The sequence below is a fragment of the Globicephala melas genome, chromosome 19, assembly GCF_963455315.2.
Source record: "Globicephala melas chromosome 19, mGloMel1.2, whole genome shotgun sequence".
NCBI lineage: Eukaryota > Metazoa > Chordata > Mammalia > Artiodactyla > Delphinidae > Globicephala > Globicephala melas.
The window spans coordinates 2,828,720-2,939,780 of record NC_083332.1 but is presented as its reverse complement, the minus strand read 5'-3'; the positions used below and the strand labels follow the sequence as shown (position 1 = coordinate 2,939,780).

General features: G+C 51.5%; 7 protein-coding genes and 1 non-coding gene across 24 annotated transcripts; 5 read left to right on the top strand and 3 right to left on the bottom strand.

Moving 5' to 3' along the window:
- Positions 1-2,895: 2,895 nt before the first annotated feature.
- ZNF784 (zinc finger protein 784) lies at positions 2,896-5,165 on the bottom strand. The gene is made up of 2 exons (XM_030851207.2): positions 5,061-5,165; positions 2,896-3,823 (listed from the first exon to the last, which is right to left on the bottom strand). Exons 1-2 carry the CDS (start codon positions 5,136-5,138, stop codon positions 2,933-2,935), a joined length of 969 nt encoding a protein of 322 aa, XP_030707067.1. The 5' UTR covers positions 5,139-5,165; the 3' UTR covers positions 2,896-2,932.
- Positions 5,166-7,970: 2,805 nt separating this feature from the next.
- ZNF580 (zinc finger protein 580) lies at positions 7,971-31,278 on the top strand. 8 transcript variants are annotated; one of them, XM_060289591.1, is made up of 4 exons: positions 20,992-21,118; positions 24,143-24,370; positions 24,957-25,067; positions 28,083-29,095. In XM_060289591.1, the coding sequence occupies exons 1-4, from the start codon at positions 21,087-21,089 to the stop codon at positions 28,171-28,173; spliced, it is 462 nt and encodes a 153-aa protein (XP_060145574.1). In that variant the 5' UTR covers positions 20,992-21,086; the 3' UTR covers positions 28,174-29,095. The 8 variants fall into 8 exon arrangements, 6 of the variants coding, with proteins under 6 accessions (XP_069900455.1, XP_060145574.1, XP_030707072.1 ...); XM_070044354.1 differs by lacking the exons at positions 20,992-21,118; positions 24,143-24,370; positions 24,957-25,067 and adding exons at positions 7,971-7,986; positions 30,319-31,278 and having other exon boundaries at positions 28,083-29,101; XR_009560148.1 differs by having other exon boundaries at positions 24,143-25,327.
- LOC115849685 (U6 spliceosomal RNA) lies at positions 10,542-10,648 on the bottom strand. The gene has a single exon (XR_004038112.1). It is a non-coding gene; the product is annotated as a U6 spliceosomal RNA (small nuclear RNA).
- A 13-nt stretch (positions 31,279-31,291) lies between the features above and the next one.
- On the top strand, positions 31,292-34,605 carry ZNF581 (zinc finger protein 581). Of its 2 annotated transcripts, none has more exons than XM_030851211.2 (2): positions 31,292-31,610; positions 32,320-34,605. In XM_030851211.2, exon 2 carries the CDS (start codon positions 32,339-32,341, stop codon positions 32,930-32,932), a length of 594 nt encoding a protein of 197 aa, XP_030707071.1. In that variant the 5' UTR covers positions 31,292-31,610; positions 32,320-32,338; the 3' UTR covers positions 32,933-34,605. The 2 variants fall into 2 exon arrangements, with proteins under 2 accessions (XP_030707071.1, XP_030707070.1); XM_030851210.2 differs by lacking the exon at positions 31,292-31,610 and adding an exon at positions 31,681-31,846.
- Positions 34,606-34,800: 195 nt separating this feature from the next.
- Positions 34,801-38,979, top strand: CCDC106 (coiled-coil domain containing 106). Of its 3 annotated transcripts, none has more exons than XM_030851206.2 (6): positions 34,802-35,035; positions 35,676-35,754; positions 35,899-36,006; positions 36,093-36,269; positions 37,383-37,595; positions 38,104-38,979. In XM_030851206.2, exons 2-6 carry the CDS (start codon positions 35,721-35,723, stop codon positions 38,418-38,420), a joined length of 849 nt encoding a protein of 282 aa, XP_030707066.1. In that variant the 5' UTR covers positions 34,802-35,035; positions 35,676-35,720; the 3' UTR covers positions 38,421-38,979. The 3 variants fall into 3 exon arrangements, with proteins under 3 accessions (XP_030707065.1, XP_030707066.1, XP_060145570.1); XM_060289587.1 differs by having other exon boundaries at positions 34,802-35,039; XM_030851205.2 differs by having other exon boundaries at positions 34,801-35,035; positions 35,676-36,006.
- Positions 38,980-39,615: 636 nt separating this feature from the next.
- U2AF2 (U2 small nuclear RNA auxiliary factor 2) lies at positions 39,616-56,354 on the top strand. Of its 5 annotated transcripts, none has more exons than XM_030851203.2 (12): positions 39,616-40,651; positions 44,445-44,580; positions 45,196-45,240; positions 45,532-45,635; positions 45,964-46,115; positions 47,459-47,575; positions 47,748-47,886; positions 52,116-52,195; positions 52,274-52,396; positions 52,692-52,790; positions 53,049-53,297; positions 56,079-56,354. In XM_030851203.2, exons 1-12 carry the CDS (start codon positions 40,603-40,605, stop codon positions 56,211-56,213), a joined length of 1,428 nt encoding a protein of 475 aa, XP_030707063.1. In that variant the 5' UTR covers positions 39,616-40,602; the 3' UTR covers positions 56,214-56,354. The 5 variants fall into 5 exon arrangements, with proteins under 5 accessions (XP_030707063.1, XP_060145567.1, XP_060145568.1 ...); XM_030851204.3 differs by having other exon boundaries at positions 39,617-40,651; positions 52,692-52,778; XM_060289584.1 differs by having other exon boundaries at positions 52,116-52,396; positions 52,692-52,778.
- Positions 56,355-57,404: 1,050 nt separating this feature from the next.
- Positions 57,405-70,847, top strand: EPN1 (epsin 1). Of its 3 annotated transcripts, none has more exons than XM_030851202.3 (11): positions 57,405-57,667; positions 60,466-60,792; positions 64,513-64,762; positions 66,011-66,135; positions 66,504-66,578; positions 67,133-67,216; positions 67,844-68,147; positions 68,502-68,612; positions 68,714-68,800; positions 69,886-70,143; positions 70,225-70,847. In XM_030851202.3, the coding sequence occupies exons 2-11, from the start codon at positions 60,565-60,567 to the stop codon at positions 70,431-70,433; spliced, it is 1,731 nt and encodes a 576-aa protein (XP_030707062.2). In that variant the 5' UTR covers positions 57,405-57,667; positions 60,466-60,564; the 3' UTR covers positions 70,434-70,847. The 3 variants fall into 3 exon arrangements, with proteins under 3 accessions (XP_030707062.2, XP_060145290.1, XP_060145289.1); XM_060289306.2 differs by lacking the exon at positions 57,405-57,667 and adding an exon at positions 57,689-59,234; XM_060289307.2 differs by lacking the exon at positions 66,504-66,578 and having other exon boundaries at positions 57,407-57,667.
- Positions 70,848-90,407: 19,560 nt separating this feature from the next.
- Positions 90,408-94,593, bottom strand: RFPL4A (ret finger protein like 4A). Its single transcript, XM_030851175.2, has 2 exons — positions 94,308-94,593; positions 90,408-90,988 (listed from the first exon to the last, which is right to left on the bottom strand). The coding sequence occupies exons 1-2, from the start codon at positions 94,591-94,593 to the stop codon at positions 90,408-90,410; spliced, it is 867 nt and encodes a 288-aa protein (XP_030707035.1).
- Between the last annotated feature and the right edge of the window lie 16,468 nt (positions 94,594-111,061).

Sequence of the window (111,061 nt, the reverse complement as noted above, 5' to 3'; positions counted from 1 at the left end):
GTTCACCATATCCAGGCTCTAGGCTTCCAGTCGGGCAAATGGGAGATGAACAAAACAGGTAAGTCGCTGCTTTCGGGAACTGACGATGTGCCTATACTCCTTCCCCTTCAAGAAGCTTTTGGCATTTGTTCACTCAGCCAACATTGCCCCAAGGCCCCTGTCTGCCGGGTCCTTCGATGGACTCTGGGGAAACATGAATTGGACGTGTTCCTTGCCCTCGAGTGAGATGGAAAAGAACCGGTAAACCATTACTGTGTTCCAGCCTTGTGCAGATGCGTGTTTATTATACAGCTCGCTCGTAGTAACCTCTCCCTCCAGGGTGACTTAGGGGAACTTCAAAAGCCCTTTCACAGCCCTCATTTTGGTTCTTGGAACAGTGAAATATATGACCTGCAAGGTTCATTTAGTTATCCTTGTCGGAAGAGGATGCTGAGCTCGTAGAGAAGAAAGAGGCCCCAAAGATCCCTAAGAAGTTCGTGGTAACACTGGGACTACAGTCCGGGGACCCTCAATACTGAAACCTGAAGACAAAGCCGGCTCAGCGGGCACTGCCTGGGTGAGTCCGGTTTGACCCACGAGAGGGCGGCAGTGTGGCCACCATGCTCTAAGGCTGGAGATTCAGCAGGCGACAGACCTCGTACCAGGGCTCAGAAGTCACATGGATGTGGACCACCATAATATAAAGGACATGGAAGTTTCACCGGGGGCTGAGAGCATGGAAGAGTCACTTTATCAGACTAGGGGACTAACCAAGCTTCCTGCAGGAGGAGGAGGAGGATGCCCGAAGGACGACAGAGCCACAGGAGCTTGCCAGGTAAAGTGGGCAAAGAATTCCAGGTGGAGGGTTTTGTGTGTCTAACTCAACCCAGCTCTTCCAGAGAATTTCAAATAGATTGGTACGGCTTGAGAGGCTGGCGGTAGGAGGCTGGATACCGAAGGGCCATGAATTCCCAATAGCGGAGCTTGGGTGATCTTGTAGGCCCGGGGCTGGCAGCTAGCAGCTGCTGGATATAAGACACTGACACATTTGGTTTAGCCCATACATTAAAAAAAAAAAGGCTGAGTTATCTGCCAACATTTGAAAATCAAGAGATTTTACATAATACGAACTAATGGAACTTCTGAAAAATTTGGAAGATCTAGCAACACAGTCTGCATCCTCCCCGGGGCCAAGTAGCCGTTGCTCTCTTTGGACGTGGCATATATCCTCCAGTTTGCTGCCATTTCCCCAGCACTGTCAAATCCCAACGCTGAGCCCAAGTGTCAGTGGTCCTATCTCACCTCGCTGGTCCTGATGTTTCCCCTCAAACCCGGCCACCTTCCTCACTTAGTTACATTGCCGCCACAGTTCCTGTAGGCACTCACGTTTGGAATCCCTTCTCACGGCCACAAGGATCTGTGGGTTGGTGACAAGGTTGGGGTCTGAGTTCTGGAAGGATGGATCCGCGTGGCCACAGTATGGAGAATGAAGCGAGCAGGGCGTGGACGTGTGAGACCACTGTCGGCTTGGTCTACAAGAGTAGTGATGATGAAATGAAGCATTCAGATTCCAAAGATATTTGGCTCAACAGCGGGAAATTGATAGGGAGTCAGATAAATGGATGAAGGAGGAAAAAGACTCAAGGAACCTGCCAAGGCTTCTAGCTTGGGTGGTGATGCCAGTGATGGGAAACACGGGCGTTTCCTTGGTAAAAACTGAATTCTGTTCCCCTTATGAGTTGTCTGTGGGACAGCTTATGGGGGTGTTGGGTGAAGGGGAAGGGGTGCAAATCCAGGGCTCTCCCACCATTAGTATCCTGACACGGGAGTCCCTTCGTTTTGCCAAACTTCCCTGACCCCCAATCCCATAGCTGAACGACATAGCTTCTTTGAATAGCCAGACGCTGTCCACCCCATTCTGAAGATGAGGAAACAGAGGTTTGGAGAGAGTTGCAACTCACTGCTGGGGCCAGGACCACAGTGTGGCCCTTCTACCCCCAGCCCTGGAACACAAGACCAACATAGAGAAAACCCTTCATAAAGTCCTTTAATGGGAACAGAACTGGAGGCTTCCCACCTGCAGCTCCTCCTCTGCCCAACCCCCCAGTGACCCAACTCCTGTTCCCCAGCCGCCAGACACCAGCCAGGCCACCACACTGCCACCCACCAACCATTCCTTGGCATAGCTTGGGACCAAGCTGTAAGCGGTTTGCTTCAAATTGGGAGTGAAGGTAGTTAGAGAAACTTGAGGCTACTGTGTAGACCTGGGGGACCATGGGCTCTGAGCCTGAAGCTTTAGGAGGGGGATGTTAGGTGACTGTTCGTGGTCTGGGTTTTCAGTTGCCTTGGAAGAGGAGTCTGGGTGGCTTGGGAGGAACCACATGGGAGCAGGGCTGGTAGCTCCTGCAGTCAAAATTCTTACGGTCAGGCTTCCATCCTTGTGACCTGAGCGCTCCTGGCTATGACTTGGGGACCCTCTGGCTTTGAGGTGATGGGGTCCCAGTCTCTTTATGGAGGACCCGGTGGGCATCTTCTGCCTGAGGACGGGTAGGCATCCCATGGTCAGTGCAATCCAGTGAGGTAGGCAAAATGTTCCATCCTGGTCCCCCCTCTGCAGTGCTCAGCTCTGCTGCCGCAAGCTGTGTCTTGCGCGAGGACAACCCATCGAGGGGCAAACGGGGCAATGAAATCGAGCCCGTGTTCCTTGCATTTGCTGGGCATCCACAGGGCTGCCTCTGTGCCTTCCTCTGAATCTCATGCGGGTGCTGGGTGGCTTGTGAGCGTCCTGAGCCCGCTTCTCCCTCTGCTCACCCACCCTGGCCGCTCGTTGCCATCTCCGTGGGCTCTTACGTCACCTCTTCCCCAACCTCTCCCCTTCCTCCTCTGCCTCCGTATCCCACCCACCCCTCCCCTGCAACCTGCCGCCTACCTCCCACGTTCCTGCTCTCCCAGACTACTGGTCGATCTCCACCTTCACTTTGGCGGTCTCCCCACGTCCCTCTTCCAGAGTGTTTCCTGCCCCACACCCACTCCCTGACCCGTCGGCCCCCGATGCCAGCTGGCTTCCAGAGTCTCCCAACCCCGGTCCCGGCCCGTGGAAGTGGGTGCGCTGATGCTTTCGGAAGTTGGAGGAGTTGTTGAAAGTGCGATCGCAGAGGGTGCAGCGGAAGGGGCGCTCGCCAGTGTGGATGCGGGCATGGCCGCTGAGCACCGAGGACTGGGTGAAGCCCTTGCCGCACACGCCGCAGTGGTAGGGCCGCTCGCCCGTGTGCACCCGCTCGTGGTCTCGCATGTCTGAGGAGCGGCGGAACGGCTTGGCGCAGAACCTGCAGGCGAAAGGCTTCCCCACCGCCGCGCCTGCGGCCGCCGCAGCCATCACCACCTCCGACCTCTCCTGGGGCACCCCGGGCCGCTGTTCTTGAGCCGCCGCCGCCTCCGGAGGCCTTTGAGAGGTCCCCGGCTCCACCCCGTGTCGGTGCTGGTGCCGCAGCAGAGGTGCCAGGGCCTTGAAGGCCCGGGGGCAGAGCGGGCAGCGGTAGGGCCGCTCTCCCGTGTGCAGGCTGTAGTGGGCACGGAGGCTGGCGGGGCCTGGACAGCTGTGGCCACACACATGACACCGGCTTGGGTCCCCACCCTGCCCACCACCCTCAGCCCCCGCCAGGTGGCCGTGTTCGTGGAACAGCAGCTCGGAGACCAGCCGGAAGACAGCTGGGCACAAGGCACAGTGGAGAGAACCTGGCTCCGGGGGCTCAGGTACCAGCGTGGTGTCCGTCACCTTCACCACCTGGATCTCGATGAGGTCACTCGGGGGGGTGGCCGGGCGGCTATCATCAGGCACCAGGACCTGGGTGAAGCGGGGGGGGGAGAAACAAGGAGCCTGTGGACTCTGCCTCAAGGCCTCCCCACTACGCCTTATTAAACACACGTATTAAACACACTTACTAAAACACACTCTGTAACATACTGAGCCCCTTAATTTCTAGATTCGGCTCTCCTTCCTCTGAGATTCTGCCGTATGACCACCAAGACTTCCCCTCCTGTCCAAAATATATCACAGATCCAGCCATTTCTCTCCTCCACCCCACTTACAATTAAGCCAATCATTTCTTGCCAAGTCCCCTGACCCTCTGAATGACTCTGTTCCTACGCCTGCTCCCTTATAACCCACCTCCCCAAAGCAGCCCGAATGACCTTTTGAAAACGGAAATCAGACAGCAGTCATTTTCCCACTCAAAACCCTCCCATGATTCCAACTGCTCTTAAAATCCAAAAACGCCATCTACTACCCATCATGATCTGGCTCCCGCTTATCTCTCTGACCCTAGTGTAAATATAAGCCGGCACACAGCTGACTTCTCTCTTCTAAATTTAGCTTCCCTACCCCCCAACTCTATCAGCTCACTCTTTTTTATAGAACGTAGCACAATAAGTCTCGTCTATTGTCTCTCTTCCCTACCCAACTGCAAGCTGCAAAAGAATACAGCTTATGTGTCTCATTCACCTCTCCATCTGTCTAGCCCAAGTAGGAGCTGAGTAAATGTCTGTTGAATGAATGGTTGTCCTCAGATACTCTCCCATCCTGAGTGGGGTTCCAAGGTCACCTGGAGCAGTCATTTCTCCCCCCAAATCCTCTCCTGGGCATCAGGACGCATCACTCAGACCCTTGCAGAATCATCCCCCCACCCCAACGTGCATGCCCCAACCATAACCCCACACCTTTGTCTTTCAGGGTCACCTTCCCAACTTTCCACCTTAGAATTTCTGAGGCCCCGCCCTCTGAAGGCTCCGCCCCCTAATTAGACAAACTTCATCCCCGGGACTCCTCTCTCTGGACCTATCACCAGCTCAGATGTTCCGCCCAACGCCCTCCTCAGGCTCCACCCCCACTCAGGCCCCGCCCCTCCACCCTCATAGGCTCCGTGCTAAGCCCCACCCCTCGCCCACCCCGAGAAAGCACCGCCCCCAGGGCCGGAGCACTAAATACCTTCCCCGCCCAGCCCTAAGCCCCGCCCTGGCCCCGCCCACCCCTGCGCCCTCCTCCTGCCTCGAGCTCCCCGCCCAGGCCCCTTCCTCGCCCGCACCAGGTCCGGAGGCTCCGGGGATCTCGGCTCCGGGGCCGCTGAGCTCGGACTCCGGGGCTCCGGGCGCGCAGCGGCCATCTTGTGCCCAGGCCCCGCCCCCGAGGCCCGCGGTCGCTCCGGGAGGGGGCGTGGCCTGGGTTGGCGTCAGCGCCTTGGCGCAGGCGCACTGGAGGACGGGCCGGGGCTTCCCAGGAGCCGGGTCTCCCCCTCCCCGGGGAGAAAGTGATGAATTTCTTCCTAATTGCCTGTCACTTCCCGCAGGAGACAGCCTGCGTGGGTTACTGGGTGGCTGCGAACTAATTCGAATTTCTCTTTTTAACCTATATGAGTAAGCTCTGGCAGTCAGTTGACACTGACCAGAATTGAATAACCTTTGTTCTCCTTTCATGTTACACGTTTTTGTGGTCACCTCCTCTGCATGGCTTGTGATAACCCAGTGAGGCAAAGTTTATGAATGTAAGGTGTTTAAAGTCCGTTTGCAGAAAGATACTCAGCAAACAGCAACACTGGTGATACTGGGATTTATTTGCAAAAGACCTTAGGTGGTGTGGTGTAACGTTTGGGAAACGCCTTTTTTTCAGCCACGCGCAACGGCATGCGGCATCTTAGTTGCCGACCAGGGATGAACTGGTGCCCCCTGCAGTGGAAGTGCGGAGTCTTAACTACCGGACCGCCAGGGAAGTCCCGGGAAATGCTCTTTTGGAGGAAAGAGCCCAAAGACTGGCGGTTTTCGGCAGCACCAAGGACAGGGCTGAGGCCTTAGCCCTCCAACTGTTAATTTCATGGCCTGGCTGCGTGACCTTGGAGAGGTCAACATACTTCTCTCGACTGTGCCTGCATTTTCTCATGTACAAAAGTGTAGAGGGTTGTAAAACCTAATAAGAAAGAGATATGCAAGATCTTTGGAACAACCTTAAGTTGTTTTCTTGGCAGGGCAGGGTAGGAGATGCTAAACATGAAGGTCATTCCTAAATTCTCTGTTTCTCCTCCTTATGGGAACATGATTAAGATTGCATTTTCCTTTGCAGTTAGACGTGGCCATGTGATTCCCTTTGCCCAATGAACTATAAGTGAAACCAATGTGTGTCAACTTCAGCACAAGATAAGAGCCTGCAAGCTGTTCACCACTTTCCATCCAGGCTGTTCTGTGTGTGGGGATCTGTTGGGTGAAGTGAAGTTTCCATCAGCCTGAATTCCAGAGTATGTATCTACAGTGACCAGAAACTGATGCTCATCTTCCTTGGATATATAGCATTTAAAATTATCATTTGTTTGATTAAAGCCACTGAGCTTTGGGGTTGTTTGTTACTGCAGCAGAACCTATTGTATCTTGACTGATAAACCTAGGGAGTCTTTTTTCTTCTTCTTTTTTATTTTGGCTGCATTGGGTCTTTGTTGCTGCAGGTGGGCTTTCTCTAGTTGTGGCGAGCAGGGGTTACTCTTTGTTGCAGTGCGCGGGTTTCTCATTGTGGTGGCTTCTCTTGTTGTGGAGCGCAGGCTCTAGGCGCGTGGGCTCAGTAGTTGTGGCACGCGAGTTCAGTATTTGTAGCGCATGGGCTTAGTTGCTCAGCGGCATGTGGGATCTTCCCGGATTGAACGTGTGTCCCCTGCATTGGCAGGTGGATTCTTAACCACTGTGCCACCAGGGAAGTCCTAGGGAGTCTTTTCTTAATTTTATTTTGAACCATTTCTGTATACCAAAATTATTTGGAATCATGTAAACGGCTCCCTATCCTCACTAATAAACTTAGAAGACTATACAACTTTACAGAAGCAGTCTAAGCCCTCTGTGTATCGCCCCATCCATTTTCCTCCCTCCCTCCCCTGAGGTTATTAGATTTTGCATTTTCTGTTTATCATTCCCACGCATGCCTTCCTATTTTGCTACGTATCTGATACAACATGATATTGTTCTGCGTATGTTAACACATTTAGGATAAATGATATCATTTCAGTGTAAGCTTCTCTAACTTTCTGCCCCCTCGACATTGTTTTTTATATTTGTAAACATGGATACCTGTAGTCTAGTCACTCGTTGTCAATGCTGGTGTGATAGCCCACTGGTGATGATGCCATAGTACATTTTTTCATTCTCCTGTTGAAGGACATTGGGTTGGTTCCAATTTTTTTCCTTTTTATTGAAGTATAGTTGATTTACAATATTGTGTTAGTTTCAGGTGTACAGCAAAGTGATTCTGATATACATATATATGCATATATACATATATATTCTTTTTTGGATAGAAATATTCCTTTAAACATTTTTTTCCGTTATAATTTATTACAAGATATTGAATATAGTACCCTGTGCTATACAGTAGGTCCTTGTTGGTTATCTTTTTTTTTTTTTGCTGCAGAAAGCTTTATTGTTTCCCTTTGGCCCAGGGCTCGGAGAGGGCTCCAGGGCGGTTAACAAGCTGCCCAGTGGCTGCAGGGAGAGGCTGCAGGCAGAAGCCCTGACCCCAGAGGGGCTCCTCACAGGCCGCTGGGCTCCAGGGGCTCCTAGTGGTGCCTGAGGCTGAGCCTTTGGAAGAGACACTCGCCCAGCCCAGCCTGGGGGCCGAGCAGCCTGCGGAGGTTGCTCAGGCGGTCGCCCATCTTCTTGATGAGCTTCACCTGCTCATCCAGGAAGTGGCTCCAGGAAGTCCAGAGGTGGAGTCTGCGCGGGCAGAGCCCAGGGCCTGCGGACCCACAGGGCCTGGCGCAGGTTCTTCTCCGTCAGCCGGGCGGCTTCCACGGCGTCCTGGGCTTTCCCCACGCTCCTGGGACGGCTTCGGCACGTCCTGGAAGAGGGCGCGGCCACAGCGCTGCTTTTGCCTTTTCCAGTGAGCTCGTGCCCTCCGGCTTGTCCTCGGCCAGTTCGCGAAACGATGTCTCACGCCCTCGCGAGCTGCCGCGTCGTGTGGGAAGAGAAGCGCAGAGACAGGTAGGTGTGGGAGAGCGGCAGATGCACGTTACCAGGCGGGTGACTGCGGCCTCCACCTGGCGGAGTAATTGTGACGAATCTGGGAGCTCCTGCTTGGTCGGCAGTAAGGAGCTAAGCTCAGAAAATGGTGTTGGCTGTTCCCGGAGGGCGAGGAGAGCTGAGTGGGTGATTCCAAGGTTGTGACTGGAAAAAAGGTTGGAGGGTGGTCCGAGTCTGGAGGAAGGGGCGCCCTTGGGTCTGTTCAGTCCAAACACTGTGGAAGCAAGAGACACATGCGTGGCCAGCGCGCTACCGGTTATCTATAGTACGGTGCATATGCTGACCCCATACTCCCAATTTATCCCTTCTCCCCATTTATCCCTCCCCCTACATTTCCCCTATGGTAACCATAAGTTTGTTTTCTATGTCTGTGAGTCTGTTCCTGTTTTGTAAATAAGTTCATTTGTACTATTTTTAAGATTCCTCACGTAAGTGATACTGCATAATGTTTGTGTTTCTCTTACTTACTTCACTTAATATTACCATCTCTAGTTGCATCCATGTTGCTGCAAATGGCGTTATTTCATTCTTTTTTATGGCTGAATAGTATTGCATCATAGATATATGATGGAATATGTGATGGATATATGATGCATATATATGTGATGGAATACTACTCAGCCATAAAAAAGAATGAAATATATATATCTCACAACTTCTTAATCCCATCATCTGTCAATGGACGTTTAGGTGGCTTCCATGTCTTGACTATTGTAAATAGTGCTGCTATGAACATAGGGGTGCATGCATCTTTTCGAATTTGAGTTTTCTCTGGATATATGCCCAGGAGTGGGATTGCTGAATCATATGCTAATTCTATTTTTAGCGTTTTGAGGATCCTCCATACTGTTCTCCATAGTGGCTGCACCAATTTAGATTCCCACCAACAGTGTAGGAGGGTCCCCTTCTCTCCACACCCTCTTCAGCATTTATTATTTGTAGATTTTTAATGATGGTCATTCTGACCAGTGTGAGGTGGTACCTGCATGTAACCAGTTTTTGATTATTACAAATGATACTGCCATGAAAATTCTTGCTTACATCTCCTTGAACCCAGATGGGAGTTTTCGCTAAGTTATATACCTGAGAGTTGAGTTGCTGGATCAAAGAACAGGAACATCTTCAACTTCCATGTTCAATTTGGTAGATATCACCCAACTGCTCGTCATAGTATCTCCACCACCTACTAGCTGGGAAATCTGGGGTAAGTTCTGTTTTTTTTTTAAAGGAACATTTATTTATTTATTTATTTATGGTCTACGTTGGGTCTTTTTTTTTTTTTTAACATCTTTATTGGAGTATAATTGCTTTACTATGGTGTGTTAGTTTCTGCTTTATAACAAAGTGAATCAACTATACATATATCCCCATATCTCTTCCCTCTTGCATCTCCCTCCCTCCCACCCTCCCTATCCCACCCCTCTAGGTGGTCACAAAGCACCGAGCTGATCTTCCTGTGCTATGCAGCTGCTTCCCACTAGCTATCTATTTTACGTTTGGTGTGTATATATGTCCATGCCTCTCTCTCAGTTTGTCCCAGCTTACTCTTCCCCCTCCCCGTGTCCTCAAGTCCATTCTCTAGTAGGTCTGCATCTTTATTCCTGTCTGGCCCCTAGGTTCTTCTGACCATTTTCTTTTTTTTAGATTCCATATGTATGTGTTAGCATACAGTATTTGTTTTTCTCTTTCTGACTTCACTCTGTATGACAGACTCTAGGTCCATCCACCTCACTACAAATAACTCAATTTCGTTTCCTTTTATGGCTGAGTAATATTCCATTGTATATATGTGCCACATCTTCTTTATCCATTCATCTGTCGATGGACACTTAGGTTACTTCCATGTCCTGGCTGTTGTAAATAGAGCTTCAGTGAACATTGTGGTACATGACTCTTTTTGAATTATGGTTTTCTCAGGGTATTTCCCCAGTAGTGGGATTGCTGTGTCGTATGGTAGTTCTAGTTTTAGTTTTTTGAGGAACTTCCATACTGTTCTCCATAGTGGCTGTACCAATTTACATTCCCACCAACAGTGCAGGAGGGTTCCCTTTTCTCCACACCCTCTCCAGCAGTTATTGTTTGTAGATTTTTTGATGATGGCCATTCTGACTGGTGTGAGATGATATCTCATTGTAGTTTTGATTTGCATTTCTCTCATGATTAATGATGTTGAGCATCCTTTCATGTGTTTGTTGGCAACCTGTATATCTTCTTTGGAGAAAGGTCTATTTAGGTCTTCTGCCCATTTTTGGATTGCGTTGTTTGTTTTTTTGATATTGAGCTGCTTGTAAATTTTGGAGATTAATCCTTTATCAGTTGCTTCATTTGCAAATATTTTCTCCCATTCTGAGGGTTGTCTTTTCGTCTTGTTTATGGTTTCCTTTGCTGTGCAAAAGCTTTTAAGTTTCATTAGGTCGCATTTGTATATTTTTGTTTTTATTTCCATTTCTCTAGGAAGTGGGTCAAAAAGGATCTTGCTGTGATTTACATCATAGAGTGTTCTGCCCATGTTTTTCAAAAATATGGAACGCTTCACGAATTTGTGTATCATCCTTGCGCAGGGGCCATACTAGTCTTCTCTGTATCGTTCCAATTTTAGTATATGTGCTGCTGAAGTGAGCACTGCATTGGGTCTTCGTCGCTGCGCAGGCTTTCTCTAGTTGCGTCGAGGGGGGGCTACTCTTCCTTGCGGTGCGCAGGCTTCTCATTGCGGTGGCTTCTCTTGTTGCGGAGCATGGGCTCTAGGCGCACGGGCTTCAGTAGTTGTGGCACATGGGCTCAGTAGTTGTGGCTCTTGGACTCTAGAGCATAAGCTCAGTAGTTGTGGCGCACGGGCTTAGTTGCTCCGCGGCATGTGAGATCTTCCTGGACCAGGGCTCAAACCCGTGTCCCCTGCGTTGGCAGGCAGATTCTTAACCACTGTGCCACCAGGGAAGTCCCTCTTGGGTAAGTTCTTTAACCACTCATGGTCTCCAGTGCTTTCCTGGGCCCTGGCATTTGTGCCTTTGTGGGCTCCTTCATTCCAAAATGTATATTTAAACTTGTATGTTATATCTGTGTCGGTATAAAGACAAACATAAGCTAGTCTGGATTACATTCTTTTTTCTTCTGATTTCAAAATTAAAATGTTTTTCCCAGGCTCCTAAGTGTGTCCTGGGCCTTAGGCAGTGTATGTACCTGCTGTGTCTAATAGAAAGTCAACCTTCTCCTTTACCTCATCTGCAGAACAAAAATTATAATAGCATTTACTCAACACAGTTAAGTGTTAGGTGCTATGAGGATGAAATGAGTCACGCGTAAAGTGTTTTATAGCACAAAGTAGGCACCGTGTATTAGCTACAATTGTTACCAATTTACACATCCACCACCAATGAATGGGCAATCCCCTTACTTGACGTCTTTAACAATACTTGTCAAACTTAAATTTTTGCCAGTCTGACTTGTGTGAAATGGTATTCCACTGAGATTCTCTTTATTAAATGAGATCATTCGCGGCACAGGATTTAGTGCATGAAACTCATCCTCTATTCTCCCTTCTTTGAGGGCAGAGTCAATTCCGTCTCTGTGTCCACAGAGAAGGGGCATATAAATACCTCAGCGAATGTTTGGTGAATGAATGAACAGATGAGTGAATGAATAACTGAATTAATGGATATAGAAGATTGAGATATTGAGAATATTCATACTGAGAATATGAAATATTTGAAGAGGAGGGCATAGTTCAGTGGAATGACCATAAGCTTTGAAGTCAGATGCACCTGGATCCAGATCCGTCTATCCACTTGCTATACAATTTTGGGCAAGTGACGTCCTTTCTCACTTTGAGAGTGCTACAGTCTAGCATAATTCTGGGAACCAGATGGTGCTCAATAAATGTGGATTCCTTGCCTTTTCCCCTCTTGTCTGTTACCCTCAGGGGCTGGCACTACACTAACAGTCTGTTGCATGACCTGAGGCTACAAGTCTGGCTACATAGAACCACTAAAAAAATGGCAATAAGGGTCTTGGACTTGGAATCAGAAGATGGGGTGGGTGGGTGTTAGCCTTACTTCTTTCTGTCCCTGCCTTGAGCATGTCATCTCTCCTCTCTGGACTTGGATCTCCTGTCTTTTAAATGAATTGACTGATAGAGTTACCATACGACCTAGCAGTTCCACTCACAGGAGTGTACCCAAGAGACATGAAAATATATGTCCACACAAAACCTTGTAAACAAATGCTTATAGCAGCATTGTTCATAACAACCCAAATGTCATTGACTGAGGAATGGATAAACAAAATGTGGTGTATATCCATAAAATGAAATATTACTTGGCTACAAAAAGGAATGAAGTACTGATACATGCTACAACATGGATGAACCTTGAAAGTATTATGATCAGTGAAGAAGCCCCTCCCCCCTTCCCTTTCCCGACTGGTAACCACTAGCTTGTTTTCTGTATCTCTGAGTCTGTTTGTATTTTGCTATATACATTCATTTGTTTTATTTTTTATATTCCACATATAAGTGATATCATACAGCATTTGTCTTTCTCTGACTTATTTCACTAAGCATAATATTCTCTAGGTCCAGCCATGTTTCTGCAAATGACAGAATTTCATTTTTTTATGGCTGAATAGTATTCCATTGTATATATATACTGCATCTTCTTTATCCTTTTGTCTGTTGATGGACGCTTAGGTTGCTTCCATGTCTTGGCTATTGTAAATAGTGTTGCTATGAACATTAGGGTGCATGTATCTTTTAGAATTAGTGCTTTTGTTTTTTTCCTGGATATGTATCCAAGAGTGGAATTGCTGGATCATATGGTAGTTCTACTTTTAGTTTTATGAAGAACCTTGGTACTGTTTTCCATAGTGGCTGCACCAGTTTACATTCCCACCAACAATGTAGAAGGTTTCCTTTTTCTCCACCATTATTACCATTCTCACCATTTGTTATTTGTAGATTTTTTTGATGATAGCCATTCTGACAGGTGGGAGATGATATCTCATCATTTTGATTTGCATTTCTCTAATAATTAGCCATGTTGAACATCTTTTCATGTGCCTGTTATCCATCTATATGTCTTCTTTGGAAAAATGTCTATTCAGGTCTTCTGCCCATTTTCTGATTGGGTTGTTTAGTTTTTTAATACTGAGTTGTATAAGCTGTTTATATATTTTGGATATTAATCCCTGTTGGCCAAATCATTTGCAAATATTTTCTCCCATTCTATAGGTTGTCTTTTTGTTTTTTTGATGGTTTCCTTTGCTGTGTAAAAGCTTTTAAGTTTATTAAGAGAGGGGCAAGATAAGTGTGTGGGATTAAGAGATACAAACTACTATTTATAAAATAGGTAAGCAACAAGGATATATTGTACAGCAGAGGAAAATATAGCCGTTATTGTGTAATAACTTAATGGAGTATAATCTGTAAAAATCCTGAATCACCATGCTATACACCTGAAACTGGTATAACATTGTAAATCAACTGTGCTTCAGTTTTTTAAAATAGTGAGTGAAGCTGACACAAAAGGTCACAGTTTGTTATCCCATTCATATGAGATGTCCAGAACAGGGAAATCTATAGAGACAGATAGTAGATGAGCGGCTCCTTGGGGTGGGAGGTGGAGTGGAATTGAGGGAGTAAGAACGTGACAGCTAAAGGGTACAGGTTTTCCTTCCGAGAGGACGCAACGTTCTAAGGTTGACTGTGGTGACCCTGCACATACCTATGACGAATTGTACACTGTAAATGGGTGAATTATATGGCATGTGAGTTAGATCTCAATAAAGCTGTGAAAAAAAGAATCAGCTGAGGGGCTTCCCTGGTGGCAAAGTGGATAAGAATCCGCCTGCCTGCCAATGCAGGAGACATGGGTTCGAGCCCTGGTCCGGGAAGATTCCACATGCCGCGGAGCAACTAAGCCCGTGCACCACAACTACTGAGCCTGTGCTCTAGTGCCCGCGTGCCACAACTACCGAGCCCACGTGCCACAACTACTGAGCCTGTGCGCCACAGCTACTGAGCCCATGTGCCACAACTACTGAGCCTGTGCTCTAGAGCCTGTGAGCCACTACTACTGAGCCCATGTGCCACAACTACTGAGCCCGCACACCACAACTACTGAGCCTGCGCTCTAGAGCCCATGAGCCACAACTACTGAGCCTGCGCACCACAACTACTGAAGCCCACACGCCTAGAGCCTGTGTTCCGCAACTAGAGAAAAGCCCATGCATAGCAATGAAGACCCAGTGCAGCCAAAAAATAAATAAAATTAAATCTTAAAAAAAAAAAAGAATCAGCTGAACATGATGCTCTTTTAGGATAAACCTCTAAGTGATATTTAAAAGTTATAAGCCTATATAATAGATGTATGCATGTTCACTATGTGATTCTTTCAACTTTTCTCTGTGGTTGAAAATTTCTGGGAATTCCCTGGTGGTCCAGTAGTTAAGACTCCACGCTGCCAACGCAGGGGCCCCGGGGTTCAATTCCCTGGTCAGGGAACTAAGATCCCACATGCTGTGCAGTGTGGCCAAAAGATTAAAACAGAAAAAAAGAAAGAACAAGAAAATTTTCATAATAAAATGTGGGGTGGAGAGAGCTTGTAGATGACTTTTTTTTTTTTTTTTTTGTGGTACGCGGGCCTCTCACTGCCGTGGCCTCTCCCGTTGCGGAGCACAGGATCCGGACGTGCAGGCTCAGCGCCCATGGCCCACGGGCCCAGCCACTCCACAGCATGTGGGATCCTCCCGGACCGGGGCACGAACCCGCGTCCCCTGCATCGGCAGGCGGACTCCCAACCACTGCGCCACCAGGGAAGCCCTAGATGACTTTTTAAATCTGATTTTTGAAAACGTCAAATCAATCCCATGGACAATTCTTATCAGACTGTAAGCTCCCTGAAGGCAGAGACCACGTCTGTATAATTTCCTGCTGCGTCTCCAGTACCCACACTCGTGTCTGGGCATTCAGTACTGAATACAGGTATTCAGCAGCCATGTAGTGAATTAATGAATCCATACATAAGTGTGTGGATGAAGAAGAAGATGGTGACTATGGCTGTCTGAAGTCATAAGCCAACAGTCATCCTTAAATTGTAGATCACCCTCAAGCCTTCCTATTGGGTCTGCAGATTACAATAATACTGACAATAATAACTAGTGTGTGTTTATTTATTTATTTATTTAAAAATGGTATATGTGTTCACTAATTCAACAAACATTTCTTTTTAAAAATAATTAATTAATTAATTGATTTTTTTTTTTTGGCTGTGTTGAGTCTCTGTTGCTGTGCACGATCTTTGCTGTGGCCAGCGGGGGCTACTCTGTTGCGGTGAGCGGGCTTCTCATTGCGGTGGCTCCTCTTGTTGCGGAGCACGGGCTCTAGGCGTGCGAGCTTCAGTAGTTGTGGCTCACGGGCTCTAGAGCGCAGGCTCAGTAGTTGTGGCGCACGGCCTTAGGTGCTCCATGGCATGTGGAATCTTCCTGGACCAGGGCTCGAACCCATGTCCTCTGCATTGGCAGGCGGATTCTTAACCACTGTGCCACCAGGGAAGTCCCACTAGTGTTTATTGAGAACACACTGAGTGTCGGAGCAGGGTCAGATCCAGGTTTTGTAGGGTGTGAAGTTTGTACAGATTAGAAATACAAAATTTTAAATACAAAAAAGAGGTATACAAGAGAACATTTATTTAGCATGAGAAAATAAGTTGCAACCAATTACGAAATTCAAAAGGTGACAGTTACCACGCACAACCCCCACAATTGAAAAGCACATATAGATAGCATTTTAATTAGTTTACTACCTGACTCAGCTCTATAATGCTTTCCCTCTATTTTCTTTGATTGGCTTTTTATATGACAACAATATTATAATATCATTTTCTGTAGATAGAATAGAAAGATTATCTGATCTTTCCTGTAATGTGATTGATCAAAACATTTCTTTACTATTAACTTAAGGAACTTTAATTTCAGATTCACAGTTATTTTAGTATTGTTGTCAAGTTTGGGAAAATTCTAAGCAAGTTTCCTTCACCTATGAATTTAAGGTTGCAGAGTGTGGCAAGTTTTTTTTTTTAATATGTTATTTATCCTTTAAAAAACTATTTAAGTTGAAGCATAATTGATTTACAATGTTGTGTTAGTTTCAGTTGTACAGCACAGTGATTTGGATATATATATATTCTTTTTCAGATTCTTTTCCCTTATAGGTTATTACACAATATGGAGTAGAGTTCCCTGTGCTATACAGTAGGTCCTTGTTGGTTATCTATTTTATATATAGTAGTGTGTATATGTTGATCCCAAGCTCCTAATTTATCCCTCTCCCCCTACATCTTTCCCCTTTGGTAACCATAAGCTTGTTTTCTATGTCTGCGGGATCTTTTTCTGTTTTGTATATAAATTCATATGTATCATATTTTAGATTCCACATATAAGTGATATCATATGATATATGTCTTTCTCTGTATGACTTACTTCATTTAATATCATCTCTAGGTCCATCCATGTTGCTGCAAATGGCATTATTTCATTCTTTTTTATAGCTGAGTAATATTCCATTGTATATACATGGCCCATCTTCTTTAGCCATTCATCTGTCGCTGGACATTTAGGTGCAAGTTTTTTGTTTTTTTTTTTTAAGCAGTGACTAATCTTAAGTACTCTTTGCATTGTCAACACTCACTACCCAGGGAAAGCATTATGCAAGTGAGAAGCCTTGGAAGCTTAAGGTTCACTAGCCTAATGGTGAATCCACCTCTGCAGTTATGCTTAACTACTTTTGAAGGAAAGAATTACATCTGCTTTGCTATGTGTTAAGGAGAATCCTTGTAGATCGGGTTGGGAATCAGACTGGAACCTGGATGTGATGGTCCTGCATGCTGTTTTAGGAGCCTTGCTATTACTATCTACTTCACCTATTTTAAAACAGAAAAACCACTGAGGTTCTGGGAACTGGGAACCAGGAGACCCTGGCTTGATTCCCATTTGGTTCCTGGTTGACTAGTTTTGAGCAAGTTCCTTCCCCATTCTTGGCCTCATTTTCCCCAGCCTGTGTAAGGAGGCGGGCATTTCCCGATTTCCTTGTCTGTCTCTGACACCATCGGAACAAAAATGAAAGGAGAGACAGGAAACTCCTATAGACAGTGATCCTTTTGGGATCCCACTTATTAGAGGTGGGCCGAAGTGCAAACTGGATCCTTCCTCTCTGGGCCTCGTGTTTCCAGCCAGAGCATTTTCGCAAAGGGCCTGAAATGGGCCGCTTTAGCGCAGGGTCACCCCTTAGAAGTGCGGGGTTCCTCCTTTGCAGGGCCTTCCCCTAAAAGCACTTCTCCATTGGCAGCCGTTTCTGCTCGGCCTGACCAGAGAGGCAGCTCAGAGACAGCAAGCATCGGTATTGAGCGAGGGGTGGGGGGGCTGATGGCCGGTATTGTGGAGTTTAGAGGAGGAGCCGATGAATACAGAACTAGAGAGAAGGGGGACCATAGAGAAGTTGGCGGTGGATAGAGGGGCCAGGGTGGGAGGCAAACGAGAGGCAGCGTGTGGGTAGAGGGGTGGGAGGGGGGAACCATAGAGAGGCTGGCCTGGGCTAGAAGGGCCGGGGGGGGCGGGGGGCGGGGAAATGCAGGGAGGTGTGGGGAAGAGAGTTGGCCTCCGAAGGTGGGAACTAAAGACGCAAAAGAAAAGACTCTCTGGTCAAGGGTTGGGGGTTTTGGCGTGTGGTGTGGGGTGTTGGGCCTCCGCGTCTCTCTTAGTCACTATCACCGTGCCCTTGAGCAATGAACTCCCTCTCTGCATCTCAGTTTTCTCACAGAATACTGAACGGATTAACCTCTTAGAGAAATTAAATAAAATCACGTATGAAAGTACCTAGCATAATAATGTCTTTGCACGGACAGTATGTAACATGTGGGAAGTAATGCTAGTATATTTTCGCATGTTGACTCCTTTCTGCAGCTCTGAAATTCTTGAGGGCATTAAAATCAGGCATTTGAGCATTAACACCAAGATTTTGGAGGGTTTTCTCAATCCCCACCGCCCCTTCCGTAGCTCAAACCTCGTTCTTCCTCATGTAGGTTTCAGCACCAGACTGTTCCATAGTCCCCCAGCTTCCACTCTCTAGCCCGCCAATATAACCAAACAGACCTTTCAAAAATTTGGAACTAATCTTGTCCTTTCCCAGCTCAAAATCCTTCCACGGCAAGAGGGCTTACCGCAAGACAAAAATCCCAACTCCTCTACCTGGAGTTGGAAGCCCTTGCATGTTGTAGTGCCTGCCAAGCTCTCCAGCCTCCTCTCTCATCATTTGAGACACACGTGTGTCACACCCCCACTGAAACACTCACACTTTCATTTCCCCAGGCGCCAGGTCTTAGGCTGGTCTTGCTGCCCAGAGTAACCTTTCCTGGGGAATCCTGGCCATTTTTTCAGGGCTTATTTCCTCCAGAAAGCAACCTCTGACTCCTGCCTACCTCAGGCTCCCAGGCTGGGTGAGGCACCCCTTCAGGCTGCCAATTCCACCGGAATGCCTGTGAAGCCCTCACATGATAGTTCCCTGACTAACTCCAGACTCTCCTGTGATGCCTGCAGCACAAACTCCATGTTCTTCAGTCTGGTCTTTGTTGTCTCCAGTCAGCATCGTCCCTGGCTGGGCACATGATGCTTAGTCACTCTGAAAGAAGAATAGTTGGGCTGTTTTCTGTCCTGGCTAACTCTCTTGTCCTCCAAGACTGAACTCAGGTGTCACCTCCAGGAAAACTTTGCAATTATTTTTCTTTTAGTTTTTTGGCCGCACTGCACAGCTTGCGGGATCTTAGTTCCCCGACCAGCGATGAGCCCATGCCCCTTGCAGTGGAAGCGTGGAGTCCTAACCACTGGACGGCTAGGGAATTCCCAAACTTTCCAGTTCTATACTCCTCCCCCAGTTGGGTCCTGAGCCCCTTCTGGCCCCCTGGAGTGCCCTGTCATTATACTTATGACCTTACATTGTAGCTGCCTGTTTGTTAGTTGGCCTCCTCTAGATTTGTCTGTCCAGTATGGTAGTCACCAGCCATGCATCGGTATTGAGCGCTTGAAATAGGATTAGGCCAAGTGGAGATGTACTGTAAGGTGGCAGCTGGCCACTACTAGCAAATACTGTTTTGAGAATGGCTGGTGCTGGCCTTGAGTCTGATGCAGTTCGGAAGATTCAAGTTCTCAGTGATGCAGGAACGTGTCTGAAACCACATCTACAATGGCCACCCAGCTTCATTTTGGATGCCTGAACCATAGTGACTCCATTTTGATTTTTTTTCCTTTCACTTATTTATCTTTTAAATTAATTTTTATTGGAGGATAGTTGCTTTACAATGTTGTGTTAGTTTCTTGCTGTACAGCAAAGTGAATCAGTCATACATATACATATATCCACTCTTTTTTAGATTCCCTTCCCATCTGGGTCACCACAGACCATTTAGTAGAGTTCCCTGTGCTATACAGTAGGTTCTCATTAGTTATCTATTTTAGACATAGTGGTGTATATATGTCAATCCCAATCTCCCAGTTCACCCCCTCCCCCCATTTTGATTTTAAATGCGTTCTTTTCTTTAATGGTTAACGCAGCTGTGCAGTGTACATTTGACAGGCCATAAGACAGGCTGTTCTGGTTAGCATAAAGTTCAAGTCAAATCATGTATCAGCCAGAAGGACTTCCCCGTACCTCAACGTATGAAAATTTCTTCCATCATAACTTACATCTCGATATAGAAAAATAAAATTAAAAGGAAAAACGAAGAATGGTGGCCTCTCCATGACAGATGGGGAAACTGAGTCACCAAACAGGGAATGGTGTCACACAATGTTCTTCAGATTTCCCTGGAGAAGGGACTTCCCTGGTGGACCAGTGGTTAGGGCTCGGTGCTTTCACTGCCTTGGACCTGGGTTCAATCCCTGGTCGGGGAGCTAAGATCCCACAAGCCTCTCGACCAGAATTGGAACCCTACTGTTTCTAAGCTGCCTCATTAACATCTGGTGTTTGGTGTGAAATCCGCATGGAATGCCTCATCCTTCTAGACAGTCTGTACTGAGGCCAGAAGGGACTCTTCATGACTTTACAGGGCCCCTTGCGGGTGGGAGCTCGGAAGCCCAGCCTTCTGGTTTTCCCTTGCCAGCATCTACAGCTAGCCTTGAGGGCTGTTTCACACTCAGGCAACTCTTTCCCTAAACTTCTTTTAGCTTCAATCCTGTAACTCTCGAGGGCCATAGAACAATTTCCCCATAATGAAGATATTAGAGTTTTCTTGTTTGCACAGCGCAGCAAGCGGGATCTTAGTGCCCCGACCAGGGAAGCACGGAGTCTTAACCACTGGACCGCCAGGGAAGTCCAAAATGAAGATATTGGGATGAGAAAGTGTAAAGATCTCCCCGCTTTAGAATTTAGGATGTAATCCTGGCTCTGGCACCCCCTTGCTCTGGGACCATCAGCGTCTCACGTAACCTCTCTGGGCCTCAGTTTCCTCATGTGCGAAGCACTAGGACTGAATTTGAGACAGCTTCTTATTTGAAGTGCTCCTCTCGGGCTCAGTCAGATTCTTTAGGGACGCTGTCCGTCGTTGAGCTTGTCTCGTGAATGTCATCCCTACCTGCTTCTCCCAGGCGCTAAGGTGGGGGCAGACATTTCAATATTTTGGTCTCTGTCGCCCCCAGGAGGCTTAGGAGAGTTCCTTGTCGCAGCAGGTGTGCAATACAGATAACATTTGTTGCCTCTAAGGTAGAGAAAGGCAGGGACTACCTCAGTCTGGTTGGTTCATGTTTTTACCCCCGGAAGCTGGAGTATGGGAGACACTAAACAAATATTTGTTGAATGAATGACAGAGATTCAGGCCAGCGGAACAGAAGGCACTTGGAATCCTTCCTTTGAGGGTTTGTGTTTCCGGCCGGAAGGCTTTCTTGTGAACCCCATCCCTCTCCTGGCTGGTCGGAGCGCTACGGCTCCACTTAGGGCTCCCGGAAGGTTTACTGTCTTCGCCTCCTGCATCCCGGGATCAGACTCTCGGGAGGCCTCTCCTCATAACTCACGGACAGCAAAGGCCATGCCTGGAGGGGTCCAGGAGCACGAGGACGGGTGGGCAGCCGGGTGTGTGTGTGTGTGTGTGTGTGTGTGTGTGTGTGTGTGTAAGACCGGACCCGACTGACCCATTGCGGGGAGGATCGAGGAGGTTCGTGTCGGAGGACCCCTCGGGAACAGAGAAAAGGCAGAAACCAGGGAGGCCTTGGTGGGCTTTGGAAAGGGATGGTGGGGAGGTGGTGGAGTGGGTCGAATACAGACTCTGGAGGCGAGAGACTTCTTTCTGGACGGATGGAAACACTTAATGGTGTCACAGGACCAGCATGAAAGGAAGAAATCTTGAATCTGGGCAGAAAAAGAAACTCGGAGAGTTTGGGGGAGGTCCTAGAAGAGAAGAGTGATACCCTGATGGGGAGGAATGGAGACAAAGGAAAAGGACACCCTGCCCACAAGGGGAATGGAGACAAAGGAAAAGGACACCCTGCCCACAAGGGGTTTGAAAGAGGAGACGGAGGGCAATATGGTAAAGCATGGGTCCCACAGATTCTGGGGGCGTGTGAGACGACTCTGAGTGCACATCATAGGAATCGATTGATAGATGCAAGAGTCCTGTGCAAATCCCAGGAGCATGGAGATGTGGTAAAGTTAGAAAGTCTAGGGTTTGGGCACATGGAGAGAGGCCCATGAAAAGTCCCCCAGCCCCTTGGAGAGATGAGGGGTTTGAGGAGTAGGGGGTGGAGGATGACGTAGGTAAGCAAAGATTGGGGGATGCAGAGAGGTTCTCTGGTCATCTCAACCCTTAGCTTACCTCTCTGCACTTTCAGTCAATGCAGTTTTTCCTTCCTTTAGCTTCTCCTCTGATTCAAGGATGACCATGACTGGGACTTCCCCGGCGGTCCAGTGGTTAAGACTCCGTGCTTCCACTGCAGGGGGCGCAGGTTCGATCCCTGGTCAGGGAAATAAGATTCCGCATGCTGCGCAACGTGCCCCCCCCGCAAAAAAAAGGATGACCATGACATTTTCCTCATCAACTGTGGGTTCCCCCGCCCCAGTCAGGTGCTCCTCCCACAAGCCACAAGTTGGCCCTTCCTCCTCCTCTTTCTCTGGGCCTTCAGCCTCTGGCCAGATGGGCATACAATACACCTACACACACACAGTGCGAGTGGAGAAGCCCAATGACAAGCACGAAGTTTTGCCCAGCGTACAGCTGTCCCGAGTGCCTACAGGGCTTCCAGAATGCTGTCTGTCTCAAGGCCTATGGCCTCTCACATCCGGTCATCTGGGGCTTCATCTCTGAGACTTGTGGCAAGGCCTTCCAATGCCCCAGCAGTCTTTGCCAGCCTCAGCTCATCTACTGGGCTCCCTGTACCTGCTCCTTCTGCCCCCGGCTGCTCAGGCTTGCCAGGGACCTGGCTCAGCATGTCCTGGTGTATTAGGGCAGACTGAGTCTCCTCCTAATATGGGCACAAAACTGATGCCTTTGGGGAGCCACGTGCTGGGAATCTTTCCCAAGTTGCCAGCGTCCAGCTTGAGAGATGACGGTTGCAGAGCTAGACCGTGGCATCTCTAGTGGGCAAGACAACACCCTTTTCTGGGCTATTCTTGTTAAGACTGAATGATCTCCAGCCTTGGGGTGTGCTGCAAGTCTATGGGTGGCAGGGGAAGCAGGAGAAAGTAGCAAGAAAGATGCCCTCACCTCCCAGGGCCATTACTGGTCTCCTTTTCCCTTTTAGCCTTACCCAAGAGGCAGGGACCCTGAGTTTTAACTGCACCGTGTGGGCTTTGTGACTGGTGGGTTCACTCTCTGGCCTCAATAACCCATTTAAAAACTAGGGATGAATTCTCTCCTCCCTGTCAGCGGCCAGATGGTCGCAATTTGCCAAATCTGCTGAGACATCTGTGTTCTTGTCTGGTTCTTCTTTGTTTCTTCCTCTCAGTTTTAAAACTGGGAATGTCCCGGGACGCATCTCAAACTCAGTCACCTATTTTGTCCTCACCTGTGCTCGCAAGCTCAAGTGGTCACTTATTGATCACCACACACATCCTTCTGTGGCTTGAGGAAGCAGCTCAGGGTGATGCAAAAAGAGATGGGCCAGCTCCCATCACACTTCTGCCCCATGTGCTTACAAACGTGTAAGAGCCTGTTTTACCTCAGGTAGCATCGTGTCCTGCACTCGGCACTCTGCCCCTAAGTGTGTGGCCCCTGTGGGAAGGCATTCAAGTGCTCCAGCCACCGCAGCCAGCACCGGCTAACCCACCTGGGGTGGGTTGACCACTTTCCAGGGGGTGGCCCAATGCATCCTGGTGTATTCATCAGGGCAGGACTTCCTGGCTGGCTGTGGAGACTGAGGCCAGGAGTTCAGGTGTTCTCCAGACCCGGGTGTCACTTCCTTCCACCACTCCAGCCCTGTGGAGGGACTGGCATCATACAAGCCAGCCCCGACTAGCTGTGTGACCCAGGGCCGGTGACTACCCCTCTCTGGCCTTGGTTTTACCACCAACACAGAGAATGATACCTGACTCCATTTTCTTGCCATGTAACACATTAAATCACAAGGCCTGGGTTTCCTCAGCTGTCCCACCGGCTGAATAATTGTGGCTCTTTGTCTTTGCTGTGTAGCAGCCGACCAGTCACTAGCCCTTTCTGGTTTCGGTTCCTATTTGTAGGTAGACGGTCTATTTTCTTTCCTATTGAAGAAAATATTTCTTATTTTAGGACGACTAGTTTCTTCTCCAGCCCAGAAGGATAAAGTGACTTTTTTTTGTTTAATGTGGAACTTCTTTTTTTAAAGTCTTTATTGAGTTTGTTACAGTATTGCTTCTGTTGTTTATGTTTTGGTTTTATGGCTGCCGGTCATGTGGGATCCTAGCTCCCAGACCAGGGATCCAACTCAAACCCGCACCCCCTCCATTGGAAGGCTGAGTCTTAACCACTGGACGGCCAGGGAAACCATAGATAAAGTGACTTTTAAAGAAAAGTCACAACTTTTCGGACAAAAAGCCATCCCTTTTGTCTTCCCTCCCTCTGTATCTACCACGTCGCCAATGACTTTATATTGGCTTTTCTCCGCCTTATTGCAGAGAAGTCAGGCGGGCAGACACCCGGAACCATTGTTCGCGGGTGTTTGTTTCCCGCCGGGGCGGATTTCTGGGGCCGCGTCTGGCCGAGACGGAGGTAGGAGTGGGAGCCGTCTCCGGGCTCTCCGAGTCCACCACCCCGCGCGGCGGACCTCCTGGGGCCGCCCCTCGAGCCTCTTCCCACCGCGCTCGGACCCGAGAGACCTCCGCACCGCGAGCCGGCGCCGGGAGGTAGGCGCTGAGCTCCGGGCGACCGGAGAGGCCCGAGCGGTGCGTCCGCTGGGTCACTCGCTTAGACTCGAGGGCGCGGGATGGAGAGGCTTTGAGCTGGTGAATTCCGGAGAAAGAACTTCATCTACTCGCCCGTCTGTCCTCCCCTCAGCCTCCCAAAGTGTACCTTGACCCTGAATCTCTCTGGAGGCCATGGGCCTCTCCCTCCCTAGGGTGGTCCCCGCCCCTAAGCCGGCCCCCTCCTCTTCCTCCACCCCCGCCATCCCCATCCCGCGGCCTCAGCCCGCCTCTCAGGGGCCGTCACCTGCTCCCTGACGGGAATGGTGTTCCCTATACGTGCACACGGAGGAGGCCCCCTGGCTGGAGCCCAACACCCCCCCACCCCGCTCCGCAAGGCTTCAGTTGTCCCCAGTGTTTTCAGGTCTTCAAGAGCTGCCCGCACCGCAGGAGCTACAGCATCTCCCACTCAGAACTCCGGCCCTTCGTCTGCGGCAAGGCCTTCAAGCGCCCCGGCGAGGTATCGCTTCATTCGCCAGCTCCGGTTGGGTCGGGCTCACACCTGCCCGCTGTGTTCTGGCGTTTTCAGGATGCCGGGCAGCAGGCGCAGCACGTTCTGGACCACTTGGCTGGAAGGAATTTCCTGGACCATGGAGAGACTGCAGGGGCTCCATAGAATCTCTTGTTTCTGGTACAGAAGGTAGAGGCTGGGGTTTTGGCCTCACTGTTTACTTGCTGTGTGACCTGAGGCTGCCTCTCTGGGCCTCAGTTTCCTCATCCTGAAATAGGGAATGGCTTGTGTTTCCCAGCCATCCTGGCCAGGGGTGAGATGCAGGAGTCTCTTGCTGAATCCCTGACTGTGCCACAGCCTCTGTTTATAGCCTGAGATAGATCACCATCCCATTCTGGAACTCAGTTTCCCAATCTGTAAGATGGGATAGAATGAAACATCCTTATCAGGTGAGCTGCAAACTCACCTAATACGAAGGTAGCGCCAACTGCTCCATCACTTCTTTATAGCAACTCGTGCCTGCTGAGACAGGTGCAGATAACGTTAGTTAGTTTTGATTCTTTTTTAATTGCAGGGGTAGGGCTGGAACACAAGTGAGGTGGGAGCCTTTCCTCTGCGGTGTGAGTTATTGGCTGGAGTGCTTTCCTAGGGCCACGTCCCTAGGTCCCATTAGGGGACCGTGAGATGCCATGTGGGGCTGGGATGAGGTGGATTGGCTGGGCCACCTCATGAAGGGCTTCAAATCCCAGGCTGAGGAACGTGGGGACTTGGTCCTGAGGGTCATGGGGGCCGTGACAAGATTTTGTGCAGAGGTTACATATGAGACAGCTGTGAGAAGAGTGTCAAGGAGGACGGGGGCAGTACTGGGGGCCAAGATAGCAGGGAGAAGGCTGGTGCAGGGGCCCTGCGCAGGAAGGAGGGGCCAGAGCTGGGGCTTGGGGAGCAGAGGGGAACATTCAGGATGAGGGAGGGACAGAACTTGGTGCCTTCTGGCTTTGGGGAGTGTAGAAGGCGGGGGCGGGATGAGGATGTTAGAGCTTCAGACTGGTGTGGGTGTGGGGCTTCATTATGCTCCTGTCCCAGGAGATAAGCGAGGCTTTTTGCGTTGGTGGGGAGAGATGCTTTACCTTTGGACGGGGTGACTGAATTCATTCATTCAGCCAATACTGAACCGAGCCCCTACCCTCTCCCCAGACCTTTGCTAGGTTCTGAGGGTAGAATGTTGCCTAGGACAGAGCTGGAAAAGCAGGCAGTAAAGTAGCAAATCCAAAAACGAGCAAGACCACTACGGACTGCAGTACGAGATGCGGAGGGAATGGCCTGACCAGACGGAGCAGGGCCTCACCTGCTCACCAGCTTGAGCTCTGACACAACCAGCAGCCGCTTCAGTGACGAAGGATTACTCGAGTTGAGACCTGAATGGCCAGAAAGGGTGTGTCCTTGTGAGGGGCTGGGAGGAGTATTCCAGAGGGCAGAACAGCAAACACAAGGCCCTGGAAGTAGGCCAGGTGGGCTGGCTGAGTTTTATTCCAAGTGCAGCAAGGAGGGTTTTAGGTCAGGTGATGACATGATTCTGTGGGTTAGCGTAATTATACTGCTGCAGTGTTGCCATAGAGAGAAGGGACGGGGGGGGGGGGTTGCGGTGGGGAGGCTGTCATGGTGAGCTGGGCCGGTGGCGGCAGTGGGTTGGGGAGAAGCATGAGGTGCTTGCAGACAGTGGCCATGAGCTCTGACTTGGTCAGTTAGAAGCACGTGCTGTCCAGCGGATGTGTGACCTCTCGGAGCTCCTGTTTCCTCATCTATAAAATAGGCATCCGCATGGCACCTCCCTCCTGGGTCTGCTCTGAGGGTTCAGTGCATTTAGCGATGGCTGGCACCATAGGAAGGGCCCAATAAACGTTGGTCCTTGTCATTATTTCCAGAGTTCGAGGTGGGCTGGGCTGGGCTGGGCGTGGCTGGGCGTGGCTCTCATGGACAAAGCAAGTTTCATGGGTCTGAAACTCAAGCAAGGGATCTGGGTGGGAGACTCCTGTGGTAGTTGTGTGTGGAGCCCAGGATCTATGCTGCCCCCTGGGGGACATTTGGCCAAGTCTCTTGTCACAGCTAGGGGGCAGTGAGATTGAGGGGTGAGAGACGGTGCTCCTGGCATCTGAAGCGTGGAGGCCAGGGACGCTGCTCCATGTCCTGCAGTGCACAGGACAGCCCCCCACAACAAAGAATGATCCAGCCCCCAAATGTCAGTAGTGCCAAAGTTGAGAAGCCTGGTGCAGACAGAAGGTGTAATTACCCCTTTAAACCGCGCACACCCTTCCAGTTCACCAGTTTCCACTCTCCCTACTGCCCCCCACCCCATAAAATTACAAAAGAGGAAGAACCTCTAGGACAACAGTTTCCGGTAGAGAGCCATGCTTTAAAAAGTGAAGAGGAACAGCTGAAATTAATTTAATAACATACTTAACCAGTCAGTAGACCCAGAGCATCATTTCTAAATGTTATCAACAGAGAAGTCATTCATGAGATACTTTACACTCTTTTCATACTCAGTCTTCAGAATCTTTTAGGTGTCTTGCATTTATGACACATCTCAGTTCAGACCGGACACATGCCAAACGCTTAAGAGCTATCTGTGGCCGGTGGCTGCCCTTTAGGACAGCACAGTTCTGGAGGCTCTTTAATTGAAGCCTAAGATCACAGTTGTTGGTTCACTGGAGGTTTCTTGAAGGTTTTCTGAGAATGCTTAATCGCCTCATCTAGAGACTTTTTTCTATAGCTGGCAATGTGTGTGTGCATCTTCTGGCTTTTTAAATATTGCCCAGTAAAACATTAAGACATATCTGTGATCCAAACCAAATATAACTGTGCCCTCTCTGGCCGGCGGGTCTCCAGTTTGCAACTGGTTGAGGGTGGCTTAGGAGCTGTACCGTAAGGTGGGCAGCGGTTAGCCACCTGTGGCTATTTAGATTTAAATTAAGAGAAATGAAATACCATTTAAAATTCAGGTCCTCAAGCCCTAGCCACGTTTCTAATGAGCAATAGCCTCACGCGGCTAGTGGCTGTCCCAGTGGACAACGCGCAGATCATAGAACTTTTTCATCATCCCAGAAAGTTCTTTTCGGCAGCTTTCTCGGACGCATCTCTGGCCAAGCCGGGGTCCTTGGTGTGGGCGCGACCGTAACGCCAGTTCTCTCCCTTCTGTGCCCCCAGCTGCCTCCCCTCCCCAGCTGCAGCGGCCGCCCCCCTCTGGTTCCCCCCGCGCCACGACCTGCTCGTGGACACGCGCAGCATTCGCTACTAGTTCACCGCGCAGCTGGAGGACGAGCTGCGGGCGCTCCCCGGCGCTGCACTCGACGTTCCAACCTTCCGCGTGCGCCGCCTGCCCCAGGCCTTCCAGCGCTCCGGCCACCTGGCGCGGCCTGGCGCCGACCGCCGCACTAGGTTCCGGATCTGGCCTGGCTGCCCTGCCTCTGTCTGGTCAACGCGCTCCTGCACCAGGACGCGGCCGCCGGACCTCGGTTTCGTCTCTGCGCGCGGGAGCATCGGGCCCACCGCGCTTTGTGCCGACACCACCCAGACACTGTCGCTGCTGCTCCTTGTGCCTCAGTCTCCCCCTTCCTCGATGGGAAGAGCCACTCTTGCCCACCTCTGCATCTGGCAAGGTTTGGCCCTGTCTGCACCTCGGTCTCCCCATTTGCCCATCCGACAGAAACTTCCCTCTTCCCGCTCTCTGCCTCGTTTGGAAGGGGATGCAGGCGGGTCGGCCAGTGGGAAGAGGACGGATTGGGCGCGTCCGTTCCTTGTGGGACTTAGGGCAAAGACAGCCTCGCCTAGTCTCGTCTACTAATCAGTCTCTGTCCCAGAGAATGAACTGTCCCCGAAGGGGATGGGAAGGGAGCGGGGGGCAGGGGGCGGGCTGTGTGGTTCCCGCGCGCTCGGCCCCTCTCCTTTCTCGCGATCCCTAGATACTCAAAAAAAGCGGGCCGTCAGAGCGGCTGGCTCTGGGACGGCGGAACCTTCCTTGCGGCGCGCGCGTTTCCGGTCGGCGCCCTTTCCCAGGGACGCCGCCGCCCCTCGCGCCCCCGCGCCCCCCGCGCCCGCGTCCCCGGCGCCGCCGGCCCGGAGCTCCCCCAAGCCTCGGTCCCGCCGCCGCCGGCACTCGCGAGGGGAAGCCCGGGCCGCTCGGGACCTCGGCTTGCTCCTCCGGACCCGAGAAGCCACTGTACCGGGTACGGGGGCCGGGATGGAGGGAGGAGCCTGGCTCCGGGACGGCGTGAGGCCGGGCAGGGCTGGGGGAGGGGGCTGGTGATAACGGGGGTGGGGGTGGGGCTGGGGCACGGCGGAGAAGGAGCCGGGGCTCGGGGGACAGGCAGGAGGGAGTGCGGGAGCGAGGGGTTCCTGGGGGCGTAGTGGAAAGGGGGACACAGGGGCCCTGGGGTTACAGAAGGAAGCGGAGCAGAGAAGCGGGGTGGAGGCGCTGTGCTGGTACAGCAGGGATAGGAATGGGGACATAAAGATGCCAGATGCATGCAGAAGAGAGGGAGAAGGGGGCTTGGGAGAGGGACTCGGGGGCCCTGGTGTGTGTCACGGGGAGTGAGAGGAGGCCCCGAGGGGTATAGAGAGGAACAGCAAAGATGTCAGTGGCTTATACCTAGGGGCTGGGGAGAGAGAGGGACCCTTGGGTGGAGATGTAGCAGGTGGCAAAGTTCATGGGCCGTGGGCTACGTAGAAGGCCGGCAGTTGAGGCGTCCTAGGTAGGCATACCTGAAATTTCGAGGACAGGTTAGGTAATGGGAGAGGATGTTGAAACCTTAAGGTGCTAAATGTAGGAACAGGATAGAGGAGCCCTGGGTGAAAAGTGGGGAATTGGGTTAGTGGGGCTCCGGGGATGTACCTAGAGAGGAAATTAAGAGAGGCTACAGCTGTATCCAGAGATGGGAGGCCTTCCAGGGAACCTAGTGGGGATGGAGATCTAGGAGGGTCTGGAGGCCAAAGAAAGGCTGCTGCGGTGGTCCTGGGGGGAGAGGATGCAACCTGAGCTGGGGCTGGGAAGAAGAGGAAGCGACCCATTAGAGAAATTCTGGAGGCAAGAGCCCTGGCGTGACATGAAAGAGGCTATGAAAATGTAAAGGGGGAAATAGAGTTGGAAATTGATTGGCTTTGGGGGTGGAGGAGGAGGGAAGTGGCTGGGTGAAGCCCTCTGGTCCAGCTGGGGGATGAGAGGAGGACCCGGGAGGAAAGGCAGGTCGGGGCCCTGAGATGGTGAGCTTAGTTGTAGAAGCCCCTGAAGCTGCTTGATGCAAGTAGAGCGATCTGGCCTAGAAGCAGTTTCTTTTTTTGTAGGGAAGGTAGGTCAGTGGTACAGAGAGGGTAACAAGCAGTGAGAATTGGTACACTCTCCCCAGGAAGTGGCGATTTTAACTTCTCTCCCCTCCGCCGCTCCCAGCTGCCGCTCCAGATGCTCCTGCTGCCGCCGCGGCCACCCCACCCTCGGTCCTCCTCTCCGGAGACCATGGACCCGCCGCCCCCCAAGGCTCCCCCTTTCCCCAAGACGGAAGGCCCTTCCTCCACTCCTTCCTCGGCGGCGGGGCCCCGACCCCCGCGGCTGGGCCGCCACCTGCTCATCGACGCCAACGGGGTCCCCTACACGTACACGGTGCAGTTGGAGGAGGAGCCCCGGGGCCCGCCACAGCGCGAGGCACCAACGGGAGAACCAGGCCCTCGCAAGGGCTACAGCTGCCCTGAGTGCGCCCGGGTCTTTGCCAGCCCTCTGCGGCTGCAGAGCCACCGCGTGTCGCACTCGGACCTCAAGCCCTTCACGTGCGGCGCCTGCGGCAAGGCCTTCAAGCGTTCCAGCCACCTGTCGCGGCACCGTGCCACGCACCGTGCCCGCGCCGGCCCACCGCACACCTGCCCTCTCTGCCCACGCCGCTTCCAGGACGCAGCGGAGTTGGCGCAGCACGTGCGCCTCCACTAAGTTCCAGACCCGGCCTGTGCTGCCCGGCCCCTCTCTGGGCCACCACGTCTGACCCACACAGCGTCACTCCCACACACATTCCCTTACTCCGCTGAGGTTACTGCCTTACCCTGGGCCTCAGTTTCCCCAACTATCTAAAGGGAGAAACATTCCTTCCCTCCCTCCCTCTCTAGCTGTGTGATGTAGACCAAGTCGTTGCCCCTCCCAGTGCCTGGGAGCCAGTCGGAGCCCAGTTTCCGCCCAACTGTGCTGTGTGAGCCTTTGCAAGCGGCGTAATCTCTCTGAGCCCTGGTTGTCAGCCCCGAAGTGGTGAACTGTTGTCTGCGTGGAAGATTTGACAAAAGAGCACGGGCAGAGTCTGGCTTATTTGTGTCGCCCCATTTCCACCCACCGCCCTCACCCTTTACTCAATAAACATTCCGCACTCCATTTTAGGGTTTTTATTTGCGTATGGGAGCGGTGGGGCGTACGGGGTGAAGCAGGCAGCGGGGTTGGGGGATGGAAACCGGACCATAAGCACCTGGGAACCTTCATCTCGGCCTGTGTTTCTGGCCGGAGCCGTTTTCTGATGGCCCAGGCGCCCCCGCCCCCACCGCCCTCCCCTGGACCCTCTTCTCTTTACCCTGGTCTTCTCTCCCCTTACCCGGCGCCGCCAGCTCTTGGGGGATACCCTGAGGCCACCGACCCGCCGCCATCTGCAACCACGGGAGTAGCCCGGGGCCGTTCCGGAGTCGCCCGGACCCGAGAGGCTGCTGCACCGGGTACGGGGGCCGGGAGGCGGGAGGGAGCCGGAGCGGGCCGTAGGGAGGGGCGGGGCCGGGTGAGCGGGTACCTGTGCGCTGGGCGGGGAGGGGCTGTTCCGACGGCTCGGAGGGGGCGCTGCCGAGAACTTGCGTAGAGAGGCCCGAAGGCCCGGGCCGCTGGTGGAACCCTAGAGAGCGCTGGGACACTGCCAGGACTGGGGGGTGGATGGGCGCGGACTGGAGAGAACCTGCAGGTAGCGGGGCAAGGGGAGGTGGGCGGGTTAGGACATGGGGTTCCCAACGTGACAGCCCATTTGAGAAGGCCTGAGTGCATATAGAGGGGGTAGGAAATGCTTCTTGGTGGAATATGTAGGATGGACTGACACCCAGACTGGGATCAGTGGCGTGGACAAGGGAGAGGCCTGGAAGTCTATTAGGTGGGGCCTGCGGGCAACCTGTGACCTGAGCGGGGGCACAAAGCGGAAAGATAAAGAGAGCCTGTGCGTACAGTCGGTGGTGGAACAGAATCGGAGAGGTTTTTCAAGGAGGGGGTGCGTAGGAGCCTTACAGAGGGTCACAGAGTTCAGGGCCGAAGGACTGGAGAGGAGATGGGGGATGGGGGTTGCAGAATTCCTGAGTAGGTTACATAGAGAGGGGAGAACAGAGCCCGTGGGGCTGAGCTTCCCTCCTCTACTGTAACCTTCTCATCCTCTCTCCCCTCCACCAGGCCTCAGTCACCCCTCCGGATGCTGGTGCTGCCGTCCCCCTGCCCCCAGCCCCTGGCGCTTCCCTCCGCTGAGGCCATGGAGGCGCCTCCCCCTCGGACAGGCGGGTCCCCAGAACCCGGACCTTCCTCTTCCACAGGATGTCCCCAGACTTCGTCCCCTTCGAGGCCCAACCACTACCTGCTCATAGACACCCAGGGCGTCCCGTACACCGTGCTGGTGGACGAGGAGTCTCAGAGAGAGTCCGGACCCGATGGGGCTTCGGCTCAGAAAAAGTGCTACAGCTGCCCAGTGTGCTCCCGGGTCTTCGAGTACATGTCTTACCTTCAGCGACACAGCATCACCCACTCGGAGGTCAAGCCCTTTGAGTGTGATACCTGCGGGAAGGCATTCAAGCGGGCCAGCCACCTGGCGCGGCACCATTCCATTCACCGGGCAGGTGGCGGGCGGCCCCACGGCTGCCCGCTCTGCCCTCGCCGCTTCCGAGAGGCGGGCGAGCTGGCCCAGCACAGCCGGGTCCACTCCGGGGAGCGCCCCTACCAGTGCCCGCACTGTCCACGCCGATTTATGGAGCAGAACACGCTGCAGAAGCACGCTCGGTGGAAGCATCCCTGAGCCAGGCTGCGGGGTACCTCAGGTACCATGGGATTCTGTGGGGAGCGTGGACTCCCGTTGCCCTCAGACAGCCGGGAGCGCCAGAGGCTGGGCTGCGGGGGCCCTGGACACAAACACAGGACCCCCCCGTGGGGAGGCTGAGCCCTGCCTTGAGGAGTAATCTTCGGGTCCTCAGTGTTTTGGAGATAAGGATGGGAAAAAGACCTCACGTTTACAGAGTGGAGTCCTCTAACCTCAGAGACATCAGCGAGTCCACGGCTGAGCCCTGACTGGAGGGGTAGGGAGCAGAGTGCTGTGTGTTGAAATTCTCGGGCCTGGAAACCCATGGTTGGGGGCCATCAGGAATCTGCAGCATCTTGCTGAGGCCCCCCTGCGATGCTGGGGGAAGGGGCCCCAGACCTGCTTCCCACTCCCCAGCCAGGGTCTGAGACTGGACACTCACTAAACACAGGTTCCACTTTGAGCATGTGAGGTTTTGGGGGACCGTGTCTCTGCCGACTGTCTAGCACAGAGACTGAGCAAGTGCCTGGCCCACTTGGGCCTTGGCTTGCCTGGGAAGGTTGGCCTGCACTGGGGTTCGCCCTAGCTTGGCTCCTGACCGCCTGTGTCATATAGGCTGAATGTTTTTAAATATTTTTTTTTTTTAAACCACGATCCATTGTAAGAAACATTTTATATGGCAACGCCGTATAGATACACAATATATGCAAAACAAAGGTTTAACAGTAGTTACCTCTGCCATGTGCAGATCTCTGTTTTTTTCCATCTACTTTTTTTTTTTTAAGACTGCCAATTCCAGATTTCATTCTACCATATTATCTGCGCATGAACCTGTAGTTTGAAAAACACCGATCTAGGGCAGGTGCCTCCCCCTGGACGTTTTGACTGAGGCTGCAATTTATCCGTAGTGTGAAGTGGGTAGGAGGGGAGAGTGACACTTTCTAGGTGGCACAGACATTTAGGTTCTCCCGCTGCAGGGTTAAAGCACGACTCTCATAAGGGCTGGCAGAAATTCCAGAGCATGGAAGCTACCTGAGAATGGGAGGAGAGGCAGGTGGAGCTGGGCCAGAAGCTGAATAAACATCTGCCTTCTCAATGAATTTTCCTTGTGTGTCGGATTTGTGCCAGGCACTGTGCTGGGCCTCATTTCTTCTTCCGACCTCTTTTTGGGTGGAGGAAAAAATTGTCTCTACTTCCCAGAGAGGGAAAGAGCTTCCCACCATCTAACTTCAGATAACAGTAACAGTGCCCTGTCTTGAGCTCTCACTGCGGTCAGGCGCTGAGTTGAGCGTTCTGCGTGTCATATCATCCTATATACCCACAACAAACCTAAAAGGGATTATAATCTCCCCACTTTACAGGTAGACTGAGGCAGTGAAGGAGCGGCCAGGACTGGAATCTAGGTCTGAATGTTCCAAAGCCAGCTCTTAACAACACGGGGGTGATGATGCAGGGGTGGGGAGTGGTTTCTAGGCCTTTATTTTCGGGGAGGAGTAACTCTCCCTACCCCATGATCCTGGGAACCCTGGGGTCTGGCTGTGCTGAAGCCCAGTGGGAGATGAAGGAGCGAAGGAGCAGAGCGGGTTGCAGGGGTCCGCACCGGCCAGTTCCCAGGGTATCTCTTAAGGGGATCCTCCCTGTGCTTCAACTTTCCCGGCTGTTTCCTATATTTCCCCGCCTCTCCCGGGCCGGACTCGGCGCGCCGTCGCCCCCCACTCCCCCACCCCTGGGGACCCCCGGAGCTGCCAGCTCTCCAGGATTTGGGAAATTCGTGACGTTCCCTGCCCAGGCTTCGCCAAGGGCGGGGGGTGCGCTGCAAGGGGCCATCGCGCAAGTGCGGCCCCGGCCTCCGCCGCAAACGGCCGGCCTCATCTGGGGCCGGGGACTCCTGGAGGAGGCACGCCAACTGGCGCATCGGGCGGTCCTGGCGTCCCTGCCTTTCCCATCGCCCGGCTCCGAGACTCGCCGCCTCTGCCGCCCTGCCCGCGGGTGTGCGGTCGCTTCCCTCCGCTCCCCGTTATTCTTTGCAGACGCTCCCCGGCGCCGGGCATGGGCGCCGCCGCCGCCGCTGCCGTCGGTCCTCGGGCCGGATTCCGCGCGCGGGTGGGTGAGCCTGGGGCCCCGGCCAGTCCGACCCCGGGCACCTGCGGGCCGTGGGGGCGGTGGTGGCCGCGTCGGCACCTGCGGCCAGGTGCATCCCCCGCTGAGACCACTTGCCACCGTCGCTCCCCCTCCCACCCGCGGGACAAAGGGCGGGGGCGGGGGCGCATCCCCACTCACGACCTTCCCCCGCACTGCGCACGCGCCCAGCTCCCCAACGGGCGATCGCCTTGATCGCCCACGCGAGTGCGTGGGGTGACCGGGGGTGGGGAGGCGCGGCTCGTGGCTTGGGCCCCCACCCTGCGCCTGGAAGTTGGGGGCACACTCTCCCTCCCCCGCACCTCTCACTTCTTTGGCCCCGAGGCGACCTGTGATGAGGTTCTGTCCTATTTCGGCCAGGATGTGCCTGCTCTGTCGACCCCACCGGTCCTTCTTCTTCCAGCACCCTCGTTCTCTAGAGTCTAGGAGTTTGTAACCCCAGGGGTCCTCCCTCAGTCCTGAGGGGTCTGGGTCCCCTCCTCCATCAGACCCAGGAGTCCCGGCCCTCAGCACGCCCTCCCGCAGTCGTGAGCCCCAGCTCCCCCGGGATGTCCCCGAGGAGTCCGTCTGTGTTCCTTCATCTGTGGCTGCTGTTTCTGTCCAGTGCCCCTGAGGCTCTCAGCTGCTGGGGTCCGCAGGAGGCCGCACCATGAATGAGCGAAACATTAGCCGGAGGAGGACAGGTGAGGAACTGGACCTTGCTCCACCCTTGGTCCCACAGCTGCTGCCCGTTGTCCCTGCCCTTTCCTCTCCAGGGCTGCGTGGTTGGGGGCTGGTCCGAGGCTCCTTGGGACTTCCCTGGGGTGACCCCGGCCTCTTTTTTCCAGTGAAGAAGGACAATGAGGCCTTCGAGATTTCCATCCCCTTCGACGAGACGCCCCACCTAGACCCACAGATCTTTTACAGTCTGAGCCCCTCTCAGGGAAACTTCGAGGGTGAGTTGGTTGAAAGGGGACTTGAGTCAGGCAGGGGTGCAGGGCCCTGAGGCCTGGGGTCGACCAGGGTCCTCTGCTGTCCCTAGAGCCTCCGGGGGCTGCGTCCCCGACTGTGGCCCTGATGAACGGTGTTAGGGCCCAGCTGCACATGGCCCTGGAGAGGAACTCATGGCTGCAGAAGCGCATTGAGGACCTGGAGGAGGAGAGGGACTTCTTGCGGTGTCAGCTAGACAAGTTCATCTCCTCTGCCCGCATGGATGCAGGTGAGGCCGCCAGTCCCCTCCCCATCTCACTCCTGGGCCCCGGCACCCAGCTCGGCCCTCCTCAGGGACACAGGACCCTTCTCACCCACACTCATCCTCTGGCGGCTCAGGGGGACCTGTCATTTTGCCCGCTCCTTGCACCTGTGGCCATGTCTGGGGCTTCAAGCCCAGCTTCCTTCCTGCTTGAGTCCTTCTGCTGCTGGACAGGACACTGTGCCCTGCTGGTCCATGTATTCTGAACACTGCCCCATCCCCTTCCCTTATAGGGCTTGTCTCTGCCAAATCTTTAGCTGTGTTTTGGTGGATCCAGACTGTCCTCTCCCCTTCCTGCCGTTCAGCCCCTGGCTGGCTCCCTCAAAAGCTTCCGCTTCCCTCTCTGTGAAGTCAGCTGAAAGTCTGGGCAAAGGGCCTGTGTTTTTTCAACACCTACTTTACTGAGGACCCCTCTGCTCTTGAGCCACCTCTAGCCTGGGTTGCTGGGGCCTCCCACCATCCACCCACACTGACGGGAACCTACCAAGGATGGTCAGGCCCAGGGGCTTCTGGATTTCCTCGGTGGGAACCCCAACACTGGACCTCCAAACCCACCCTTCGGAGGGCCCTGCCGGGAAGAACCCCCGCTGCTTCCTCTGTCTGGGTGAGGGTGGGCGCTCGCCTGCCCTTCCCAGCGCACTAGACCCAGAGACTAAGGTTTCCCTCCGGGTCTGCACTCCCACCCCTACCCAGGCTTTGCCTGCCTCCCCGCTTATAGAGGCCTCACTGGGTCCCCAGAACACCCCTCCTCCACCGTGGGAACCCCACAAAGTCAAAGACTGTCTCGAGGTCCCCGGGACTCTCTTGGTCCACTGGGCCCCTCCCCCAGACCTCTTGCCACCGAGTTGAGGAGCATCCTCAGCCCATGCCCCACCCCACAGAGACTTGGGATCTCTGTCCCCAAATCCCAGCTGCTTGTGGAACTTCAGCATCTACAGTGCACTTCCTGCCTGTTCCCTCCTTGGGGACCCCTTCCTGGGGACCTGTGTGACAGTGCTGTCGGTCCCCACCTGGCCGACTCCTCCTCCCTCCCTCCTGTTCGTGAAGTTCACGCATGCGCGTCTCCTCTCACCTCTCCAGAGGACCACTGCCGGCTGAAGCCTGGGCCCCGGAGGGCTGAGGGGAACGGCAGAGGCGGGGCTGGGGGCGAAGCCTCAGACCCCGAGTCGGCTGCCTCCTCACTCAGCGGAGCATCTGCACAAGGCAGTAACGGGGAGAGGAAGAGGAAGAAGCAGAAAGGGGGCACTGGCCGGAGGCGCTTCGGGAAGCCCAAGGCCCGAGAGAGGCAGCGGGGTAAGCGAAGCACAGGGGGTGGGGGGCTCTGGGGCTCTGGGCTGGGGACTTGCTTGTGACCTCCAAGGAGCTCCCCCTTGTCCCCCCAAGCCTTGGTCTCCCCATCAGCAAAGAGACCAGACCTGGTTGTCTGTCCCGGCCTCCACGTGTGGTCCTGGTTTACAATCCTTAAATCTGTGTCCACCCTCACCGCCGCCTGGGGCTTGACCTTCCTGAGCCTTGGGCTCCTGTCAGTAACAGGGGAGGGGGCGATGGCCCAGGTGGGCTGAACTCCACCCTTGAACCCACTCCCTCCTTCATTTTTCCTCCTCATCCCCCTCCCTGGGCTTGCCTTCTCTGATTTTCCTCTGGTCCGACTTCTGTCTACATTTCTTCCGCCTCTTGTAACTCTCACTGCTTTTCCTCGTTCTCTGTTTTGTTCTCCTGATCTTCTGGCCTCCCCTTCCCACTTCCTCTCTCTGCCCCCCCCCCAATGCCTCTCTCTCGCTCTCTCCCCTCGGCCCTGCAGTGAAGGACGCCGACGGTGTGCTCTGCCGCTACAAGAAGATCCTGGGCACCTTCCAGAAGCTGAAGAGCATGTCTCGAGCCTTCGAGCACCACCGAGTGGACCGCAACACGGTGGCGCTGACCACGCCCATCGCGGAGTTGCTCATCGTGGCCCCCGAGAAGCTGGCGGAGGTGGGCGAGTTCGACCCCTCCAAGGAGCGTCTGCTCGAGTACTCGCGCCGCTGCTTCCTGGCCCTGGACGATGAGACCCTCAAGAAGGTGCAGGCCCTCAAGAAGAGCAAGCTGCTGCTTCCCATCACTTACCGCTTCAAGCGGTGATTCCGCCCCACCTGGCCCGGGACACGCCCCCGGCCCCTCTTTCCCTCCCCCTCCGCCCTCCCGGCATTGGTCAAGCGTGTGTAGGAGTGGTGGGCCCTCACGAGGGCATGGGGGCGGATGGGTGGCCTGTTTCTGCGCGTGCCTCTCTCCCTCCCCTCCTGCGGACCGCCACCCCCTTCCCGGGTCCCTTGTATATAGATCTGCCCCTTTGCCTCTCTCATTCTTAGCATCCTCTCCGTCCTCCGCATTCCCTGGGGTGGGGGCGGTCCAAGAACTACTGTCCAGGGGCCGGTTTCTGCCCTTTCCTCAACACTGGCACCCCCTCCCACCTGAGCGGCACCGTCCTGCCGTCACCCGGCCCTTGCTCCTGGGAAAACTGCGGGACTGCGAGGCGAGGGCACTGTACATACCCCGTTGCCGCCCCCAGCCCCAAGGAGAGGCTGGCCCACCTGCCCGCCCTGCAAGGAGCTCCCAAACCGCGTTCCGGGACCGCCTCGAGTCCACGTGAAACAGATAATTATTAAGTGAATTTAAATTAAAAAGAGATGATAAAATTTGGAATAAACTAGGCCCCGGCCTTTTCCTGGGAGGGGGTGGCCGTTGCCGCGAAGACGGTGACAGAGGCTCTGAGGGGTTCCGGGGCACGGACGGTCAGGCGGGAAACGGGGAGGTTGGGGAGACAGGGTGTAATTAGCTCCCCGGAGACAGGGGTGGGAGGGGAGAAGGAGCTGTGCCCTGGGGAACTCGGAGGGGCAGAGCTCCGGAAAAAAGGCGTGAGCACTACCCGCTGGGCTACTTGGACTAGAGGCACGGAGGCAGGAGGCGCGTCTGAATGAAACCTCTGGCGGAGGCGGCCAACGAAGGGAACGGGAACTCTCTGAGCGTAGGCTTCCGCCAGGAGGCGGTAAAGCGAAATTATCTGCCTCCCGGAAGTGTCCGCTACGTCGCCTGCTGCGCCTGCGCGGCGGGTGCGTGGGTGGGGCGGGCGCGCTTGTGCGGTTGCCATGGCAACCAGGAGATGGCGGCCTAGCTTAACGGTCGGGAATGCAGTACTTTCCCTGGAGGAAGGGAAAGACTCACGCACGCGCTCTGGGGGCTCGGGAAGCGGGCACCCTTCCGGAACAGTTGAGAAACCTCGCCTCAGACCGGCTTCTACGCAGGCGCAGAAGCCCACCTCGCGCCCCGCCTCTTCCCCCTTGCGCAGGCGCACAAAGCCGCTCTGGCAACCTCCGCAGCGGCCGCGCGCACCCTTCACCCCGCTGGCTGATTTTGTCTCGCGCAACCTTCTTAGGCCCTCCGCAAGATCAGCCCTTCTTTTCCTCCCCTTTCCCCACCCGGAGAGTCAGGTTCCGAGAGCCGGGACCCTGCCCCTTCTCCGTTTCCCTTCCCCTGACCCACCTCTCCTCTGTCCTCCCTCCCTTTTCGGTTCCCGGAGCCGGAAGGAGCCGAAGTGCCGACGGAAAAAGTCGAAGCTATCTCCCGTGAGTGAAGCCTTCCCGAAGCGGTGGCGGAAGGAGCCGAAGTTCTCCGAGAGGGGAGGAGGGTGCTCCTGGCATCTCCGGAAAGAGCCGAAGTTTGGAAACGAGCTTAATCTCTGGCTGGGTCTGAGGGCGAGCTCCGGAAGCCTTCGGAAAGTGACGAAGTCCGGGACGGTTAGGCTTGTCGGAAGTAGCCGATTGCTTGGACAGGGCCGGCGGAGAAGAGCGGGGAGAATCTGCGCAAGCAGTCAAAGACTGGGACAATTTCAATTTTCGGAAGAAGCCGAATTCTTAGAGGGGGCTGGGTGCAGAGGAACGCGAGGATCTACGGAAACATCTGAACGTTGAAGAGCTAATATCCGAAAAGTTACGAAAACCTGGGAAGGCGGCGAAACCCTCGCTTCGGGTGTTTTCGGAAGCAGCCGTAGCTGCTGCTCCCGAGGCTTTCCTCTACGGTCCGGAAATAGCCGACGCGTTTCGGAGCCAGGCCCGGGGGGGAGGGGCACCTCGCGGGCGCGCAGGCGGGGAGAGGGGCGGAGCTGGGGTGGGGCGGGCAGCCCGGGCTTGATTAGGTAGGAGGCGGTGGAGCGCCGGCGGCGGCCGGAAGTAGCCGAAGCAAGCGGCGGAAGTAGCCGAAGCGGCCGGAGCGGGCGCGCGGCAAGGCGAGGCGAGAGCTCCACAGGGCCCTACGCGGCCGCCTCAGCATGTCGGACTTCGACGAGTTCGAGCGGCAGCTCAACGAGAATAAGCAAGGTGAGGGCGCCGGGGGTGCAGGACGGCGGGCGGGGCGACTCTTGGCTTCCCTCCGTGTCCCCCGCCATTTTCCTCCTTGCTTCCCCCTCCTCTCAGGGCCGCGCGGCGCCCCCCCCACCAAGTCCCGCGGCGCGCGCCTCGCTCACGTGACCTCCCGGCGTGCCGCCGCGCAGGAGGGGAGGGGAGGGAGCGGCGAGCGCAGGCCCGGACGCATGCGCTCCTTTTTCCGCGCCCCACGTGGTCTCCGGCACGCGCGGCGGGCTCGCCGGGTGTCCCCTCGCGGACTTACGTTTTTTTAATCTGGAAAGGAGATTATATAGATTCGGTCTCGCACCTCCTCCTTTTCTACGGCTGCCTTGGCACTTCCGCTTCCGGCCGGGCCCGCGGCCCGGGTCTCCACGCCCCCTTTGTTCCAAAATGGCCGTTGTGGGACCCCCTTCACGTGGGCACGGGCCGGGCCGCGCGGGGGGGGGCGCTTGTAGCACCGCCGCCCTTTGCGCCTGGTCCTGCGGACCGGCCGCCAGTGTCACGCCGGGCCGCTGCCGTGGGGCGCCAGGGTCGGCGCTTGTGGAAGAGGCCTCATTGTGCGTGCTCTGTGTTCCTCTCACACGCCTGTACCCCTTTCTTGGGGTTCTGGCTCTCCCGGCGATCACAGTGCGGAATGTTTGCGTTCCATCGCTCCCTAGCTAGAGAGGCAAACCCCACGTCCTGTAGGGTCGCAGCTCGGGACACCTAGACTCAGCTTCGTAAATCTCAGCGTGGAGGGGAGGAGACTGAGGCTGAGCGAGTAGGGGGACCTGGTTCAGTCGGGAGGGTGGGAGGCACGTCCCCCTCGGGTGACGCCGAGTCCAAGCACGGGGCCGTGCTAACGCTGATTACTTTGGGGGCCCCAAAAATGTCAGCACTGAGAGAAGCGTTAGATAGTTAACAGGTTTCTTTTGTCTCCTTATTCCGATTTGAGAGTGAGGAAGCTAGGCCGAGGGAAGGTGGTAGGCTTGAGGCTTAAGCTACCTGTGTTCGGAGGGCCCCATGGGGCGCTGGGATTCCCCTTTCGGCCCACCCTAGAGTGGGGTAGGGGGTGGCTGGATTAGGAGACAAGAAGTCACGTTTCGGGGTGCCCATGGGGTGTCTGTACGTACATGATGTACCGTTTAACAGTACAGGCTTTGGAGGTGAGCAGACCTGGGTTTTAGTATCTACTTCATTGTTCAGTAGTTGTATGCTTATTTTTTTTGTATGTGTAGCGTGACTTTTTTTGTTTGTTTTTGTCGTTGGGATGTTGGAATAAACAGGGATGATAGAAATAATAGTTGCAGGTAAACTTTGAGCATGTGTCAGGCACTTTGCTAAGCTCTTCTGCACAGTTTTTCTAAGTGGATCTTGCAACAGCCCTATGAGGCTGAAGTGATTTCCTGTCCTTTGCAGAGGAGGAAACAGGCTCAGAAAGTAAAAACTTTCCCACGTTTCAGCTGATCAGAGGTAGAGCTGAGATTAAATGGGGCAACATATGTAAAGTGTGTGGCATGGGGGTTGGCATACGTTAAGTGCCCGATTAGTGATATTTTTTATTGTGAAATAATTCCTAGTGTAATTTCTTATTTAGGGAGAAAGTACAGAGGCAGGTTTTCAGCTCACTCAGAGATGGTGTTAGAGATGGGGAAAGGCAGGGAAAGTTGCTTTCCAAACGTCCTTCTGCCGGGTCCCACACCTGATGGTAAGCATGAGTCTCATTTAAAGAAGAGAAAAATGAGGTTTAAAGGTTTGGTTGCTGTTGCATGGTTTTATGCAGAAAAGCTGAAACCGATCCCGAGTCTGCCTGGGCTGCAAAGCCATGTTCCTCTAGGCTGGAAAGCCAAGTGGAACTGATGGAGCCTTCCTTGGGGCACTTGCAGGTGTGCTGCCTGCTTTCTCCCTGGGTGTTCCTACTGGTACTGGGGGGCCAGGCCCTCAGCCGGGGCATGTCCCTTGGGTTGGTGGAGTTGTTCCCACAACAAGGTGGCCACAGCATTTTGAGCAACTGTAGCTCCCTTTTCTGTTCTGGTCTGTGCTGTATCAGTGGGTGTGTGTGTGGGGGGGTGTTACTCTTGCCTCAGGGGGAAGCTTTGCCCATGTGTTGCTCTGCCCATGGGTCTTTGTGCCTGTGGGTCTTTGTCTCTGCCGTCCCGCTTCCTCCAAGTGTCAGTCTGTGTCTCCAGGGAATTAATTTCCTTTTCTGTGTCCCAGGCACCCAGCAGGTGCCACTGCTTCCTCTGTGTTCGTCGCTTTCCCTGCTTGTCTGTTTTAGAGCCTAAGCCACAGGAAAGGGTCTCCTGCTCACAACCTGCCCGTCTCACAAGCATGGAGCCAGAGGCCCAAAGCCTCTGGCCAGGGCTCCTCCCTGGGCCCAGTGCCATGACTCTGTGCTTACCTCTGGCTTCACACTGCTTGCCCGTTCCCTCCTGTCCCCTCCAGGTGCCAGTTTTCAATTTATTTTTTATGTTTAGTCTTTTTATTTTCAAGGAGGCAATCCCACTGTCGTTAGTGGTTCCAGTGTTTTAGGAGTATTGTCCGCTGCTTAGCTGCCTTAGCTGACATTTCAAGGTTCACATTCAGGCTTCACCATTTTCATGCTTTTTGGCTCTGGGTAAGTCACGTGATCTCTCTGCACCTTAAGTTTCTCATCTCTTACGTGAGCAAGGCCCCCTCCCCAGTGTTTTCCCGAAGTAACAGTAAGGATCGAGTGCAAGTAAAATTAGCGCAGAATATGGTTTTAGGCGGCATCCCGATGATTGCTACGACGTTTTTTCCTTTTTAAGGTGCAGGTTTATCCTGTTGTAGTGAGGTCCATGACATTCTCTTATTATCTCCACACACACACACACCCCCCGCCCCCTGCCGCCCCGTCCCCAGACACGTGGTAAAGTTAACACGTGTTTGAGGGGTAGTCGAGGATAGTTGACGAATCAGTGGCGTCTTTGAACCGAGAAAATAGAGTACAAACAGGTGCAGGAGCTGCACCTCCTTCAGAGGGGGAGAGGTCTGCTGGGAGCCAAGGTTTCTGTGCTTTGCTGGCAAGGCTGTGCTCTGTTCCTAGGCGCCGCCCCCAAGGCGAGTGGGGGGAGGTTGAAGGCGCCAAGGGGAGCTCTGGAGAAAGCCCCCGCCCCAGCTCCTGCTGTCCTTGGCTCTGAGGGAGTGTGGGAATGGGGGGTAGTGGGCCGGCACCTCCCCCCCACCCCCCAGATTCTGAAAGACACGCATTTCTGGAGGAGGGGATCCTGCATTGTTCAGCTGGTGGGGTGGGGATGGGCTGGGTGTCCCTGCTTCTCAGCGAAGCGGGTCCTGCCTGGTGCCTGACCCCGGGGCCTGATGGTGGGGCAGTGGGGGCCAGCTGGTTGAGGAGGTCTCCTGAGGGGCTGCTGGGTCCCTTCAGGAAAACATCATTGGGTCTCTTGATTCCCCAGCCTCTAGCCCTGCCCCTCTCAGGGACGACCCTGGGGTCAGGCCCCTCAGCCCTCGAGGGGGACCAGGAGCCAGCCTCCTCTGTCTTCTCTGGCTCCCCAGCTCCTCCTGAGCATCCTCAGGTACCTTACACCCCGGGGGCACTTCCAGGCCCTGTCCCCTCAGGTAACCAGCTCCCTCCCCGGTCCCGAGGGTCTTTGGACTCGCGTGTGGACCCAGGAAGCCTGCTCTCCCTTCCTCCATCAAGCCCCTTCCCCTTGGGGGTGGCCTCCCTGGGGCTGGGGCGAAGCCAGCAGTGCGCGGGTGGGCTGGGCCGCGGCATCCCTCAGCTCATCCTCTCCCCCGCCTTGCCCAGAGCGTGACAAGGAGAACCGGCACCGGAAGCGCAGCCACAGCCGCTCTCGAAGCCGGGACCGCAAGCGCCGCAGCCGCAGCCGGGACCGGCGCAACCGGGACCAGCGCAGCGCCTCCCGGGACAGGCGGCGCCGAAGGTACCAGGGCGGGGAGCGGGCGGCTGCGTCCCGGGGCTCTGGGGCTCCTCTCCGCGTGGACCTGGGGGAGGCGCTGCTGCTCATCTGTCTGAATCAGTTTCTTCCCTGTTCCTGGGGTTTCCTTCAGTTTCTGGTGGGTCGCTGGTGCGGCAGTTTCTTTATCTCCAAGGCGAGTCTGGTGACAGGGAGCTGCTCTGTCTGTCCCTTGATGAGGGGCTCCCTCCCCTTCCCGGCCCTCTTGTGCCCACTGTGCGGGTCTCCGGGGTGCCGCCCTGGGAGGGGGACGGCGGTTTCCGCTCTAACGCCTCTTCCCTCCCCAGGCTCCCCTCTGTCCTCTCTGCCCCTTGGGTGAGGAAGGGCGGGATAGGTGGAAGTCCTGCCTCCTCCCACCTCAGTCTCTTCAGCTAGAAAGTGGTCTGTCTGGCCCTTCCTCCCTTCCTCTTGCTTGGGGGTGGGGGGCGTGGGGGAAATGGCAGGGCCGAGGGGGTTTGCCCGCTGCTTGTTCACCTCGGCCCTGCCCCAGCCCTGGACTCAGCGGCCTTGGGGGGTGTGGTGTGTGGGGAAGACGAGGGTCCCCAGTCACCCCTCCCCACACCTTTCCCTCCCACCCCCCAGCAAACCTTTGACCAGAGGCGCTAAAGAGGAGCACGGTGGATTGATGTGAGCTTCTCCTCCTGCCCCTTCCGCCCTGACGTCCGTTCCCTTCGCCTCCCTCCCCGCTGTGCACCCTGCCCTGTCCTTGTCCAGCCCCGGCCCGAGCACTGGGGAGAGCCCACCTGCCTTGCAATAGCACCCTCCCCGGGCCTGGGCACGGCCCTGACCTGGATCCTCTCCCTCCTGGAGAGAGCCGAGCTGGGCGGGGGAGCCGAGGGGAACCTGGGGGGACTTGCAGGCCCACCTTTGGTCAGACTGAGGTCGCCCTGCCCCGCTCTCCCCTCCCCCCTCCCCCAGTCGTTCCCCCCGCCACGAGAAGAAGAAGAAGGTCCGTAAATATTGGGACGTGCCACCGCCCGGCTTTGAGCACATCACCCCCATGCAGTACAAGGCCATGCAAGGTAGGCTCCGGCCGCCGCCCCACATCTGCTGGTCTTCTGGCCCCCTTACCCTCTCGTGAGCTGGAGTGGTTGTATACTGGGGTGGTCAGGAAGCAGAGCCTCGGTTTTGGGGGGGTGGCGGATGGGGTTTTCACCCTGGGTTTTCTGGCCTCTGCCTTTTGAAGCCCCTTGACAACAGCCCTTACTGTTGCAGTTGACAGCAGGGATGAAGCTGTCAACAGACCTGGTTTCGCAGAGGCGGTGGTTGCCCATGTCTGGGAGGGCGCGGCTGCTGAGCCGCTCCACGGGCGCCCTGATGTCCTCTAATCCCCGTCTCTTCCTTTTGAAGCTGCCGGTCAGATTCCAGCCACCGCCCTTCTCCCCACCATGACCCCCGACGGTCTGGCTGTGACCCCGACACCGGTGCCCGTGGTCGGTAGCCAGATGACCAGACAGGCCCGGCGCCTCTATGTGGGCAACATCCCCTTCGGCATCACTGAGGTACTGCCTTCTCCCTGCCCTCCCCCTGCCCCTACCTCTCCCTGTCCCCCCCACCTGTTCCTCCCCTTCCCTCCATTCCGTCCCCCAACCTGCACGGGTGAGACTCTGCTCCTGCAAGACCCCCCGGCCCCCTCCCAGACGGACCGATGGAGTTGAGCCAGCCAGGGGCCGGGCTGGGGGTGGCCCTCTCCCTCCCTCCTTTCCCTCTCCCGTCTCCCTTTCCCAACCTCCTCCAGCAACCCAGAGAGCAGGCACACACGTAACGTACCTACGAATCCACGAATCCGAATCCGTGTGGAGAGAGACAGAGAGGGAGACTCGGACACGCACACATGCACATGCACACGCACACGCACGCTCCCCCTCAGTGTTTCTGACACGCCTCTTGTTCTCTGCCGCCTGTGTCCCCCATCCTCTCCCCACATCCCTCCCATGGTCGCTGTTCTTTTATTTTTGATCGCCCCGACCTCCCCTCACCTTCCCTACCGCTCCTCTCCCCTTCCCCTCTCCCCCACCCCTTCCCGTGACACCCCCTGAGAATCCCGAGATCAAAGAGTTGTTTCCATTTCTCTTTAAAGTGAAATATTGTGGGGCTGAGATCCCTCGTAGCAACAAAAAATTTGCTACCGTCGTCGAAGGCAAGTAAGGTCCATTCTGACTTTCTCAACCTGCACTTTGCTACATTTGATAAACCAGCCCCCGGACTCCAGGGCCAGATTCCTCCACATCACTCTTTTCTCCTCCCCTCCCGCCCGCCCTTCCTCCCCAACCCTCTGCCCTGCGCTCCCCGCCTCCCGCCCTCTTTCCTCCATCCCTTTGCTCCTCTCTCTCTCTCTCTCTCTCTCTCTCTCTCTCTCTCTCTCTCTCTCTCTCACTCAATCGGGTTTCCTCTGTGTTCTGCCTGCTGCTGCTTTTCTACTTCTACTTTCTCTCTTGTTGTCGCCATTGGATGTTTCTTTTTCTCACACATTCCGTTTCCTTGTTCTCTGTTTTATGTTTTTTTTTGCCTCTCCTTGTTGTTTGTTGCATCTTTCTTGAGTAATCTTTCTCTTTCCCCCTGGTTGGGGCCCTGTGGCTCTCTCCACACCTCCTGTCCCGCCTCCTGGTCCCTGGCTGTTTTCCTGCTGCTGCCTCCCCCCCACTTTCTCTGATCTTTCTCCTGCTTTTGTTCCTACTGTTGATCTCTGTGCCCCCACCCATATTCCACTGTTCCCTTCCCTCCCCCCCGCCCCCCATCCCTCTCCCCTTACCCCCAAACCCCTCTGTGTCTCCCTCTCTCACCCTTCCCCTCCTCTCTCCACCTCCCTTCCCCCGCCCCCCCCTGTCTCCTCTTCCCTCTGCAGGAGGCCATGATGGATTTCTTCAACGCCCAGATGCGCCTGGGGGGGCTGACGCAGGCCCCCGGCAATCCCGTCTTGGCAGTGCAGATTAACCAGGACAAGAACTTTGCCTTCTTAGAGGTGAGCCGGGCATGTGGTGGGGTCAGGCCCAGCCCGTTTGCAGCAGCCCTTGTTCCCACTGGGCTCTTCTGCAGTCCTTTCTCTACCAGGTTGCTGTCCCAGAGCCCTCGGGGGTTGGGGGGCTGGCTGGCCACTCACCCTGTCCCTTACCACCTCCTTTTCTTTCCTTCAGTTCCGCTCAGTGGACGAGACCACGCAGGCCATGGCCTTTGATGGCATCATCTTCCAGGGCCAGTCGCTGAAGATCCGCAGGCCTCACGACTACCAGCCCCTGCCTGGCATGTCAGAGAATCCCTCTGTCTATGTGCCTGGTGAGTGGGGAGCTTGCCCACCTTTCCCTCTGTAGGCCAGCTGGAGCTAACAGGGAAGCAGCACGAGTGCTTCAGAGGGGATGCGTCGTCTCATCCGGCCTTCGAATTTTTGGGAGTTGGGCGTCTCCCTGTTTGCAGAGGTGGCGCCCGGCACCCAGAGAGGGTGAGCTGTGGTCTGCTTGAGGACTCATAGCTTGTAAGTGGCGGAGCCAGGGCCAGACTGAACGTGTTGTGGGCAGTGAGAGGCCGCTGCTCTGGACCGCGGGGTCAGTACGAGCGTGGGTGAGCCTGTGTGGATGGGCAGGTGGTCAGTAGAGCTCCTGGTGCGGGATCTGATGTGGATTTTCCGTCGACCCCTGTGCTCCGGGCCAGCCTACGCAGCCGTGTTTAGTACCACCTCAGGTCGGTAGGTAACATAGCAGACCTGGGGTCGGCAGAACTTTCTCCTGTAAAGGGCCAGAGAGTGACTGTTTTTTGCTCTGCAGGCCGCGTGGTCTCTGTTGAAACTACCCTGCAGTTGTAGCAGGAAAGCAGCCACGCGTGCTTCCTAAGCGAGTGGGTGTGGTTGTGTCCCGTATGCCTTAACATCCATGGATCCTGATGTTTGGGTGCCGTGTAAACGTTCACATGTGGTAAAACAACCTTTCAGAAAGCCTGCAGGCTGTATAGAAACAGGAACCTGCAGGCTGTTTGCTGACCCCTGTGGTTGACTGCCGAGTGGAAGTGAGGATTTGGGCCTGTGAGGGGCCCTGTTGGAGGCCGGGAACGCTGTGGGGTTGGAGGGGCCAGTGCTGCGGTAGCCGAGCTGGGGGCCCAGCTCTCAGGCAAAGGCAGGGTGAGCACCGGGTGCTCTGGGTGTGGGGGCCGTGAGCCCCACCCTTGGGGGCTGAGAACGTGGCGTTCTGCTGGCTGAGGCTTCACGCTGAAGGACATCTCTTGGAAACTGAGTTGGCTCTTCACTTTGTGAAATGGGGGATGTGGAGTCCAGAGAGGGTGGCACCTTGGGACTCAGGGCTGGGTCCCTGGCTCATCCCCAGTGTTTTGCACCGTACCAGTTTGGGTAAATTCAGCACATCTCTCTAGCTTATAAAAAAAAACTTGAGAAGTTACTGACTTTCTGATGCTCTACGTGCACGTATGTCTGTGGGGCCACCTCCCAGATCAAGCCACGGAACATTCCTTTGTGTCTCTTTCCAGTGAATTCCCTGCGTTTTAACTCATTCCTATTTACACAGGAGCCCACTGCTTCTCCTGCTTCCTGGGCCAGCACAGTCCCAAGTGTGCCCCGTGGATCAGGTGTTCGTCATCGTGACTGTCCTGTAGTACAGGGTCGGCAGGTGACAACTAGGGGCCAGATCTTTAAGATCTATCGGCACGTAGCCACTCGCACTGGCGCGTGGTTTGAGTTGCTTTCGTGCTGCAGTGGCCCTTGACTCCTGTGGTAGGTGCTGGGGCACCCTCTCACGAAGGAGGGGAGTGAGGCAGGAAGCGAGCAGTGACGTGCTCAGAGGCGTGATTGCTGGGACCCCGGGTGGCGCAGCCTGACCGCAGAGTCTGCCTGGCCGTCTCCCGTGCTGCCCCACTTGTCACCTCTCTCCTGTGGAACCGGAGGCATCGCAGGGGCAGGGACAGTGTTCGGTCGCAGGCTCTGTTACTACGGCTGACCTCCTCTCTGGGATTTATCTCCCCAGGGAGGCCGGGGGTCCAGCCACCAGTGACTGGGCGAGTCTGTTCCTTCCTTGGGTGCCGGGGATGGCAGGAAAAGTGATGGTGGCTGCAGGTTAAACGTTGTCTGCAATAAAGGTCATATTTCGATCTAATGTTCGATAAACGGGAGAAGCATTTGATAAAAGCATTTGATAAAATTCGGCAGGCACGCTTGGTTGGAAAAGAAACAATGTAGGAACCTGGAAGGTAACTTCCTTGTCTTGGTAAAAGGGGACTGACCTGAAACTGAAAGTGTATATCATCTGCAGGGGTGAGACCTTAACTGCGCTCCCTGATCTCAGGCCTGACTGTGCAGTGGCCCTAAAGACGAGATGGAAACTGGGAGCAGGAAGGCGTAGCATCTTTGAATTTGTGAATTTAGCTTCACCCTGAGTGCCCGTCCTGCATCAGGCTCACTCCTCAGTTCAGGGGCGAATCTGACTCTGCCTCCAGAGGCCCCTACCTGTGGGGCTTCCTCCACTCCCCCAGGAGGATCCTACGAAGCAGTGCCGGGGGTGCCAGGGGCACAGCAGTGCACGAGGCGGTCACGGTCCTCCTGCCGAGGGGCAGGTGACGCTGCAGGTATGAGAAAGGATTGCTTGGCACCTGGGGGTCCAGGGCAGCCTTATGGGGGGTGGTGAGGTTTTAGAGGTGAAGGTGAGAGGTAGCCCCTCTGGAAGAGAACAGGTGTGTGAAGCAGGGCGGCGCCCAGAGCGTGCCGTCCGGAGATGAGCTGCTCGGGGCTTTGACTTTGGGCATCAACACCGGCCTGGGTTCCCCATTTATCTTGTGCTTTCCTGGTCGTGCGACCCTGAAGAGCAGGCCCTTCTCCCCTGGCAGAACCGAGTGAGCACGGAGGGGCTGTGGTTGCTGAGGCGCCGACCTGCTGCTCCCTCGTGCTGGCGCGGCCTGGGCTTCATGGGGTGGCGAGCCTGGCCGCCAGCCCGCGTCCAGTGCTCGTGTGGCTCCGTCGTGCTCATCCACGCGCTCGGGGTGGGGGGTGCGAGCTTCTCCCCGTTCCACAGATGAGGTCACTGAGGCCCAGAGGAGCCTCACTCAGTCTCGTACCCCAGATTGGAGCCCAGGGAGCCCAACTCTGGTGCCCTCGGTGCCGTGTGCTTCCCTGAGGTGTGTGGTGGGGCAGGTTCCAGCCCCAGTGCTGCCACTCTGCAGTCTTGTATCCGCAGCCCGTGTCCTGTGACGGCACCCTTGCAGAGCCTTTCGCTCCCTGAGAGCTGCCTGTGAAGTTGGGGGTCCTGGAGTGTGTGACCTCACGTGGTACCTGCTCCCTGGGCCTCAGTCTCCTCCTGTCGTGCTGTGGGTAGGGGTGGGAGAACGTGAAACGAATAGCTGGAAGGAGTTCGGCCAGGGGTGCCCGGTGTGGAGTGCTCGGTCCGTGGCCCTGGCTCCCAGATGCTTCTGCTCATCTCTCCTTGCCCAGGCCACGTCTCAGAGGATTGCATGCCCCACCCCGATGGGGCTGGGCTCTGGTGGTTGGAGCGGCAGGGCCGGAGGGGCTGGACCGGTGGGTGGTGGTGGGAGAGGGAGCCCTTCTGTGGGCGCAGTGGCAGTGTCTGAGGCTCTTTCCCATCTCCCATGTCGCCTGCTCCTCTCCAAGGTCAGGAGGAGGTGGAGCGGGGCCACCTGGTGCCGGATTGCAGAGGAAGGCAAGGTGGTGCGTCTGGCAGTAGTGGGCCTAGTGGGCCTTGAACTCAAAGTCAACAGCAGGTCCGGCCGGGTGGGTGGTGGTCCACGTTTCTATCCTCTTTGTGTCCAGCCGGCGTCCTGGAGCTCTGTGTAGTTTAGGCCCTGTGGGGAGGCTCCAGGAATTGAAGGACAACGTTTTGGAAGTGTGCGAGACGTTGGGCTGAGTCCTGGCAGGCGCCCGAGTCAAAAGCTCAGCGGAGAGGGCAGGATTGGGGTGGACGCACGGTGGTCGTTAAACCTGCTTGGCTGATGTGGGCCCCGCCTTGCCAGGGTGCTCAGTGAGCCGGGCACGTCCCAGCCCTCACGGACACCGAGCAGCAGACTCCTCCGAGGTCACCTGTGACTGAGGCCAGAGAGCGGCTCGGGACACCTGTAGCTGTGCATAGCACAGGCCCACGGGGAAAGGTCGTGGAGGCTTCCTGGGGAGACCTGGTCTCAGCAGAGGCAGGTTGGGGGAGGGCTCTGAGTGGAGGCTTGAGGATGAAGGAGAGGTTGTGTATCCCCACGATGCCTCTCCAGCAGGCCGAGAGCCGAGGGAACCTGCCCAGGTGACGCAGCAGCAGGTGGCAGGTTGGGGTGTGAGCTCGTGTCTCTGACCCCAGGGCCCCGATGTGCCGCTGTGCTGGGGTCGCTCTGCGTCCCGAACGAAGAGTGCTGCTGGGGTGCGCCTCTGAGGCGGGGCTGGGGAGGGCGCATGGGTGGGAGGGACGTGGCCTGACCAGGGCTGCCGGGCCTCTCCCTGCAGACATCTGCCAGGGTCTGTGAAACGACCTGGTGCTGGCACTCACAGTCCGTCTGCTTCTTTCTGCCCTTAGGAGTCGTGTCCACCGTGGTCCCGGACTCTGCCCACAAGCTGTTCATTGGGGGCTTACCCAACTACCTGAATGACGACCAGGTAGACCCTTCGTCTCTTCCCGCCCCTCCCCCGTCACAGCCTTCGTCCATACTCTCATGGCGTCTTGGCCTGCCGCAGGTAAAAGAGCTGCTGACATCGTTTGGGCCTCTCAAGGCCTTCAACCTGGTCAAGGACAGTGCCACAGGGCTCTCCAAGGGCTACGCCTTCTGTGAGTACGTGGACATCAACGTCACAGACCAGGTGAGCCCTGGGACCCTGCGCTGGCGAGTCTGTCCTTGCCCTCACCCTGCTCTGTATCCTCGCTGAGGTCTCCCTTATTCAGGATGGGTGGGAGGAGGCCACCCCGAAGCAGGGCTGGGCATAGGGGCCCTTTTCCCTCGGTTCTAGCTCTTGCCAAGCTCTCACCCCTTTGCCTTGCCCTCTTCCCTATCAGTGTCCGGCTCTGGGGTAGTGGGGCTTGCGGGGGAGGTGTCAGGCTACTGGCCTCTGACCTGTACCTCTCTCCGTGCCCCCATCCCGCGTTCTCCAAACGCAGGCCATTGCGGGGCTGAACGGGATGCAGCTGGGGGATAAGAAGCTGCTTGTCCAGAGGGCAAGCGTGGGAGCCAAGAATGCCACGCTGGTGAGCCCCCCGGCACGTCATCTTCCATTGGCTAGGGGACATCTGGGGGTGGGGGGGGGTGGGAAGGGGCCGGGGGGTGCGCTGGGTGGGCCGTCCTAAGCTCTGCTCCTGGCTTTCCTGGCCAGTGTTGGGAGTGGGTGCCTGGGTCTTCAAGGGCAGAGCAGGGTCTTTCCCTGGGATGGCGTCTTGGGGGAGGGCTCGGGGGAAGTGGGCATGGAGGGGGCGAGGGCGGAGCTGCCCCGTGACGCCCCTGCCCCTGCTGCCCCACAGAGTACCATCAACCAGACCCCCGTGACCTTGCAAGTGCCTGGCCTGATGAGCTCCCAGGTGCAGATGGGTGGTCACCCGACTGAGGTCCTGTGCCTCATGAACATGGTCCTGCCTGAGGAGCTGCTGGACGATGAGGAGTACGAGGAGATCGTGGAGGACGTGCGTGACGAATGCAGCAAGTACGGGCTCGTCAAGTCCATCGAGATCCCCCGCCCCGTGGACGGCGTGGAGGTGCCCGGCTGTGGAAAGGTGCGTGGGAGCGTGCTCTCGTGAGCGTCCCCTGTCCCCACACGTGTGCGGGCACACACCCACACCCTACTCTGACCCAGAGAGAGCGGGGCCTCTGGGGGCCCAGGCCTGCGGCAAGAGGCAGCGCGCGTGCTGTGCCGCTGTGGCTGAGGACTTGCCTCTTGCCTCTGTATAGAAGCAGCTTTGGTTCAGAACCTGGGTTTCATGTGATCTTGGGTAAGTGGTTTGGCCTTGTCTATGGAAGGGGGAGAAAAGTGCTAAAAATAGTCCCCAAAGCAGCAAACCCACCTGTGTCTTCCGTCCTGAGCTCTCACAGCAGCTCCGAGCCCTTCTCCACAGTTAGGTTTCTGATTTCTGGGGTCTGATTCTGAGCTCACCGAGTCACGTTGTCCCTGGCACTGTGCCAGGTGCCAGCATCTCACGCCCCCCCCTCGGGATGCCTGCAGCGTGTGTGGCTGCTCGCCTTGTGGGTCAGTGGGATGCCCACGTTAAGAGACAGCGCGTGTGCTGCTTCCGGTGGTGGCTGGGAGGGGAGCAGCGTCGCACTGGGCCCTGTGTTCAGGTAGGCAAGTCAGGAGCTGGTGAAGCCCGAGCGACACCCAGTTCTCGCGGCAGGCAGGTGGGGTCCTGGCAAGAGGCAGCGAGGTGGCTGGTGTAGCCGGAGGGGGTGAAGCGTGGGTGCTAGGAAGCATGCTGGCTGTTCTGAGTGAGGATGGGGGGGCCTTCGAAAGCTCTTAAACGTGGGAAACACCCGGCACATCGAGGTGGTGCCTTACGGGGGGGGTGGCCATGGGGTGCAAAGCAGAGCTGGGAATTTGGAGGGGTGGGGGGTGACGGCCGTGGGATGTTTGGAGCTTTGGGTACTAACGGCTTGTGGTCATCTGGGTGAAAGACGGTGACCTGATTCAGAGCAGGCAGGAGGATGAAGAGAAGTCAGTGGCCTGTGAATGCCGGGACCATGGCGGCTGATCTGGGTGTGCCGGGGAGGGGGAGGAGCCAGGGAGATGCTCATCTCAGCCTTCTGGGTTTGGTGACCTGGCAGAGATGGCAGGTGAGAAGCAGGGGACCTGAGCAGGTCTGCGGGGGAGGGACGATGGTCAGTGTTGGGGGGCTGGCTTTGAGGTCCTGAGACCCCAACAGAGATGTTGTGGGGAGCAGTGGGCTGGACAGAGCTGCTTCCAAGTTTGAGGTCTGGTAGGCACCCTGATCCCTGTTCAGGTGTCAGGCTGGACAGACTTGCCGAGGAGCAGTGGAAAAGCATCGCAGGTGGGGGCAGAGGGGGGTGGGGCGGGGGCAGGAGGGGAGGGTGGGCCGCACTGGGTTTGGCCTGCGCTCCTACCTGCCCCTAACTGCTGCACTGGAGACACTCCGTCCATGACAGGTCAGTCTCCTTAGTGCAGTCGTGGCTCGAGAGAGGAGAGCCTGGAGGCTGCCTGGGGGCTGAGGACGTGTTTGGGGGGGACTAATTGAAAGACCCGGTCTGGTCTCAGGGATCAGTCTATGTGATTTGTTTTCAAACTTTATCATCATTCTTTTCAAACGTAGGAGTTGAGAGAAACCGTCGTGGCGATAGAGTTAAGGTTATAGTATAATGTTTTTAAAGTCGTATTCTAGTATGTGTAGCAGTGTCTTAGTGGCCCGTCGCCCAGCTTCAGGTTACCAATATCTTATCATTCATGATTTCTATATATTCAGCTTCCCATCCCCCTTCCCCCCCCCCCCCCCCCCGAAACAAGATATATCTCATATATCACTTAAGTACAGTTCTCTATCTGAACTCCTGATGTCTTGGGCCTGGTCACTCTTGCTTTGGGGCCTGTGCTGTGTGCTGTAGGATGTTTAGCCCCATCCCAGCCTCCACCCACTAGATGCCAGTAGTGTTACTCTTGCCTTTGTGACAATGAAAATCATCTCTAGACATTGCCAAATGTCCCCTGGGGACAAATTCACCTTGGTTGAGAACTACTGCTATAAACAGATGACTTTAAAAAATTATTTTAACAAAACCATACAGTACCATTAGTACGTTAACAAAATTACCATTAGTACCTGTCTACCCAAGCCATGTTCCGATTTCCCTTACTGTCTCAAAAATGTCTTTTTATAGCTGCTTTGATCAAAATAAGGAACCCTGCAGTTTGGTTTCAAACTTCCTTAAAATTTATCAGTTTTGTCACTTGTTTTGTTTTGTTTTGCAAGCCGTTTTGCTTGTTGAGGCATTAGGGGGCATGTTTTTATAGAACTCGCCATGTTCTGAATTAGGCTGGTTATATCCACCCCTCCCTCCACTTCTGTAACTGGTGGTTCAAGAAAGATGAGAAGCTTGAGCAGATCAAGGTTCAGGTGTTTTTTTGTTTTTTTTTGAATCAACCTGCGTTTGAGTACTAATTTGTCAGCTTTCCTTACTTCATCCCTTGTCTGGGGGAGACACCCATGGCCCTTGGGGTGGCTGGGGGAGCACCCAGCATGGTGCCTGGTACAGGGGAGACACTCAGCATAAGTGACCAGTCTCCTTGAGCTCACCCCTGTCCCCTGCCCTTTGGGGCTCTTGACTTAAGCTTCCTCTGCTCTCATTCTCCATGCCTCTGCATGTCTCTGTCTTCTGTCATTCTTTGATCCTGGGGTGCTGGAGGATGTTTGGTAAACCTCCCTCCCTCCCTCTCCCTCCCGCGGAGTTCTGGGTTTGGGTAGATAGATGCTGGCTGGTTGCTGTGAGTGAACCGGCGCATCCTTGGAGGCCGGGAGGCCTTGGTCTTCACAACCTGCGTCTTGTTCCCACAGATCTTCGTGGAGTTCACCTCTGTGTTTGACTGCCAGAAAGCCATGCAGGGCCTGACGGGTCGCAAGTTCGCCAACAGAGTGGTTGTCACAAAATACTGTGACCCCGACTCTTACCACCGCCGGGACTTCTGGTAGAGGCGGCGGGGGAGGGCAGGGGCAGGGCTGGCTGGGGCTTCTCCCCCTCCAGCTCCCCCTCTTTTCCCCCTCTGAAGACGATGGGCAGAGGAGTGACAGCCGAATGACAGCCGGCAGCAACTGGAATGGCACCGATTAAGGGTGGGGGGGGGGTTGGGGGCGGGGAGGGGACGGGGGAAGTGCGCACACAGACCCACACAGACACATGCACCCACAGACACAGAGGGAAGGGGTGGGGAGGGGGTGCACAGCAGGGCGGGGTCGGACCCCCACGGCCCTTCCCCAGAAGTCTCTCTTCCCTTATGCCCCTTTTCGCTCCCCTTCCCCACCGTAGAAACATAGCGTGTTTATATTTTATGGCCAAATGATTTTGAATTTTGTTGTCCGGCCCCGATACCCTGCTCTCCCCTTTCAGGACCACAGCTCCTGTCCCTTTTGGCCTCTGGTCCTATCCACCGTGTCCTCCCTGGTTTCTTACATAGTTGATTCTCTCCTCTTTAGTCTCCCCAGACCTGCCCCCCACCCTGTGGCCCCTGTCCCTCTCCTACTCTCTGTGGCAGTTTCATATTTGCTAAGACGAATTTGCTCATTAAACATTTTGTTGTATTTTACTTTATGGAGCTGCTCCGTGTCCGGTGTGTGTAACCCCCTCCCCTCCAGTTCTCAGGGGTTCCCTTGGCCCCAGGCTGAGGCTTGGCCTTGGGAGGCCCAGCTGTCCGCACTGTCGATCTGGCACGGGCACCCGTGCCCTTGGCACACCCGAAGTGGCACACCCCGCCTGCGTGGCCTGCTCCTCTAGGACGGGCGTAGGGTGTGGCCCTGGGGAGGAGGGTGCAGTGGACGGGCCCCCGTATGAAGTGGGGAGGGGCGCATCCGGCTGGCCCTGTGGGCGCAGGAGTTCAGATCGTCCCAAGGCACCGCGGTGGGGCACGGTCTAGCGGGCCTGGGGCTACCGCGCGGGGGCGGACGACGACGTGGACTCTTCGCCTTCGGCCGAGCTCGCTGGCCGACCCCTCGCTGCGCCCCGCCTCTCCGTGCGCGTACCCGGGGTTTCGCGGAGGCGGGTGGAAATGAGGCAAGTGGCTCTTGGCGACGGCTCCCGCGCGCCGGAAGTGACGGCACGCGGGAGAGCGTGTCCTCGGAAGTAGCCACTGCGCAGGCTCGCCGCAGACGGGGCGGCTGGGCGGGTCGCGCGGCCACTTCCAGTTCCGGTCCGTCGCCTCCTTTGGTTGCTTCCCGTCCGCTCGGTGGCTCCCCTCCCCCGCCCGGTTCTCCGCGCCCCGCCGGGGCGGCGGGGCCGTCGGCGTGCGGCCCTCCGTGCGTCCGCGCGTGCGCCTAAGCGCGGCTCCGCGTCCGCCGCTCGCGGCTCGGCGCGCGCCCCGCGACACCGAGGCCGAGCGGGGGCAGGGGGCTGCCCGCCATGACCCCCTGGAGCGCGGCGTGAGGGGGCCGAGGTGAGCGCGGGCCGGGCGCGCTCGGGCGTCTCCGTGGCCTTCGTGTGTCTGCTCCCGGCCGGCCTGGGCCGCCCGCGGCTCTTCGTCTCTCCTGCGTCTGCCTGTGTCTGTGTGTCAGTGCCGCTGCCTCCCGCGGGCCTCGCTTGTGCTCATGTCCGTGTCTGTTTCGGCGTTTTTGCAAAGCATTTGTCTCCGTGTGTCTGTTCCGGTCTCGTTCTGCCTTTCTGTCACGTTTCGGCGTCTGAGGGTCAGGATTAATGTTGGTGTCTCCGTTCGCCAGGTGTCTCTAGTCTCTGTGCATCTCTCCCCGCCGTCTTCCCATCTCATTTTTGTTCTGGTACCCGTGTCCTCCAAGCCCGAGTCCCTCTCCGCGGGTCTGTCGCTTGGTCTAGGGTCTGCCCCTTCCCCCAGGTTCTTGAGTTAGTTTTGGTGAAGAACCCGGCTCTGGAATCAGAGGTCCACTTTTTGCGAGCCTGTAAGATTTGTCAGGTGATTTATCACCAAACCTTAGTTTCCTAGTTTTTAAAATTAGTGTGTTTATGTTTCCTGCGTAATAGGGCAGCTTTGCCTAATAACGGAGGTGATGCTTTTAAGTGCCTCATCCTGGCGCGTAGTAAGTGTGTAGTTAACTGCTGGCAGCTCTGGTTTCCATTATTATTTGTAGATTTTTTTGTTCCACACAGATGATGTTTGACATCGTTTGATATCTGACTACCCTTTGGAGAATTTTGCCGTATGATTTGTGTTTTATTCGATCTAGTAATTCTCTTTGGGCTAAGCAATTTTGAAAAACGTAGTCTTGTTTTAAGCAGTATCTGTGAAGTTTTAGTTTTGCTGTGAAGGTTGAATGTATCTTTTAATGCCCGTTAATATAAATACACGGTGTTAAGATAGCACATTTTCTGATGGCCATCCTTTTGGAAATAGTTCTGTTTTTTCTCTGACAATAATAGTAGCCAACGTTATTGAACTACTACCCACGGGGCGCAGTGCCAAGAACTTTATGTATCCATTGTATTTAATCAACAGTTCTGCCGGGTGGAATCTTTTCCTTCATTTCAGAGTTGAGCAAACTGAATCTCAGGGAGGCCAGAATTTGGACCCAGATTTCGTGCTCTTCTCCATTTTTCTTGTCTCTTATTTCCCTGTCCCAGGTTACTGCCTCTTTGCGTTTCAGGGTCTCCGTCTTTTCTCGTTGCCCGCCTGCCTCACTCTCTTCCCATGTTTCTTTATCTGTTTCTCGTGTTTTTGTCTGCCCAGCTTTCTCTGTGCCTCTTTTTCTTCTCTCTCTTTCCCTTTCCTTTCAGTCTTCTACTGTTAGTTGTCAAATTAGCTCTTCGTCTTAGTGTGTCTGGCTGAGTCCGTCTTGGCACCCTGGCCATCCCTTTTCAGCTGTTCACATCTGTCTCCCAAGTGCCTGCTTTCCTGTGTTCAAGACAGGGGCCAGCTGCCTCCCCTGGGACTCAGGTTGTAGGAGATCTCCGTAGGTCTCTGCCTGTGGCTAGCATGCTGGAAAGGTTATGGACGGTGTGGTCAGAGCCTGCTCTGCAACCGGGCTGCTCCGGAGGTGAGGCCTGTGCCTTGGGTTCCTCCCCTGTGAGGTGTTTGTGAATCACGGCGCCATAGGGATGACCGGAGTTACCGTGTGTAAGGCACTCAAGAGCACGCCTGGCACCGGGCAAGGACTGAGTGAGTGCTTGCTGTGATGGGCCTCACTGGCCTGATCCTCTTCTCCTCTTTTCTGTTTCTTTCCCATCACTCTCCTCTCGGCACAGGTTAACTTAAAAGTGTATGTCCTGGAGCCCAGGGTGGCCTGGGGTGGAGTCTGTGCCGCCATGCCTAGTGTGTGACCTTGGCTGGGTTGTTTCACCTACGTGAGCCTCTGCTTCCTCAGCTGTTAGAACCCCGCCCGCAGTGTTAAATGAGATAATGGATGTCTCGTGCTCCAGGAGTGCCTGGCACGAAGCTGGGGCCTAGCCAGCGGGCTTGTTCCTTATCTCTCCTCCGCGTTGGGACACCTCGTCCCCCTGGCATACCCCCTCCTGTCTATCTCTGCTCCCTTTGTCGGCCTCCTCCCTGTGTGTCCTTGTTTCTGCAGGGGATTCTGCCCCCCTCACTCCTGCTCCAGAGGTCTTTCCTGCCCTCCCTCCTTCCCTTCCTTCCTGCACGGTTTATTGAATGGCTCTTCCGGGTCAGCTCCTCTGATGGGAAAAGCCACGTCCAGACAAACGTGGTCTCTGGCCCCATGGGGCTCTCAGGGCGGCCTCAGCCACAGAGTCAGACAAACGAGTAGAAAATCACCAGGGCGAGTGAGCCTACCGACGAGGCCCCCTGGGGAATGGTGGCTGTGGTGTCGGGGTGGGGTGTTCCAGCGGAGCCCGCGGGTGGGTGCGAGGACCTCGTGAGGGGGACTGTCTCATGACACCACCCACGTGGATAGCGCGTTTCCTGTGCAGCAGCCTCCCTCCAGTTTTCTGGACTCCAAATGAAGCCCCATCTCGCAGAGGAGAACACTGCGGTGCGGGAGGTGCCAGGCTAGGAAGTGTTGGCTGGGGCGCGCCTCCTTCAGGCCTGTGGCCTGCCGCTGCACGCTCTGCCTCGCTGAGCCGGGCCCTGGCAGGAAGGATCTGGGCACGACTGAGGAACTGAAAGGTGGATGGGGTGACTAAGGCAGAGGTTAACCAGGGCCAGAGCCTCGCAGGCCACAGTGGGGACCTGGTCCTCCACCCCGCAGGCAGCGGGGAGCCGGGTGGCCGCAGATCCCGGTTGTGTTCCCAGAGGTCCTCTCCTTTCCCCAGATGCGGTGACCTGCCAGTCCCTGCCGCGGCCTCCCTCCTCCTGCCGCCCCGTCTCTGCACACCCCGGGGGGCCTGCCCCCCTCCCCACCGCCAGCCACCATGTCGACCTCCTCACTGCGGCGCCAGATGAAGAACATCGTCCACAACTACTCGGAGGCCGAGATCAAGGTTCGGGAGGCCACGAGCAACGACCCCTGGGGCCCGTCCAGCTCCCTCATGTCTGAGATTGCTGACCTCACCTACAACGTCGTCGCCTTCTCGGAGATCATGAGCATGATCTGGAAGCGGCTCAACGACCACGGCAAGAACTGGCGGCACGTCTACAAGGTCAGTGCAGGGTGCAGAGCTGGGTGGGGGCATGCCCACCAAGGGGCGTCCAGAGTTGGGCTGCCTTCCTGTTTTCCAAGAGGAGCTGGAGTTCGGTGTCTTTACGTAATTTATGTAAATTTCTCTCTTGTTCAGTGAAGGCAACAAAGAATTTTGGGCCTTGTGGTTTTTGAAGAAGTGGCACATTCTCAAGACTGATCCACTTAGAAGGCCTAAGTGGGTGCCCAGTGTCCACCCCTCCCTCAGAGGCGGCTGTGTCCCCAGCTTCTGTCCTCTCTGATGATCTGTGCGTGGAAGTCCAGGCAGGTGGGCAGCTCCGGGCAGTTTTGGGGGCCACGGACTGGTTCTGTATCTTCGTTGCAGCGGTGGTCCTGTGGCTGTATGCAGTTACCAGAGCACAAAGCAACGTGAAAGGAAGGGTGAATTTTACTGTGTGGAAGTCATACCCTACTTTTAAAAAGGAAAACAGGCATACGTGTTAGGGATCGTTTCTCATCAGGACAACAAAGACTTGTCACTCTTTCTTTTTTTTAAACAATTTCCTGTCTACTGTCTGGGTTGATCATAATTGACGTAGCCAGCTACCTGGTGCTGGAATTTTAAGTTGTTTGCAGTGTTCTGCTTTTACAAACAAGACAGCCATGAATGTCCGTGTATGTTTGCCATTTTCCAGAACTGGAATTTCTGGGCATGTGCCTGTGCCATTTTGATAAATGTGGCTAAAGTGCCCCCAGTGATACACGCACACGCCCCGATCCAGTAAACAGACAGAAGGACAGACCACAGGCTTTGGGTAAAGGGAACTCAGTTGCAGGCAGCGCTCAGTGGGTGGGTTTCTCGTTTGACTGCTGTTCTGGGGACCTGGGGCCTGGCGTCCCAAGGTGGGTCAAGAAGTGGTAAAGGGCCTGGGCTGGGGCAGGTGGCGAGGCCCCTCCCCCAGCACTGCGGCCTCAGGCCAGTCCCGGGACATCCCTCTGTGGGAGAGTCCGACTCCTGGGGCCCAGGGGTGTTGGTGAGTCCTTCTGTCGCTGTTCTTTCGGTAAAATGGCAGTTGAGGGCCTGCTCTGTATGTGGCGGTGGGCAAGGTGGGTGAGGCCCCTGGTCTCGTGGATGTGGACCGGGGGCATGTCTGTCCTCCGGAGGCTGGGGTGGGTCCCTGGTGGGTTCCAGGACGAGGAGCCTGAGGCCTGGAGAGGTGGCGCTGCTTATGTTCCAGCCGGGATCTGAGGTCCGTTTGCTCTGGCTCCTTTCCACGCCCCTCCCTACAAGCCACGCTTGGGTCTTGGTCTTGGATTTGATTGAGTCATTTCTTGTGAAGGGAAAGGGCAGGGGGAGCTGGGGAGCCTTTGTGTGAGGTTGGGGGGAGGGGCAGAAGCTGGGTGGGGAGGGGCCCAGGCCAGGTGTGCGAGGGGAGGTGAGTCCTGAGAGGCCACAGGTGGCAGGTTCTTTGTGACCGGTGCCTGTGGGCGGAGAGCAGCAGAGGTACTTCTTCTAGGTGGGGGAACTGAGATGCAGAGGTTCAGGCCCGCCCTCGCTGTGGTGGGGCGGAGAGGGCCGTCCCTGAGCCCACCCTCTTGACTCCGGGCTGTGTCACCTGACTTCGCTGAGGAGTGCAGGGTCTCAGTCTTTATTTCTGAAAGCAGGGGTCAGTAAACTACAGCCCACACGTCACACCTGGCCCTGCGCCTATGTTTGTAAGTAAAGCTTTATCACACGTGGCCTGGTGCAGGGCTGAGCTCTCAGGACCGGGAGTGCACGGCCTGAAATGCTGGCGGGTTTATCACCCGGCCCTTTACAGAGAAAGCTTGCTGACCCCTGTTTAAGCGGATGCTCGCATTCTGACGGCCCGGGACATCCTGGACCAGGCTGTTTTGGAAACCCGTGATGTTTTCCATCGAGGCGCATGTTCTGAGTGCACAGCCCAGCTGGCTCTTAGGTGTGTGCACCGCTTTGTAGCCACTTCCCAGGTGGAGATAGAGGATGTGTTCCCAGGAGGCACCGTGCCCGGCCTTCTGTCTGCTGAGATTGTTCCAGGCGTGGAGTCCTGTGGCCTGTGAGCCTTGGTGCCTGCTGTCTTTAGTCTTTGTTCGCCGTCACGTCTGGGGGGTTGACGTGTGGAGCAGCCACTCGTTCACGTACGCGGCTGTGTGTGTGGGGCTCCTGTCATATGAACACGCCACGACTCATACGTGTGTATTTCCCCCCGTGGGGTGTTTGGGTTATTTCCATGTTCGCAGTCTTTAAACTGCAGTTCCGAAGTCCCCAGAGCTCTGAAAACGAAAGTTTTCAAAAGGCATTTGGCACCAAGGCCCCGCCTGGACTGTGGTGAGGTGGTCTACCTGGCATTTGAGGGTCCCACAGAGTGCGACCGTGGTGTCACCCTCCTCTGGGGGACTTCCGTTACACGTGGTGTGTGCAGTCTTTTTGGCGCGAACTCGTGAAAATTCTGAATTCCAAAGCACCGCTGGCCCAGGGGTTCTGGAACCTGCCTTCCACACGCGGATGTGCTTTTTACTTCTTTCGGTTCTCCTCTAAGGCGTAAACGTTTCTCAGTCAGTTAAAGACTAATCTCTAATTACAGAGGTGAATAGTGTCAACACACCTTCAGGACCCATGCCAGGTACAGGTCAGGCTCCCTGGGAAGGCTGAGGAGATGTGACCCTGGCGGATTCCGCTGTTCCGCTGTGGTTCAGACGGCTTCCCCGGGGTGGCCTGCCCCTCCCTCTCTGTTTTGTTCTGCTCTAGACCTAGGAGCCCTGGGTGGATCTGGGAACTCTGGGAGGCCCCTGGTGTCACCTGCAAAATCTAAGGTGTTCCCTTTTCCTGAGGACAGTGGCCTCCCACAGAGCCTGAAAGGGGCCAGGACCCCTCACCTCACTCCCCAGACTGCCTGGATTCCAGGCTCTTCAGACCACAAAGGCCTTGCCTGGGGTGAGGAGTGGGGGAGTATTTCCTATTAAACTTGCTGAAAAGGGATTTGTTCCCATGTCGTAAAATGCAGAAAATCCCAAAGGGTGTTCCCTCTTCCCTGCCCACGTGGTCCTCCCTCGGGGTGCCCAGGCCTGGACGGGCCCTGCCGGCACGGCGTCTCCCTCCTCCGCCATTGTCTTCGGATTGTGCCCGGGCGGTGTGAAACTTTATGCGTGGGGTGACACTTTCCAGACTCACAGGGTGCTAGAGAAAGCGGGCGGATGTGTCGTGCACTGGGCACCCTGAGCGGGACCTAACAAGCTGCCTTCCGGCCGTGTGACCTTAGATCTTCGTTTTAATGAACAGAGCAGGGTGTGCACCGATCGCTTGGCGATCCCCACGTGGGCCGCGGTGATGCACCGGCCGTCTCCCCTTTCCCGGTGTTTATTGAGAGAGGCGTAGGTCACGTAACACACGATTCACCCTTTCAAAGTGCACAGCTTGGTGGCGTTAAGCACATTCACGGTGTTGTGCAGCCATCACCCCGCCTAGGTCCAGAATATTTTCGTCCCCCTAGACAGAAGGGGGGATCTCCCTATCCCACTGAGAGTCACCCCCAAGTCCCCGGGCACACTTTGTGGGTTTGCCCGCCCGGACATCTCCTGTGAATGGACTCTCGCACACTCTGCTCTTTGGGGCCTGGCTTCGGCCACCCCGCGTGGTGTTTTCAAGGTCCATCCCGGTGGCAGCTCGTGCTGCAGAGGGTGTGGGTGAGCTGGGCCTCGGGTGACAGTGCGTCCCCCCCTGCAGGCCATGACGCTGATGGAGTACCTCATCAAGACGGGCTCGGAGCGCGTGTCGCAGCAGTGCAAGGAGAACATGTACGCCGTGCAGACGCTGAAGGACTTCCAGTACGTGGACCGTGACGGCAAGGACCAGGGTGTGAACGTGCGCGAGAAGGCCAAGCAGCTGGTGGCCCTGCTGCGCGATGAGGACCGGCTGCGGGAGGAGCGTGCCCACGCGCTCAAGACCAAGGAGAAGCTGGCGCAGACCGCCACGGGTGAGCCAGGGTGTCCGGGCCCATCCCCTGCGTGCCCCCTCTGGTCTGTCTGGGGGCGGCCTGTGCCCGAGAGGGAGTGCGCGGTCCGGAGGAGGTTGCTGCCACCGCGGGAGCTGTGCTCAGGCAGAGGGCAGGGGGCTGAGGCCCTAGGTGGCTGCACAGGACGGAGGAGGGCCAGAGCGGTGGCGAGCGGGACTCGGCTGGAGTTGGAGGAAGTGTAGGTGCTGGGTGGCGACCAGCGATTAGGAGGACAAGAGGTGACGTAGAGGAGATAGAAAGGGCGTCCTCCACGATGGGAGGTCCAGTTGTGTCGGGAAGCTTTCAGTTTCATATATGGGTGTGCAGGATTCTGAGTGCTCCTGGGAAGGGCCTTTTATGCTGGGACTGGGTGGGTGTCGAAGGTAGAAACATTCCCCAAGTGGTGTCGTGAGCGCGGGTGGAAGCCGTCTGTGCGTTTGAAGCGGGAAGGGTAGAGATGGGAGTCATGCCGAGAGGTGGGCCTGGCAGCTCTACCTGGCAGCTCTCGGACCGGGGTGGGGGTGGGCTGGGGAGGCGGGACCGTGTAGGAGGCCCAAGCAGTTTCCAGGTTGATGGAGGTGGTGTCTTGGTAGGTGGTCAGGATGGAGAGGCAGCGTGTGATGGCGAGCGCTCCCTGGCCGGCAGGAGCGAGCCTGGGCCCATGTCTTCTCTCCATCCTTTCCTCATTCGCCCCTTGTCCCCCTTGTTCCGGGATGGGGCCGGGGGCCAGGTGTGCAGGCCGCTCCTCCCCCGGCATCCAGCCGCTGGCCCTAGCCCTGGAGACCGAGGCTCCAGGCTCCCCACTGGGGGCTGTTGGGAGCTTTCCCACCTGGGGACCAGGGAGGAAGGCCCTCCGTCCCCCTGGGGCCTGAGATGGGGCCCTGAGACAGGCCACAAGGCATCTCTGACCCGGTGCGGGAACTTAGCTCATGGGCTCAGAGGTTCCCCAGGGCCCTCCCTCTTTATCAGCAGACTTTTGTCTTGGGCCATCAGGGCTGTCCTTTAACCCTGTCCTTCCTGCAGGTGGGGCCGCCGCACCCCTCCGTGGGTTTGCATGCACACCACACCCCCTCCCTGACCATGGAGCCTGGGGTCTGGGTCCCACTGGGGATCTTGGGGGAGGGAGGCTAGGCCCGAGGGGAGGTGGGGGGTTTCAGACTCTGCCAGCCTGGCTGCCTGGGCCGTGGGTTCCCCTCTTCCATCTGGGCCTCAGCGTGTGTGTCCCCTCAGCCTCCTCCGCAGCCGTGGGCTCGGGGCCCCCGCCCGAGGCAGAGCAGGCCTGGCCGCAGAGCAGCGGGGAGGAGGAGCTGCAGCTCCAGCTGGCCCTGGCCATGAGCAAGGAGGAGGCCGACCAGGTACGGCCTGGCCACAGGGCGCGGGGCTGCCCGCCGTTCTGCCGTCCGTCTCCACGCCTCGCCCTCAGCCTCTGCCTGCCCCTCCTCTCCCGGTCTCCCTCCTCTGCTCGCCCTCTGCCCCGTCTTTCCCCGCTCCCTTTCCTCTCTGGGTGCTTGGCCTTCCTGGCCCTGCCCAGCCCGGCTCCCACCCACACCCCAGGCTTGTCTCTTTGCTGTTCTTCACCAGTTCGGGGACTACGTCTGTGTGTGTGTCTCTTGCTCTGCCCGAGCCTGGCTTTCTGTCTCCATCCTTGTGTGTGCTCGTCTCTCTCTCCCTGCCTCTGGGCCCCACCTGTCTCCCCCAGCCCCTCACACTCTCTCTCCCCCAGCCCCCGTCCTGCGGCCCCGAGGATGACGTCCAGCTCCAGCTAGCCCTTAGTTTGAGCCGTGAGGAGCACGATAAGGTCAGAGCAGCCTCCCCACCCCGAGGCTCCCCTGAGACCCTCCCCAGGTCCCCGCCTCCTCTCACCTTGAAGGGCCCCACCCCTACACATCCGTGCTGCAGCGTTTTCAGTGGGACCTTGTGTCTAATGGGTCCCCGGAAGGATACCCGGCACGTGAAGCAGATGCCTTGTGGCTGCTCTGGGTGGTGAGGGTGCTCTTCTCTCTCTCTGTCACAGCCCCAGGGCTCCACCACCTTCACCCCCTGCAGAAAACACCCGGAGTCAGGCGCCCCGTGCTTCCCCAGCCCGTTAGAGCAGCCCGTCCCGTCCCGTCCCGTCCTGGCCCGGCCCCTGCACAGCACCCTCCCGTCATTGTTCCCCCCGCCCCGGCCTGAGACCCCGTGTCCCACCCCATCCCACACATCGTCCGCATCCCATTTTAATTTTCAGTCGCCATTGTCTGGGTGGGAGGGTTCGGGGCTGTCCATTTGGGGGTGGGGTAGGGGGAAGTGCAGTGTCAGCCCCATCGCTCAGAGTCTGACCCCTCCCCTGCCTGCTGCTTCTGGCCGGAACAGGAGGAGCGGATCCGCCGTGGGGATGACCTGCGGCTGCAGATGGCCATCGAGGAGAGCAAGAGGGAGACCGTGGGCCAGGAGGAGGTGAGTGTGGGTGCCGGGCCGGGCCTGGGTGGGTGGGCGGGCGGACTGGCGGGATAGCGTGTCCAGGCCGGCCTTGGCCGGAGGCCTCATCAGTGTCCGACGCAGCCCAAGAGGATCTCGGCCCTGCCCTGCCTGCTCCCCTGCCCCTGGGAAGGGGTGTGCAGGGTCTGCAGGGGCACCTCCCATCCAGAGCGAGCTGGGCTACCCCTGGGACGCGCATGGGGAGCTGCGGGTGCGGGGCCGAGGGCGACGGCTGCGGCCCTTGTCCTCACTCCGTCGGGGACTGGTCAGTGGCCTGGGCTGGGTGGGAAGCGGGTGTGTGGTGGTGTAGAGCCAGCCGACTGCTGTGCGGAGAGTGGACGGAGGGGCTGGGGGGAGGAGGGCCGGGGCGGGTGGGGAGGTGGACAGGGTGGAGCGTGTCAGAGGAACAAGCAGCTGGGTGTCTGCCCCCGCTCCCGTCCTCTCTGGGCGCTAGGAGGTCCCCTGGCGGTAGGTCTGCCTCACCTTGGCACCCGGCTCCCACTGCCCTTCCTGCTGTGTGGCTGTCCTGTCTCCCCCGGCATTCTCTCTCTCGGTCGGGGTCTGCCCCACTCCCCATTTTTTCTTTGTCCTCTTTCTTCCCTGCAGTCGTCCCTCATGGATCTTGCTGACGTCTTCACGGCTCCGGCTGCTCCGCAGGCCGCGGATCCCTGGGGGGGCCCAGTACCCATGGCTGCTGCCCTCCCCACGGCGGCCCCCACCTCGGACCCTTGGGGGGGACCCCCCGTGCCTCCTGCTGCTGATCCCTGGGGTGGTCCGGCTCCTACACCGGCCTCCGGGGACCCCTGGAGGCCTGCTGCCCCCACGGGGCCCCCGGTTGACCCTTGGGGTGGGACTGCGGCCCCTGTGGCTGGAGAAGGACCTACCCCCGACCCGTGGGGGAGCTCAGATGGTGAGTGCCCGCTGCCTCCCTGGCCCTGCGTGTGGCGTGCAGTCCTGGGGTGCCTGGGGGGGTGGGTGCCCAGCGGCTGTGGGGGCTGTAGGAGGCGGGGGGGGGTGCCTGGGTGAGGCACGCACGAGACCCCTCACCCCACCCTGGCCGGGGGCCTCTCGGGGGCTTTCTGGAGGCCTCAAGGCTGAGGAGGGCTTTGCCAGAAGGGGGCGCCTGGCAGTGTGAGCCGCAGGGCTGGAGGGTGGGGACGTGGTGGGAGGGGCCAGCTGGGGAGGGGCCTGAAGCCTCGAGGCTGCCTGGCTTTGGGGGGTGGGGTGGGCTGCCAGCCCCTCATCTGCCTTCTTCCTCACGCAGGAGGGGCCCCAGTCGGCGGACCCCCAGGCTCCGATCCCTGGGCCCCGGCCCCGGCCTTCTCAGACCCCTGGGGGGGGTCCCGTACCAAGCCCAGCGCCAATGGCACCGCAGGTACTGGGGGGTGGCCCGGGGGGGGGGCCGGGCCTCGAGTGTGGGAGGAGTCGCGTCGCCTGGGCCCCTGGGGAAGCTGAGGGCACACCCTGACCCCACAGCGGTCGGGGGGTTTGACACGGAGCCCGACGAGTTCTCCGACTTTGAGCAACTGCGCACAGCCCTGCCAGCCTCTGGGAGCAGCACGGGTGAGTGTCCCCCCCAAGCCCAGGAGGCCTGTCCTTCAGGCTGGGCGGCTGCTTGAGGGTTGAGACACAGCAGGACGGCTGCAGCCCCCAGGTGGGCCCGGCCCCCAGGGCTCCCCCAGGGCTCTTGTAACAGCGTGACTGAGGTGGAGCTGGTCGTTCACCCATCGTAAAGAGGAACTTCTTACTTTGTTTTCAAATAACGTCAGACTTAGAGAAGAGGTGCAAAAATCGTACAGAGAATTCCCTTTCTCCAATTTCCCCAAATGCTGCTGTCACCCCGGAATGTTCCTTGGAGTGCAGTGCAGACTCCGGGGGCCTCCGGGCGGTGTGGCGCCTGGACTGGCCTGATGGCTGCCCCTCCCTCTGGGGACTGCACGCCTTTCCTCACCTGCCCACCGGCGTCCTGGGGCAGGGGTGTTTGTGCGCCCCTCTTCCTGGAGCTCCGAGCGCCTGTCTTCCGGCCAGAGTCCGGGCTGGCCTTTGTGTCTGCAGGTTGTCCCTGGGCTTGTCCTTGAGGTGAGACCCCGAGTCTGTGTGGTGTTGGGGGCTCTCTTCATAGTGCCCACCTCCCCGCCCTGGGTAACATTCCTCTGGTCCCTTGGTTTTTCTGCGTCTTCGAGTGCAGCAGGCTTTGTGGAGGGAGCAGGCCTGGCACTAGTGCCTCCCCCACCCCAGGCTGACTGTAGGTTGCCATCCAGTCTTCTGCAGGTCTCACCCTTCCAGGCTTCTCTTCAGCTACATGTGTGCCTGTCTTTCAGTATCAGACGGGGTTCTTAAATCTTAAGAAACAAAAAATCAGGCCTCTCGCTAACGGCACATCACCCAGTCTCCTGGGACGGTGGGCACCTGCCACTGTCCCCCCGCGCGTCCCCTCGGGGCAGTCGTGACCCGTCGTGTGAGCGTCCCGAAAGCGGTGCTATTCTGCTGTCACCCGCTGGGGTCGGTCCCTGACCTGGAGGCTGTCAGAGGGTGGTCCTCCCGGCCTTGCCTCTTGACCCCACACCCGCATGGTTTGGCTCTGGGGCTGCCTCCTCAGGGTCCCCACGGCAGCCTCTCCCCTGAGCCCCCTCTGCGGCCCCTTCCAGGGGAGCTGGAGCTGCTCGCCGGAGAGGTGCCCGCTTGTAGTCCCGGTGCCTTCGACATGAGTGGGGTCGGGGGCTCTCTGGCCGAAGCTGTGGGGAGCCCCCCGCCTGCAGCCGCCCCGACGCCCACGCCGCCCACGCGGAAGACCCCTGAGTCGTTCCTGGGGCCCAATGCTGCCCTGGTAGACCTGGACTCGCTGGTGAGCCGGCCAGGCCCCACGCCGCCAGGAGCCAAGGCCTCCAACCCCTTCCTGCCGAGCGGTGAGTGTGGCCCGGGAGCAGGGGTGCTGGCCCGCCCGGCAGACCCGACTCGACTCCGCTCCCTGTCGTCTACCCCCGCAGGAGGCCCAGCCACTGGCCCCTCCATCACCAACCCCTTCCAGCCCGCACCCCCCGCGACACTCACCCTGAACCAGCTCCGGCTCAGCCCCGTGCCCCCGGTCGCTGGAGCGCCGCCGACGTACATCTCTCCCCTTGGCGGGGGCCCTGGCCTGCCCCCCATGATGCCCCAGGGACCCCCAGCCCCCAACACTAATCCCTTCCTCCTATAATCCAGGGCGGGAGGGGGCTTCCCCCATTCCTGCTCCCTGGGCGACCAGTGTTGTGAGTGCATGTGAAGTGGGGGACCCCTACCCCCACCCCAGCGTCCTTTCCCCTCCTGGGGCCCACTCACACTACACCATCTCCCCCCATCCCCGACCCTACCTCCCCGGAGAGAAACTGGACCTGGGGATGGGGAGGGGTGCGGCCGGAGGGGGACCCCTGCCCACGGCATTAGAAGGGGGAGGGACAGCGGGGGGTCCCCCCACCCATCTCCCTCCCTCCCAACTCCTGACTGGCCCCTCAATCAGTGTTTGAGCCTCCTCGTCCCCTCATGCACCCCTCGGTGAATCCTTGGTGATGATTTTGGCAACTTCGGGAATAAATGGCAATTCTTATGGGCGCGGTGCCCTCAAGTTCCCATTCATGGTTTCTGTGACTCCTTCACCTGGGGCACCCAGGGCTCCGAACCCATGGGCCTCCCGGGGGCAATTGGGAGCTGGCGCCTCGTGGAAGCCTTGATTTCCCTGACCCTCTGGGTGCCGTTGGGTTCTGTGCTGAGGGAAGGAGGGGGCACTGAGTCCTGGTGGAGCTGTGGCCCACTCAGGGCCAGACAGTCACCCTTATGAGGGTCAGGAGTCCCTCTGGAGAGCTGACGGGGCCCTGGGCTGTGCCAGCGGACAGCACGTTGAGGTTGGGGTCCACGGCTCATGAGTTGTCGGTGAGGACGGGGGAGTCCTTACCGAGGCGGCACGCACTTGACACACCTCAGACACACTCCAGCCATCCTCCTGTGCCCAGCATGGCACCGCTGGAGACCCGCGTCGGCTGCTGCTGGCTGAGCTCGGAGACCACAGGTGCCTCCTGCCTGTTTGTTCTCTAGGCTGGGCCCCAGGGGGTCTGCAGGCCAGCTGGCAGGGTGAAGCCACTGTCGGCCCTAGGAGCAGCAAGCGTCGCCTGGTGCAGGCCCCGTAGTCCCAGCTGGGTGACGGGGGCTCCCTCCAGGCTCGTGGGGTCAGGTCCCCGCCCCGGTTTGTTCCCGAAGTGATTCCCTTTAACAGCTGGCTCAGGGGCCCATCCCATGGGCCGGGCACCACGGGACCAACTGGCCTTTGTACTTTCCCAGGAGGTGCCCTGGCATGGGGGCGAGCGAGGGCACAGGTACATGCAGACCACCGGGGGCCAGAGGGTGTGCCCAGGCTGGCCTGCACTGACCTGCCTCCAGTGGCGCACTTCCCACGGTGTGGGGGGGTGACTGGGGAACCTCAGACACGGCTGTGGCACGGTGGCCCCGATGGGTCCTAGAACAGGAGCGAGTGTACAGGTCAGAGGCGGGGGTTAGAATCAGTGGCCCTGGACTGGTCAGGTCAGGCTCCCTCCTGCGCACCTGTGGTGATTGGAGCTTTGTGGGGTCCGGATAGATGGAAGAGGGGACCACCACCCTTCCCCAAGGAGGACGGGGCCCAGGGAACTCGGTCCAGTCGGTTGGTTCAGGACTCAAGGTGCTGTGTCTCTTGGGCTTACGTGGTGTGGGGGGCGGGCTCCTGGCCACCTGGACTGTGGGAGTTGGGAGGTGGCCCGGGGGGGGCAGTGGGGCAGTTGCCAAGGGCAGGGGTACCATCCTTGGGGGCCATCCTGATCCCTGCTCCTGACTCGGGCTCCTGAGCCCTCCTGTTCCAGCCCCTGGGGTCCCCGAGGACCCTCCCCCTCCAGACACGAGCCAGACCCTCTGTGTTCACTGGGCGTGATGCCGCAGAGCCTGCCCGCCACCTCTTAAAAAATGCAGAGGAAGGCAGTGACGGGAATGTGGGACTTCAGTTTACGCTAGTGGAAGGGTTAAAGGTTACAGACTGCAGTCTTTCTGGTGGTTTCCTTATTTGTCAAAACGAGGAGAAACCACCACAACCCGGGCAGCCACGTGCCCATGAGGCAGCATCACCTCCCGGGCGTCCTCCTTTTCATTCCTTACAGCGTGAAGTACACAGGAGCTCCAGAACCTTGGGTCTCCTCGTGTATCACGCTTTCCAGAGTGTTCCGGCCACCAACTCTCAGTGGGAGCTGCCGCCTGAGGGCGCCCGCCTCGTAGGCCCGAGCGTTTGGTCTGTAGTGACTCGTCCCTTCCTGGTGGTTCACGCCCGCCGCCCGGGCCGTTGTGCGTGCGCCTGCAACCAGGCGTCTGTGTCCAGGGGTTTGAAGGGACAAGCCCCCACCCAGGGCTGTTCTGATTTAGGGTCGGGGAGCGGCTTGTGGGCCTGTGGCCAGCAGGTGGCGCCAGAGACCGAGGGCGGCGGGCGCGGAGGCGACGCAGGGCCGCTGGGCGCCAGCGCTGGACACGCTTCCTCTCCCAGGCACCCTGGTCCCCTGGCCCGTCTGCACGTACGCCCTCAGCACGTCCCCACACTCACCTGCACCCTCCCTCTCACCTGCCCCTGCAGATGCCCCCTTCTCACGCAGGTGCACGTCCGTACTGACCGCCCTGCGCTGCACAAGCTCACAGGGTTTCAGTCTCACCCCGTCTTAATTTTTCTCACACGGAAACTCCAGTTCAGGCCCAGACTCGGCCTCAGCCAGACTCTGCCTTTGCCCCACGTTTCCTTTAAAGCAGAAATACTTTTCAGAACGGTCTGCTCTCTGCAGAACGCCCGTCCGTCTCCTGCCACACTGGAACCAACGCCCTCATTCCTGCTTTGAGTCGGTGTAACCAGACCTTTACTGTGCGGGAGTGAAACCCACACACGTCAGCTGATGCCCCAATTCAGGGGTGTGCGCCCTGCGGTTGGAGGGTGGGAAGGGACGCTCACTGTGTAGAGTTTTACTGGCATGCAGCCACACCCGTCCTCTAGGGCAGCTTCTACATACAAAGGCAGCGTTGAATAGGTGTCATAGAGACCCTCCGGCCTAAAGTATTTACTACCTGACTGAGGAAAAGCTTGCTCCCAGCAGCTCCTTGTACCTTGCGGGAGTTCTAGTGCCCACCAGCCATACCAGCTGAAAGCCCACAGGGCCCCCAGCCCCCGGGACAACCATAGGTTTCCCAAGAGCTTTTCAGCAAGTTCTTTTTGCTGTCTTTCGTTTCCTATTGAGTGTGTCTTCCTGCTCTTATTCTACTTCTAGGGCAAATTCTTTGTTTCATCCACATCAGTTTACTTCCGTTCGAACACTTATAATTTCCAAGAGTACTATTTAACGTTTGCTCCTTAAAATACGATTTTAATGGACGTTTTCAAGCACACAAAACTGTAGATAACAGGGTCATCACTTGCCCCCCCCCCCCCCAGCTGGGGAACTCGTGTCTGCCCTCAACCATCGTTTACATCCAGGAGATCTAGTTTCATCTACACACCCCCTCGCAGCCCCTTCCCCTGGAGAATTTTAAAATGATAATTGTACCCTGGCTGGGAACAGTTTGGTGTTAGTGCATATATGGGGGGGGAGGGGACCGTGTAGCAGTTAACCCGACACATTCAAAGGGGAATAAACAATGGGGGAGAGGTTCACGATAGGACTATGGCAGAATTGCTTCCCTGTTGCCTTTCGGAATGTTCCAACTGATGACTTCAAATCGCCTCACTTCAATCACGCAGGCAAACCTGATTAAGCCTCATTAACTTCAATCATTATAAAGGCAAATGACGATTATTTGAGAATGTGAATTAAACAGAAGACAAATACTAAAAATGGTACCATGATGGATGTAGTTTAATCTCCACTCATATCCCCTTTCCCTGGGTGGCACACCTGCAGCGACAGACTCACCAGTCTCTAAAGAACTGCGCCCCCCCACCCCCACCCCTCCCATAGCAGCAAACTACTGACTGGTAGAAAATATTTGTGAATCTTATACTGAAAAGGATTTAATATCCAAAATATATAAAATACTCTGAAAAACTAACAACAAAACCAACCCCAGGGTTGGGACTTCCCTGGTGGTGCAGTGGTTAAGAATCCACCTGCCAATGTAGAGGACACGGGTTTGAGCCCTGGTCTGGGAGGATCCCACACTGGAGCAACTAGGCCCATGTGCCACAACTACTGAAGCCCAGGTGCCTAGAGCCCATGCTCCACAACAAGAGAAGCCACCGCAATGACAAGCCTGCGCACCGCAACAAAGAGTAGCCCCCGCTCGCCGCAACTAGAGAAAGCCCATGCACAGTAGCAAAGACCCAGTGCAGCCAAAAATAAAATATAAATACATTTAAAAAACCAACCCCATACAAAAACGTGCAAGGACTTGAATAGACATTTTTTCCAAAGATAAACTGCCAGTAAATACTTGAAAAGATGCTCAACATCATTAGCCATTGGGGAAGTGCAAATCAAAACGCAGTGAGACAATGTTCATTGCACCACTATTTACAATAGCCAGGACATGGAAGCAACCCAAGTGTCCATCGACAGATGAATGGATAAAGATGTGGCACACATATACAATGGAATATTACTCAGCCATAAAAAGAAACAAGATTGAGTTATTTGTAGTGAGGTGGATGGACCTAGAGTCTGTCATAGAGTGAAGTAAGTCAGAGAAAAACAAAATACCATATGCTAACACGTATATATGGAATCTAAAAAAAAAAAAAAAAAGGTTCTGAAGAACCTAGGGGCAGGACGGGAATAAAGACGCAGACATAGAGAATGGACTTGAGAACGTGGGGAGGGGGAAGGGTAAACTGGGACGAAGTGAGAGAGTAGCACGGACATATCTACACTACCAAATGTAAAATAGATAGCTAGTGGGAAGCAGCCACATAGCACAGGGAGCTCAGCTCGGTGCTTTGTGACCACCTACAGGGGTGGGATAGGGAGGGTGGGAGGGAGACATAAGAGGGAGGGGATATGGGGATATATGTATACGTATAGCTCATTCACTTTGTTATACAGCAGAAACTAACACAACAATGTAAAGCAATTATACTCCAGTAAAGATGTTAAAAAAAAAAAAACCAGTGAGATACCACCTCACACCTGCTAGGATGGATATAGTCAAGAAAGGGAAAATAACAAGTATTGCAGAAGATGTGGAGAAACTGGAATGCTTGTTCATTGCTGGTGGGAATATAAAATATTGCAGCAGCTGTGGAAAAGTTTGGCGATTTCTCAAAAGGTTAAACATAGAGATACCATATGACACAGCAATTTCTCCTAGGTATATATCCAACAAAACTGAAAGCGGGGATTTGACAGATACTTGGACACCCATGGTCATACCAGCACTATTCACAATAGCCAAAAGATGAAAACAACGCAAGTGTCCATCAGCGACTGAATGAATAAATGAAATCTTTTATGTACATAGAATGGACTAGATTTCAGCCATAAAAGCGAAAGTTTGATATCTGCTACAAGGTGGGACAACTTTGAAAACATTTCAGTTAGAGAGACAAGGCAGATGCAGAAGGACAAATACTATATGACTTCACTTATATGAAGTACCTGGAACAGGCAATCCATAGTGACAGTGAGTAGAATAGAGGGCCCTTTGGGCTGAGAGAAGGGCGAGTGATTCTTTTAATGATACCAAGTCTTGGGTATAGGAAGTGGTAATGGCTGTATGCATTGTGAATGTGTTTAATGTCACTGCATTATACACTTAAGGATGGTTAAAATCATAAGTATGAAGTTATGCATGTTTTATAACAAAGTTTATAACAATGGGTAACTGGTAAATGATGACTAAATGCATTAATTGTGGATGTTATAGAAGCTGACATATACATTTAACATTTCAACCGTGATTTCAACAACTCCCAAGCAGACCCTAGGAGTTCTAGGATCCCTAAGGATCAACAGGAAGGGGGTAAAAGTGGGGAAACATAAAGCCAAAATATGAATGTCCTGCATTAACCACAGACGAGAATCTATAAAAGTAGTGGTATAAAAAACGAAAATGGAATTTAGTATGTAAAAGTTGACAAAGGTGACCACCAGCATTAGGATGGTGTGGGTGGCTCTGGTCTCCGGGGGACATTTGTGGTAGCCAGTGGGGGTGTGAATATACTGCACACTCTCCTGTGGTGTCTGTGCAGGAGAAGCACCATGTAGCCACTGGACCAGATCATAAGGCCAATAAACATGGCATCAGAGATGGACCACAGGATGACAATGTCTGCAAAGGGACTTGAGGATGAACAGAGCCACTACCCTTGGTTGTCGGTTTCATTTCCCATGTACTGTGGACCAGTGACTGTCACAGAAACAAAGATATTCATTAAGACCCTCAGCATCCAGCAGGTGCAACAGGAAGGACCACTGACCTTGGGGGCTCTACTTCTGAGCATCACCCACTCCCCTCCCCTCCCCTGGGGATGAGGGTGAAGGACTGATAGGTGCTCAGGATACAGGTGGAGCACAGGGTGGTGCTGCGAGCCACTCTCTTTATATAATATACAAATTTACACCCAAGACTGGACAGGGAGTTCCTTGAAACAAAAGCTGCCACTTTGTGGGGAATCCCAGAGGAGAGAAGAACCAGGAAATTAGCCACAGCCATGCGGGTGGGCCTCTGCTTGTGGCCAAGCAAGATTGGAGAGACGCTGTGGAAGAAAATGATGACATTGGCCGGAGACCCAACCGCTATCTGTATAAGATACATGGTTTTTCAGAGCTGCCTGGTTTGCAGTTCTTAGGACATCTTTCTGAAAAGACATGGAGAGGGCTTCAAAGTGGCCTGAAGCAGAAAGGAGGCTGTGCTGGCGCTGACATCAGCAGCCTTCTTACATAACCAACATTGGGAAGGGATTCTCACTCTTTTCTTCTCCTGAGAAAGAAAGACACCATCATACTCCAGAGAAATGGCTTTACCTGGAGAACATACACCTGACATCAGTTATAACTTTCACCATTATTATTTTGTATTTATTACTCTTCACTTGTATCAATATGTCCTGTTCTCCCCCTTCATGTAAGGTCCATGAACTTAGGAACCATGTCTGTCTTGTTCAACAGCACTGTTGACACATAATAGGTGTTAAATAAAATGTACTGAGTACATGAATAATTGACAGGAGACAAAGAACGTACTCTACCCCTCTTAGAATTCATGATCATCCTGAATATTTCAAGAATGTTTCGGGATTCAAGATGGAAGAGGAGTAGGTGGACATGGAGTTCCTCTCTCTCTACACTTGCAGCAGGAATACATCTATAGATGCAACAGTTCTCACAGAACACCGGCTGAAAACTAGCAGAAGACCTTGGACTCCAGAAAGGACTATAAAGATCCCTTCATAACTGGAAGGGAAGCATTTGAGGCTGTCTGGAGAGGGTGAAGCAGCCGATCTATGGCAGACCGGACAGAGTGAGAACTACACAGACGGTCCATACCACGGCCCTACATGCCCCCAGACTGGGACGTGTGTTCACAGGCTGCCCCTCCAAGACAGAGGACGTGTGTGCACCAGTCTGCATGGGGAAGCAGTAGGGACAGAGCCCAGCACCACCTCCTGGTTCTCCCTCCAGGGAAGCCAGGAAAACAAGAACTAGCAAGAGCTTGACAAATGCCTGGCTTTGAATTGGAGACCATTCACCTGCCTATTGCTTCATTCCTGGAAATTTCACTGCAACTAAGTGAGAAAAAAAACATACCTGAAAGAAAGAAAACAAAGAACAGAAATACCCCAGAATTCCTAAAGAACAGGTCTTGGTGCTCTGGCCGGGTGTCAGGCCTGAGCCTCTGAGGTGGGAGAGCAGAATTCCAGACACTGGTCCACCAGAGACCTCCCGGCCCCATGTAATATCAAACGGTGAAAGTTCTCCCAGAGATCTCCATCTCAACGCTAAGACCGAGCTCCCCTCAATGACCAGCAAGCTACAGTGCTGGACACTCCATGCCAAACAACTAGCAAGACAGGAACACAACCTCACCCATTAGTAGACAGCCTGCCTAAAATCATAATAAGGTCACAGGTACCCCCAAACATACCACCAGACCCGGTCCTGCCCACCAGAAAGACAAGATCCAGCTTCATCCACCAGAACACAGGCACTAGTCCCCTCCACCAGGAAGCCTACACAACCCACTGAACCAAGCTTACCCACTGGAGGCAGACACCAAAAACAATGGGAACTACGAACCTGCAGCCTGTGAAATGGAGGCCCCAAACACAGTAAGTTAAGCAAAATGAGAAGACAGAGAAATACACAGCAGATGAAGGAGCAAGGTAAAAACCCATCAGACCAAACAAATGAAGAGGAAATAGGCAGTCTACCTGAAAAAGAATTCAGAGTAACGACAGTAAAGATGATCCAAAATCTTGGAACTAGAATGGAGAAAATACAAGAAACGTTTAACAAGGACTTAGAAGAACTAAAGAGCAAACAAACAATGATGAACAACACAATAAATGAAATTAAAAATTCTCCAGAAGGAATCAATAGCAGAAAAACTGAGGCAGAAGAATGGATAAGTGACCTGGAAGATAAAATAGTGGAAATAACTACCACAGAGCAGAATAAAGAAAAAAAGAATGAAAAGAATTGAGGACAATCTCAGAGACCTCTGGGACAACATTAAATGCACCAATATTTGAATTATAGAGGTCCCAGAAGAAGAAGAGAAAAAAAAAAAAGGGACTGAGAAAATATTTGAAGATATTAAAGTTGAAAACTTCCCTAATATGGGTAAGGGAGTAGTCAATCAACTCCAGGAAGCACAGAGAGTACCATACAGGATAAATCCAAGGAGAAACATGCCAAGACACATATTAATCAACCTACCAAAAATTAAACACAAAGAAAAAATATTAAAAGCAGCAAGGGAAAAGCAACAAACGATGTACAAGGGAATCCCCATAAGGTTAACAGCTGATCTTTCAGCAGAAACTCTGCAGGTCAGAAGGGAGTGGCCGGACATATTTAAAGTGATGAAAGGGGAAAACCTACAACCAAGATTACTCTAGCCGGCAAGGATCTCATTCAGATTCAACGGAGAAATTAAAAACCTCACAGACAAGCAAAAGCTAAGAGAATTCATCACCACCAAACCAGCTCTACAACAAATGCTAAAGGAAGTTCTCTAGGCAGAAAACACAAGAGAAGGAAAAGACTTACAATAACAAACCCAAAACAATTAAGAAAATGGTAATAGGAAGATAAATATCGATAACCACCTTAAATGTAAATGGATTAAATGCTCCAACCAAAAGACAGACGGGCTGAATGGATACAAAAACAAGACCCATACATATGCTGTCTACAAGAGACCCACTTCAGACCTAGGGACACATGCAGACTAAAAGTGAGGGGATGGAAAAAGATATTGCATGCAAATGGAAATCAAAAGAAAGCTGGAATAGCAATTCTCATATCAGACAGAATAGTCTTTAAAACAAAGACTGTTACAAGAGACAATGAAGGACACTACATAATGACCAAGGGATCAATCCAAGAAGAAGAAGATACAACAATTGTAAATATTTATGCACCCAATATAGGAGCACCTCAGTATATAAGGCAAATGCTAACAGCCATAAAAGGGGAAATTGACAGTAACACATTCATAGTAGGGGACTTTAACACCCCACTTTCACCAATGGACCGATGATCCAAATTGAAAATAAATAAGGAAACACAAGCTTTAAATGATACATTAAACAACATGGACTTAACTGACATTTATAGGACATTCCATCCAAAAACAGCAGATTACACTTTCGTCTCAAGTGCTCATGGAACATTCTCCAGGGTAAATCATAACTTGGGTCACAAATCAAGCCTTGGTCAATTTAAGAAAACTGAAATCGTATCAAGTATCTTTTCTGACCACAATGCTATGAGACTAGATATCAATTACAGGAAAAATTCTGTAAAAAATACAAACACATGGAAGCTAAACAATACACTACTAAATAAGCAAGAGATCACTGAAAAAATCAAAGAAGAAATAAAAAAATACCTAGAAACAAATGACAATGAAAACACGACAACCCAAAACCTATGGGATGCAGCAAGAGCAGTTCTAAGAGGGAAGTTTATAGCAGTACAAGCTCACCTTAAGAAACAAGAAACATCTCGAATAAACAACCTAACCTTACACCTAAAGCAATTAGAGAAAGAAGAACAAAAAACCCCCAAAGTTAACAGAAGGAAAGAAATCATAAAGATCAGATCAGAAATAAATGAAAAAGAAATGAAGGAAACAATAGCAAAGATCAATAAAACTAAAAGCTGGTTCTTTGAGAAGATAAACAAAATTGATAAATCATGAGCCAGACTCATCAAGAAAAAAAGGGAGAAGACTCAAATCAATAGAATTAGAAATGAAAAGGAGAAGTAACAGCTGACACTGCAGAAATACAAAGGATCATGAGAGATTACTACAAGCAACCCTATGCCAACAAAATGGACAGCCTAGAAGAAATGGACAAATTCTTAGAAAAGCACAACCTTCTGAGACTGAACCAGGAAGAAATAGAAAACATAAACAGACCAATCACAAGCACAGAAATTGAATCTGTGATCCGAAGTCTTCCAACAAACAAAAGCCCAGGACCAGATGGCTTCACAGGCGAATTCTATCAAACATTTAGAGAAGAGCTAACACCTATCCTTCTCAAATTCTTCCAAAATATAGCAGAGGGAGGAACACTCCCAAACTCATTATACAAGGCCACCATCACCCTGATACCAAAACCAGAAAAAGATGTCACAAAGAAAGAAAACTACAGGCCAATATCACTGATGAACACAGATGCAAAAATCCTCAACAAAATACTAACAAACAGAATCCAACAGCACAGTAAAAGGATCATATACCATGATCAAGTGGGGTTTATCACAAGAATGCAAAGATTCTTCAATATACACAAATCAATGTGATAAACCATGTTAACAAATTGAAGGAGAAAAACCATATGATCATCTCAATAGATGCAGAAAAAGCTTTCGACAAAAGTCAACACCCATTTATGATAAAAACCCTCCAGAAAGTAGGCATAGAGGGAACTTTCCTCAACATAATAAAGGACATATATGACAAACCCACAGCCAACATCATTCTCAGTGGTGAAAACTGAAACCATTTCAACTAAGACCAGGAAGAAGACGAGGTTGCCCACTCTCACCACTATTTTTCAACATAGTTTTGGAAGTTTTAGCCATAGCAATCAGAGAAGAACAAGAAATAAAAGGAATCCAAATTGGAAAAGAAGAAGTAAAACTGTCACTGTTTGCAGATGACATGATACTATACATAGAGAATCCTAAAGATGCCACCAGAAAACTACTAGAGCTAATCAATGAATTTGGTAAAGTAGCAGGATTCAAAATTAATGCACAGAAATCTCTTGCATTCCTATACACTCATGATGAAAAATCTGAAAGAGAAATTAAGGAAACACTCCCATTTACCATTGCAACAAAAAGAATAAAATACCCTAGGAATAAACCTACCTAAGGAGACAGAAGACCTGTATGCAGAAAATTATAAGACACTGATGAAAGAAATTAAAGATGATACAAACAGATGGAGCGATATACCATGTTTTTGGACTGGAAGAATCAACATTGTGAAAACGACTATACTACCCAAAGCAATCTACAGATTCAATGCAATCCCTATCAAACTACCGATGGCCTTTTTTCACAGAACTAGGACAAAAAATTTCACAATTTGTATGGAAACACAAAAGACCCCAAACAGCCAAAGCAATATTGAGAAAGAAAAATGGAAGAAAAGAAAGTATGGTACTGGCACAAAAACAGAAATATAGATCAATGGAACAGGATAGAAAGCCCAGAGATAAACCCACACACATATGATCACCTTATCTTTGATAAAGGAGGCAAGAATATACAACGGAGAAAAGACAGCCTCTTTAGTAAGTGGTGCTGGGAAAACTGGACAACTACATATAAAAGAATGAAATTAGAACACTCCCTAATGCCATACACAAAAATAAACTCAAAATGGTTAAAAGACCTAAATGTAAGGCCAGACACTATAAAATTCTTAGAGGAAAACATAGGCAGAACACTCTATGACATAAATCACAGCAAGATCCTTTTTGACCCACCTCCTAGAGAAATGGAAATAAAAACAAAAATAAACAAATGGGACCTTAGGAAACTTCAAAGCTTTTGCACAGCAAAGGAAACCATAAACAGGACGAAAAGACAACCCTCAGAATGGGAGAAAATATTTGCAAATGAAGCAACTGACAAAGGATTAATCTCCAAAATATACAAGCAGCTCATGCAGCTCAATATCAAAAAAACAAACAACCCAATCCAAAAATGGGCAGAAGACCTAAATAGACATTTCTCAGAAGATATACAGATGGCCAACAAACACATGAAAGGATGCTCAATATCATTAATCATTAGAGAAATGCAAATCAAAACTACAATGAAGTATCATCTCACACTGGTCAGAATGGCCATCATCAAAAAACCTACAAACAATAAATGCTGGAGAGGGTGTGGAGAAAAGGGAACCCTCTTGCACTGTTGGTATGAATGTAAATTGATACAGCCACTATGGAGAACAGTATGGAAGTTCCTCAAAAAACTAAAAATAGAACTACCATACGACCCAGCAATCCCACTACTGGGCATATACCCTGAGAAAACCATAATTCAAAAAGAGTCAGGGGGACTTCCCTGGTGGCACAGTGGTTAAGAATCTGCCTGCCAATGCAGGGGACACGGGTTCGAGCCCTGGTCTGGGAAGATCCCACATGCCACAGAGCAACAAAGCCTGTGTGCCACAACTACTGAGGCTGCGCTCTAGAACCTGCGAGCCAAAACTACTGAAGCCCGAGTGCCTAGAGGCCGTGTTCTGCAAGAAGAGAAGCCACTGCAATGAGAAGCCAGCACACCACAACGAAGAGTAGCCCCCGCTCACCGCAACTAGAGAAAGCCTGAAAGAAGCAACGAAGACCCAATGCAGCCAAAAATAAATTAAAAACAATGAAATTGAGTTATTTGTAGTGAGGTGGATAGACCTAGAGTCTGTCATACAGAGTGAAGTAAGTCAGAAAGAGAAAAACAAATACCATATGCTAACATATATATGGAATCTAAAAAAAAAAAAAAGTTCTGATGAACCTAGGGGCAGGACAGGAATAAAGATGCAGACGTAGAGAATGGACTTGAGGACGTGGGGAGGGGGAAGGGTAAGCTGGGATGAAGTGAGAGAGTGGCATGGACATATCTACACTACCAAATGTAAAATAGATAGCTAGTGGGAAGCAGCCACATAGCACAGGGAGCTCAGCTCGGTGCTTTGTGACCACCTACAGGGGTGGGATAGGGAGGGTGGGAGGGAGACATAAGAGGGAGGGGATATGGGGATATATGAATACATATAGCTCATTCACTTTGTTATACAGCAGAAACTAACACAACATTGTAAAGCAATTATACTCCAATAAAGATGTTAAAAAAAAGAGAATGTATTGGGTGATGTCACCATGATGGCAACGCAAGAGGCTCCGTCCTCTCATGGACACACTGAAAACACTTACTCACAGATTAATTCCTTCTGAGAGAAATGCAGAAACACACCAGATGACTTAGAAAATACCCACATCAATGAGTGGAAGGAAAGGAAGAGAAACGAAAATGAGGATGCCAGGCACCTCTAGGTGATGGTGTTCTGGATCTAGGAAATAGGAGAATCTGAAACAGGAGGCTGCCTTTTATAAATTAATGAAACAAGGAAGTTTTATAAAAATATAAAACTTTAGGTTAAATGAACAACATGTAAAGGAAATTAAGAATTCCATTTACAGGGCTTCCCTGGTGGCGCAGTGATTGAGAATCTGCCTGCCAGTGCAGGGGACACAGGTTCAAGCCCTGGTCTGGGAAGATTCCACGTGCCACGGAGCAACTAGGCCCGTGAGCCATGATTACTGAGCCTGCGCGTCTGGAGCCTGCGCTCTGCAACAAGAGGGGCCGCGATAGTGAGAGGCCCACGCACCGCGATGAAGAGTGGCCCCCGCTTGCCACAACTAGAGAAAGCCCTCACACAGAAACGAAGACCCAACACAGCCATAAATAAATAAAATTTTAAAAAAAAGAATTCCATTTACAATACCATCAAAAGATTAAATTCTGAGGAATAAACCTAACCAAGGAAGAGAAAGACTTGTACACTGAAAATTTAAAAACATTGATGGAAAACACTAAAGAAAACACAAATACATGGAAAGACATCCTGTATTCATGGATTGGAGGACTTACTATTGTTGTTTTTTTTTAATTTTTAAAAAAATTTATTTATTTTTATTTTTGGCTGCTTTGGGTCTTCTCTGCCGTGTGTAGGCTTTCTCTAGTTGCGGTGAGTGGGGGCTACTCTTCGTTGCGGTGCGCGTGCTTCTCATTGCAGTGGCTTCTCTTTGTTGCGGAGCATGGGCTCTAGGTGTGCGGGCTTCAGTAGTTGTGGCACGAGGGCTCAGTAGTTGTGGCGCGCAGGCTCTAGAGCACAGGCTCAGTAGTTGTAGCGCACGGGCTTAGTTGCCCCACGGCATGTGGGATCTTCCCAGACCAGGGCTCGAACCTGTGCCTCCTGAACTGGCAGGCGGATTCTTAACAACTGTGCCACCAGGGAAGCCCTTAGTATTGTTAAGATGTCAATACTGTCTAAAGCTATTTACAGATTCTGTGCAAATCCTATTAAAATCCCAACATTTTTTTGTTCAGAAATAGAAAAATCTACCTTAAAATTCATAAGGAATTTCAAGGGACCCTTGAATGTTCAAAGCAATCTTACAAAAGAACGAAGTTTGTGGTCTTACAGTTCCTAATTTCAAAACTTACCGCAAAAAATTATTAATGAAAACAATGTGGTACTGAGAGCAAGACAGATATACAGGCCAATGGAGAAGACTAGGGACCCCAGAGATACCCCACTGCATTTATACGAGCAAATGATTTTCGACTAGGGTGCCCATATCTCTCAGTGGTGAAATAGAGTCTCTTCAACAAATAATGCTGGGCCAGTTGGATATCCACATACATAATGAAGCAGCTGGACACTTACACCATATACAAAATTAATCAAAATATATTAAAAGTCTAAACACACAGTGCCAAACTATCAAACCCCTATAAGAAAATAATAGCTGGAAAATTCTTGATGTTGGATTTAAAATCGATTTCTTGGATATGACATGAAAAGCACAGGCAGCAAAAGCAAAAATAGACAAATGAGACTACATCAAACTCAAAACTGCTATGAATCAAAGGATACAATCAACAGAGGGAAATATAACTTATCATATATCTGATAAGGTGTTAATATCTAAAATATGTAAAGAACTCCTGCAACTTAACTAAAAAAAAATAATCTGATTAACAAATGAGCAAACGACTTTAAATAGACACTTCTCTAAAGATGATACACACATGGCCAACCAGAATATGAGAAGGTGCTTAAGATTACTAAATCTTTAGGGAAATGCAAAAGGGAACCAAAATAAGATATCATCTTACCCAAATTAATATAATTACTCTTGAAAAAACCCAGAAAATAACAACCGTTTTTGAGGATGAGGAGAAATTCAAACACTTGTGCAGTGTTGCTAAGTTTATAAAATGCAGCAACCACTACAGGAAACATACGGCAGATCCTCAAAAAATCGAAACTAGAACTACCATACGACCAAGTCATCCAAATACCAGGTACATATCCAAAATAACAGAAAGCAAATACTTGAAGAGACATTTGCAAACGCACGTTCACAGCAGCACTATTTCCAATAGTGAAGAGGCAGAAACAACCCAAATGTTGCTCTTCAGATGAATGGGTAAATAAAATATGGTGTAAACCCTCAGTGAAATATTATTCAGCCTTTAAAGGGAACTCCTGTCACATGAAACGACATGGTTGAAACTTGAAGACAATATGCCAGTGATATAAGCCCATCACACACACAAATGCTTTAGAATTCCACACACATGTGGTACCTAAGGTCGTCAGGTATATATAGAACATCAATGTAAAATGGTGGATACCAGTGGCTGGGGAGAGAGAAAAAGAACAACTTGTTTTTTAAAGGGTATAGAGATCAGCTTTGTAAAGACGGAAAAGTTCTGGAGACCTACAGCATAACAATATACCGGATACAACTGAGCAGTACAGTAATAGCTGGGATTATTTTCAACTACGAACATTTTCTTGAAATGTAGTTTTTCAGCATAGCACGAATTAGTCAGTATAATACAAAACATCCTTCGAGGGAATTAATCAGTTTTCTGAAAAGGATTCCAGGAAGAAAAAAGTCACAGTAATGCTAACTTTTCTAAATAAGATTAAAGTTCTGTGGGTAGCAGTATAACGTTATATTACATGCATTGTCTCTAATGACTGAAATAAGTAATTTCTAATTACTGATAATGAGAAGAATTTTCCTAAAATTTAAAAGTAACATTTTCTTCAAAAGAAAAAAAATGAAAAGCGCTCAAACTTTATACATCACAAAACTAAAAAGAACAAACTAAGCCCAAAGTTAGCAGAAGGAAGTAAATAACAAAGACCAGAGCAGAAATAAGTGAAATAGAAACCAGAGGAACAATAGAAAAGATCAACGAAACCAAGAGTTGGTTTTCTGAAGAGAAAACATTCATTTCATTACTTACCACTGGCAGGAATGTGAGGGATGATAACATTCAGGGTCAGGAAACTAACTGCATTTCGCACCTATATGGTCCTCTCCTCCTTTTTCTCACTAAGTCCAGCTGAATTTATTTCCCTTAAAAAAAGGAAGAATCACGTTTTACTTTCATCACAGCAATTCACATTCTCCTCCCTTCCTGGAATTCCCCTCTCTCATCACTTCAATTGCCTCACTCCTCCTCGGATGCCAGCCCAGCTGATTTCACCTGCTCATAGACACCTGATGGCCATCCTCAATCACTGTGACCAAGTCACTCTTTTAGTCTCAAAACAAAATTCATACTTTTGTTGTCGATTTTATACTCCTTTTTCCTCTGTCTTCTTAATACGTTGAGAGCTAGGTGAGGACAAGTCCTATTCTCCTTATTGACTAATAGATACTCAGCCCACAGTGTCTGGACACAGGGAGCTTCCTGGGAGCCTCACCTACCCCTATTCCACAGCATCTCCAACAACTGAGGGAGGAAATACAGAAGTTTATTTATTCTGAGCTCTCCTCTGAATTATAATTACCAGCAAATTCTCTGGCACTCCAGGATGCTAGGTTTTACTGTAGCCCCAATGAATCTCATTTTAAAACTTTTCTTAGCAAAAGTCCTGACTTGAAGTTCACGTCCAGTGAATCCTCATATGACCCCACTAGAAACCCCAGCCTATGCTCCCTAGATCACAGCTCCATCCAACCAGATTATGGGTTTGTTTGCTCAGAGTGAGGCAAGGTCAGCATACGTCCTGCCCAATGTTAGTGCACAAGCACAGCTTCAAGGTCCTCTCGTGTTGGAGACTTCCTCTCTCCCGTTTGTTTTCTCCCTGAGACTGAACATAAGGAAGCACTCACCTGCCTGGTCTCTGCTGCAAAGCTCTGTGCCGGGAAGTGTCGATCAGGATGGGTCAGAGGCTCTTGAGACTACACTTACAGGGACACGGTCCACAGACCTGCTCTCCCCACAGAGACGCCACCATCCCATCATCTGCTGTCTCGGCCACACTGTCTGCATGGAGCGTGGGGGGCGTCTCCCCTGAGGAGCCAGTTTTAGCCCCAGCGCTAATCATCATCATCATCCTCAGCTGATTAATCAGTTAAAGAAGATCCTAATGAGCAGCCAGACAGCAGGTGAAAAAAGTTTTCTGCGTTCCCTGAGGAAAATCAATGGTTCAGAGCCAAAGCTGTCCTCGGGCATTAAAGGGACACTCGGGTGCATCAGTGCCTTTTACTACATTTTCAGTTGGGTGTGTTCTTCAGAGCTTTTCATCTCCTCACAATACTGAGGGCCATCTTGGCCAGGAGTCTGGTTCCAATGAGTTTACATTCCGTGGTTCTTCCTATTTAGGGCCTTAGGTCTTTTTTGAATCTGGAAAATACCCCATTTTGAAGTCAGCTTTCCCACTTCGAATTACTGTGTATTCCTCATGCCCACGTGTTTCCATGGGAAGGTGATGCCTTTTATTGGAACAATTATTGGAGGGCTTTATTGGAACCCAGTCACACCCATCTTTATGTTGTCTGTGGTAACTGATGACAGGACTGCATCAGGACCAGTACAAGATGAGCCTACAACATTTTTGGAGGGCTGTTTTAGCTTTATGGATCTTACACTGCTCAAATCTGGGGCCAAATGAGCATTAAAATGGCAACCATCACTCTTTGTCTTTATAAATTGGACTCCTTAAGTGTCTTATGAGTGGAATCATAGTGTATTTTTCTTTTTAGATGGGCTCCATTTCACTTAGCATAATATGTTCAAGGTTCACCCATTTTGTAGCAGGTGTCAACATTTCCTTCCTTGTCCAAATGTCATCAACAGTCATAATAGTCCAGATCTACCTCAGAATGAGAGTAAAACGATATTTCATCTATATGGTTAAAAATGATTAAAGGAAGTATTTTAGGTTATAAGCTTTAACATTTTTGAAACAGTCCCTATTCGAAGAATTGCAAAATAGGGCAGAAGGAGCAGGAGGCTTTCATAGAATAAAGAATAAAAAACAAGGAAGTAAAAAATGGAAAATATTTGATTGGCTGGGGCCACATACAAAAGGTTGTTTGGGCGAAAAGAAGCAAGGAAATTATTACAGCATCCAGAGGTGGCTTGGCTATTAGAGATTGGCTGACTGGATACGTTCTGTGTATGATCCAGCGGAGCACTTACAGGGAGACAAGAATTACATTAGATTCAGTTTGCTGACCTGGTACCGCTAAGTAGGAGCAGCTCCATCTAAGACCTAGAAAGTGATTTCAGCACTATTAACAGAAATAAAATGACTCTCAGGATAAAGTGTTTTCCTTTGTTTGTGGTCACCTCCCTATCTTCAATAAAATGTCACGTATTCCAGAAATAAATCAAAATTTGACTGGATTAAAGGAGGGGAGGTGGAATGTGAATAAGGAGGAAATGGGAACCGTCTCCAATAAAAGCCCCTGCAGGGGAATCTCACTCCAGAGCTGCGCGATCAGTGGAAGCAGGTGGAGGCCCCAGGAGAGCCTAGTGGACTTGAGGCGAGTCCACCCTGATGAAATTTCTTCTTCACGTCTCAGATTTCTCCAAAAGGCGTATTTGAGAGACAAGGTCTGCAGAATGGAGACGTTTATGAATTCAGCAAGTGTTGTCTGAGGCCATCTCTGCGCCAGGCAGTGTGTGTGCATTTAGGGGCAATGGACTGAATACTCTGTCCTGAGAGAAGTAAACTGACTTTGATTTTTACACAAAAGCTGGAGGAATGACAGGGTTTCATTTTCTTTATCGTCACAGCTTCACATGTTGCATAAGACGGTGAATGTCTCCCGTTGACTAAATCAACTTCTCAGGTTCTGCAAGGCCTCCTGCCATAGCCAGATGGGTCCAGCTGGGGGTAGAAGGGTTTGGAGCATGACAGGCAACGTCCAACAGAAATGGAATACGGCCCGTAGAGTTCAAGGTGCACTTGAAATGAACGTGTGTTTCTCAGTTGTTGAGTGAAACTGAATACGTGCACACTTTTTTTTTTTTTTACTGTTGAAACATGTCTTATTTCCATAATATGTAGAAAAATGCATCTGTAGAGTCACAAATGAACTTTATTTAGTTTATAATTATTATAATTTATTTAGTTTATAATCTCCATCATGCACTAAGTTAAGCTTCCAGGAAATTAAAAGAAAACATTTGGAAATTGATCTGAAAGAACATAATAATTGGAACAGAAATAAACAAGTCCATAACACTCATTCTGGAAATGTAATTTTCCCTAATACAATTTGTGTTAAGGATTCGTGAATTGTTCCATAACTTTCTGCTACACGTCTGTACCATATGTGTAGCAAAGAGGAACATTCCCATCCCCAGCTATGTGTACACAAGAATTTCCTATCCATGTTTCCATAGTCAGAGTTTCACTTGCTTTGCCCTGGATTCCACAGAGGACCGTCAGTGCCTAGACTCATCAAAGGACAGATTCTCAGGAAGCTTTGATCATCCTCAGTCGGATATGCAGGAGAAAAAAATGGACGCAGTGGCTCCCCAGCAGAAACTTTAGTGAATGTAAAAATATGGGATCCATCACCCACGTGATAAAAGGAAACAATTCCGATATTCATATCCAGGAAAATCCCCACTCGGTGTAACCTGGGGCTCACCTTGAGAACAGCGGAAGGCACAGTGTGGGCAGAGAAGACATCTCCATTTCTCAAACTCACAGTCCAGAAGCCAAGATCTGGAGCCAGTTGAGTCTTCCCTCGTCGACGCACAGATTCTTTGCAAACGCCCACGTCCCAGTCTTGGCTGGACCCCAAGTCCACCTCCCAGTAATGGCGGCCAGAGGTGAACAGAGGGAATCCCAGGACACAAGTTGTACGGCTGAATCTCTCAGGTCGGGACCTCTTCTTCTGCTTGAAAAACCCACAACGGACAGTTTTCAGGTCCTCAGAAATGACGAGGTACTTGTTGGCTGTGTCAACATCCAAGGTCACATCCACTGTGGAAAGAAAAATAAGCAATTACATACACTAGACACTACAATCCACGGCTTCTGAAAAGTTCCAAATGTTTCACTCACTTTCACTTCTTTAACTCTACGCTTCTTTCCTAGGCAGAAGGTTCCTGGGGAAGATTCCCTGACCTGGATTAGATCCAATTCCATGTATAGAATGAGTGATTAAAATGGAACTAGTCTTTCTGATTCATACTGGTGTTTTCTTTACACTAATTGGATTATTTGATTAAAATATTATTTCTTCTCTTCAGTACATGATATACATGAAAAAAAGAGTCCATGGGTGTTGATTTTTCTCAAAAATTTCCAGTTGACATAGACTGTCAAACTATAGACATCAAATATACATTTGAATGATGGTGATTTTATATATTGCAGAATAATTTTGAAATAGTAAGGTAATTTTTTTTTCTTCTTTTTGCATCTACTTTCTTTGTTTAGAGTTGTCAAATAGGCAACTGCATTCCACTTCTTTTTCATTCTCTGGAGCTATAGAAAAATATAAAGAAAACCTGCTAGGAGTCTTTGGATGAGATGGGTTAACTCTGGAAGTCAAGACAGAGGAAGGGATTCCCATAGACATGGCTAAGGATGTGCTGGGATCTTGTAGCAACTTAGACCCAGAACTGGATGGGGCAGTGCTCACGGGCCAGGTAAACTGGAGAAGTACTATGTGTTTTGGCAACATCTCCAACTAACCCTGTGATGAGGATGGGTGCATAGACCTGCCTGTCCTAATGTGACCATGTGCATAGAGCCCCAGGAGCCCCAGAAATAAACCCTCTGGACCAAAGGCCAATGACTTCACTTGGCTCCCTTATAATATGGTTCTTTGGGAGGTGCTCAGACTTCCTGACCATTGGAGAGAAATGGTGAAGGCTTGTCAAGTTTCTGTGACAGGTTTCACCATCATAAATACAGGGTTGCATGGAGCAAGACGGAAACTCACTCAAGAAGTAAAACAAGTGGTTACTTTCCCGATGACACTGCTGGCTGGATTGTGTATCATCGCACAATCATCACACCCCGTTCACACCCAAGGACCCATCGTAGGAGGCAGGGAATGGGTGACAGGATGAGACTGTGGCACTCTCCAATGAGCCTGGGAGGTCTGTCCTAGCATCCCGAATTAGACACGCAGCTAAGCTGTGATAATTCCCCTTTGCTCAGAATTCTGAGCCTGAATTGGGCATCTTAGGTCCAGGTCAGGGAGTGAAGCACAGGCTGCAGTGCTCAGGTCCAGACTCGGCAACAGGATTGAAACCTACAGTCACGACCGCATGCACTTTTAACATCCTTTTCCCTGGGGGGCTTGTGCTCTAAGTATTCCTTGTCCATACTCACTGTGCATAGAATCACCTGGGGCTTTTTTGTGTGTGTGTGTGCGGTACGCGGGCCTCTCACAGTTGTGGCCTCTCCCGTTGCGGAGCAACAGGCTCCGGACGCGCAAGCTCAGCGGCCATGGCTCACAGGCCCAGCCGCTCCGCAGCCATGTGGGATCTTCCCGGACCGGGGCACGAACCCGTGTCCCCTGCATCGGCAGGCGGACTCTCAACCACTGCGCCACCAGGGAAGCCCCACCTGGGGCTTTTAAACAGTGCATATCTCTGGGCCTCGCTACCTGAAGAGTTCAGATTCACTAGATGCAGGGGCCTGTTACTCAAAGTGTGGGCCATGAACCTGCTCTAGCAGCACCACCGGAGCTCAAGTCAGAAATCCGGATTCTCGGATCAGCCCAGCGTTCAAGAAGAGGAAGCTACATTTAAACTGGATGGTCAGGGAACTCATACATCCTCAAATCTGAAAAACCATGTTGTGTTGCAGTGCCACCCAAAGAAACGCAATGAGAGCCCCGTGTGGATTTTAAATTTTCTCACATGTTTAAAAATAACCATCAGGTATAATTGATTTTAATAATACATTCCGTATCCTCCAATATACCCAAATCTGATTTCCACTTGTGGCAATCGCCACGTTTCAAGGGATCAGGAGCTGCCAGTGGCCACTGGAAATATTCCTATGTGTCTAATATTGGATAGCACAGGACTAGGGCATGGCCTAAATATTATCTTTTCTTAAAAATCTACAGGTAGAACACTCTTGCACTGCTGGTGGGAATGTGAATTGGTACAGCCACTATGGAGAACAGTATGGAGATTCCTTAAAAAACTACAAACAGAACTACCATATGACCCAGCAATCCCACTACTGGGCATATACCCTGAGAAAACCATAATTCAAAAAGAGTCATGTACCAAAATGTTCACTGCAGCTCTATTTACAATAGCCAGGACATGGAAGCAACCTAAGTGCCCATCAACAGATGAATGGATAGAGATGTGGCACATATATACAATGGAATATTACTCAACCATAAAAAGAAACGAAATTGAGCTATTTGTAGTGAGGTGGATGGACCTAGAGTCTGTCATACAGAGTGAAGTAAGTCAGAAAGAGAAAGACAAATACCGTATGCTAACACATATATATGGAATCTAAGAAAAAAAATGTCATGAAGAACCTGGGGGTAAGACAGGAATAAAGACACAGACCTACTAGAGAAAGGACTTGAGGATATGGGGAGGGGGAAGGGTAAGCTGGGACAAAGTGAGAGAGTGGCATGGACATATATACACTACCAAACGTAAAACAGATAGCTAGTGGGAAGCAGCCGCATAGCACAGGGAGATTAGCTCGGTGCTTTGTGACCACCTAGAGGGGTGGGATAGGGAGGGTGGGAGGGAGGGAGACGCAAGAGAGAAGAGATATGGGAACATGTGTATATGTATAACTGATTCACTTTGTTATAAAGCAGAAACTAACACACCATTGTAAAGCAATTATACTCCAATAAAGATGTTAAAAAAAATCTACAGATGGGGGAAGCGGGGGAGGGATAAATTGGGAGATTGGGATTGACACATACACACTACTATATATAAAACAGATAACTAATAAGGACCTACTGTATAGCACAGGGAACTCTACTCAATACTCTGTAACGACCTACATGAGAAAAGAATCTAAAAAAGAGTGGATATATGTATATGTATAACTGATTCACTTTGCTGTACACCTGAAACTAACACAACATTGTAAACCAACTATACTCCAATACAAATTTTTATAAAGTCAACAGATAGTTCTTGTCTATACTTACAGGTGAGAACAATGGTTTCTTGGAAAGAATAGAAATTTCAGGTGCCAGAATTCAGCTAGTGCCCTTATTTAGTGGAGAGCTTTTGAACAGGTGCTTTTTCCAGGGCCCTTTATGGGTTGACAGTTTGTATAGATGTCTTACCTTGGAACTTCCGCATCCTTGGGTTCATCTGGAGAACAGCTCTCAGCTGGGGCTCTAACTCCTTAACCTTTGAAACCAGAGCTCCGAGCTTGAGAGCGCGCCTGAGGTCATTCTTCTGTGAGACCACAGAGCAGTTGGGGCACAATAAACCACCCCCATCAACCTCCTTCTGCAGTGAATCGAGGCACCGGAAGCAGCAGACATACCCACATTTCAGGTACATGGGGTTTTCAAGATAATTCAGGCAAACCATACATTGACTTGCTTCCTTAAAGTGTTCAGCCATGGGTCCTCTATGGGAAAAATGCACATGAGATTGGAATTTCCATGAGTTGAATCGATACTATTCCCTGGGTCACTTTTATCTTTACATGCATAGCGATTTGAAATCATTATTACTATGTAATGAAGACATAAGTACAAATATAAATGACTCATAGCCCCAAAGTTCTGATTTTTGAAATGCTGTTTGGAATGAAGGACATGATTCATCCTTGGGCTATAATTTAGGTGGTGAGAGGGTTTATACTACACCTGAGCTGTCAGATATGGTGTCCACCAGCCATGTATGGCTACTGAGGTGGGCCTCATCCATATTGAAAGGTGTTATAAGTGTCAGATGCACACTCAGTTTGGAAGACATGATTAGAAAAAGACAACATAAACGATCTCCTTGAGAACTTTCAAAAGTTGATTATAAGGAAGATAAAAATCACATGATCATCTCAATAGATGCAGAAAAAGCATTTCACAAAATTCAACATCCGTTCCTGATAAAAACCCTCATCAACAGGCTATAGAGGGAACATAACTCACATAATAAAGCTCATTTACAACCAATCTACAACCAACATAATACTCAGTGGTGAAAAGCTGAAAACCTTTCCTCTAAATTCAGGAACAAGACAAGGATGCCCGCTCTTACCACTCTATTTATCATAGTATTGGTAGTCACAGCCATAGCAATTAGACAGGAAAAAGAAATAAAAGGCATTCAAATTGGCAGGAATGTAGTTAAACTGTAGTTAAACAATTTGTTTAACTGTAGTTAAACAATTTGCAGATGACATGATACTCTGTATAAAGAAACAAAGTCTCTACGTCAAAACTAATATGAATTCAGCAAAGTTGTAGGATACAAGATTAATATACAGGAATCTGTTGTGTGTTTATGCACTAATAATGAACTACCAGGAAGAGGAAGTAAAAAAACAATCCCATTTAAAATCCATCAAAAAAATACCTGGGGGAAAATAGTATTAATGAACTTATATACAAAATAGAAATAAACCCACAGACATAGAAAACAAACTTATGGTTATCAAAGGGGAAAGGGGGGGAGGGATAAAATAGGAATTTGGGATTAACATATACGCACTACTATATATAAAATAGATAACCAACAAGGACCTACTGCATAGCACAGGGAACTATACTCAATATTCTGTAATAACCTATAAGGGAAAAGAATCTGAAAAAAATAGATATATACGTATGTATAACTGCATCACTTTGCTGCACACCTGAAACTAACACAACACTGTAAATCAACTATACTTCAATTTAAAAAAAAGAAAGAAAAAAAGAATTATTAACAGCAAAACAAAACAGCTGGGAATGATCTTAACCAACGAGGTGACAGACCTATACTCTGAAAACTATAAAACACTGATGAAGGAAATTGAAGGCGATTCAAAGGAATGGCAAGATATCCAAAGCTCTTGGACTGCAAGAATTCATATTATTAAAATGGCCATATTACTAAATGCAACCTACAGATTTAATGAAATCTTTATAAAATACCCTTGATACTTTTCATAGAACTAGAACATATAATTCTAAAATTTTATGGAACCATAAAAGACCTGAAATTGCAAAAGCAATCTTGAGAAAAAAGATAACGCTGGGGACATAACCCTCCCAGACTTCAGACTATACTACAAAGCTACAGTAATAAAAACACCATGGTACTGGCACAAAAACAGATACAGAGATCAATGGAGCAAAATAGAGAGCCCAGAAAAAGACCTACACACCCCTGGCCAGTTAATCTACTACAAAGGAGGAAGGAATATACAGTAGAGAAAAGACAGTCTCTTCAACAAGTGGTGCTGGGAAAACCAGACAGCTGCATGTAAAACAATGAGATTAGAACATTCCCTCACACCATACACAAAAATAAATTCAAAATGCTTTAAAGACTTGAATATAAGACCTGAAACCATAAAACTCCTAGAATTGAACACAGGCAGAACATTCTTTGACATAAATTGTAGCAACATTTTCTTGGATCAGTTTCCCAAGGCAAAAGAAATAAAAGCAAAAATAAAGAAATGGGACCTAATTAAACTTAAAAGCTTTTGTACAGCAAAAGAAACCATCAACAAAATGAAAAGACAACATAAGGAATGGGAGAAACTGTAACTGATACAACTGACAAGGGGTTAATATCTAAAATATACAAGTTATATAACTCAATATCAAAAACCAAAAAAACCCAATCAAAAATGGGCAGATGATCTGAATAGATACTTTCCAAAGAAGACATACAGATGGCCATCCAGAACATGAAAAGATGCTTAACAGTGCTAATCAGAGAAATGAAAATCAAAACTGCAACAAGATATCACCTTAACACCAGTCAGAATGGCCATAACCAAAAAGTCTACAAATAACAAATGTTGGAGGGGATGTGGAGAAAAGACAATACTTGTACACTGTTAGTGGGAATGTAAATTGGTGCAGCCACTGTGGAGAACAGTATGGAGGTTCCTTAAAAAACTAAAAATAGAGCTACCATATGATGCAGCGACCCCCCTCCTGGGCATATATCCAGAAAAAATGAAAACTCTAATTTGAAAAGATACATGCACACCAATGTTGATAGCAGCATTATTTAAAATAGCCAAGACATGGGTGCAACCTAAGTGCCCATCAACAGATGATTGGATTAAGAAGATGTGAATATATCTAATATAATGGAATCCACTCAACCATAAAAAAGAGTAAAATACTTCCATTTGCATTAATGTCAATGGACCTAGAGATTATTATGCATAGTGAAATACGTCAGACAGAGAAAGACATATACTGTATAGCACTTATATGTGGAATGTAAAAAATAATACAAATGAATGTTTATGCAAAATAGAAACAGGCTTGCAGATATAGAAAACAATTGTGTGGTAACCAAAGGGGAGAGGGCAGGGTGGAGGGCAGTGCTATGCGATTAACAGATAGAAATTACTATACGTAAAACTTATAAAACAACAAGGATATATTGTATACAGGGATATACACCCATTATCTTGTAATAACCTATAATGGAGGATAATCTGCAAAAATACTGAATCACTATGCTGTACCTCAAAGTAACACAATATTGAAAATCAACTATTCTTCAATAAAAAATAATTGTAATGAGGATGTTAGTGTCAATGCAAGTAAATAAAGATTAGTTTGTCTTTTAAAATAAGAAAGCTGATGTTGCAATGATTACATTTTGCCTTTTAAAATTGATTAGTTCGTTTCTCCTTTGTTTATGTGGATACTAGGAAATGAATTTATAATCACATCTGTGGGTCACCTTGGATTTCTCCTGGACAGCGCTGGTCTAGACCCACACACCCTCCAACTCCCCACCTGTCCAACCTGCATGTGGCAAAAACTCACAGCAGAACTTGAGAGGTGGAATAAGTCTGTGGCTGAAACTTCATTCATCTCTCACAGAGTCTGCCAAGCCCTGATTAGACTCAGGATAATGAAGATGTTATTATTTCTCCAACCCGAGTATTGAACATCTAAGTTCTGCCTATTCTCCCATCAGAGGCCCTTGTGCCTCCAGGTGCACATGCTGTGCTTGGGTTGAGTTGGCCTCAGATAACACTTGCTGAATTAATAAATCACTCCATTCCTGATACCTTGCTTTCTTTTTTTTTTTTTTTTTGTGGTACGCGGGCCTCTCACTGCTGTGGCCCCTCCCGTTGCGGAGCACAGGCTCCGGACGCGCAGGCCCAGCGGCCACGGCTCACGGGCCACGGGCCCAGCCCCTCAGCGGCATGCGGGATCCTCCCGGGCCGGGGCACGAACCCGCGTCCCCTGCATCGGCAGGCGGACTCCCAACCACTGCGCCACCAGGGAAGCCCACCTTGCTTTCTTATATTCGCCTTTTGTAGAAAATTGAGAAGTAAAAACAAAATCCCATAAGACAGGCTCACCTCTGCTCAACTAGGTCCAGCTGCTTCCCCTGACTGCTCAGTTCTGGAGTGAGATCCACCGAAAGGCGCTTTTTCTTAGAGGCGGCCCCTCCCATCTCACTCCCGTCCTGCCTCTCTTCATTCATCCAATCAGGTTGTGATTTAATTCTGGCATTAGTGAGATTTTTTCCCCTCCAGTCTTAAAGAGATGAACACACACACAAGAGATAATTGTATCTTGAAAGTGTTATTTTTAAACGAATATGAACCAAATTTTGCCATATTATCATTCTAGTTTAGATCTCGAGTATTCTGTCTGTTGATGATAAGAATTGGAATTAGGGTTGAAGTTAATAGAACATTGCCATCATGATTAATCCTAAAACAAATGGACTAGTTTTTTTTTTTTTTTTAATTTTTATTGGAGTATAGCTGCTTTACAATGGTGCGTTAGCTTCTGCTGTATCGCAAAGTGAATCAGCTTTACGTATACATATATCCCCTCCTTGATCTTTGAAGTAAAATCTCCCATTTTGATTAAGAGAATTAATTAAACTACTTAGGAATCGTCCCTAAAATCGAACTCCCTAGACCACAGTCATTTCTTCGAAAGAGTGTTTTCTGCATTAGTGTGAAGATGCTTGCTTAGAAGTTTGGTAAACAAGCCTCAAAACTGTCCCCTGACAATTAGAATAGCACCTTCATGGCTGACTATGTTAGTTACAAAAAAAAGGGATAGTTGCAAGTTACTATATAATATTACAATTTTTATTACTTCACAATATATATGAACTGAGATAAATTTCTTTTTAAAAATATTCAGGGGACTTCACCGGCGGTCCAGTGGTTAGGACTCTGTGCTTCCACTTCAGGGGGAACGGGTTCGATCCCTGGTCGGGGAACTAAGATCCTGCATGCTGCGTGGCTCGGCCAAAAAAAAAAAAAAAAAAAATTCAGGGCTTCGCTGGTGGCGCAGTGGTTAAGAATCCGCCTGCCAATGCAGGGGACACAGGTTCGAGCCCTGGTCCGGGAAGATCCCACATGCCGCAGAGCAACTAAGCCTGTGCACCACAACTACTGAGCCTGCGCTCTAGAGCTCGTGAGCCACAACTACTGAGCCCGCGTGCCACAACTACTGAAGCCCGCGCCCCTAGAGCCTGTGCTCCTCAATAAGAGAAGCCACTGCAATGAGAAGCCTGCGCACCGCAATGAAGAGTGGCCCCCGCTCGCCGCAACCAGAGAAAGCCTGTGCACAGCAACGAAGACCCAAAGCAGCCAAAAAAATAAATAAATTTATTTTAAAAAATTCAAAAACTGTTCCCTGAGATTTTGTGTGACTCATTAGTGATGACGGTTTAAGCAGTAGAATGTAAAATTGGGAGACTGTGGGATGGGTGTCAGGGTGGAAGGGTTTAGATTAGATTGAGGTGATTACATTACCATGGCTTTCATTTCATTTCCACACTAGTCATTTGATGGCATTTTCTGGATCCTCTCATTGTTTCACGTCCAAAGCAGCGGCACTCTCCCTAACCAGTGCTGTCCCATTCCCTCCGGGTTCTCACTTGCTGTCCCATCACCGTTCTCCCTTCCCCGTGCCCAAGCCTGAAGGTTCATTTTTGCAGACAGGAGGTTGAACCTCTGTGTCTGTTCTTGATTTGCTCACAAGGTACCTAACAATCTCCATTTTTTCTTAGATTCATAAATATAAAGCAAAAGTCCTTGTAATTCTAATTGATGGCTATGTGGTTGATTTGGGAAATGGTGATTGGGCAGCACAAAGGAGAAAAATAAGTTCAATATTTCAAAAATAATTCTGTCACATACTTTGTATTGCTTCCTGTCTTCTGTCAAAATGTTTCCTAATTAATTAGTTAACTATGATGAAGCAGGATCTGTGTTCACGTGAGTCATTAATTTAATCCTAGTTGGGAAGTTTAGGAAGATTTGTGTGTGAAAGTTTTAATGTCTGCAGAAAGAGCAGTAATAAACCAACTAAAATGAAAAAGGGCTATTTGGGCCACGTGGTCTGTCCATTTGTGAAAGGACTTACTTTTTCTCCACCATGGATGTGACCTTGGAGGTGGCATGGCCAATGCTCACCTCATCATTTCTGATGACCCGAGGAGCTTGTGATGTGAACATATCAACCAGATTCAGAAAAAGCATGATGAGAGGTTCAGCTCTGAATGATGTGCCCTTGGCTTCCCTTCATTTACCTCTGGCCCCATCACAGGGAGTTGGATATGGAACCAGCCATGATTGGCTCTCAGCGGCAACGTGGACCCAGGGGTAGTCCTCAAAGGAAAGGTGAAACTTGAATATGAAAGGTTTTCTGGATGCCACCACCTCCAGCTACTCTTGACTATCAGGTCAGGGGACGGTCTGCTTGTCCTAAAGTGACCTTGAAGCCAATAGGAGCCTCAGAAGGGAACCCTCTGATACAAGAACCAAGTAATTCACCAAATCTCCCTCATGACTCAGCTCAGTGGAAGGTGCTGGGTTGTGTCTGACAATCGAAGAAGGGTTGCCAATTACAAAAACATCTAGATCACATTTCACAAGCCCAAGTTGGCATGGAGGAAATTCTCATATCACAGGAGATATTGTGGATTGGATTATGTGCCATAACATGCATTGTATTCATCCCAGCAGGGCCACCACTGATTCTATTACCTATTAGAAGAGGCACAGAGAAGAGAGAGTGCATCCAGGGAGCCTGGCCTGGGAACCTGCTAGGCTCTGGTCTGGAATCTTGATTTTAGTGCATTACACACGCAGCCACACTCACATAATGCACATTAACTGTGGACCTTTCTTAAAGGCCCATCACAAACTTAATATAGAGTTAACATGTGCTTTAAATTAGGAATTATTTCCTGTTGTAAAGGTCAGCCAGTGAGGGAAGCTTATGCTGCAGCGCTCAGGTCCGGAGTCTGTAACTGGACCTAAGCTCACAGCAATAGCCACCAATGCCCTTTGACCACCCTGTGCCTGGGGGCCTGGGCACTGGAGTAAATCATTCATGTAGTGGCTGCCCACACTCACTGTGGATTACAACCACCTGGATGCGATTGTGGAAGAGAACCAACAAAATTTAAGGAAGATAGTTGCTCCACGCTCTTCCTCACACCTGCTGGGATTTTATAACTGTATTCCACACAATGCGGTGGAAGCAGCAGGGTGCGTACCTCATCATAGACGAGCACAGAAATCAGGGCTGGTTCGTAGACCTTTTAAGAGAAGTCGTGAGACCTAGAGATTGTCATACAGAGTGAAGTAAGTCAGAGAGAGAAAGACAAATACTGTATAACATTGCTTACACGTGGAATCTAGAAAAATGGTACAAACGAACTTGTTTGCAAAGCAGAAATAGAGACACAGTTGTAGAAAACAAACTTATGGTTACCAAGGGGGGAAAGGGAGTTGGGATGAATTGGGAGGTGGGGACTGACATATATACACTACTATGTATAAAATAGATAAATAATGAGAACCTACTGTATAGCACAGGGAACTCTACTCAGTACTCTGTGGTGACCTAAATGGGAAGGGAATCTAAAAAAGAGGGGATATATGTATATGTATGTAAAACTGACTTGCTTTGCTGTACAGCAGAAACTAACACAACACTGTAAAGCAACTATACTCCAATAAAAATTAATTTTAAAAATTGAATTAAAAAAAAAAGAGAGAGAGAGAGGCTTCCCTGGTGGTGCAGTGGTTGAGAGTCCGCCTGCCAATGCAGGGGACACGGGTTCGTGCCCTGGTCCGGGAAGATCCCACATGCTGCGGAGCGGCTGGGCCCGTGAGCCATGGCCGCTGAGCCTGCGCGTCCGGAGTCTGTGCTCCGCAACGGGAGAGGCCACAGCAGTGAGAGGCCTGCGTACCGCAAAAAAAAAAAAAAAAAAAAAAAAAGAGAGAGGATGAGAAAGTCCTGCTAAGAGAGCTCATCATGTGCCTGGAGCAATGGACAAAGGGGCTGGAACAAGGCCCTGGACAGAGGGACACAGGGAAATTTGGGGAGGATGCAAGTCCTTTGCTTCCAGCGTAGAATCACTGAAACTCTCCTCTGATGGTGTCTTGGTCTTAGCCATCAGGACCACCTGGAGTTTTCAGTATTGTCCTTAGCGCTCAGGCTGCTATAACAAAATATCACCCACTGGGAGGCTTATACACAACAGAAACTTATCGCTCACAGTTCTGGAGGTTGCAAGTCCAAGTTCAAGGCTGCAGCATGGTCCACTTTTGGTGAGAGCATTCTTCCTGTTTCGTGGCCAGCACCTAGTCCCTGCTGTTGGCAGAGGTCATGGAGAGGATGTGACCACTGGTTGACACAGGATCTTGACCTGGGCAATCAGAGGCTCCTCACCCAGTCCCCCGTCCTTGGAATATACATTCTACCCACATTTCCCATTGCTGGAGCTGTTTCCAGGGGCACAGCCTTGAGAGAGTAAGGTGTTGAAACCATCTTCACTGAATAGAAGACTGAACCCTCACCTCCTTTACCATCATCTTTAGGAGTTATGACTTCAATATATGAACGCCAGAGGGACACAGACCTTTAGGTCATAGCATGGAGTAAGGAACATTCCACTGTATTTCCAAGTATAAAATGCAAAGGTGTGTACCACAGAGAGTATTGTTTTAATTCCTAACTCCAATTTTAAAAAGTCATGCATTTTTAACTTTGTCAAGAGTAACAGGATTTCGCAGACCTGAAAAATTAACTGTGTTTCAACTTACTACACGTTATTTTTTCTTCCCCCTGTTGACTAAGGTGAAGGAAGGACAGAGGGGCATTTTCCATAAAGAGATAAAAATAGTAGGAACACTTTCATATACAAACACAGCAAACACACAGAAGAATGACACAGAAGATCTGGATAGAAATTACAACTGAAATCTACAGAAGCAGATTATCAGAAAGTAAAAATGTATGTCATTATAGGGCAGCGTATTTCTCCCTGTGTATTTCTGTTTCTGTGTGCATGGTATATGTCTATCACTGGATCTTAACTCACGTTTCAGGACTTTTAAGTCCCAACCCAAACTCTGCACATCCACGTGTCCTTTTATATTCACACCAAAACTAATCTGTTAGGTCTGACAAAATCAGTGGACACTTTTATACATGGTGGGGGATCTCAGTGGCTTTGAATGGCTTGGCACAAGTTCCAAAGTGACCCCATCCCTCTTTCCCTCATCATTAGAGGCTCCAGGGCACAAGGACTTTCAGGGAACTGCATGACTCTGGTACCATTCTGAAACATACACAATATATTTTCAACTTCTACCTGCCCAGCCAGGGCATGAATGGGGCACCCCAGGACAAGGCAGGGTGAGCACTTGTCCTGCCCAATTGTGCTAACAGCACAGCCCTGAGTTCCTCTCCTGTTGGAGAGCCCTTCTGTCCTGCTTTCTGCCCTGAGATTGAACACAAGGAAGCAGTCGCCTGCCTGGACTTGGCTCCAGAGCTCTGTGCAGGGAACTGTCAATCAGGATGGACCACAGTTAGAGGGCCAGGGTGCCTGGACCCGATCTCCCCACAGAGATGCCATTATAATGTCATCTGTAGTAGAGGTGACACTATCTGCGTGGAGAGTCTGGGGCACCTCCAGTGAGGAGAAAACCTTATCCTCAGTGCTCATCACTGTCACCCACGTCTGGGGATCAGTGACAACTCCTGGCAATTACTGAGAAGATCTACATGAGCAGCTGAGCAGAGGGCAGGAAAATTTTCTGTGTTCCCTGTGGGAGAATCCAAGTTTAGAATGAAAGTCATAAATGGGGAGGAGGGGACACTCAAAGTGCACCAGGGGCTCCCTTCACTATGTTTCCCGTTGGGCATTTTCCTTCATGATCTCACTCTTCCAAACTGTTGCAAAGTTTGTTCACAGTGGTCATCAGCATATGATCTGGAGGCTGATCTCCTCCATGGGTTTAAGTTTCACAACTCTTGCTATTTATTGTCTCAGATCAGTTTAAAATGAAAAATATCCTATTTAAAAAGTGTTTCCAAAAATAAACTTAAAATGGATTAAAGACCTAAATGGAAGACCAGACAGTATAAAACTCTTAGAGGAAAACATGGGCAGAACACTCTATGACATACATCACAGCAAGGTCCTTTTTGACCCACCTCCTAGAGAAATGGAAATAAAAACAAAAATAAACAAATGGGACCTGATGAAACTTCAAAGCTTTTGCACAGCAAAGGAAACTATAAACAAGACGAAAAGACAACCCTCAGAATGGGAGAAAATATTTGCAAATGAAGCAAATGACAAAGGATTAATCTCCAAAATATATAAACAGCTCATGCAGCTCAATATCAAAAAACCATACAACCCAATCCAAAAATGGGCAGAAGACCTAAATAGACCTTTCTCCAAAGAAGATATACAGACTGCCAACAAACACAGGAAAGGATGCTCAACATCACTAATCATTAGAGAAATGCAAATCAAAACTACAATGTGGTATCACCTCACACCAGTCAGAATGGCCATCATCAAAAAAATCTACAAACAATAAATGCTGGAGAGGGTGTGGAGACACGGGAACCCTCTCGCACTGTTAGTGGGAATGTAAATTGGTACAGCCACTATGGAGAATGGTACGGAGGTTCCTTAAAAAACTAAAAATAGAACTACCATATGATCCAGCAAACCCACTACTGGGCATATACCCTGAGAAAACCATAATTCAAAAAGAGTCATGTACCACAATGGTCACTGCAGCACTATTTACAATAGCCAGGACATGGAAGCAACCTAAGTGCCCATCCATAGATGAATGGATAAAGAAGGTGTGGCACATATACACGATGGAATATTACTCAGCCATAAAAAGAAATGAAATTGAGTTATTTGTAGCAAGGTGGATGGATCTACAGTCTGTCATACAGAGTGAAGTAAGTCAGAAAGAGAAAAACAAATACCATATGCTAACACATATATATGGAATGTAAAAAAAATTGGTTCTGAAGAACTTAGGGGCAGGACAGGAATAAAGACGCAGACCTAGAGAATGGACTTGAGGACACGGGGAGGGGGAAGGGGAAGCTGGGGCGAAGTGAGAGAGTGGCATGGACATAATATACACTACCAAATGTAAAACAGATCGCTAGTGGAAAGCAGCCGCATAGCACAGGGAGATCAGCTCGATGCTTTGTGACCACCTAGAGGGGTGGAATAGGGAGTGTGGGACGGACACACAAGAGGGAGGGGATATGGGGATATATGTATACGTATAGCTGATTCACTTTGTTATAAAGCAGAAAGTAACACACCATTGTAAAGCAATTATACTCCAATAAAGATGTTAAAACATTCAAATTAAATCAATAAAAATAAGAACAGCATTTCCCTCCTCAGAATCTGCAGGTTTTCCTCATGTCCATGTCATGGTGCTAAGAGACTGTAATTTGCTCTAAGTCAGCCATGAAGTCCTCTTCTTCAGTATCTCACTGGACTACCAGCCTGTCCCTGTGTTTTGGGCAATTAGTGTTGGAAAGAAGCATTTCTGGACATATAGACATGAATTAGGAAAAAGCATTGATTAGTAAATATAGAGAGATAACACTGGAATTTTTGAATTTGAGCATTTCAATTGACAGTTGGAAATTTCAAATGAATATTGGATCTTGGAAACCAGTTTCATCAGCTGGGAAATAGGCCTGATGTCATTTGAAAGACCATGGGGCAGAAAGGGACACAATAAACCATTCTCATTGGCTCCTTCTGCAGTGAATTGATGCACTGGGGGCAGCAGACGGGTCCACATTTCAAGTACCTGGGTTTTTCAAGATAAGCCAAACACCTAGGATAGCTACTGCTTCTTTAAAGTGTAAGACAGCCCCTGACTGGGAAAAATGTGAGTGACAATGGTTTTATTGTGTTGAATGATTATTCGTCATGGGGCTCTGTCCCCTCATGTTTAAACACAGGGATACGGTGGACCTACTGTGCGCCATCCCTAGCATTAAGTAATGAAGATACAAATGGAAATACATCCCTGGTTCTGATGTTTGAAACGCTGGTTAGTTGAAAGACGTGATTCATCAAGTCTTTTAGCTGAGCTGGTGAAAGGGTCCAGATCTTGACTGTCCAGTGTGGAAGCCTCCAGTCCCATGTGGCTACTGATCTCCTGCAGTGGGCTCATCTGAACTGAGAGGTGCTGTGAGTGTAACATACACACTGGATTTCAAAGATGTATTAAGATGGAGAGAATATAAACTATCTTAAGATCTTTTCACAATTGATTATGGCTTGAAATGACAATATTTAAGCTATTAAAATCATTTAGAGTTTCTTTTTACTTTCTTTACTGTGCAGCAAGTGACATGTAATTTAATGGGTCATGTTCTATCTCTCCAGGACATTGCTGGTCTAAACTCAGAAATACATCAACCACCCCAGCTGGACCCACCTGTGGCAGAAACTTTGCAGAACCTGAGAGTCTGAATAAGTCAAAGGGGGGTATTCACCATCTTATGCAGACTGTCAAGCCATGATGACTAAAGACAATGAAGACACTGTCATTTCTCTAGCCTGTGTATAAAAAAATCAAAGCCAGCCCATAGCTCCCAGGGCATAGTCTACTAAGTGCACACACTTAGCTTGGCATTGAGTTGACCTCAGACAACACTTGCTGAATTAATAAAGGACTACGTTCTACAGACCTTCCTCTCTCAAATCTGCCTTTTGTAGCATTCTGAGATAGAAAAAATAAATTCCATAAGCTGGACCCACCTCAAGTCCACTGGGCTCTCCTGTGGCCTCCATGGGCTACCGACCGCACAGCTCTGGAGTGAGATTCCCCTCCAGGGGCTTTTACTGGCGATGGTCTCTCCTCCCTCCTTACTCACATTCCCACCTCTCCTCCTTAATTCCATCAGATTTTGATTTATTTTTTGAATGAGTGAAATTTTATTGAGGACATAGGGAGTTTACCACAAACAAAAGAGAACAATTTATCCTTCGTTTTATTTTTATTAGTATTGTTCATTTTCTAGGTCTAAGGTGAAGCCTCTCCCACCTAGAGTGCCACCTTGGCAAACTGAAATTTAAGTAACATTCACGTCCCTGTAAATACTCCAACTGACTATAAGTGCAGTGTATGCGTCAGCCAGTTCCCCAGTGCCAAGCCAGCTCTGGACACTCATTTCCTTGTTTTTTTTTCACCCCAAACAAAGCTTAACTGTGTGGCCCCAGCCAGTCAGATATTTTCCTTTTTTTACTTCCTTGTTTTTTTACTCTTTCTTCTATAAAACCTCCCTCTCCTTCTGCCCTATTTTGCAGTTCTCTGACCATTTCACTAAGTGTTAAAGTTTACCATCTAAAGTGCTTCAATTATTTTTAACAATATGGATGAAATATTGTTTATCATTCTATATTAGATATGGAATATTATGAATGTTGGCGAAGATTATAATTTTGGACAGAAAAAGATTTTTAACCTGAAATCTTTGCAATCAATATTAATCTTCATGAAATAGATGGGAGCTAATTTCCAATACTTTCTGCTCACTTATGTAGAATCTCTTTATGTTGAGATCACGGAATTAATTAAACCTGCTCAGAAATATTTCCTAATATCATACCCAGTGGTTCACAATCACTTCTTCAAAATGGCTTTTTCTTGATGGCTGGCAAGACTTGTAACAGAGAATAACAACCCTGAATCCACATTGGATCTCTTCCTTTAGCTCCAACCCTCCTGCTCTGTGCCTGTGCTTAGTCCTGCCGGCTCTGCATCTTTGTAACAGAATGTTGCCTAGAGCCTGAAATATACATAAATGCCCTTTCTCACAGCTCTGCTTCCCAGGCTTGACCTTTAAAGGTATAACACTTCTCATTCATACAGAGATAAAAAGTTGCAGAACAGAGAGTAACATTTATCTTGCTGGAGGTTTACAGGAACGTATGACCTGACCTACATGGACAGCTGCAGAGCAAAGGATGGTAACATTCCCTCCCGGGTCTTAGCTGGCACCAGGAAGTTTGCACCAAGCAGCCACACCCCGTCCCCTTTTATTATCAAAGAAGCCTGAATGCCTTTTTTTTTTTTTAAGTTTCCAGTTCTTTTTAAAAAATATTTTATGTATTTATTTACTTGGCTGTGCCGGTCATAGTTGTGGCGTGCAGGATCTTCGTTGCAGCATGTGGGATTTTTTTTTTTTTTAGTTATGGCGATCTGTAGATTGCCTGGGGTAGTATGGTCATGTGACAATACTGATTCTTCCAATCCAAGAACACGGTTTATCTTTCCACCTGTTTGTGTCATCTTCAGTTTCTTTCATGGTGTCTTACAGTTTTCAGAATACAGGTCTTTTACCTTCTTAGGTAGGTTTCCCCTAGGTATTTTATTCTTTTTGATGGGATCCTTCCCTGAAGTTTCAATATGACTTCCACTATTTTTGTTTCCTTAACTTGGTCCTGTCACTTATCTTAGCTTTTACTGAATGCGTGGAAGAAATAAATGTTGAAGAATCCACCTGATGGTGTGGTGGAGTAAATGATAGGAGTGCAGGACCCCATAGCCCAGAGATGAACATGTTGGCTCTAATAAAAAGCCTAAACAACTGGGTCATTTGTTAAGACCACCATAATGAGAATAATTTTCCCCACAGTCCTGGTCCTGTGCTTATCTTGGTTAATAGTAATGATTTCAATTCTATAGATGTTGGAATTTTGCTACGGTAACAGTTGATGCTCTCAGGCCCTCAGCCTCCTTCTTTTCCTGCCTTCCACTCTGCTAGTCAGTCTCATCGCATTTTCTTCTTCCAAGCTGAATAGTTTAGGAAGTATTTTTCATTAGTTGCAGATATTCATTATCCCTTTTATTTCTATGTCCCTCAGATATGGTGATCTCTCTGTAAGCTTTCCTCTAAGGACTCATTGGTGCTTAAATTTTTAAGAACTCTCAAGATACAATACTGTGAGAATCTGGCATCAACAAAGAGGAACTTCAGTATTTCTGTTTCTAGTAAAATTGTGTGTGGAACCAAGAGAGACCCTGCCTGTCACAGTCCCATGAAAATGCTGCAGAACTATGGCCTGTCCTTAGATGCATCAAAGGGGCACACTCTGTAGAGATGGGAAAGTGCAGGACACGGGAGTGAATGATGTCACAGCAGAAACTGTCATGGCCTTTGGATGGCCTGACATCAGGACTGAAATGAACTGCCACCAAAAATAATTTTGGGGCTGAAGTAGAGTGAATCCTTTGGACTCAGTGACAAGAAAATGCTGCGGGATTTTTTTTTAAATAAGAATTTTTTTTGGCGGTATGCAGGCCTCTCACTGCTGTGGCCTCTCCCGTTGAGGAACACAGGCTCCGGACGCACAGGCTCAGCAGCCATGGCTCACGGGCCCAGCCACTCCGCGGCATGTGGGATCCTCCCGGACCGGGGCACGAACCCGTGTCCCCTGCATCGGCAGGCGGACTCTCAACCACTGTGCCACCAGGGAAGCCCAAGAATTTTTTAAAATTAATTTTATTGGAGTATAGTTGCTTTACGTTGTTGTGTTAGTTTCTGCTGTACCACAAAGTGAATCAGTTGTACATGTACATATATCCCCTCTTTTCTAGATTTCTTTCCCATTTAGGTCACCACAGAGCACTGAATAGCTGCCAGACAACGACGTTGTACTTCCATCAGTCATTTTCCATTTACTATTTCCTCTTAGATCTCTCTATTTTTGAATCCTTACTCTGCCACTCTAGCTGTCAATCTTGAGGAAATGACAAGAATGAAACCGAGGGTTGGCCTGGAATTTTGCTCCTCTGAGAACAATCTTCAGAATTTAGGGTGGCACCTTCTCTGTATTTCTGTTTCTCCACTTCATTCCTTTCTGTTCATTTCCTTCCCCCTCTCAGGCCACAGTGGGGTTAGCATAGCTGCAGAAGCACATTTAGTGAGATGGGAGCCCCCGCCCCCGCCCGAGTACAGGCCCATGAGGGAGGAAGCCGGCAAAGCAGCAGTACTGTTGTGTGTTTCAGTCACCACCAATCCAGGGATGAAAGTGGTACCTAGGGAGGGTATCCTTGTGAAAGAACAAATAAGCATTACATGAAGGTACTGAGGGGATGTAGAATGGACGGAGATGAGACAGGCAGTGTGGTTATGAGACTGGGATCCTTAACCATGTGAGGAAAAGACTGAGCCAATAATATATATACATTGAGGCGGGTGCTGTCCAGGTTTTCCACTGTTGCAGGAATATTTGTAAGCATAGAAGAGGGAAAGGCTAGAATGAGTCCTAGGGGTTGGTTTTGATTTAGAACATTTGTGAATAACTCATAGATCATTATAGAAGTATACATGTGTATATGTGTATGTGTATTTTCACGTGTGTTTGCCCATGTGTATGCAACCTCAATATTAAAACATCTTTTTGCTGAAAGGCCTCAGAATCAATGGTATATTGGTAGCAGTCTGCAAAGATAATAGCAGATCTTGGTTTCTAAAAACTGATTTCCATTGGAAGGAATCAGTATTCTTTAGAGGAAACAAAACAACAGCATAAAGATTTACAAGATATGCGGAAT

Coding starts and splice junctions, on each gene's coding strand:
- ZNF784 (XM_030851207.2), bottom strand. CDS start 5,138: ATGGCCGCTGCGCGCCCGGAGCCCCGGAGTCCGAGCTCAGCGGCCCCG. Junction 3,824..5,060: donor CCCCGGAGCCTCCGGACCTG/GTGCGGGCGAGG, acceptor CGCTTCACCCAG/GTCCTGGTGCCTGATGATAG.
- ZNF581 (XM_030851211.2), top strand. CDS start 32,339: ATGCTGGTGCTGCCGTCCCCCTGCCCCCAGCCCCTGGCGCTTCCCTCC.
- CCDC106 (XM_030851205.2), top strand. CDS start 35,721: ATGAATGAGCGAAACATTAGCCGGAGGAGGACAGGTGAGGAACTGGAC. Junction 36,007..36,092: donor CTCTCAGGGAAACTTCGAGG/GTGAGTTGGTTG, acceptor TGCTGTCCCTAG/AGCCTCCGGGGGCTGCGTCC. Junction 36,270..37,382: donor CTCTGCCCGCATGGATGCAG/GTGAGGCCGCCA, acceptor TCACCTCTCCAG/AGGACCACTGCCGGCTGAAG.
- U2AF2 (XM_060289584.1), top strand. CDS start 40,603: ATGTCGGACTTCGACGAGTTCGAGCGGCAGCTCAACGAGAATAAGCAA. Junction 44,581..45,195: donor CGGGACAGGCGGCGCCGAAG/GTACCAGGGCGG, acceptor CCCACCCCCCAG/CAAACCTTTGACCAGAGGCG. Junction 52,397..52,691: donor ACATCAACGTCACAGACCAG/GTGAGCCCTGGG, acceptor CTCCAAACGCAG/GCCATTGCGGGGCTGAACGG.
- EPN1 (XM_030851202.3), top strand. CDS start 60,565: ATGTCGACCTCCTCACTGCGGCGCCAGATGAAGAACATCGTCCACAAC. Junction 64,763..66,010: donor GCTGGCGCAGACCGCCACGG/GTGAGCCAGGGT, acceptor GTGTCCCCTCAG/CCTCCTCCGCAGCCGTGGGC. Junction 68,148..68,501: donor CCCGTGGGGGAGCTCAGATG/GTGAGTGCCCGC, acceptor TTCCTCACGCAG/GAGGGGCCCCAGTCGGCGGA.
- RFPL4A (XM_030851175.2), bottom strand. CDS start 94,593: ATGGCTGAACACTTTAAGGAAGCAAGTCAATGTATGGTTTGCCTGAAT. Junction 90,989..94,307: donor AAGGATGCGGAAGTTCCAAG/GTAAGACATCTA, acceptor TTCTTTCCACAG/TGGATGTGACCTTGGATGTT.